Source organism: Solea senegalensis, linkage group LG11, assembly GCF_019176455.1.
Source record: "Solea senegalensis isolate Sse05_10M linkage group LG11, IFAPA_SoseM_1, whole genome shotgun sequence".
NCBI classification, from domain to species: domain Eukaryota; kingdom Metazoa; phylum Chordata; class Actinopteri; order Pleuronectiformes; family Soleidae; genus Solea; species Solea senegalensis.
The window spans coordinates 14,579,130-14,693,557 of NC_058031.1; the positions used below are offsets into that span (position 1 = coordinate 14,579,130).

Consider the following 114,428-nt stretch of genomic DNA (forward strand, 5'->3'; position numbering starts at 1 on the left):
AGCAAGTTTGGTTCAGATTGGAATAGCATTCGCAAAGTGGTAGCAGTTTGTTTTTTGTCGCAAATATCTGACTTTGCAGTGTTGTCATTGCAACACTGTTGAACAATTTGTTATCATATTAGGCACGCATCATCTACCATGTGTTTTGAATGTTTTCCCAAATTTTGAGTTTGATACAAGGAAATTTGTTAAAGTTATAAGGGAAATTGTGAACTTGTACTTTCTGTTACCACCAGGTGGCGCTGTTTCCAAAATTTACAGTTTTTGCTTAGGCATCTTTAGCAAAAGCCCATCATCTATCATCACAAGTTTGGTTAAGATCTGACCTTCAATCGCAAAGTTATAAGAGTTTGTTGTGTGTTGCGAAATACCAGACTTCATAGCGTTTGCCACCACCAGGAGGCGATGTTTTCAAAATTTACAGTTTTTGCATAGACATCTTTAGCAAGGGCCCATCATCGATTGTCACTTGTTTGGTTAATATCTGACCTTCCATGGCAAAGTTATGAGAGATTGTTGTGTGTTGCGAGGAATCGTGATTTTCGCCAACTTTGCCGCCCTTCTTCTTGTTCGCCGTGATACTTGATGAAAAGATTTTGATACCTTTGGATCCTCAACTTGTTCACAGTGACCTCAGCAAGTTTGAAGGTGATCCCATGAAAGCTCTATGACAAGTGCGTTCACATACCATTGGTGTGAAATGGCCAAAATCTGCAAAAAATGTACTTTCAATCCAAGATGGCGGCTTTCCTGTTCGTTTTAGAGCTTCGGCTACGCTGACTTTTTTGACCGTCTGGACCTAAGGAACGCGTGAGTACCAAGTTCCGTGCATGTACATTCAACGTGCTCCTCAGGAGGACAAGTTTTACGGGTTGTAAGAGTTTCACCTTTTGTTGTGAAAAATATGAATGAACACCAACTTTGGCGCCCCCTATCTCGTACACCGAGCGATATTTTAAAAAGCTTTCAGGAACTTATGCTCGGCAACTTGTTCACAGTGACCTCACCAACTTTCAAGGTGATCGCATAAAAATTCTAGGATTAGTTCATTCAAATATCAGGTGTCATAGTGTCTGCTGTCACCAGGGGGCACTGTTTTTGAAAGTGAATATTTTCATATAGGCGTCTTCAGGGCCAGATTATCATCAATCAGAGCAAGTTTGGTTCAGATCGGACTCGGATTCGTAAAGTTGTAGCAGTTTGTTTTTTGTCACAAATATCTGACTTTTCAGTGTTGCTGTGGCAACAGCGTTGAACGATTTGTTATCATATAAAGCTAGCATCATCGACCATGTGTTTTGAATGTTTTCCCAATTTTTGAGTTTGATACGATTAACTCTGTAAAAGTTATTACCGAAATGTTTATTTTTTGGATTTTCTGTTACCACAAGGAGGCACTGTGCTCAAAATTTACGTTTTTTTCACAGACTTCTTCTGCAATGGTCCATCATCAACCCTAGATAATTTGGTTGGGATGTGACCTTCTATCGCAAAGTTATAAGAGTTTTGTTGCCTGTGGCGAAACATTAAAATTTTCACCAACTTTGCCGGCCCCTTACTCTTACGCCATAATACCTATTGAAAAGATTTTGATACCTTTGGATCCTCAACTTGTCCAAAGTGACCTCACCAAGTTTGAAGGTGATCCCATGAAAGTTCTAGGACAAATCTGTTCAAATATCATTGGTGCGAAATGGCTAAAATCAGCAAAGCATTTACTTTCAATCCAAGATGGCGGCTTTCCTGTTCGTTTTAGAGCATAGGCTACGCTGACTTTTTTGACCGGCCCGACCTAAGGAACACGTGTACCAAGTTTTGTGCATGTACATTAAACGTGCTCCTCAGGACCACAATTTTTAGGGGGTGGAGCAGTTTTTTGGCCCGTCCACTTTCACCAGGGGGCGCTGATTTTGACATGAAATATTTTCACATAGGTTTGTTCAGGGCCAGACTATCAACAATCCTAGCAAGTTTGGTTCAGATTGGACCAGGATTGGCAAAGTTGTAACAGTTTTTTTTTTTTAGTATTTTCTACCACCACCAGGAGGCGCTGTTTTCAAAATGTATTGTTTTCGGCAATATAGTGGCCTTCAGCAACTACCCATTATCAAACATAGGAAGTTTGGTTGGGATTGGATCTTCCATCGCAAAGTTATAAGAGTTTCGCTTTTTGTTGTGAAAAATAGGAATTTACACCCACTTTGGCGCCCCCTATCTCGTACACCATGAGACATTTTAAAAAACTTTTGATAACTTAAGTTCCTCAACTGGTTCACAGTGACCTGACCGAGTTTAAAGGTGATCGCACAAGAACTCTCGGATTTATTCATTCAAATACCAGAGGTCATATTGTCTCCGTCACCAGGGGGTGCTGTTTTTGAAAGTGAATATTATCATATAGACGTCTTCAGGGCCGGACTATCATCAATCCTAGCAAGTTTGGTTCAGATTGGACTAGGATTCGCGAAGTTGTAGCAGTTTGTTTTTTTGTCGCAAAAATCCGACTTTGCATCATTACCATGGCAACATCATGTAACTCTACGCCATCATATTGAGCACGCATAGTCTACCTTGTGTTTAGGGTGATTTTTACCAATTTTGAGTTTGATACGATAATCTCTGTAAAAGTTATTCCCGAAATTGTAAAAGTAACTTTTTTTTTTAGATTTTCTGCCACCACCAGGAGGCGATGTTTACAAACTTGACAGTTTTTGCATAGCCATCTTCAGCAAGGGCCCATCATCGATCACCACAAGTTTGGTTACGATCGGACCTTCCATCACAAAGTTATAAGAGTTTCGTTGCGTGTAGCGAGAAATTACAAATTTTCGCCAACTTTGCCGGCCCTTTTCTCGTACACCATGCGACATTTCAACTAACCATAAGCATCGTTAGATCCCCAACTTGTCCACAGTGACCTCACCAAGTTTGAACAGGATCCCATGTAAGCTCTAGGACAAGTTCGTTCACATACCATTGCTGCAAAATGGCCAAAATAGGCCAAAAATGGCTGTTCAACCCAAGATGGCGGCCTTCCTGTAGGACTTACAGCGGCGCTAGCACGGACTTTTTGGACCGTCCTGACATGCTTAACACGTGTACCAATTTTCGTGCATGTACGTGAAACACGAGAAAAATCGGCCTGATGAAAGCTGTTTTTCATTTTCGTAAGCCCCGCCCACTTTCAATTTTGAACGCAGTGTCCCCGAACTACTATCAGACGTAAATTTACACCAGGTTTGATGCCCTCGCAAAAATTGGTGAGTTTTCGTGTATGGGAAAGGCCTCAAAAAGGCGATTCATTTAGAGGAATAATAATAACTAGTACCGCAAGCGGTAATCAACGGGTTCGAGCTTGACGGCTCGCGGGTCTCCCTGCGCCCACCTCGCCGTGCGAGTCGTCTAGCTCATCTTCCGTTCATTCACCGCTTGCGGCAGTAGTAATTTTCAGCTTAGACTATTTTCAGCGTCCATGTGCTAAGTTAGATGGCACTTCCTGTTTAAAATGGCCGACTTCCTGTTTGGTGAAAGGTGTGTCCGTAAACGTGTTCAGGGACGTTCCTTTGACTCACATATCAAGTTTTGTGAAGATTGGAAAATGTTAGACTTGACTTCCTGTTTCGGGAGTTCTACTTCCTGTAGGGAGGTTATCCTTTACAGCACATATGTCAGAATCAAGGCCCGTGAATGAGTTATGTCTGCCCGCGGGATGATTTTGAATTACTATTAAAACCGGCTTGCACTATTATGTGCCCTCAGCACCATAATACTACAAATCCCAAGATGCACTGCGAGTGCGATCCCGTGTCATCATTCATGAACAGCATCACAGTCACAGTGGAGGACTAAACATTGCTGTCATTTTTCATCTCCCTCTCCCCCAAATAGACAAATAGAAAAGTAGACGGTGAAAACAGGGTTTTCAAGACAGGTGGGAGGCAGAATAATGTTCACCGAAGTAAAAGGAAAGCCTGTGTGTCTTGTGTGTGGAGACAGTGTGTCGTTATGAAAGAATATAACTTAAGAAGGCACTATGAAACTTGCAACTGTTTTGCACTTTTCAAGTTTGCATTAACTTCTAATTTTATTATAAAAGACAAACATTGGTGAGGATCAGAGCAGCACACTGATTTGTTTTGTAACATGCTGTTTCATTTTTGCATTTATCTTGCCATTGAGCTTTGAAGGAAAATAACATTTTGCTGTTTACCTGTTAAAAAGAAGAAGGAAAAATGTTTTCAATTTGTTACTGAAAGAGCCTTAAGAAAATATTGCAACTGATTTTATTTATATTTTGCTTAATTTAATTTAATTTAATTTAATTTAATTTAAATTAATTTAATGATTGAGAGCAATATAGGCTTTTGTATTGGTATTGGTTCAATATGTGCAGTAATTGCAAGTTTTAATAAATATTTAACCCTCCACCTGTACCATTTTTTTATTTTGGCCCCCCGTGTATTTGACTTTGGCATTACTGCTTTACAGACATGTTCCGGACGGGTCTGAGGTCTCATGTATCAAGTTTCAAGTGGATACAACAATCCCAATTAGAGCAGCATGAGAAACTGTAAATGTTAGATTTGATAGATTTGTAGGCAAATGCCTCCATCATGTGGCGAACAATGGTTACTGCATGAACAAAACACTCAGTTGAGGGAATCCTTTGCATTTTTGCCAGGCAAAACCGTTGAACGATTTGTTATCATATTCAGCAAGCATCATCTACCATGTGTTTTACATGTTTTCATTCATTTGGAGTATGATACAATGACATTTGTTAAAGTTATAAGGGAAATTGTGAAATTGTATTTTCTGTTACCACCAGAAGGCGCTGTTTTCAAAATGTACAGTTTTTGCATAAGCATCTTCAGCAATATCCCATCATCGATCGTCACGAGTTTGGTTAAGATCTGACCTTCCATCGCAAAGTTATAAGAGTTTGTTGTTGTAGCGAAATACCAGACGTCATATTGTCTGCCGTCAACAGGGGGCGATGTTTTCAAAATGTACAGTTTTTGCATAGACATCTTTAGCAAGGGCCCATCATCGATTGTCACTTGTTTAGTTAATATCTGACCTTCCATGGCAAAGTTATAAGAGATTGTTTTGTGTTACGAGGAATCGTGATTTTCGCCAACTTTGCCGCCCTTCTTCTTGTTAGCCGTGATACTTAATGAAAAGATTTTGATACCTTTGGATCCTCAACTTGTCCACAGTGACCTCACAAAGTTTGAAGGTGATCCCATTAAAGCTCTTTGACAAGTGCGTTCACATACCATTGGTGCGAAATGGCCAAAATCTGCTAAAAATGTACTTTCAATCCAAGATGGCGGCTTTCCTGTTCGTTTCAGAGCTTAGGCTGCTTTGAATTTTTTGACCGTCCCGACCTAAGGAACGCGTGAGTACCAAGTTTAGTGCATGTACATTAAACGTGCTCCTCAGGAGGACAAGTTTTACGGGTTGTAAGAGTTTTGCCTTTTGTTGTGAGAAATATGAATGAACGCCAACTTTGGCGCCCCCTATCTCGAAAACCATGGGACATTTTGAAAAACTTTTAATAACTTTAGATCCTCAACTTGTCCACAGTGACCTCACAAAGTTTAAAGGTGATCGCACAAAAGCTCTATGACAAGTTAGTTCACATACCATTGGTGCGAAATGGCCAAAATCTCCCAAAAATTTACTTTCAATCCAAGATGGCGGCTTTCCTGTTCGCTTTAGAGCTTCGGCTACGCTGACTTTTTTGACCGTCTGGACCTAAGGAACGCGTGAGTACCAAGTTTCATGCATGTACATTCAACGTGATCCTCAGGAGGACAAGTTTTACGGGTTGTAAGAGTTTTGCCTTTTGTTGTGAGAAATATGAATGAACGCCAACTTTGGCGCCCCCTATCTCGAAAACCATGCGACATTTTGAAAAACTTTTAATAACTTTAGATCCTCAACTTGTCCACAGTGACCTCACAAAGTTTAAAGGTGATCGCACAAAAGCTGTAGGACTAGTTCATTCAAATACCAGGCGTCATAGTGTCTGCTGTCACCAGGGGGCGCTGTTTTTGAAAGTGAATATTTTCATATAGGCGTCTTCAGGTCTGGACTATCATCAATCCAAGCAAGTTTGGTTCAGATCGGACTCGGATTCGTAAAGTTGTAGCAGTTTGTTTTTTGTCACAAATATCTGACTTTGCAGTGTTGCTGTGGCAACACCGTTGAACGATTTGTTATCATATTAAGCACGCATCATCGAACATGTGTTTTAAATGTTTTCCCAATTTTTGAGTTTGATACGATTAACTCTGTAAAAGTTATAACCGAAATTGTTTTTTTTTGTATATTTTGTTACCACAAGGAGGCACTGTGCTCAAAATTTACGTTTTTTTCACAGACTTCTTCAGCAATGGTCCATCATCAACCCTAGGTAATTTGGTTGGGATGTGACCTTCTATCGCAAAGTTATAAGAGTTTTGTTGCCTGTGGCGAAACATTAAAATTTTCACCAACTTTGCCGGCCCCTTACTCTTACGCCATAATACCTATTGAAAAGATTTTGATACCTTTGGATCCTCAACTTGTCCAAAGTGACCTCACCAAGTTTGAAGGTGATCCCATGAAAGTTCTAGGACAAATCTGTTCAAATATCATTGGTGCAAAATGGCCAAAATCAGCAAAGCATTTACTTTCAATCCAAGATGGCGGCTTTCCTGTTCGTTTTAGAGCATAGGCTACGCTGACTTTTTTGACCGGCGTGACCTAAGGAACGCGTGTACCAAGTTTTGTGCATGTACATTAAACGTGCTCCTCAGGACCACAGGTTTTAGGGGGTGGAGCAGTTTTTTGGCCCGTCCACTTTCACCAGGGGGCGCTGATTTTGACTTGAAATATTTTCACATAGGTTTGTTCAGGGCCAGACTATCAACAATCCTAGCAAGTTTGGTTCAGATTGGACCAGGATTGGCAAAGTTGTAACAGTTTTTTTTTTGTAGTATTTTCTACCACCACCAGGAGGCGCTGTTTTCAAAATGTATTGTTTTCGGCAATATAGTCGCCTTCAGCAACTACCCATTATCAATCATAGGAAGTTTGGTTGGGATTGGATCTTCCATCGCAAAGTTATAAGAGTTTTGCTTTTTGTTGTGAAAAATAGGAATTTACACCCACTTTGGCGCCCCCTATCTCGTACACCATGAGACATTTTAAAAAACTTTTGATAACTTAAGCTCCTCAACTGGTTCACAGTGACCTCACCGAGTTTAAAGGTGATCGCACAAGAACTCTAGGATTAATTCCTTCAAATACCAGAGGTCATATTGTCTCCGTCACCAGGGGGTGCTGTTTTTGAAAGTGAATATTTTCATATAGACGTCTTCAGGGCTGGACTATCATCAATCCTAGCAAGTTTGGTTCAGATTGGACTAGGATTCGCAAAGTTGTAGCAGTTTGTTTTTTTGTCGCAAAAATCCGACTTTGCATCATTACCATGGCAGCATCATGTAACTCTACGCCATCATATTGAGCATGCATCATCTACCTTGTGTTTTGGGTGATTTTTACCAATTTTGAGTTTGATACGATAATCTCTGTAAAAGTTATTCCCGAAATTGTAAAAGTAACTTTTTTTTTTAATTTTCTGCCACCACCAGGAGGCGATGTTTACAAACTTGACAGTTTTTGCATAGGCCTCTTCAGCAAGGGCCCATCATCAATCGCCACAAGTTTGTTAAGATCGGACCTTCTATCGCAAAGTTATAAGAGTTTTGTTGCGTGTGGCGAAAATCTTAAATTTTCACCAACTTTGACGCCCCCTTTCTCGTACGCCATGATACTTATTAAAAAGTTTTCAGGAACTTTAGATCCTCAACTTGTCCACAGTGACCTCACCAAGTTTGAACGTGATTCCATGTAAGCTCTGGGACAAGTTCGTTCAAATACCGATGGTGCGAAATGGCCAAAATCGCCTCTGTTTTGGCGTGCAATCCAAGATGGCGTCCTTCCTGTAGGATTCACAGGGAAGTTGTCATCGACTTTTTTGACCGTCCCCACCTCATGAACATGTGTGCCAAGTTTCGTTCATGTACGTTAAACCAGAGAGCAGATGACCTAATAGAAGTTTTTTGCGTCAGTTTTTAGCCCCGCCCTCTTCCATTTTTTGACGCACATTCCTTGAAACATTGATATACGTAATTTTACACCAGGTCTGATGGGGTTGCAAAATTTGGTGAGTTTTGGGGCATGGGAAAGGCCTCAAAAACGCGATTCATTTGGAGGAATAATAATAAGAATAATCTTAGCGATTATAATAGGGTTCTTGCGCAACCAAGTTGCTCGAACCCTAACAAGCGGTAATCAACGGGTTCGAGCTTGACGGCTCGCGGGTCTCCCTGCGCCCACCTCGCCGTGCGAGACGTCTAGCTCATCTTCCGTTCATTCACCGCTTGCGGCAGTAGTAATTTTCAGCTTAGACTATTTTCAGCGTCCATGTGCTAAGTTAGATGGCACTTCCTGTTTAAAATGGCCGACTTCCTGTTTGGTGAAAGGTGTGTCCGTAAACGTGTTCAGGGACGTTCCTCACATATCAAGTTTTGTGAAGATTGGAAAATGTTAGACTTGACTTCCTGTTTCGGGAGTTCTACTTCCTGTAGGGAGGTTATCCTTTACAGCACATATGTCAGAATCAAGGCCCGTGAATGAGTTATGTCTGGCCCACGGGATGATTTTTAATTACTATTAAAACCGGCTTGCACTATTATGTGCCCTCAGCACCATAATACTACACATCCCAAGATGCACTGTGAGTGCGATCCCGTGTCATCCTTCATGAACAGCATCACAGTCACAGTGGAAAACTAAACATTGCTGTCATTTTTCATCTCCCTCTCCCCAAATAGACAAATAGAAAAGTAGACGGTGAAAACAGGGTTTTCAAGACAGGTGGGAGGCAGAATAATGTTCACCGAAGTAAAAGGAAAGCCTGTGTGTCTTGTGTGTGGAGACAGTGTGTCGTTATGAAAGAATATAACTTAAGAAGGCACTATGAAACATGCAACTGTTTTGCACTTTTCAAGTTTGCACTAACTTCTAATTTTATTATAAAAGACAGACATTGGTGAGGATCAGAGCAGCTCACTGATTTGTTTTGTAACATGCTGTTTCATTTTTGCATTTATCTTGCCATTGAGCTTTGAAGGAAAATAACATTTTGCTGTTTACCTGTTAAAAAGAAGACGGAAAAACGTTTTCAATTTGTTACTGAAAGAGCCTTGAGAAAATATTGCAACTGATTTTATTTATATTTTGCTTAATTTAATTTAATTTAATTTAATTTAATTTAATTTAATTTAATTTAATTTAATGATTGAGTGCAATATAGGCTGTGGTATTGGTATTGGTTCAATATGTGCAGTAATTGCAAGTTTTAATAAATATTTAATCCTCCACCTGTACCATTTTTTTATTTTGGCCCCCCGTGTATTTGACTTTGGCATTACTGCTTTACAGACATGTTCCGGACGGGTCTGAGGTCTCACGTATGAAGTTTCAAGTGGATACAACAATCCCAATTAGAGCAGCATGAGAAACTGTAAATGTTAGATTTGATAGATTTGTAGGCAAATGCCTCCATCATGTGGCGAACAATGGTTACTGCATGAACAAACCACTCAGTTGAGGGAATCCTTTGCATTTTTGCCAGGCAACACCATTTAACGATTTGTTATCATATTCAGCAAGCATCATCTACCATGTGTTTTACATGTTTTCATTCATTTTGAGTATGATACAATGAAATTTGTTAAAGTTATAAGGGAAATTGTGAAATTGTATTTTCTGTTACCACCAGAAGGCGCTGTTTTCAAAATGTACAGTTTTTGCATAAGCATCTTCAGCAAGATCCCATCATCGATCGTCACAAGTTTGGTTAAGATCTGACCTTCCATCGCAAAGTTATAAGAGTTTGTTGTTGTAGCGAAATACCAGACGTCATATTGTCTGCCGTCAACAGGGGGCACTGTTTTTGAAAGTGAATATTTTCATATAGGCATCTTCAGGAATTAAATATCATCAATCCTAGCAAGTTTGATTCAGATTGGAATAGTATTCGCAAAGTGGTAGCTGTTTGTTTTTTGTCGCAAATATCTGACTTTGCAGTTTTGTCATGGCAACACTGTTGAACAATTTGTTATCATATTAGGCACGCATCATCTACCATGTGTTTTGAATGTTTTCCCAAATTTTGAGTTTGATACAAGGAAATTTGTTAAAGTTATAAGGGAAATTGTGAACTTGTACTTTCTGTTACCACCAGGTGGCGCTGTTTCCAAAATTTACAGTTTTTGCATAGGCATCTTCAGCAAAAGCCCATCATTGATCATCACAAGTTTGGTTAAGATCTGACCTTCAATCGCAAAGTTATAAGAGTTTGTTGTGTGTTGCGAAATACCAGACTTCCTAGTGTTTGCCACCACCAGGAGGCGATGTTTTCAAAATTTACAGTTTTTGCATAGACATCTTTAGCAAGGGCCCATCATCGATTGTCACTTGTTTGGTTAATATCTGACCTTCCATGGCAAAGTTATAAGAGATTGTTGTGTGTTGCGAGGAATCGTGATTTTCGCCAACTTTCCTGACCTTCTTCTTGTTCGCCGTGATACTTAATGAAAAGATTTTGATACCTTTGGATCCTCAACTTGTTCACAGTGACCTCACAAAGTTTCAAGGTGATCCCATGAAAGCTCTATGACAAGTGCGTTCACATACCATTGGTGCGAAATGGCCAAAATCTGCAAAAATGTACTTTCAATCCAAGATGGCGGCTTTCCCGTTCGTTTTAGAGCATAGGCTGCTTTGAATTTTTTGACCGTCCTGACCTAAGGAACGCGTGAGTACCAAGTTTAGTGCATGTACATTAAACGTGCTCCTCAGGAGGACAAGTTTTACGGGTTGTAAGAGTTTCGCCTTTTGTTGTGAAAAATATGAATGAACGCCAACTTTGGCGCCCCCTATCTCAAAAACCATGTGACATTTTAAAAAACTTTTAATAACTTTAGATCCTCAACTTATTCACAGTGACCTCACCAAGATTGAAGGTGATCCCTTTAAAGCTCTATGACAAGTGCGTTCACATACCATTGGTGCGAAATGGCCAAAATCTGCAAAAAATGTACTTTCAATCCAAAATGGCGGCTTTCCTGTTCGTTTTAGAGGTTCGGCTACGCTGACTTTTTTGACCGTCTGGACCTAACGAACGCGTGAGTACCAAGTTTCGTGCATGTACATTCAACGTGCTCCTCAGGAGGACAAGTTTTACGGGTTGTAAGAGTTTTGCCTTTTGTTGTGAAAAATATGAATGAACACCAACTTTGGCGCCCCCTATCTCGTACACCGAGCGACATTTTAAAAAGCTTTCAGTAACTTATGCTCGGCAACTTGTTCACAGTGACCTCACTAATTTTCAAGGTGATCGCTCAAAAACTCTAGGACAAGTTCATTCAAATATCAGGTGTCATAGTGGCTGCTGTCACAAGGGGGCGCTGTTTTTGTAAGTGAATATTTTCATATAGGTGTCTTCGGGGCAGGACTATCATCAATCCTAGCAAGTTTGGTTCAGATTAGACTCAGTTTAGCAAAGTTGTAGCAGTTTGTTTTTTTGTCACAAATATCTGACTTTGCAGTGTTGCTATGGCAACACCGTTGAACCATTTGTTATCATAATAAGCACGCATCATCTTTCATGTGTTTTAAATGTTGTCATAAATTTTGAGTTTGATACGATTAAATATGTAAAAGTTATTACAGAAATTGTGTATTTGTTGTATTTTCTGTTACCACAAGGAGGCGCTGTGCTAAAAATGTACAGTTTTTCCACAGACTTCTTCAGCAATGGTCCATCATCAACCCTAGGTAATTTGGTTGGGAAGTGACCTTCTATCGCAAAGTTATAAGAGTTTTGTTGCCTGTGGCGAAAAATAAAAATTTTCACCAACTTTGCCGGCCCCTTTCTCGTACACCATGATACTTATTAAAAAGTTTTTAGCAACTTTAGATCCTCAACTTGTCCAAAGTGACCTCACCAAGTTTGAACGTGATCCCATGTAAGCTCTAGGACAAGTTCGTTCAAATACCGATGGTGCGATATGGCCAAAATCGGCAAAAAATGAATTTTCAATCCAAGATGGCGGCTTTCCTGTTCGTTTTAGAGCATAGGCTACGCTGACTTTTTTGACCGTCCCGACCTAAGGAACGCGTGTACCAAGTTTCGTGCATGTACATTAAACGTGCTCCTCAGGCCCACAAGTTTTAGGGGGTGGAGCAGTTATTTGCCCCGCCCACTTTCATTTTTTAACGCACATTCCCCGAAACAGTAATAAACGTAAATTTACACCAGGTCTGATGCGCTTGCAAAAATTGGTGAGTTTTGGGGCATGTTCAGGTTCTCTAAAACGCGATTTACTTTGGTGAAGAGGAAGAAGAAGAAGAAGAAGAAGAAGAATCTTTACAGTTTCAATAGGGTTCTTGCAACCAAGTTGCTCGAACCCTAATAAGAATAATCTTAGCGATTATAATAGGGTTCTTGCGCAACCAAGTTGCTCGAACCCTAATAACTCTTACGATTACAATAGGGTTCTTGCAACCAAGTTGCTCGAACCCTAACTAGTACCGCAAGCGGTAATCAACGGGTTCGAGCTTGACGGCTCGCGGGTCTCCCTGCGCCCACCTCGCCGTGCGAGACGTCTAGCTCATCTTCCGTTCATTCACCGCTTGCGGCAGTAGTAATTTTCAGCTTAGACTATTTTCAGCGTCCATGTGCTAAGTTAGATGGCACTTCCTGTTTAAAATGGCCGACTTCCTGTTTGGTGAAAGGTGTGTCCGTAAACGTGTTCAGGGACGTTCCTTTGACTCACATATCAAGTGTTGTGAAGATTGGAAAATGTTAGACTTGACTTCCTGTTTCGGGAGTTCTACTTCCTGTAGGGAGGTTATCCTTTACAGCACATATGTCAGAATCAAGGCCCGTGAATGAGTTATGTCTGGCTAGCGGGATGATTTTTAATTACTATTAAAACCGGCTTGCACTATTATGTGCCCTCAGCACCATAATACTACAAATCCCAAGATGCACTGCGAGTGCGATCCCGTGTCATCATTCATGAACAGCATCACAGTCACAGTGGAGGACTAAACATTGCTGTCATTTTTCATCTCCCTCTCCCCCAAATAGACAAATAGAAAAGTAGACGGTGAAAACAGGTTTTTCAAGACAGGTGGGAGGCAGAATAATGTTCACCGAAGTAAAAGGAAAGCCTGTGTGTCTTGTGTGTGGAGACAGTGTGTCGTTATGAAAGAATATAACTTAAGAAGGCACTATGAAACATGCAACTGTTTTGCACTTTTCAAGTTTGCACTAACTTCTAATTTTATTATAAAAGACAGACATTGGTGAGGATCAGAGCAGCACACTGATTTGTTTTGTAACATGCTGTTTCATTTTTGCATTTATCTTGCCATTGAGCTTTGAAGGAAAATAACATTTTGCTGTTTACCTGTTAAAAAGAAGAAGAAGGAAAAACGTTTTCAATTTGTTACTGAAAGAGCCTTGAGAAAATATTGCAACTGATTTAATTTAATTTAATTTAATTTAATTTAATTTAATTTAATTTAATTTAATTTTATTTTATTTTATTTTATTTTATTTAATTTAATGATTGAGTGCAATATAGGCTGTGGTATTGGTATTGGTATTGGTTCAATATGTGCAGTAATTGCAAGTTTTAATAAATATTTAACCATCCACCTGTACCATTTTTTTTATTTTGGCCCCCGTGTATTTGACTTTGGCATTACTGCTTTACAGACATGTTCCGGACGGGTCTGAGGTCTCACGTATGAAGTTTCAAGTGGATACAACAATCCCAATTAGAGCAGCATGAGAAACTGTAAATGTTAGATTTGATAGATTTGTAGGCAAATGCCTCCATCATGTGGCGAACAATGGTTACTGCATGAACAACCCACTCAGTTGAGGGAATCCTTTGCATTTTTGCCAGGCAACACCATTTAACGATTTGTTATCATATTCAGCAAGCATCATCTACCATGTGTTTTACATGTTTTCATTCATTTTGAGTATGATACAATGAAATTTGTTAAAGTTTTAAGGGAAATTGTGAAATTGTATTTTCTGTTACCACCAGAAGGCGCTGTTTTCAAAATGTACAGTTTTTGCATGAGCATCTTCAGCAATATCCCATCATCGATCGTCACGAGTTTGGTTTAGATCTGACCTTCCATCGCAAAGTTATAAGAGTTTGTTGTTGTAGCGAAATACCAGACGTCATATTGTCTGCCGTCAACAGTGGGCACTGTTTTTGAAAGTGAATATTTTCATACAGGCATCTTCAGGGATTGACTATCATCAATCCTAGCAAGTTTGGTTCGGATTGGAATAGCATTCGCAAAGTGGTAGCAGTTTGTTTTTTGTCGCAAATATCTGACTTTGCAGGGTTGTCATTGCAACACTGTTGAACAATTTGTTATCATATTAGGCACGCATCATCTACCATGTGTTTTGAATGTTTTCCCAAATTTTGAGTTTGATACAAGGAAATTTGTTAAAGTTATAAAGGAAATTGTGAACTTGTACTTTCTGTTACCACCAGGTGGCGCTGTTTCCAAAATTTACAGTTTTTGCTTAGGCATCTTTAGCAAAAGCCCATCATCTTTCATCACAAGTTTGGTTAAGATCTGACCTTCAATCGCAAAGTTATAAGAGTTTGTTGTGTGTTGCGAAATACCAGACTTCCTAGTGTTTGCCACCACCAGGAGGCGATTTTTTCAAAATTTACAGTTTTTGCATAGACATCTTTAGCAAGGGCCCATCATCGATTGTCACTTGTTTGGTTAATATCTGACCTTCCATGGCAAAGTTATGAGAGATTGTTGTGTGTTGCGAGGAATCGTGATTTTTGCCAACTTTGCCGCCCTTCTTCTTGTTCGCCGTGATACTTAATGAAAAGATTTTGATACCTTTGGATACTCAACTTGTCCACAGTGACCTCACAAAGTTTCAAGGTGATCCCATGAAAGCTCTATGACAAGTGCGGTCACATACCATTGGTGCGAAATGGCCAAAATCTGCAATACATTTACTTTCAATCCAAGATGGCAACTTTCCCGTTCGTTTTAGAGCATAGGCTGCTTTGAATTTTTTGACCGTCCTGACCTAAGGAACGCGTGAGTACCAAGTTTAGTGCATGTACATTAAACGTGCTCCTCAGGAGGACAAGTTTTACGGGTTGTAAGAGTTTCGCCTTTTGTTGTGAAAAATATGAATGAACGCCAACTTTGGCGCCCCCTATCTCAAAACCATGTGACATTTTAAAAAACTTTTAATAACTTTAGATCCTCAACTTATTCACAGTGACCTCACCCAGTTTGAAGGTGATCCCTTTAAAGCTCTATGACAAGTGCGTTCACATACCATTTGTGCGAAATGGCCAAAATCTGCAAAAAATGTACTTTCAATCCAAAATGGCGGCTTTCCTGTTCGTTTTAGAGGTTCGGCTACGCTGACTTTTTTGACCGTCTGGACCTAACGAACGCGTGAGTACCAAGTTTCGTGCATGTACATTCAACGTGCTCCTCAGGAGGACAAGTTTTCCGGGTTGTAAGAGTTTTGCCTTTTGTTGTGAAAAATATGAATGAACACCAACTTTGGCGCCCCCTATCTCGTACACCGAGCGACATTTTAAAAAGCTTTCAGTAACTTATGCTCTGCAACTTGTTCACAGTGACCTCACCAATTTTCAAGGTGATCGCACAAAAACTCTAGGACAAGTTCATTCAAATATCAGGTGTCATAGTGTCTGCTGTCACAAGGGGGCGCTGGTTTTGAAAGTGAATATTTTCATATAGGTGTCTTCAGGGCCGGACTATCATCAATCCTAGCAAGTTTGGTTCAGATTGGACTCAGATTCGCAAAGTTGTAGCAGTTTGTTTTTTTGTCACAAATATCTGACTTTGCAGTGTTGCTATGGCAACCCCGTTGAACCATTTGTTATCATAATAAGCACGCATCATCTTTCATGTGTTTTAAATGTTGTCACAAATTTTGAGTTTGATACGATTAACTATGTAAAAGTTATTAGACGACATACTAAACTAAGACTTTCTTGTCAAATTTTGGACGACATACTAATCTATGACTTTTTTGTCTCATTTTGGAATACATACTTAACTATGACTTTTTTGTCACATTTTGGATGACATACTAAACTATGACTTTTTTTTGACTGATTTTGGACGACATACTATACTATGACTTTTTTGACTGGTTTTGGACAACATACTATGACTTTTTCTTTTTTTTTTGACTGATTTTTGACGACATACTATACTATGAGGGGCCACACGGTGGTGTAGTGGTTAGCACTCTCGCCTTGCAGCGAGAAGACCCGGGTTCGAGCCCCGGTTGGAACAAGGGCCTTTCTGCATGGAGTTTGCATGTTCTCCCCGTGTGTGCGTGGGTTCTCTCCGGGTACTCCGGCTTCCTTTCACAGTCCAAAAACATGCAATATGGGGATTAGGTAAATTGGACACTCTAAATTGACCATAGGAGTGAGTGTGAGTGTGAGAGTGAATGGTTGTTTGTCTCTAGTTGTGTGTGGCGTATGACTTTTTTGACTGATTTTGGACAACATACTATACTATGACATTTTTGAATGATTTTGGACGACATACTGAATTATGACTTTTTTGACTGATTTTGGACGACATACTATACTATGACTTTTTTGGCACATTTTAGAAGACATACTATACTATGACTTTTTTGACTCATTTTGGACAACATACTATACTATGACTTTTTTGACTCATTTTGGACAACATACTATACTATGATTTTTTTGACTCATTTTGAACGACATACTAAACTATGATGTTTTTTCTGATCTTGAGAAAAAGGTGTTTGCTTGAAAAAATAGAAAAGAATGTTTACATAATAAAATATGTACATTTGAGGCCTAACAAAATAGTGTGATAGAAAAAAATATACTGAAAGACTGTATGCTCTCACAGTCAGCCACACCATTAGGCTGCAGCACCTGTTCTCAAACTAGAAATGAGTACACAGCTCACAAATACGGCCAATTTAAATGAAACAATAGAAATAACATGTTTCCTCCTCCTCAGAGCATGAAGGCCAGCGGTCCCTCCTCCAGTCGGATAGTTGACCCAGCCAGCTTGCCGGTCCCTGCCCAGACGGGCATGAGCCGCAGGGGGAAGAGCCGCACTCCCAGCGTCCCCGAGATGAGCCGGGAGTCCGGGCTTGAGCTGCTGAGGGAGAGGCCGGAGGAAGCACTGTCCCCAAGCCGACCTCAGGTCCTGGAGACGCCGGAGTCTCTGAGCGATTCTCTGTACGACAGTCTGTCATCCTGCGGCAGCCAAGGATGATCCTCAGACAGAACTGGGGAGACAGTTACTCATCTACAGATATAAATCCACAGATATAAAAAAAAACAAAAAAAAAACACACCCAGTGCCACTCTGACCACACATCTCCTGGCCACGGGCTGTTCTGTGATGCTGCTGAACCCGCTGCCACCTTTTGAGGAAAAGAAACTGTGTCCTGTTGATGTCCGCACAGAATAATCTGGTTATGTATCATCAGCTGCTTCTGCTGCAACTGGAAAGATGAATGGATAGACTTCTCCTCAGGATTTCAAATAAAACATGAAGCCAAAAGTCACCCAAATGACGTACGTTGTTCACTTTTTTCACAATCAGACTCGTCTGTGGAGCCTTCTCTTTAATTCATGTGTACAGGACAGCAAGACGCATGGCCACGCTAACGATTAGCACAAACCCTTGAAACTCTGGTAGTTGTTTGGCAACTTGTCTTTTTGTGTTTTTTTTGTGTGTTTCTCATCATCGGCAAACACGTCTTTGTTGTACATCCAGGAAGCAGTGAAGCGCTAACCACTTTGAAAACTGAAGTACTGTAACTGTATCAATGCGTCAATCTTTCTGTTTCTCAACATCATTTCATCACATAATGTGTTGGAAAAACAACAAAAAAAACATGGGAGCTCTGAAAAAAAAAAAAAAGAATGTCCATGTCTGTGACTCTTAATTGCTCAACTCATGCATCACAACTTTAAATGTATAAACGACTTTATTGATCATGTTGATATTGGTTTTTTTTCTTCGACCGAGGACGGTTGTCAGAATGTGTTTGTTTGAAATCATACTACATTTAAAGGTAATATATACCAGCAATAACAGCATAGAAAAGAGAAATGGCTACACTATTCGATGAATATGTATTTCTATTATTTATTTATTTTAAATGTGCATCATTTTGCGGTCATTGTTTCTTTTCTTTAATTCTTTTTTGTTATCTCTGTGAAAATTGCAGTCTCCTCGCTTAGTAGATTATGTTCATATCTTGTATTTCTACATCTCCGTTGCTGTTTGTTAGCCCTAGCCAATAGAGGTCCTATGTACCTACTGCCGTTTTTCAACTTTCTAATTAAAATGTTTTGATTTAGTTGGGTCTTTTTTTTTAATCAATATTATTATCGTTTATCTCTCTTTTTATTATGTATTTGGGACAGTGGAAGTATTCATAAACAGCTGTGGAAAGCACATGTATGTACTCCAGTGCTGTTCTGCAGTATTTCTACTTTTACATTTGAACACAGTAGTTATTAAACATACTTAGATATTACATACACATCTACTGTATTTAATACGGCTGTATGTATAAAACGTATTGCATTTTAACTGGCACCAACATTTACTTGAGGAACACCCTAATGCATTTAGAGCTGCAACTAACGATTACTTTCATAATCGATTCATCTGTCCATTATTTTTTCACAATTAATCGAGTAACCGCTTGGTGATCGGTGTTTGTCAAACCTGGAAATTATGTTTTCAAATATCTTGTTTTGTCCACAAAGCAAAATGATGCACTTTTAGTGATTTCTTCATTATGTGGAGCAAAGAAATGAAGAATATATTCATGTTTAAGAAGCTGAAACAATCAGAAATCTTGTTTTAACGATGAAAAAAGCTTCAAACCAATTCAGCGATTATCAGAATAGTTGACGTTTAATTCAGCGTTTCAGCTCTAAATGTGTTGTATCAATGTATGATAGTTTGTGTTAGAATACCTGGAGTATTAATAACGACATATTAATCGATTATGAAAATAATGGTTTGTTGCGGCTCTAGTGAGGTGTTAACATTTCTACTTTAGTAAAAAAAAAAACATTCACCAACACTGTCCAGGGAGCAGGAATTATGCAAGGAAACATTCAAACGTTCAACACATTTATTTGAGCAAATGTATCAAAGTATTAGTTTCAATTTTACATCAATAAAATAAATTCTTCACAGTATACATGTCCAACAAAAATGCATCAATGCCAAATTGCAAGGTTTACCAAACCAATTTTTGAAACCACAGATATTTGGAGAGATTTGTAGGGGAGTGGTATGAATAACATGTCTGTCTTTGCTTCAATTAGAAAACACAGTGACAGACGGAACTAACATTTCTCTTTGCGACTTGTCGTGGCTGTGAGTCTGTCTGAACGAGTCACCGTGCGCCATGAGTGTGACAGGCCATCACGGTTTGCATCAACATTACCAGGCTTCATTATTTTCACTCACTAAACTAAATTTGTGAAAGGAAATCAACAACTTAATCGGGATATTTCTGAACACAGTACTGCCGTCAGAATCATGGGACACTACATCTTGTGACACTCCACTAAAGAACGATTCGGAGGGAAAATGTTAATATGTGAATCAACAAAAACAATTACATAAACTCAACCTTATCAACAATCACTTTTCAGAAGCTCACAACCCACTAAAAAGGAGCCTACTGTGTAATTAAATTATGGCACTAAATAACAATAATATAAAAGTCTTCTAAGTGCTGCTCAGCATCTAAGCCTTCATAGAGCAACGCTTCCCTCTAGAGGCCAAGCTGGATCACTGCAGCTTTAGTGTATTAGTCATTCACAGCCAAGATGGGACAAGGATTAGTGTACCACAAAACTTACATTCAAACCTTGTTGTAAGTTTCAAAAAAATAAATGAAAAGAAATTTCAATAGTATAAGACTGTATAGGAGTTAATTAAAAAATGAAGACAGAAAGTGAAAAGCACCAAGTGCATCGCAATTTGTGTCTGTTCTCAAAGATGTTTTTTTTTTTTAGATTCCAGCTTCTCAACTGCAGATTACTTCTTCTCCTTCTTCTTGTCCTGGAAAAGAAAAGAAATGGTGAGAAATAAAACATGACATCTCAACACAGCATTTAAGACATGCTCCTCTGATGCTATGAAGCCCTGCAGACACAGTGTGTGCTGATAGTTTTGAGATTTCCACCTGATCTTTTCATACAATAAATAAATAAATAAATAAAAACATCGCAAAAATTACCAGTATTAGTGTCAATCTTTTAGATTGAATAGAAGATTAATAGAAAACAAATCAACTAAAGTCAGTGAACAAACAGCCCGTCATTGATGCAACTATTTGAGAAAGAGCTACTTTTCGCTACCTTTATTAAAATAAACCACATTAAATGTCACACGCAAAACAACATATTTTACGTATATGTACGATCATCACCTGAATATTAACTAGTCACTGCACAAAACAGTGATACATTAGTAGAAAACAAACAAATGTTTCTGAAAAGACGTGTCTAATGACAATGATTTGCCTTTTATACTGCGGTGGCGTCTTAAAAGTCGGGAATCTCAAACCTCGGCATAGGTATCTGCATGACCTAATTCCATGAGAATAAAATTATGTTTTGTATGCTGGTGAAAGAGCTATAATTACATTATTCATTAGAAAAGTGAAGAGCGGAAAGAAAATACATTCAAAGATACGTTTTTGTTAAATCTAGTGAAAATACTCCATAAACCTCCTTTTTAAATATAGGTCAAATACTGTTTATTTTTTCAAGCCTTAATAATTTAATATTAATAATTGAACATCTCTGTACAGCACAGTTTTTAGTCGATCATGCTTAAACAGCTTTATCACACTGGCCTCCTTGTTGGGAACTATTTTAAACAGTGGATTAATACACACTAGTATTTAGGGCAGTAGGAGAATTTTATGTGCGATTGACTCAAATTAAACTGCAGAGCCAGTTTTCATTTGAGATGATGGAACATGTCATGCAGTGAAACAATAATCTGGAGGAATTTTTGGATTGACACATAAAAGTCAACATTAAGATCTTTGCTTTATAAATACCTTATCATTCAAGGCAAGGATGACCATCAGTTTTCTGAAGATGGTGATGAAGTCAAGGAACAGATCCACACAGTGCCTTCAAAATAAAACATATGAAGATGGTTTTAGTATCAATGTTTCCCCAATCATTATTTATAAAAGAAAGGGCTACAAACTGTTCACCTTCATGATTTAATGGCTGAAATTGTGCAAAAGTGCAACTTATTTGAATCAGACGTCAAGTTCATAAGACATAATTCTCCTCACCAGACATAGTCCTTGTCACCGTTCTCTGCTTTCTCGATGATGAGTTGAGTGTCAAACAGGACAAAGCCGCACATGATGAGCAGCCCCAGGTACATGTGCGCCTGTCGGGAAACCAGAAGCATAAATTAATTCCACCTCACAATATGTGACACACAGCCAATCACAGAATCTTACAGAGAGAGAATATTAAAAAATACCTTAAAGAGCATCATAGAGCCAAAGAACATGTTCATCACAGACATCAGGAGCAGGAGGGAAAGGCCGGACATCAGAGTGCCTGAGAGAAAAAAGAGGACTGTTTATTACAGTTTAAGGAATAAAGGTTTTCTGCTACGTAAAATAACATTCCTCTAAAGGGGAAAATCGGGTGTAATAAACAGAACCTTTACCTCCAAGGAACAGGTAGCTCCTGCGTTTGGCATAGAGGGCGCTGAGAGTGAAACAAATGAAAATCACAGAAGTTCCCATGAAGGCCGTCAGAATGATGCTGAGGAGAAAACAAACAAAGGTTCTCAATTTTATGCATGTAAATCTACACCACAGAGGCTACATTCATTACACAGGCGTTTCCTCAACTGTTTATACTGCAACACAATTCACCATTTGGCAAATTGTGGCAAGTAGAAATGTGTGTATACAATGTTTCTGACAGTTTTACTGCTATTTCTGTTGCACCTTGTACCAGCCATTTCCAACTATATGTTTTATAAATTAATCACAGCTTTATTATGGATGTGTAAAAAACATAAAAAACCCCCATACATTTATAACACATTTCAAGCAAAAGGCTGAAAAAACTGCAAAATCTCCCAAAGGTACGTTTATAGGAGAAGTGCCTAAAACAAACCCTCTTTAAGAGTTTCAGCATTCTCCTGTGAGCAAATAACAGGAAACAGTTGGTCCACAGTCTATTTAAAGCATGTTTAAAGGTTCTTTGTTTCAGTCCTTATTACTAAGCAGCTGTTAGTTGCTTATGTAACTTTCCACATACCTCGGATTGACAGCAATGACAAAGTCCAGTGTGGGGCCAAGGCCGACACCTGGACACAGGAGGAGGACAAAACACAGTGTCACACTTACACAGTGACAGCCCTGGTCACATGCAAAGTTGCAACTTTACTCGAAACATCCAGTAAACGAAAGCTGCAGCTACTGATAATTATCATTATGAATTCATCTGACATTCATGTTATTGATTAAGTATATAAGATAACTTTGGAGATTCAATCCAATTTAATTCCCAGAATTAAAATAACATCTTGAGATGTTTTGTTTTGTTCCACCTACAATCCAAGACCAACTACAGCTACCGTGGCATTTATTTTCTTCAATATATGATCAGAAACATCTGAAACAAAACTTGTTTTGAGTGATTACGTGAGCAATTGTTCCAAATCAACCATTGGTTTACCTGTGAGGAAGGCAAACCCGGCAAGGATAGCCAGTCTCTTCTTCTCCGTCTCAGGGTTGTGTGGCGTCATGGCCAACCAGAACATCATCCCCAGACAGCCGAGCATGGACAGCATGCCGCCCTGAAAAGAGAGGAAACAAGGTTAAACGAAATAAGGACAGCAATTCTGTGACACATTTTTATTTATTTAGCATCAGGATTGCATTTAAATGATAGAATAAGATGTTCAGGACAAATGAGGTTGTGTCTTAGACCTGCCTTTCAGCCTGTGATGCTTGAAATATCTTGATAAGCAGATGTTTTGGCAGTGGTGCAGCAAAGGACAAATTACACCAATTATTATGTTGATTTTTCTCATTTCCTTTGCGACCATGAGGGCTGGGTTTGTGATGGTCATCTACTGATCTGAGTCCCTTCCCACCTTTAGCCACAGGAACTTTCACAAGGACCTCTGGACTTTACCAGGGACAGGGTGCATTCCGACCACAGAGACTAAATAAAGTTCTGGGTAATTGGTGCCCCCAAAAAGGGTTTCGTACTTGTTGGGACCTCGCCTCTTAATAGCAGCACGAACGGAATGTCTTTCTTTTTTATTGTTGTTTTTCCTGTTAATCAACTCTACTGTGACAGCCTGTTTCACTTGTCCCAACATAGTTTATCCTTTATAACATCTCTTGCATTAAGCAAGTTTTTTTATTTAACATCCACACATTGACTCAACTCAAATCAACATAAACTCTGTGTTTATCACTTTCTCTGTGCACATAAATGCAACATTTCAGCAGACGGACACACCTAGCCTTGCTTTGTGTCTGATGCAAATGAGTGTGTACTCCGAGAGCGTGTGTTTACAGAACAATCACCCTAACAGCCATAGAATAAATTAATTGTTAGGAATGAGTATTTATCATTTCCAAATATTGTTTTCCTGTTGTTTTTAGATATCATTTTATTTTTTGGTCGCTATCTTCTGATATGAAGGCCATACATTACTAGACATCTGGAACTCTCTCCCTTGCTTAACGTTGCTAAGCAGACACTACAGAAACATTGTTGTACTGGTGCTTGGTGGACCGTAAACAGGTTGTTGTAGCCATGGGTTGTTTTCATGTCCTTACTCTAATTTGCATGTTTTTCATCACAGCAACATAAGCAAACAATGGTCTTCAGGAACCTCTGAAAGTCCCTGGTACTTTGGATGGAAATATGCCTTTTTTTCAACAAATGTAGACTTTACTTGAATAAAGCAGGAATTCAAAATAAAAGTTCGGTGTTTATAATTGTACCACTGTGTGTGAAATTGTGACATTTAAATTCAATTGTTGTCAAAGGGTTAAGTATTCTAAAAAGTACAATTTGCACAAATGTAATGAATCACTTTGAGTAGGTACACTGATGAATCTTGTTACCATTACCTGAAAAAGGCGTGTGACAACATGGACATAGGATCCAGCTGCAGCTACAAACATACATACTGCCAAGCTGGAGTATACATTCTTCAGGTGCACCTGAGTGGAGTGAGATCTGCAGACAAGGATTATACGGAAAAAAAAAGGTGATGCAGAGCCAGTTCTGTAAATGCCCGACTTACATCACAGAGCACAGTGTTCTGCATGCTTACGTACATTTGGGAGAACTTCAAGAGAGCATCAAGATTGATGTTGCGGTCAAACACGTTCATGATGGCACCAGGAAATCAGATCTGTGGATTAATGACAGCACCTGGTTGAGTAATAGGACTATGCAGTAATTCTGAACCATATCCATGTTGATGACATCACACACAAAGATCAAAGGGCATCAAAGAACAAAACTTTGAAGCCCCATCATACCTGCCGGAACTTACTGAAAAAAGTCTAATTATCTCTTTAAATTAATGCTCATTTGAGATGTTAATATAGTGGCATAATTACACTTATATAGAACTGCAATATGGGAACCTACTTACAGGTTTCATGAACAAACAACACATTTGTTCAATTTGGAACAACGGTCAATTTAACCGTCTGAATTAAATTAATCTATAATTAAAATTGTTGACCTGCACCAAGTATTGTTCTTTTTACTGAACTACATTTACCTGCAACGATAACACAAAGTAAATTACAATTTACACATCAATCAGTTTTGTTTTTTAAATATGATACACTGCAATACATTTGATTATTCATCTGTTTTATCAATGTGATCCAATAATCATTACACAGACTAGGGCCATGCTATGTAATAGACACTTCTTATTCATGTTATTGCTACTGTGTTGCCTATGTGCCTTTAGTAAACACCAAATTAATTTCCTCTTCATATTTTGTCACTGGTACAAATGTATTCCACATACCAAGTCAAACAGTGATGTAGTGTAAACAATGTAGAGCTGAAAAGGGGGAAGTTCTAAGGTGGAAATTATTATTTTGTCTTAAAAGGTAAGAGACTAAGTAAATAGCTTAAATAGCAAAAAACACAACATTTTAAGGTAACTGTAGCAACTGATGTACATTATTGAATAGCATCAAATGGTAAATCTTCATTTTGGAAAGAGGGCACACTAAAAAAGTAAGGGTGCAGCGCCGCTGTTACACTTTTTTAAAAAATGTTGGGAATGCCCCTGAACTGATCTCTACAGAGTTAGATAAGGCCATGAATAAGAAGATTTGCTCAACAGATTATCACTTACATACAAGTGGTGACAGCATCAACTACTACACAATCGTGCATGGATTCTTCCCGGTAGCCCAGGGGGCTCCGGTCTCCGGTAGCCCAGACTTTCAAATGTATTTGCAATTATAGTTAACACATTTTTGTTTCTATGTATGTGCTTTATCGAAAATAATATTTTGGATTTGAGCAATCTCACTAGAGGACTTGGCATCACTAAATCACACTTAAATGAGGAGCCCTCTTATCACAAACCAAAATGAATCCGTTTAAATGATTTCAATGTTAAATTGAAGAAATCAGAAAACATTCACATTTAAGACGCTGAAACCGATTAATCGATAATCAAAATAGTTGACGATTAATTTGGTAATGAGTAAATATTTCAAAACGATTAGTTTCCAACTGTCAGTTATTATAAGGTAACTATTAACCAGGACAGACTGGAGTTTGGACCAGTTTTTCTGAATCTAGAGATCGTGACATAAGCCGTATGAAGGATATTCAATGATAGTATGTGCTTATTCTCATTTGACTGACCTTTACCGTCATATTTTTACTGTAACCTAAGACACTTTCTGCCATTAGGTTTAAAATACAAAAGGGTGGGCATAGCTACGTTTCTGAGCACATTAGCGAAACATTAGCTAGGTTAAACAACAGGTGTTACGTATCAGTCGCTGAAAGCAACAACTAGTGTACAATTGCGTTTGTCAAGTAAACACGTTAGATATTGACGTTACAATCGTCACCAGCTAGTACATAATAAATAACATGCTTGGAGTAAAATGACAGGCCAGTTGAGACACAGCCAAACATCAGAGTATCATATTAGCTGCTCGCCTAGCATTGGCTAGCTTACGTCTACTTCGTCTGAAAATACAATTCGACGCGTCGCTCATTCTTCGGCAGATAACCTTTTCACCGTCACTGTCACACGTCGACACCCGACACACGGATATAATATTATGTCTCACCTTTCCTCTGCTCCGAAGTTTTTGAATCCCTGACTTAGAATGTTTTATAAATAAAGCGGTACGTGTCCGTCAGCACACACACACAGGCCGTCTGATGTCACCGTGGAAACGCCCAGAAAATGACGAGACTGACGTAACTTTTAACGCATTTATGGTTTTTTAAAATCGATTTTGATGTGGTGTGAGAAGTAAATTACTTTTGTGGCGTTTTAACACTTCAAGCCATATTTTAATATTAATATTAATTAATATTAATTTAATATATGTCAGTAATTTAGAAATAGAGATTAAAAACGTGTAACAGAAAGGCTATGAAAAGTATGTTCTCCATATTTATATTATATAATACAATATTAAGTTATACTTTTGGTGTTGTCTGTCCTAATATTGTTGCTTGATTTTCTCTTTTATACAAAATGTGTTATTGAATTGAATTAATTTATTGGCACTTTTTCTAATCAATATTTTTTTTATCTTTTCAGTGTAACTGTGGCGTTGTTTGGAGAAACAAACTGTATTTCTTTTTTCACAATTTGCGGGAAACCTAATTTATATATAAATTAGATTTAAAACTCACCTCACTCCCTTAAACGATGGGAAATCACTTCCGCGTCGTCAGAGAATATATATAATTCCGATCAATCGAAAATGTGACGATTCCTTTTTTTTAATGCACTTAATAAACGTGCTATTGAAGAGGTACTGATGAATGTTTATGAGGAAGGCACTTCCTGGTGTCACTGAATAATGTCGCCGGTACACCTAAAATGGCCGACTTAAATTTAGCTGTACAGCCATGACGTGTTCCAGTAAAAAGCTGTTGCTTTCTTTGTCGTTTTTGTTTCACTTTTGCTTCTATCATATCTTTAACCGCGGTGTGTTCAGAATGAAACCAAAATAAATGCAGTTGTCTCTTCAAATTACATTATGTTTATTACTTGAAATTTACAACAATTCAGAGGCAAATATTACTCCTTGTACTCTACTTGCTTCTGTCATGTGTCATGCCCACAGCAAAAACAGCCATTTTAAGTCATTTCAGAGTTAGTCATTTAGGTTTTCATCAGCAAAAGTAAGAACATACTTGATGCTGTTTTTTTTATTAATGTATCTTCAGAAATGTCTTGTGGACATTAATTTTGCTCTCAAACTTGACACAGGACTTTCCCAAGTGAAGTGTTTTTCAAAAATAGTATTATTTCCTTTATTATCTTTTTTTCCACTACTGGCAAACATTTTAGAGTAAATGAGATTTTAAAAAGTAAAATGTATTATTCTTACTTGAGTAAAAATGGTGATTCCACAATGCAAAAACACCCAGTCACAAGTAAAAGTCTAGTATTGACAACACATGTTAGTTTAGTACAAAACTATCCAAAATAATTAGTTTCAAAAGTGAAAGTAATCCTGATGTGGAATTCCTAATCTATTGGAAATGCCCTGCAGTAGTTAGTGCAATCATAGACTCACTTTTAAATGAAATAATATGTATTATTTTGGATGAAAGGGAGAGTATGTTTCAGACGGTAGAACAATCACACAAAAACTAAAATTGAAATAAGCACCCTGGTTTTAAGAGCTTTGGTCAAATCACATTGAGAAATTTTAGTTTTTCCATTTATTCTGATACACAAAGACAAATTGTGACTTTTGCAACAAATACTTTTGGTCATCACAATATTTTCATCGTCATTTTTACTTGGTAAGAACATGCAGGCAATAATTGCATCAGGCATTTTACGTCATAGAAAAAAAAACATTACCCAGAAAACGCAACCCCACAAAATATCCATTGTAATAAATTTTCAAATGCATGATCTTGCATGATTGGATATAGCATTTATAGCTTTATTATTTAACTCTTAAGTATTTCTTGAAATACCCATGAACTTTGACAGCAAAATGTTTATTTAGGCACAGACAAAACAGTCAAATGCAAGGCCCGCCTCAAAGTAGGCATATGGATGACAATGCAAAATGTTAAGCATTAAAAAGTACTGAACAATACAGATTCTTTTGGCCAATAAATATAGAAAAAAACACTCATACATGTTAAAAAAATCAAATTTGATATTTTCAAGTGTTGTACTGCAAGTACCACAGCCACATGGCTTTACACCTGCTCTTGACAGTGTTTTCTCACGCTCAGCATGACACATCAGAGTGTGTAGGCCTACAAATCTCTGTTCAGGCAGAACACGATTCTGTGTCCGAATTTCAAAGGCACAGTTTTTACTTTCAGCACTGTCAATATAAAACAAGTGCATGTTGTCTGTCATATAGTAACAACACAAAAACATGTGACAAATGGACTGTAATTAAACATTGGCTAAAACGGTGGCATCTATGGTCATCCTAATCGCCAACATATTCCAGTGTGTCTGCTCCAAACTGATCCATCAAGACAAAATTTCACTCTGTTAACTTATAAACAATAAGTACATGCCAGTCTGACCACTAGTGATGTTTTTTGTAGATATTATGTTTGCAGTACAAATTAGTAAAACACATTTTTTTTGCTTCTCATTTACAGGTAAATAAGACTACAGCTATGTTTACATCTGCTGAATGCAATTACTGACTGGCTGATAAAGAGGTACTGTCTGTTGTTACAGAATTTGGTTGCATAGAAGAACCTTATTTACCATTTATTTAAAAATAGATTTCCTTATAAACAACCTATAAAAAGAAATCAATAAATGTAGAAAATCTGGCAAAAATCTTAAAAAAGAGCTGATGTTATTTTGTTGTTCCTTAAAGGCACAATAATAAAAACCACAATGTCCAAAAGTCAAGTCAAGCGCAGGCTTCTGCTTTGGCAAAAGAACCACTTTGATATTCATACTAACTGGAGCAATAGTGATTGTGGATTGTGAACTGCTTTGGTTGTTGTTTCCTGCTCTTTGTCATCACTCTAATAGTGGTTGTCAATATTGTCAGCACATGTTCAGAGGAAAAGCCTCAGATTGTGATCTATAATCTTGTTTGAGCCAAAGACATTGTGTTTTCCAAACTTGGAATTTCCTTAACCTCGTGCTTTAAACACATTGCAAGCATTAGTGTTGTGCAGAGGTAAAGAGAATAACAACTGGATAGCATCTATTCTCAAAAACCAAAAAAAAACCAAAAAAAAAACAATTCTGTTGTGGTTGCAGTTCGATCTAGAGCTCTAACAGGAACTTAGCAGGCCCCTTGAGAGCTTAATGTCCACGAAGATGGTCCAGCTGAGTGTAAACGTTCTCAGCTTGACTAAGTTCTTCAAACACAGGCAGAAGGTTGAGCAGCTCAGCATCTTCCACATCATCAAACCACGACACCACAGGAACCTGAAGAAAATAATATATACTGGAAAATGTGAAGGAAACCAAACAGCTGAATGTTTTAAATCAGAATGTGATATGACTGGTGAATAAATTTCAATGAAGCCCCTGCCTCTTTTAAGGGTTTTATCTAGATTTTTTTAATGCAGAATGCCCAGAGTGAAATTTGCTGTTTTCTTCATCATATTGGCCCTTTTCCTTGCAGACATATTTTAGCTGTACAATACTGTACTGAATATATTTGGGTTTTTACACAAGACATTTGATCACTTTGGGCTATAGGAAATGACTGTGGGCATGTTTCACTGCTTTAACAGATGAGGAAAAACAGGAATACTAATCAGTAATAAAAATAACTTTTGAAAAATATATTCAGTTTCCCAAACAATCTAAATATTTCTGACACTAGAAAATGTAATCTCTGCAACAATATCTGCTTATTTTATCAATTTACAGACTTGTTTTTATTGTCCCCTCTACTTTTTTGAACAAACTGAAATGTTCTCTATAAACTTGTGTTACTTGAAACTTGAAATATTACATTGTTTGAATGACGAGCATCAATATTGTTGGTATATACTGCACATCCACAAAATAATACTGAGAAGATCAAAACTCACAGCATTGTTAGGGTGGAAGATGTAGGAGGCAGGAGAGTTATCCAGGATGAGGGTTTTGTGTAGATCTCTACCCAAGCGGCTTAGGTCTTTGACATAGCAGCCCTGGTGGAATACACAAGATTCCCGGAATAACCGAGTCCGGAAAACGCCAAACTGATCCAGTAGGTCCGTCACTGGGTCTGCATACTGGTGGAGATCAGGGAAGATGTATACAGGGAAAAGCAGGGCGGTGTAAGGTTGAGGCTAAATAGGACTTCCTACTGACAGTGAATATTTACTCTCAAATTACATAGCTACGAAGCAGAGCACGCATCCAGTATCTGCTCATTTGGAACAGGTTGCACCAGCTCTTCATAAATCCAGTCTCTCTATGTAATAAAAACAATCAAGAATAACCTTCCCAATGAGTTCAGACAAAAATCCAGAAATTATTGTTAGGCTAAGGTCTAGTTCAATGTGGTCGAGTGAAACATAAGAATGGAATAGGTTGAATTTAAATAGAAAATATGGTGTAAACATTTAATAAATAGATGTATAACGAGTAAAAATAAGTATCAACTGATGATTTACTACTTCTAAAAGTCACTCTGGAATCAGAAGCTGTTACATACTGACACAAATTTTGATTTTAGATTTTTTTTCAAGTAGTTGCAGGAGAAATTAAGTAATTTCCTTTCCAGTTGCACTGTCTCCAGTGCTAGGTCACAAATTAGCTTTACTCTAAAAGGACATATGATCATAAGTTTTTTTCGTTTGGTTTCTGTTTTACAAAACAAACTAATGATTACATTTACATAAAAAAACTAGCTTGTGGTGCAACCCATTTTTATTTGATTAAGTACGATTCTTCACTCAAATCATGGAAAGAGGTGGTGCAACCAAGCACTGAAGCCTACTATTGTTTTAATTAAACATGAGCAGGGTAAGGCAACTAACCAAAATCATGTTCAGCAGTTTCTCTACCAATAAAAGGAGAACTAACAGGCAGGAGAAGCAGAACAACATGTGATTGATCAGAGATTTCATAAAAGAGCATACAAAAGACTTGTTGTGAAAGAAATCTCTTTCAGTATTTGATGTACCTTAGCGAGACTGGCAGTAAACAGCACACATTCAAACAACTCTCCCATTCTCTGCAAGAATTCATCCACATATGGCCTCTTCAGTACATACACCTGTAAAAGAAACAATAAACCATCAACTCATAGGACTATTTAACTGATATATTTTATTTCTTCACATTTAAAGTCATCATTTCCGTCCGTTAGGTGCTAATGGCCAGTTCCTGAAACAAGTAATCAAGAATAGGCCGTGTCAGTGTTAACCAGCCTATCCTGGATTACTTGAACCAGGCAGAGGCCCACACAGGATTCCTCAGCAGCACATGGGGTCCCAGGAATCACATTTCTGAGTTAATTACATTTCCACATGTTCAAAAGTGTGAGGCCCTACACCAAAGTTGAACAAACTGTCCAGTACACGGTGCTGGTTACGTGTAACTTTTCTCCAATATATATTTCCACAGAGACCGTTATATAAAAGGTTTTAATTATTAATCACATTTTAAATGAACTGGGGCTCAAATGACCGTTTTCTTGCTGATGCATCCACTTATACTTGTCCTTCCTTTTTCCAACATCTGGCCAGTAGAGGGCTCCATGAACCCAGCACTGAAAGCCTGGCTGATCAGTTACAACAAGACCCATCCCTTTTCAGCTCAGCAACCACTGCAAACACATCAACATACATACACAAACACCCCCAAACAAACACACTCACACACAGTATTTTACCTGGTGTGTGGTCCCCTCTATCTCCACAGGCACGATGAAGTCGGCATTATTAATAGGCTAGTGGGAGAAAACAGAGGAGATGGTTGGTATGCTCATTCACATGAGCCACACTGTGCACATTCACATGGCATTACATAACAAGTTATCAATGCCGATGTAAATCAAAGTGCACAACAGCAGAGTATAATTCACTAGATGTTACAACACACAAGTGTGAAGAGAAACTAGGCGGACGCACAGCTGCTACATTCTGTCATTGTGTACTGTATATTTTAGCTCAACAAACAAACCAATGGACATTTCACGAATAATTACTGTTTTTTTAAGAACAAGAGTCTATTATTTTATTTTCATTTATTTAACCAGGAAGTCCTTTGAGAGTTAAATCTATTTTACAGGGCGTTTTACTGGCCAAAATGGCTCCCCATTAAGTTTCACATTAATGACAAAATTTACATTGGTTTTCTACACATTACATATATACATAGGTATAATGTGTAAATAATGAGAAGTGGGGTACCTTGAATGAGCTGTGCACCAGTGTCTCATCCAGGTCTATGACCACGCAAATCTTCCCTTGGTCCTGGGTCTTCACTTCAGGCAGCAGGCTGGGTTCAAACTGCTTAAAAGAATTCACAGATTTTTTTTTATTTTTATTAACACTAATACCATTCTTGTCTTGTCTTGTCTTGTCTGGGGTATATATAAAGCTAAAGAGCATGTTTGGTTCTAAAACATTCAAGTGATTCACAGAAAAAAAATCAAAACTCAGCCATTAGGGAAATTAGATAAGACTCAGTTTCATAAATGGATGCATGTGATGATGGCGCAGTAGACTTAATTATTTACTGCAAAAGCTTTTTACATTTTATATCTTCAGGATCAGGATATTCATGTTGTTGATTATACTTTGTAGGGGCATCTTGTTAGATTTTAAAGGTGTTCATCTGCAGGGAAAATAAACTATCATGACCTAATCTAATTTCCAGATATCCAGTTTTACACTAATTTCGTTTCTGTCTATTTACAAGCACAGTGAAACTAAAATTAATTATTAAGATATTACATAACACAAGCTGTTTATCCATTAAGCCACAACAACTTAGGATGAGAAAATGGTATCCATGAATAACACCTGCCCTATTTCACTTCCTAAAAAATAACCCTAATGCAACATAAGACCAATGTTTAATTTGGTTTCATTTCAGTGCCTACCAGACAATAACCAGGCCCCATAGGCGCTGCTTCCTGTTTGCTCCTGAGGCTGGAGGTTACGCCACAATTTGAACAAACATTGCTTCTCATTAAAAGGCCCCTTACATGATAGTAAAGCCGTAATCAGGCTGACAACATTCACCAGCATTGTAAGCAGTGTGCAGTTGGTGCTCAGGGCTTTATTTTTTATTCCGTACCTCAGCAATTACAAGGCACATTATTCACATTGTTCTCGCCACCTGCCTAAAGGACTGCGAGGCACTTTGTCATTCTTATATTCCTTAAAGGATCAAGTACGATCATCAAAGTAATTTCATATCCGCAGACAGTTGGCGGTTAACTTTTCAAGATGTTCGGACCAGGTGCAGTGGTGGGTTTAGTGCTCAGCTATAAAAAAAAAACAATGAAGTTTCAAGACAATAATAAGGACATTTTTACAACAGCATATTAAGTATATTTCTACAAGCAGATAAACTATTGAAATGCCTCCCCTTTTATGGCACACAGTGTGTGTGTGTGTGTGTGTGTGTGGGTGCGACAAGGAAGTAAAATCTTAAATAAACAGAAATAAAGACAGGACTACAAATTGTTTTCAATGTTGAGAAAAATATTGCTGGAATAAGAACAGTGTTACCTTGACAACCATTCCATTTTCCTGTGAATCCAGCAAGGCCTGCTGGGAGGGTGGTGGTAGTGGTGTTGGTGGTTTGGGGCCATCCTGAGCCTTTAAGCAACAGAAGAGTGCTTTGAAGATGTTACAACTCCGTGGCTGTTTTAGGGCAGACTGGTTCACCTGGCCTGTTCAATACAGAGAAAGAGAGACTTTCAAGACATAGCACGGCAAAACTACATCTTGCCAACAAAGAGATGATCACTGTGGCCTTGGATTACATGCCACAACTGCTTATTTTCTGCCTCTCACAAAACAAATCTTGATACAAACAAAAGAGAAATTAAAAGAAACGTCACAAACACTACTCAATAAGGTTTATGTGGCTTGAAATGTATAGAATAAACCTGCTCACTCCTAAAGGCACCCTCCATCTGTTTATACAAATGGCATAGCCCGCACATGAAATCTGTTTTTAATGCGCCTGCCTCTGCTGCTGGAAATGGCTGGTACATGTTATATAATCACAGAGGGCGGGAAAACCCACACTTTTCAGCAGTACCCTCAACAGAAAACACAGACAGAAAACATTCCAACCATTTTAAACTCCAAGACCTTCCAGAGCTGCCTGGAGCTACAGCCAGTCAGTGAGCTGGACAAGCAGTCACACCTCAGTGCTCTGTGCACATCTTTGATCCGTCACTGTAACCGTGGCTGTCCGAGCAGACTTGACAAGACTCAGTGAAAGAAAAGGGTGGGGGAAACATTCTTACAAGTCCCTTCTAAGGTTCTTTTCAAGTGAGGACTTGCTTGAAGTTATACCAATAGATTCAGTGTCATCATAGTTCATAAACACACACTGAATAGACAAACTGTTGATAAACTCAGCAGCCAGAAGTGTGTACCACCCAGCTGCTTCCTTCTATGAGTTACCCTTTTTCTTAGTGTCCACCCTGCTAACCCTCAATGCTCTAAAGACAGAATGCAGACACACCAACGACCATGTTACAAAACTACACGTTCAAGAGACAAAGGACACTAGGGCTCGATTAGGTCATCCTACTTTTGTTATTCTGTAGATGTCCTTCGTTAGTTCAACAACACATCTCTCATATTGTTTTGATTTAACACAATCCAGATGTATGTAGCCAGTTGATGTGAATTGTACATTGCCAGTCAGCGCAATTCAGCCTATTGATTTCCCACAGGAGGGCAGTACTAGTCATGGATGACATAACACATGCATTTAATCTCCTCTACGTGTGATAGAAAAAAACAACCCAAAACAGATAATCCTGTAGATACTTATGTGATGAATCAAGGGTCATTTAAATGTACTCATTTCAACAAAACATGCAGGGATGAAAAAAATGGTACTATTATTTTTCATAACCAAAACAATAAATGGGGCGAAACACACCATAATCATGCAATATGCACAATATTACCAAGCGAATGGTGAGCCAGAATCAATGAGCAGAGCCTCATTCAAGCGCAAGGAAAAGCGTGCAAACAACGGAATCTTTGAAGGCGCTACAATGGGCGTGTGCAGAGGGGTGTGTTTGTGCATTCCGCTGTCAATACCGCGGCACCTGGTATTTCTATGCAGCGCTGCTGTTAATTAATCCACAGCCTTTGTAGACCCTCTCTGCAGCCATCATCGTAGAACACACACACTGTGATTTAACGGGCTGTTTGCTGCTGCACTGAAAAAAAACAAACGTTTAAGTGCAGCAGCAGTTTTCTCCCGATGCGCACTGAACATGGACAACAAAACACCACGGTGTAGTTTACACATGCACAGCAACAGCTTGGCTTTATGACTGTGCTGTAGATAGAACGATCCCTGCACTGACACACGAGGAGGTCCTCATGCTCTACCTGGTAGTAGTAGCATTATGGGACGTGCCAAACAAGCTGGAACCTGAGAAGCATAAATGCGCGGCAGCTGGGTTTGGATCGACCAGACCAGCAGCAACAACAACAGCACCGACAAAACCTCGGTGATAATCACAACAACACACGAACAGAAGCCACACAAATTCCATCAATAACAACAGAGAATGCAGAATAAAAACAATGTGGTCAACAATAGCTGGAAGCCGTGGATGGAAAACCCAGTGCGTAATGGATACCGTGAACTTGATCTTACATCCAATACAACATGAATCACTTGGCTGTGATAAAGTACAGTGTGAGGTGCACAATAAAACTGTTTCTGGCACAAACATGTTATTCATGATAATCGATTTAAGAGCTAGAATGATCTGCAGGTGATCACTGAAGAAAAACAACAAATTAGGGCTCAGGTAAAGAACCACAGAAGCACATTTTTTATTTTTCAAACGCATCTCTTTGTGTTTTATAGACGTTAAGCGTGAATATAATATCAGGAGTTAAATGTAAAAAATGTGTTTTTTTTTTAAATGGTAATGCGCCTGTGAGCGCGCTCCACCACCATCCGCAGAGCGTAACTGTCAAATGGGCGCACTACACAACAGGCTTCCTCCCCCTTCACTATCCTGAAAACAAACAGGCCTGATATTGAATCAGTCGCATGTTAAATGATGTTTTAACAGAAAACACACACGTACAAACACAGGCCGAACTCACCTGCTTTCGGTGACACTTGAACGTCTTCTTTCTGCACTTGGGTGATAACAGAACTTTCCATCTGACAATCACGGAGCCCTCAAAATCCTCAAATCCTGTCCCCGAGCACGGATGGGCATCCCTCATTGGGTTTTATTTATAAGTCGATTTTATCGAGGTTCACTTGTAGCCCGCCTCACTTACGGTCCTTGGTGAGAGAGTGTGGGATTCGTCTTGTTCCCCCGCCGCTTCTCCTTCTCTCGGAGGTCCGCCGCTGCCTGGGGAGGGAGGAGGAGGGAAAGGCACTTGGAAATGTGTTTTAAGGAGGCTATTTGAGGCTGTGTCCGCTCCGTCGTCTCGGGTTTATCGCTACTATTACTGGAAATATCGCCGAGCTGCCCCCTCTCCCGTCGCAGCGAACTCCTCACTTTTGCACTAACAACATGGAGAATCCAGGCGAGAGGAGGAAAACAACCGAGGAAATGGGGCAAGTGAGGCCGGTTTCAAGCCCCCCCTTACTACAGATAAACAACACCGCCCGAAAGACGCCAAATAGCGACGGAAAACGCCGAGATTCGGCGACACGCGTGGTCTTTGGTGCGGGAAAACCGATCCCAGCGCGTAGTTCGATGTAAAATACCAGTTTTGTTGTTATCCGGGGTTTTGTTTTTCTACGGTAGGGACTCCGCGGGCGCCTTGAAACGGTCTCCGTTTCGTGATTGGACGGCCGGGAGGGGATGTGGGCGTGGTCGAGGCATTCCTCCCCGTCCCGCACGCTCCGCAGCGAACACATTCCAACGCTGCTCCCGCAAATGAGATCACACTGTTTGTAATAACAAATAAATAAACTAATAAATACAGAACAGAGTGAATTAACACACGTTAAAGCTAAACTAGCCCATACATAACGACAGACTGTGTATTTCCCGTTGAAACACTGTTACGGGCTATTATAAATATTACATTCACTATTGTCTATTATTTCCTAAATTGAATAATAGTATGGTACAGTATGTATATCTATATAATTGTGTAACAGTGTATATAATACACACACTACATAAAATAAATATATAAAGACTGTTGAGTCTAAGTGTGTTGGTTTTTTAAACTCTTAAGCTACAGATGACTGAAACATTGTGTTTAATTATTTTCTACCCTGGAGTCCCTTACTTTTAGACTGCTTAGAAATGTTCCCTTAAGATTGAATGGACAGTCATTATTGTGTATTTTCAGTAGATTTTGTCTTTGATTAGCATTGTTTTATGATAGTTATAAAGTATGTGTTTATCTGTCTGCATGGGGGGACTTAAGATCCAATATTCTTTGTTGTCATATACTTGATAACAATGCAACATCATTACCAGTAATGACATCCATTTAAGTGTAAAAAAGGTAACAGTAAAAAAAAAAAAAACAGTACATGTCTAAGCAGTTCTACAGTCTTTTAGTGAGAAGATGTAACTCCAAGCAGGGCTGCGTGTTCCTCAGGAGTGTTAAATATCTGGAGGTAACAGAGGGCAGAGTGAAACCACTGACCCAGGCTCCTTTCGTTTTCCCTCTCATTTCACTTCCCTCCAGTGACACAGTAATGAAATAAAACGGTAACTTTGTTTTGCCTGAAAATGCTGGGGGACTGTGTTGCAGGAACTGTCACGTATACATGTACAGCAACAATGCACACAGGTTCTAATGCAATGTTACTTTACCATGATGCTCCTGGTCCTGAGAATTGCATGACAGTTGTATCATGAAACACATGGCACAGTTTGGACTTCAAACCTTTATTGTTTGGGTCCAAATCCAGTAAATAAGTAGAAAAAAGTGTGAAAAGTCTGAATTACAGGCAGATCCTGTTATTTAAAAATAACCCAGTGTTAAGTAAGTTTGTGAGCAGCAACACATTTTGAGGATCCGCAGTACCTCTTTATGCTCTGGATGTTAAAAAACCTCTAAGTAAATGAGTCACACTGATGTATTTGCTTCAGTGCACATGGACAACTTAAGTTTTATTATGTCCCAGCAGCTATTCGCTGCATTTTGAAACACATGAAACACACACAGACACATATCATACAAATGACGTATAGGTGGAGAACAACAAGCACAGCTTACATTCGTCCATACTATTTAACAGAAGTAAACAATATATAAAAAAAATAAAATGTGTTAATAAAAGAATAGCTCACTTGAGCTTGTTGGTGTACCAATTCCAAACACATGTGGGCCCATTACACCACAAGCCTAAGCCAGTGCCCACAGTGGCCACAGTGCAAGGCATAAACAAGAATGGCCCCGCTGTTTGCATTCCTGGTGTTGGACATTTAAAGGCAGCACTGACAGATCTATATAAAAATATATACAAAATAACGGGCGGCGCAGCTGGAGAATGTCATGTGGCTTTAACGTTGATGGCACTGCTTACTAAATCAATTTGAAATCCATTATGTTTGCCTGATCTCTGGTGCATCTCTGCTCCTTCTCTTAGAATGTGCATTCCTTCAGAGAAGACACACAGACGCATAGAAAGAGTGAAGGGGTCAAATGGTGCTAAGGAAGGCCCGAGCTGAGCGTTTCAGAGTTGTACCTTTGGAAAAACTGCCCAAAAACATGTGACTGACTTCAAACAGCAGATTCTACTCAAAAGCAACACCCGTCGTTCCTGTTAACAGAACTACTACATAAGCATGTAAAAAGAAAGCAACACGAGGTGAAAGGATGAATAAATCATGCATACCGCACTTCAAACCTGAGATCTGAACTTCATCATGGTTCGCTCCCAGAGAGGGAAAGGAAAAGGCATGAAAACAGATATGTATCATTTTAAAATAATGCTGACAAACAGCACGAGTAATACTTTGTTCCGCTTTATTGTGTTTATACGGCAGATTTGTTTGTTTACAACACAATAATACATTTAATGATTATTGTAATTGCATCTTATTAAATCACCCTGCTCTGGTGTGCCACAGGAACAAAACAGCACAGTGGTTCAAAGACATCCTTTTGCAAAAAAAATACATCACTTATGACCTACTCTCTTAATCTGTCACATATAAATCACCACTTAAGTGTAATTCTATCAATATTTCAGAAAACTAATTGCACTGGATTGGTTTAAAAATCAACAAAAAAATTGTAGGATTTGTTATTGTTATATTGCACAATAAAAATCAGTGGTGTTGACAGTAATTGCAAAAAAAGCGATGAAAAAATAAAAATCACATACATCTCACACACAAACCATCCATCAAATGTTGTGGTTCTAGTTCTACATTTCACACCTGGGAATCCACAGCTTCTACTTACTGCCATATGGATGCACTCTGCCATGCATTAGCTACATCCAATCCTGCAGATGACAAACTAGCTGTTAAAATGTGCTTGCAGCATCTGAGGCTCATGTAGGGCTGGGACTGAAGGGGCTACAATCATGTGATTTGCTGGAAGAGCCCCCCCCCTTCCTTCCCTCACACACACACACATATATACACACACTCCCCCCCTCCTCCTCTCCTGTGCAGGCCTGCCCCTGAGTGGCCTCTGCTAGGCTATGTTTCCAGGAAAGGGGCCTACTGGACAGGCTGTGAGGCCTAGGCAGGGAGACATTGGCTCATTGAGAAAAACAAAAACAGAGAGGGGGTGGGAAGACTCTCCCCTCTTACATAACTCTGCCTCCATAACAGGGAGAGTGAAGAGAGAGAGAGAAAAAAAAAAGTTCCCCGCCACAATGCAAAGAAAAACCTGTCCATCCGCCTTTCCTCGCAGAGGCTGAACTACTTCAGGACTGGAATTCAAGCAGCACTGAAAGCAGCAGTGCTTGCCTGCAGTTGCACAATAGTAGCAGCTCCTCAGACATACCACGGCCACAGGCATGTCAAACACCAGCCACATCTCACTGTGCACTTGGAACATTACAGCTGGGGGGGGTGGACGAGCACTGCAACTACGTCCGTTATGTCGGTTTAATGTAACAGTGTTGTTTCTGTGCAAGTGTAAAAAAACACATGAAACATGATGTAACACACCATGGCACTAAATGTGTTGTGTTGTACAGCACTGCTGGTGTGACATTTCCAAGAGGTGAGGAATTTTCTCCTGCAGCCTGCACTGCCTCCCCGTGGCCAAAAGAGAAACTCCACATACAGAGAGGGGAGCTGCAAGTATTTAAAAAACTCATGAAAATGATTCAAGCTTATAGATATAAATGAAAGACACTGCCTTGAGTGTTTAATGTCAGGAAACATTGTCGACTTTAACATAATTTGAACAGACTGTGCGCAATGAAGACTGTTCAGTTATTTGTGCAGTATCCGTAAACACCTCATTGACACAAGTGGTGGCGTTCACAACAGTTGGGAGGGACCAATCAAGGGGTAATTTTAACATACAAAATATATTTTAACATACAAAATATAGCAATTCTAATAGATGTACAGACAAGGTTTTAACATCAGTGTATACGTCACAAATAACGTGTAACTGCTATACACAACTATACATGAAATGAGAAAAAAATGAGACACTTTAGGTCATAGTCAATGTTCAGTTCATGTGGTGACAGAGTTTCCAATAGTGAATCCAAACATGTTCTCTCCTTGAAAGTAAAAACCTCTAAATAAATGTCCTAAATGTCCTTTTTTTACTTGTTTGCCCAACATATGACTTACCACAAGGGCAAGTCATGTAGGACAGATGTAGTTAAGACGTGAAATAACTCCCTTTTTAAGAATTAATTTGCCTGTGTGAGGATGTTTGAAGCAGTCGCAACAATATGTAAAATTAAGTATATTGGCTACAACAACCACAGGAAGAGAGGGGAGGAACCTTTGAAAACCATTAGGAGTTGTTCATTGAATACATCCTTAAGTTGAGCATCAGATTGGAGTGTATGCCAGTGATTTGCCATTATTATTATTATTTTATCTGTTGTGCAACGTTTAAGTATGACATTGTGGCTTTATATTTTTTAGAAGATCAAACCTTGTAAACAAGTGATGCATTTAAGCTCATAATCCATTGTAAATTACATACTCAGGCCATGAATTCAGATATGTGGAAAAAATGCATGTTCTGTATGTGTGGTCAGAATAGATGTCTCTTCAAATAAACCCATATAAGGTAACAAAATGAGTGTGAAAATAAACTGTACATAGATTTTTGGATATAAAAGATACTCTCAAACATCCAGTAGGTGTGCTTTAAGGTCAGTTCAACTAACTCTAGTTCTTTGAAGGACATACGGATTTGTCCAGGAAGTATTCCAGGACCTCAATACCTCCCTCATGTGGTATAGATGTGTACATATATCTTCATCTTTTTGAGAGAGGACTGATCGACCCTATTATATTAATTACGTGTCCTTTGTGAAAGAAGGAAGGTTTTTAGCTAATGGTCTAATGTGGTGATCCACAAATGTAGATACATGTATATTAGACGTGAAAGAACCAGTGCTGACAACGATAGGTCGACCTGGGGATGTTGTAGATTTTTATGTTGTTTTTTTCCGGGTATTTATGAAATGTAGGAAAATTGGATTTTCAATTTTTACAAAGTTAAACTCTTTGAACTGTCAAATTACTCTTGACTGATCGATCCCAAAAGACGCACATGGGTCGAGCGACTTACATCATAAACGACAGCCAGTGTCATAATGTTTCTGATGTTGAAGACGGCCTGAAGGCCAAAATGTCATCACTTTCAGGCAGTGGCTCCCAAACTGTGGAACACACTGCCTCTGGTTCTTATGTTGCTTATATGGTGTGGATTCATTTAAAAAGTAGCTAAACACTCTTTTATTCAAGTAAGCTTTTAGTTAAACAAGGGTGTTTATGGCTTTGAATCTGCATTTTTATGTCTCTTTTAATATTTATTGTATTTATTGTAAAGCACTTTGTGTTTATATCTGTGAAATGTGTGCTATATATATACATATACATATATATATACATATACATATATATATATATATATGTATATATATATATATATAAAAATGTGTGTGCTATATATATATAAATGTGCTATATACATAAACCGTACTTAATTTAAAAAAAAAAAAAAAACTTTATAAACATGAGTGTGTGGGACATCCTGCAACTCTGCTTTGTATGCGTTTGTTGTTTTCTACTTCTCATCTCATCTGATCTGCACAACCACCGACAGCAGTTTGATGGAAGACACAGTCTGTGACGACAGCAGTGTCGTGACAAATTGAAAAGATGATCTTATGCAGCAGGACAATGATTTTCAGAGAAATAAGGGCTGATCTGCCTGGACCCACATGAAGAGGCAGAGGACACCGATACAAACTATATCCACAGAATAACTGTGGCATATTGTTGTTACTGTAGTCGATTTTAATTTAATTTACGATTTTCTTCATTTACAGTTAGTTTTTTGTATGAAAGTAACTCTGAAAGTATTGATGGATTTTTTTAAAAACAGGGCCTGAAACCTTTGCACTTCACAAGTATATTTCACATTCATATAAAATAAAAAATGTCATTTGAGAGTTATAAAAAGGTCCTGTTTACATAAATCAGCACATCACTACACAGGTCACTCACAGCTGCACCTTTGTAATAAATGTCCATGTGAACGCATGTCATTCAGGAGTCAAACTCTGGCTGCTGCTCGATCAGAATAGTCGTGTCGTTCCCTCTCCTTGTGCTTGGATCGAGACAGGAAACGCCCAGAGCAATCAGGCACAACCATACCTGTCACACACACACACACACACAAATTAAATACTTAAACATGCCATGTCAGTCAATTTGTTTTGTACAGCCCACATTTACTAATCACAATTTGCCAAAATTGTTTCATGGATATTTTTCGTTGATGTCAACTCAACTATTCAACTACTTACTTCAATATTCGTTTGGATGAATTGTCTGTCACTTAATACAAATTATTTAATTCAGTTACACTGAGAGAAACACATTTGAATTAATATGATTTAGACAGGCAAAATAAACCTGACCTTTAGTTCAGTACAAGTCAGGGGTCTGCAATCTCTAACTTTTGACCCGGCTCCACCCAAATATAATTAACCTGGAGCCAAAAAACCTATTTGACCAATAAAATGAAGATGACATCTTGTATAAAGTTTTATACATACATATAAGAACTAAAGTTTGTTGTGTTTGAGAAATTTAAGAACTATGAAAAGGAAATTTGTTGACATCTCATAGCTGTTGTGGAAAATGGTTCAAATAAAATTGTGACCCACTTTGAAAGCAATAAAACTAGTACTAGTAGTAACTAGCCAGTACATTCTTCATGTTCACATGACTTCATTTAAGTGTTGGGAATGGCTTTTCATAATTTTAAACAGAGGTCTGTTGAGTTTAGGCAGGTTTTTAATGTCGCACGAAAATATTAAAGCACTTTTATTTATCACCTTGATCTCTAAATAAGAGGTTTCCATTTTGAAAGACAAACATTTAAATACAATATGTTCTTTTCTTTTGAAGCTACAGGGAGCCAATGCAGAGGGACGGAAGAGCCACATGGGGGCCTAGAGCCGCAGGTTGCAGACACCTGGTATAGGTGATATTAGTCAATTTTAGTGTTATTAAAGTTTTATCCCATTTTGGCGTTTCTATTTTGTGTGAGTGTTTCATTGGAATTGCAACCAAGTTTCCCATCAGGGACAATAAATGAACTGAAATTCAATTGTGATCTATTTGTGGGCAGCCTAATTCAAAACCTAGCGGGTGGATGTTGATTCAATTTTCAACGGATGTAGATTATAACCCAGTGGTGGAATTATTAAGTTTTTGGTGGTTTGATTCATTTAAGTGTATAGACACTGTAGGAACGTGAATGGCCTTGGCAGAGGTTTGCACTTTCAGTGCTTTCTCCAGTTAGTTGCTTCCCCCATTCATTGTTAATGACTAATAAAAGTTGTCCGCTGGCGATGGCTTGTGTTTTATCAGCCTAGAAATATTTTAAGAGCTGATTAAATCTATGGAACTAGCAATGTAGCAACAACAAAAGCCTGAATGGGTTGGCCCTTAACTGTGAGAGATCATCCCGAAGTCAGTTTAAAAGTCAAAATATGACTCACAAAACAAAGCTAACTGACTGACTCTAAGATGAAGTTGCTTGAGGTTGTGGTTCAACAAGTTTCAGATTCACAGTGGAGCCACGTTTCACCAGAGCAAATTATGTGCTGCTGCTACTACTTCATCTAATGTTACCTACCAAATATCCCACGAATGTCAGGTATGCTAGGGAGAGAAACGTTGCCAGGACATAGAGCCACGCGCTGTTGAGAGCGGTCACATAGACCACAACAAAGTACATGTTGATGGCACAAACGACCAAAATGACCAGTCCCCCCCCGACCTTAACCACCCTGCAGAGACAAAATGGAGAAAAATATGAGAGAAAACGAAAAAAATGAGAATGAATGAGAAAGAAATAATATACTTACAGTCCATTGGCAAAGCCTTTCATGAGAGAAGGTAAACTGGTGAAAGTGAGGATGGGAATGAGGGCAAATGGCAGCTGTGAGATAGAGAAATAAGAAGAAATAATAGAGCTTATATAACAATGTAATGGCACTAATTAAGTACATCTTAATAAGTACTGTTCTTGAAATTTAGATTTATAAACAGTGGGTTGTAGTGTAGTAAGTGAGGTAAGTAAGTTGTTGTTAATTATAAAACTGAAAACATACGGTCATCAACGAAAAAACATACCTCTGAAATAATAATGGCTTGAAAATGCACAGATAAAAGGTGATGTTCAAAAAGCATAAGAGAGCAGAGGGTGAAGAGTTGTTGATGAACGTTTGAATGAAGCCGCCAGTGAACCCGACCCTCTCCTCCCGCCTCACCTGCATGCTCTGCAGCACGTTGAGGAAGTCGTTCATGCCCGTGAGACGATGCACGTCCTGGAAAATGGCCACCAGCAGAGTCGGGGTGATGGCGAGGGAGCGTGTCAACAGCACCCGAGCGAAACGTGACCAGCGCAGGTTCAAAAAACCCTGAGGGTCAGAAAGTCACATCAGTCTGTGACATTTACAAGAAAAGTGCACTTGTTCATGACTGTTTCGGCAAAGCAAATTTTCAACAGACGGGTGTTTTTGTGCTCAGCTAATTCCTCCCTCCTCCACTGACCTCCATGACAAACTGACCAGAGTACGTTCCAGTCATGGTGGAGCTCTGACCAGCTGCGAGAATCCCCACAGCCCAGATGTAGAGCGCTGCCGGGCCAAAGAAACATCCGAGCACCACTCCCTGCCACAGACACCGAAATGAGGACGGTCGATAAAATCAACTTTGGAAATCAGAAAACGTGGTGCTTACGATAAAAACAAGAACTTATACTTCCGTATTTTGAGATTCAATTATAGTTTTCTCAGACTTGTTGCAAATGAACAATGTGATGTTGTTGTATAGTTACATAACAATATGTTGTATAGTTATATAACAATAACATTTTGAACACGCTTTTGAAAGATTTCTTAAAATATTGGTGGTGTAATAAATGTGTTGAGCACTATATTTATTCTGTATATGATCAAGTCTACGGATCATGATCACAACAGGCATTACTACTCAACTATATCATCATGATCATTTTCTGTCGAAGTGGTTTTGCAGATTAAAAATCTTAATCTACTACCTTCAAATATGTGCTGCTGTAATTCTTTTAATACATGATATTTGATGTTGTGATGTTGTCTCTTCTTTTGACCTCATGTCAGAGCCATGTCTCCATCCAGGATAATTGCATCAATCAATCTTGATTTACATACCACTTTTTATACGTATGAAATGCAGCATAAATCGCTTTACATATAAACACCAGAGGTAGAGCTGTAGATAGAGACATGTATGTCACAGAAATACAAATACATAAATAAATAAAACAAAACATCAGTAGGAAATAATAAGCAGGCAATAAATAGGGCGATCTTAATCAGATAAAATAAAAATAAATCAATCAATAGACGAAATACACAGTTAGTGCATATGTGTTTTTAGGTATAGTAAATGTGTGTTAGGTGTTTGTTAAACAGCAGCTGAAAACTGTTGCCTCAAGTGCTTTATCACACGTATGATAAATATACAAATCAGTCATTTGTTCCACACTGACTCTACACTGCACAATGTTTGTATATTCACAGTTAATTAGTCACAGCAGATTACTGTCAGTATCTTTACAGTAAATGACTGTGTCTTTTAGACGTTTACATTACTGTATAGTAAGTAAGCAAGAAATACAATAAATGTACAAATAAAATCTACTAAAACTAAATTAGAGGGAAATAAAATGTATATATTATTTAAAAGGATGTAATAAATAGGGTGATCTAAAAATCTGATTAATTAAACAAAAATAAACTTGGGAAATAGATTAGATTTATTCCTTTATAATTTGATGTGAACTACTTTGCCTCTTAATAACTGGAGTGATATACAGTATATATCCTATTCATATTAAAAATATAATAGTGACAGCTTTAAACTCACCCCTTTGTAAATGTCCACCTCCAGTGTTTGATTGTTCAGAGGGAACAGATGTGAGTGAGGACTTCCTGACTGATTACAGACGTTATACTGGAATCAGAAAAACACACAAATACATCGACATATTTAAGAAATTCCAAAACACAGCTTGACATTTCACTCATGTTGATCTTGCGAGAGCCACGGCAGAAATACTCACCACCTCTATGTTTGTGCGCTGGTAGAAAGCCTCTGCGAAAACGGCCACCACAAAGACGTTAATGAGGAAAGAGACAAAGAGCGCGACGGTCGATTCAATGAAGAAATACTTGTTGGCCTCTCTGACTTCCTTCTCGTCCGAGCGATTCACTTCTCGAGACTGAAAGCATTTGGAAATTTTAGGTACATGTTAAACTATGGTCAACATTTACAACGACAACACATTTCCATTTCAATCTCGTCACATGTTTGAAAAGGACTTTAGATTTCCATTACCGTCCTGGATTAAACTGCTGTCCTTCATCCTTATATTTATTGAAAATGTGTTTGTATGGTAACAGTTCATGCACCTTGACCAGAGCAGAATGGAGGTAGATGTTGTGAGGCATGATGACGGCTCCCACGATGCCGACGGCCTGAGCCAGCTGAACAGGCCCGCAGCCCTGGCAGTACGGCACAAACATCCCTGTCAGCAGCTGCGCTTGGTCTGGACTCACTGTCACATACTGAGGGAGAGGAGGAGGAGGAGGAGGAGGAACACGGTTACTACATGATCGGCTTAAAGAACTTCTGCATGTTTATTCTGCTCTTTATTTATTTAAAGGGTACAATGCACTTTAACATAGTTCCAAGACAGAGCAGGATGCTGATATGCTGCGCAAAGTGTTTATAGTAATTGCTACTTTACAACTCAAGGCCCTAGTTGTACAGTAACATTGCAATTACATGACAATGAAACAAAAGGAAATAGATCACAGCAGACATGTCCCAAAGCACATACACATACAACAATTATAGTGCTTAACACATTTATTTGACATAAAAACGAGAAAATATAAATATTTAAACATAACTTTTAATAGTATTTAATATTATAGAAATGTTATTTTTATTTATTTGGTAAATAACAAACTGAATTCACCTGATAATATTTGATAACACTAAAACTAACTTTTCTGTTCAGGAATGCAAGTAAATAACTATAATTAGACATTTTATTGTAAAACAGTAAATCAAAAAATTCATGGTTACCAACAATAATTGAATTTTTTCATTAAAAATATAATTTCCATTTAAGAACCTCTACATACTGGTGTATTAAACATGACAGAAACATACAAAAATGATTTTGATAATTACCACTGCTGTGAATTTAGGGTAGTTTTGGCTTTTCATGGCACTATATAGCAGATACATTTAGCTAAAAATGAGTACAGTATGATTTTGAACCAAATGTCTAAAACAGCTTTTGCATAAATGATCTAGTTAAGACATACACAATCCACACTGTGGCAGCCATTTTGACAGGTCACAGGAGGAAAACCACAAATGGAAATATATGCAAAAAATAATGATGGCTGAGTTCCATTTAGCTTCCCCAGTGTCGGGGTGCACGATGGCTCACTGTCACACTGACCCGACTCAAAATGGCTGCTGTGCAAAGAAATCGCTGTGATTTAAAGCTTTAAAGGAGCGAACCAGAGCCTCTAAGTTTTAACCTATATCAGAAACAATATCTTTTATTATGATGTGATAATAAAATGTTATGAATCCACCGTGGCATCATCTAAAGTGAACCATATGATGACAAATTATTGGCTAAGAGATCATGTTTCTTATCCTGTTAGAATACCCATGCATTTTCTGCGCCATGCGTGTCATTTCTGTTTTCTTATTGACATCATTTATGAGGTCATTCACTATTTGAACTTTGCATGATGTCACATGCAACATGTTTATGATGCTGACACCAATCCCAGGAGATATAGGGCGAAAGGCAGGGTACACCCAGAGACAAACAACCATTCACTCTCACACTCACACCCAGGGTCATTTTAGAGTGTCCAATTTACCTAATCCCCCAATCTGGGTTTTTTTGGACTGTGGGACGAAACCGGAGAACCGGGAGAAAACCCACACACACGGGGGAGAAACTCCATGCAGAAAAGCCTCCAACATTTTATAATCTAGTTATACACGCTCAAGACAAATTCCCAGCACATTTGGTACAAACATACAAGACAAATACAATATCTGAACCATCAAATAAAACGCAGAACAATGACAGTTCATGGATTTGGAGAAATATGAGGACAGATACCTAATGCTCTTTCAGTTTTTCTACATGACACGCGGTGGATCGTCATACATGCAAATTCAGTACGTTGAATATTTATACCTCATATCCAAATGTGATGGCCATGACAGTGATCAACACACCAAAAAAGGCTTCCAGTTTCCGCAGACCTGCAGAGAAAGAACATTTAGTTTTAGTTTCATTCATTGATATCAAGGACTGTGAAAACCCCCCCAAAAAAACACATTATTCTCAGAAAGAGAAAAGATGCCTTCAACAAACGGACATAAGAATATACAGAGACCACACATACGCACACACACACACACAAGAGCACCTACAATTAAAAATATAGATATGTGTATGAAATGTCGATCTTTTTTTTACTTATGAAAATCTGTGTAGGTTTTCAGATCAACAGGAAACTCATTCCATTATTTAATGAGCTTAAAAGAGAAGTAGAAGAGTGGAGCTGCTGAACAAAGCTTCACATTCGATCAAACAACTTCTTAAAAATGGAAACTTAATGCCAAAGCCCCCCATCAAATGAAGGTATGTAAAATGTAAAATGAAATGTCCTAATCATAACCAATAAATAGATGAGATGAAAAGAACTGATGGAATGGCCTTAAAAATAAGAACTATAAAATCATTTCCAGGAGGTTGTTTATTAAGAAATATGATTGAGACATTAAATGATGTTTAACCTAACATTTTATTTTTGAATTCTTGTCCAGGATTTTCAGGACTTAAAATAAGAGAGGCTCAAAGCACTTAAAAATGTCACAGAGGCTTCAACTGATCCATGTAAAACCTGGGCAATATGAGGACACAATATGAAGCGTCTGCAACGTACCGTACTTGTCGAGGAAGAGGAAGACAAAGGTGTCGATGATGGTGATGAGGACTCCACCCCACAAGGGGATCCTACAAGTCAAAAATCACACAAAGACGCAGACAGCATTAACATCCATGTGCTGACCAAGCGGGTTCATAGCCACGGGTCTGTCCACACAACCTGCCGCTGGAGAGAAGGTTGAACGCAATGGCACAGCCGATGACCTCCTGCATGTCTGAGCCAATAATCGCAAGCTCCACCATCAACCACAGGATGATACGAGGCACCTGGACAGAAGACGCGAGTGAGTGTCACTCAGCTGTAATTTAACATTACACATGACAATCGATTTACTTCTCCTGCGCTTTGTGGCTCTGAATCTTAATGTAGCTCCTAAACTGAAAAAGTAGAATTTGTGTAAGCTGACTCTCCAGTGCAGAACCTCTATTTATTAAGTGTAAGAGTTCTTATAATGAATCCCTCTATTTTGACCAATTAGAAACTTGGCCCATAGGTTTAGAATGAAGCAATTTATTGGCATATAGACATAAGACAGTGTATGTACTGTGAAATGAGCTGTTTTTAAAAAAGGTAAAACACGAAGCTAAACCAATTGTACAACCCATATCTGTGTTGCTGCGCATCTTATTTATTTGGGATAATAATAAGGACGTTAAACAAGTTGAAAAATGTGCATTTGTCTCTACTTTTTTGAAAATTGTCCAGCAGAGGTGCAAGAATTTTGTTTCAGAGACCAAAAAGGAGATCACATGATCATTTATATCATGTTTAGGGAAGCAGATATTTTTTCACAAATGCTGGATAGACACTTAAACATTATATACATGTATAATGTTTATGTAATGTTTATATTATGTTTATATATATATATATATATGTATTTACAAACCCTTAGTGCTCACAGTACACCCATGGTAAATAGCTATGGGAATAATACACAACTCCTTATATGGACATCCTGGGGGTGTGTGTTTATAGGTCACATATTCAGGGTTTACAAAATGTGTTTTTTTTTCGTGTTCTTATGTGTTGTTGAGTCAAATAATAATTAATTTTATATCAAATTTTTAGTAGTGATATAAAGTAAAAACGAGCCAAGTGAACTAGTGACATATTTCCAAATTTCACAAATTCAATTACATTACATTACATTACATGTCATTTAGCAGACGCTTTTATCCAAAGCGACTTACAATGCAATTACTAGTACAATTACTAGTACTTTTTGTACGAGTACTTTTTGCTCAGGTGAGTTTATATGGTTGGTCAAAATAATAAAATGTAAAATAAAAAATAATTTTTTATCAGATTGTCTAGCTTGCGCTGGAAAAAAAGGATATAAGACACTCTACATTGCACATTCTCATACCCTCCGTACATACTGTATGTTTAAACATAGTAATGCTAAGGGTTAAAAACAACTTCATAGATTTTAACCGGTTGATCTAAGGGGCAGGTTTGGGGAAGTGGGGAACAAGGACATCCGTGACATAATTTTGTCAGCTCTTAAAGTTAAAAGCAAGCAATTTTAAAATCGGGAGTACGGAGGATAAAAATCTGCATGATGTGGGATCTTCCTCATTATTGGTTTAACCCTTCCGTTACCATCCATGTGTTCTTCTCATTACCATAACTCCTAGACTCTTTGTGATATCGAGAAAATTCAGATAAAAACTAGAAAAACTATGGACTGGCGATCTGTCCAGGGTGTGACCCCGCCTTTCGCGCCTATTTCAGCTGAGACTGGCACAGCAGCCCTCCTGCAACCATCATGTGGAAGATAAAGCGGTAGAAGATGGATGGATGGATACCAGAAAGCAGAGAAATAGAGCGTTGCGCCCATATTCTTGTCATTGCGGTAGTCCTCGGGACTTAGACTTTGTGACGTCAGCTTGTCAGTACTGTAATTCCTACACAGTTGAATAACTGCCGGATATCGAAATGGAACGTTATCTTGGGGAAAAAGGGGCAGAAGCACTCACTCATTGAACATTTTCTGAAAAATCAAAATAAATCCAGGCGGCCTGAATATCACGATGCTCATAAGAGAGTTAAAAGCCTGCTGCATTTAGAGCGTGTAAACACTGAAAGGGAAGTCATTAACTGCATAGATTAGATTCATAACAGACTCACAGTGTGGTACTGGCGGTTGCAGACTTCGGCCAGGTGCATTCCCGTCACCACACCCAGTCGAGCCGCCAGCCTCTGCAGCAGCAGGCCGATGATGGTGGCGCCCAGCAGCACCCAGAGCAGCTGAGAGGATGAGAACACAGGAGACGTGGGTTCATCTTATCAGCCACTTCAAATGAGACTTTTTTTAATCTTGTACAGTGATGTTCATATATAACCGAGAGCCGGGGTCAGACACTGGCTGACCATGAATGTCTGTTAAAAAATATCATCTCCAACTGTCTGAGTAGAGAAGAAAGAGGAAAACTGAACAATCTTTTTTTTCTGCACTCAGACACTCTCTAAAGCACCACAGGGTTACACAAGTTCAAACATTTGTGAGCAATTTCAAAGAACTATAAAGTGTTCTGGGCTGTCAAACCATCTGCATTCACTTCACCTTCATCTGAAGATGATAGAGGAAGTTCTATTAAACTCTTATTCTTCCACAAGGGATGTTATACATCTCTCCATCTATTGAGATGAAGGATACATCACTGTATTGTATGTATACATATATATATATATATATATATATATATATATATATATATATATATATATATATATATACGTATATGTATGTTCTTACAGAATGTAGTAGCCCTTTTTAATTCATAGCTTCTTTTGAATTCTGTCTATATAACATCACCAATGATTTTTCAAAACTAACTCACATTTGATTATACAACATTCTTTTCAAAAAAAAATTCTTTTGTCAACATTCTGCAGACTCACAGGATGTAAAGCTCACAAACTCACCTTGCGCTCTGACCCCTGTGACCTCTGTCCACCCCACCTCACATTAGTTTCAACTAAACTTCATCTGACTGACATTTTTTAAACTCTAAATTTCCAGATTTCTTTAAGACAGAGTCCCACTTTGTTGAATTCTGACCTGTGATGTACTGAGATTCTTTAAAGTCCAGCTAAATGTCCTTCAGGATTGTTCTTAACAGCCAAGGACAGGCCTTTAGGCTTTGTATACAGTCATTTCTTTATTTCTTTGTGTTGTCTTTTTGACCACAATAAGAAATATTTAAAATCAATTTGAACGGAGGCTCAGTCCAGTGACACACCCATGATTTAGAACAAGAAGTAGCAGAGTTAAGAAGGAAGTTGCATGTCTGACTGACACAGTGGGTGCGAGGACAAAGATGTCAAAGAACTGTTCAAGGATTTTCTTCAGTAAAAATGCCAATAACAGGATGTAACTTGATTGTTAGTGAAAACAGTTGTTTCTTGAAGCTCTACCTTGAATCCAGCTTTAGCTCCAGACTGCAGGTCAGACTCAATGTTACCTGGGTCCAGGTAGGCGATGCTCATCAGAAACCCCGGCCCAGTGAAGGCCCACAGCTTACGGAGACTAAAGCACTTCTACGACGAAAGAGAAACTTTAAATGTACCACACAATCCACTTTGACTTAAACAAGAAAATAACTGTTATTTTCTTATTGCCCACCCTTACTCTCATACTATAGATTATAGATTACCTCATTCCCCTCCTCGGGAACATGGACCCCCTGGTCAAAGTAAGTACTAGAAATCGGGTCATTGTCCTGTTTTTGGAAGAAGACGGAGGGAGCTGAGCCTCTGTGTGTGTATGTGGTCTGGATCACTGCTTCCTCTGACACCACGTCATGAGCTGAAATTTAAATACAAACATAGTAAAACTTTATTACAGTAACAATATGGTAATAAGGTAATGGTTTTGTAATAGGTGACATTTAGTTAGTAATGTAAAAGGTAGGGCAATATATCTTAAAGCCAAAATGTGTTTTCAAATTACCATTTTAAAATAAATATCGTCCTTTGCTTCTCACTTATCTGTGCACACATCACACAGTATTTGCTTTAAATATGTAATAAAAATGAAAACGAGAATAACTGTGCATTATCGCTATCACAATGCCAGTCAAAATAAGCGCAATAAGATATTTATATGAAATAGTTCAGCCTTAAGTGAAGGTATCACACTGATGGTAGCCTCCAGTATTATACAAGACTTAAGAAATTACATGGTATTACCAAGCTGTAAAAGATGGTATTACCATAATATTATTTACATTATTAGCATGATGTTACTGCAGTGGAATGTAAAGTGTTACCTTTATTTAAGTCTTCATTTAATTCATTTAAAAGCAATGACAAAACACAATTTTACCATTTGATAAACTGTATCTGCAGTCCAACACACTACATAGTAAATAACATTTAGACACAGAACATGTACTATACACAAAAACAACACAACATGGATATAGTCTTTATGTTCTGATCTTATGATCAATATACTACTGCCGGTGCAGTCTGTAAGATGATGCTGAAGGAACTCAAACTGCAAAACAAACCTACCTACAGGTAAAAAGGACTTGACTTCACATGCAATGATTCCTGCACAGTTACAGTGTGTGTACTTTTAAAGGTGGTGGTGCATGGGTAGATAGATGAGAATTTACTGTACAGTAAAAACAGAATTGAACCTTTATTTAAAACAAACGTTCTCACCTTGTTCGGTTGTCTGCTCCGGCTGCTCGTACGCTGGAATACTGGGAGGCAGAGAAGAGATGTGGATGTTCTCAGGTGTGGGTTCTCTGGCTGCAAGCAAACAGGGCATTACTCTGGGATTGCAGTCATTTACATGATCACGGGACAAAATCCCTGTCATCCGGCGAGGTGCACAGGTCACCACCAAGATAGAAGTAGGCTCAGGATAAGGTGAGGTTAAGGGCAAGGCATAAAACCTGGTCCCAATGAGGCAAAACCTAATTTGTAAGGTACGATAAGATTTTAAGTGGTTAGGTTAAGATTAAGGTTAGGGTTAGATATTAACTGGTTATGGTTGGGGTTAGGGATAACACTTTGTTTATGCTGTCCATGAAAGTCAGTGCAGTGTACTAATAAGAATCACTGCACAAACCTCTCTCTGTCGCTCTCTGTCTATCAGACGGTTTTTAGGATGGGTGAACAGGATGGGTGAACACCAAGTGCACCAAGAACACCAAGAGTATTTTCTGAGAATTACGATTTGAAAATGTTTACATATGACATGCTAGAACATGTGAATGAAGTATTATGTCATTATAATTATCATGGATTTTTATTTAGTGAACCTCAGTAAAGTGGTGATTTTCTGACTTTTTCTGCCGTTGAACGTCCACTTAATAAAATAACCTTTGCTTCCACAGTTAAACTAAGAGTCCTAATGACAATCTTATGGATACATAACTTCTAACCTCTTCTTTACATCATCCCTTTAAACTTAATTATTTACCAAGTTTTGTTTAACATATTATATATGTTAAACAAATCAGTGAGCGAATACAAAAAAAAAAACGATTCAGAAGGAGACATCCTGCAAATCCTGTTCCATGTGGTTTCTGAACATTCGTTCAAACTTATTTGAATAGTATGTGACTTATTTGACTGTAACACTGTGATGGCACAAAATAACAGTCACTTTGGCAGTTTTCAAATTAGCGACACAGTGTTTTTAGTACAATGATGAGTTGGGTTGTTGTTTCTTTATGACTGGTTTAGTGTATGATACTGAACTATTAAAAGTCTGGAACAGCATTATGTTGTTTTTGCAGATACACTTTAGTAGAAGCAGCTAAAATTAGCAGTTGCCAATTAACCTCAGAAAGTATTGGATGTTCTATATATCTGTGTTTTCTGCAATCCAAGGCTTTGAAAAGACATTGTCATTTGATGGCTCACATTTTTTGCTGTGTCCTTTTTTGTATTATCATGATAATTGTTGTTATTATTATTGATAATACTACTACTAATACTAACAATAATAATAATGATGATAATAATAGTAGTAGAAGTAGAATTTTGGCCCAGTATTTTATTTTACTAACCACTAATAAATGTAGTGGTTAACTAATAAAAACATTCTGTTGTACATGTTGTACACCACTGTTCCTGTCAGACTGATGGACTGACATGTCATGTGATGTGCACTGATTTACAAGAATATGACTCATGGATTATTGTCATAAGAAATGAATCATTCAACTTTGGTTTAAGGAGGAATAAAAGAAAATCCCACTTATCAATACGATTGAATCAAAATACGTGTAGAACTGCAATAATAGAGTATAGTACACAAAATATCATGATATTATCAAACGGTAACAACAGCATATTTTGCCTTAGTTCATCATACATTTAAATCAGTGTCTGTTTGTCGTGAAACACATTTTGTAGTAAGTAAACATAAAATATGATACACATAACAGAGAGATGTTAAATGAATCATAAAATGCACAGGGAAAAATGATGACTCCACCAAAAAGCAATCATTTGTGGAAGGATTAAATTATTGTGTATTTTGTTTACTAAAAATCTCTGTTTGGTTGTCAGAACACGTAATATTTCGATACATCATGTGATGTCAATTATGTGAGGCTTCCAGCTCACTTTGCTTTTATTTGTTTTACATCATGAAACACGTGAAACCCAAGTTTGTCACGTAATAAATCTGTGAAACAATCTGTAACGTTTGACGACAAAAATAAGTCCACGTTTCCAACTCACCTGACCGCAGAAAGGAGAACATCTTCTTCGTAAGTCCTCAAACTCGTTTCAAAATGTCCTCATTGTAATAAAACACAATTTCTGAGCGACATTCCAGTATATCCATTCAACTTTTCTTTCCTCGCTGACTCCACGTTTCCTTATTTGTTCTTCCTCTTCTTCCCTGAGTTTTATGGAGAGCGGGTTGGACATCGTCCTCCTTCGGACTGCAGGTGTTGATTTACCGGGCAGGTAAGTTAGGAGGAGGACAAAAGATAAAGTCATTCACAGTTGCACGCTGTCGTTCCTCCGGTTTCTACCACGTGACCCAGTTCCTACAACGAAACTGGTTTGAGCTGATTCTGCACCTGAAAACCGGAAGACCTGCAGATTTTCAAAAGAAAACCGGTGGAAATGGTTATTTTTAGATGAATTGTTTTAAAACAATCACACACACACAAAACAATAATGTTGAATCACTCCCTAAATACTATTTTTAAACGTAAATCTTGATAGAAATAAAAATATATATAAAAAAGGGTGGATTATAAAAAGAAAATCTAAATAAATTAATAATAATAATAATAATAATAAAAATAATAATAAAAAAACTTACATCGATGCAGCTTGAAAAGTGCAACTTTTTTCCTGCTGCAGATCTGTCAAGATAAAGGGGGCTGGTAACCAAAACAAATAGCCACAAGGGGGCGACAAATGCCGATTAATTTATGTGTGTGTGTGTCCCAGACTGCTCACTGCTCTTCCTGCTCATTCCCACCGGGTGGCGCTACAGATCCCTGTCCATCAGCACCATGCTTGACATGTTTCTGTGTATAGTGGTCAACACTGTCTCTGTGGTAATAAGTCGCCATCTTATGTAGATTATTTGCCTGTTCACTTAATGTTAGCACTGCAGAGTATACTGGGATCAATCCCACCAGTCTAGGCCATTCGGGTAATAACCAACCAACTGATCAATCAATCAAACCAACAATTAATCAATGAATAAATTAATTAATCAATCAGCCACTGAAAAAAACCCAGAAAATCCTGAAAATCCTGAAATCGAAATGGAATTGAGCCATCTTTAATGTTATTTTTTACGCCCATGCTTCTCCTCCTATAACCTGTCAACCTGTAGGATGGAGTTTGTTACTGTGACTTACTGTATGAAGAAAGTGCTGTTGAGGCTTTTGCTCCTTTTCAGTGATGCCGTGACTTTCCATCCAACGCCATTTGCAAGTCAAAGTCCTCACACATGCAGTGACAAAGTGAACCGACATAAACCTTGTTGCAGAAAAACCTCCATTGATTCTCTGGCTTTTCCTCTACTCTCTCAGACTGTTCAATTGATTTCAGTTATATTTATGTTGTTGAGTCTATAATATATATATATATATATATGTATATATATATATATATATATATATATATATATATATATATATATATATATATATATGATAACTGTGCCAGAGAAGCATCTGTTAACTTTACTTCAGATCAGTAGTTCAAATTCAGTGATTAATCAGCAGCTCATTGCTGATTAAAGCTAATGAAATAGCATCTGCCCTTTGTGGTAGTTTGAATCAGTTTGAACATATTAAATTAATATATTTTCTTGCAGATTTTGGGATTACGCAAATTTGACACTCTAAACTGACCATAGGTGTAAGTGTGAGAGTGGCTGGTTGTTTGTCTCTGTGTGTCCTTGTGATGGACTGACGACAGCTGGATTGGCACCAGCGACCCCAGTGACCCTCATGTGGAGGATAAAGCAGTAGAAGATGGATAGATTCATTTCATTACCCCAGCAGAGCAGAACACATTCAAACGTTGCATGCTTACAGGTGGAGGTAAAGAAGAGACCAAGTGACAGTAATTAGTTAGAGATCATCCGATCCCCAGTTTTAATCCAATAGTTTACTTATTATCAAATCTGAATCAGCACACGGCAGCAACAATCTGTATTTTAGCTGAAATACCTGCAACACACTGCCGTTTGTCATGTCGACAAAAAGTTGGTGCAGTGAAATCAGATGTTTTTAAAGTGTTTATTTTGGCAAGCACCATTCGAAATAGAGCAAATTTGTCATGTGCTTATGGTATGTGATGAAGAATAAAATTATATACCCATGCAAAAGTCCCTGTGAAATGTACATATGCATCTTTATTGCAGAAAGTTTACGTGTCACTGAAATCTCACTGATTTCCTTTTTTTGTTTTTTGTTTATCTTATTGTTCCTGTTGTCGCCTTTGCATTGCCCTCATGTTTTTGTTTCAGTTTTCGGTCTTTTTTTTTTTACCAGCATTGATTCGCTTGTAGAAATGTTAGGATTATTACACATCATTGTTTTGGAAATGCTTGGCATGTATGAAGTTACATGGTTACTTCTAAAATCATACATCTGAACAAAATCAAAGTGAGTAAAAAACAGAGTAAATCCAAACCAAACTAAGAGGATTCAAAAACAGAACAAAAAAATGTCTCTGTGCATCCTGATATTGAACTGGAAAAATCATCTCATCGTCTTGGATTAGGTTATAAAAACCTGTTGTCCTCATCCTCAGAATTCATGTTTGGTGTCTTTTAATGCTTTTTTTTTGTCCATTTTTTCATCAGTTCTTCAATTATTGAAAAGGAGCATCCGGCTTCCTTTTGTTGTACGAAACAAGAGGAGAAATCCTCAAGAGTGTGTTGTCTGTTGATGCTCCGGGCATCGCTCAGCTCCTCAAAGGAAGCCTGTCACCTTCACGAGTCTGTATTATTAATATTAGGTCCATAAGTCCCTTCCATTCATTTACATCTGAACCCAACGAAGAGTTCTATGTTCGGTCACACTCATACAGTGGTGACCCTCATCACCACCTCTCTATTGGCAGCAGCACTGATCCTCGGGTCGTTGGGCCTCAGTTGGCTCAGGATGTGTAAGATGGTGTAGCCACAGTGGTGGTTCAGAATAGTTCTTAGCCTCCTGCTCTGCCGCCCACCGCTGCTGCTGGCCAGACCGTGAGGGTTACTGCGAGAGCCACGCGCCCCTGTCTTACTCGAACTCAGTGGGTCGCCCAAGTCCTTCGATTTCTCATAGTTCAGTACTTTCCACTGCTGATTAACAGCCTGCCATCGTTTGAAGATTCGATACACTGATGAGCCTTCATGGATGATGAGGCCTGGGCAGGGAAAAAAGAGAGGAAACGGGGTGAAGAACCGTTGTATTCCCACTCCTTTACATCACAAAATTATGCTAAAAGGCCCCTGAGTTCCAAGCAGCATCATAGGTAGGAACATTTCATCTCTCCCATGGAGGAGAATAGACAGTTGCCAATAATCACAGTGCTCGTATCTGATGCCATCTGTTCCCCCTGTGTTGTCTTACACAGCCGACTCTCACAATTACTCACTAACAGTCAACCAGGTTACTCCTAGAAAACAAAATGTGCTCGGTCTACCTCTGCACCATCTGCTAATTATGTTCTTTTTTGTCTGACCTCAACCAGCAGAATGTGAACTGAATACATGTTTCTGTCGCCATGTCAGTTTGTCCTTGCATAATGCAACTAATGTTTATTAAAGTAGTTGTTGTTCCTGCGCAACCTCTCATTGCATAATGCATTTCTCCATGCACTGTCATCTGAACACTCCACCATGTGCATTTTTATATGCATCTATCTATCTATCTATCTATCTATCTATACACTTATGCAATAAGATTATATACCCAGAGAAGCTGATAATGCAAAAAAATGTTCTTTCCTTCACAGTTCGTGGTTGGGTGAAGCCCTTTATCATCAAACAATTGCGTTTGTTCTTTTTAAATCATAATGACAACAGAAACTACCCAAATGACCCTGATGTATCGGGTAACATTTCAATGACCTGTGTTCAGCCATCATCTTCCAAAACTTCTTCTTCTTCTGCTATTGTTGTTGTATTTGAATTGTTATGTAATTGTATGTTTTATATATATGTTATTTTTGTGCATATTGTCATTTACCTATGCAGACGATGTCCATGAAACCGTACATGCCGTAGCAGATTTGGAAGAGCAGGTCCTGGCGCTGCCACTTGGCTGAAGGGCTGAGTGAGGACCAGATGAGCCAGGAGATGCTGGCAATGAGGAACAGGGAGCCCAGAATAATGGCCGCTATCTGCACCTTCTCGATCACCGTCAGAGAAATGGCCTGCCACTGCAACACACAGAGAGAGAAAGAAGTGTCTAAATCAGTGCTGGAAGAAGTGCGCAGAACCTTTAAGGAAAAAGTACCAGTGCAACAATATAAACACACTAAAAAAATGTCACAATACCTCTAAGGTGGTTACCCTTTTCGAAGAATCCAAAGGGTTTATTAATAGTCTAACTGCAATGTTTCCACATCTCTCCAATTTGTTTCTCTTGTGTGTGTTGAACTGAAGAGGACAGGTCTGAGTCTACAACTCTTGGTGTTATTTTACTGTTGTACTATCGAGAGTATCCTGGTGTGTAAGGTGTCACAGTCTGGTACGCTGGCTGCTCTTTAAAAGATTGGAAGGCTCTGCAGAGAGTCACTGGAGGAGATAGCGAGACCCCGGTACCTCAGCAGAGCATCCGCCAAAGACACCAGAGACAATACTCACGCCGGGCACCATCTCTGTCACCTGCTCTCCTCAGGAAAGCAATACCAGTCTCTCAAATGTAAGACTACAAGACTCACCCACAGTTTTTTATCTGAATGGACCGAAACAACACAAAAACTCAATAAAATGTCCCTTACATCACACAATGTGTGTGCAATAGTGCATATGTGCATCCATCTATACCACAGTCATCTTGTCCTCCCGAGTTCCTTTAAATATTCAATTGTGTTTATTTTTATACCCTATCAGAGTAATCTTGTTGCATTGTGTGCACTTTGACGTTGACCATTTATTCAAATTAAAATGTCTAAAAGTGTCAGTGGAGAATACAAACACCTCCCAAGATGTCTTTCACTTGCAAGTGTAACCAGCAAACTACAATAAATCTGTCTATCCACTTCCAATCTATATTATATCATACAAATAAGAACATGTAAACACACACGTTATTACACACATGGCACCTTATCAATAGGTTTCAGGGCGGTTGGCTGCCTATGAAAAGGAGGGCAGAAGGACAGTGACGCAGAGGGAAAATGTGTCAGCACAATATGGCAAACAGTCCTCACAACACAGCAACGGCCTCAGATTTGTTCTGGTGATGGGTGTTGAGTCTGATCGAGCAGCATTTGGACATTGTGTATGTTTTGATGAAAAGTTCTGTCGGCAGCAGCAGCAACTTCATCCTGTCATCAGTCACTGTGCTCTCCCCCCCGATTCACTCATTAAAAAAGGAAGGTTTACACACATTCTCTCATGATCAGCCTCCTGTTTAGGTGTTTAAACAGCATTTATCCAGGACATCAATGTGCAGTCAAAAAGCGGGGTTGGATGCTCAACATAGCAGAGCTGCTCTGGCCTGTTTGTACGAGCGTGTGCAGTGTGAGTCAGATTTATCTCGACAAGCTCAGAATCAAAGCAGTTCTTTTTTCTTTTTTTGTGCTCAGTGGCAACAGTATAAGTGGGAGCTTTGTTGCTCAGCAGTCGTCCTTTTTGTGTATGCAAGTGTTCCCGTTACCTGCAGAGGGTTCTTGGTGCTGATGGCCAGGACCTGGTACTTGAAGTAGCAGAGCTCACAGCTCCAGGAGCCTCTCTCACTGATCCAGCGGATGAGGCAGGGCTGGTGGGTGCAGCGCACGGAGCCATCGCAGCGGCAGGGGCTCAACAGCTCGCCCTGTGAGACAAGTGATGGGAAAGAAAACAAACATATTCAGATCACAGTGAGTGACACTTTGCAACTGCACACCACACTGCTAGTTTGGATAACAAATGAAAACTGAAAGACTGTGTCAGAGTCGGAGCATAGATGTTCATCAAAGGTTAAACACTATTACTGAAACTACTGTTTGTGCCAGTGGAGATGGTGATGTGTACGACCACTGAACACATTGAGAAACGTGACCTTCCATCCATCCATTTTCTACCACTTTATCCTCCACATGAGGGTCACGGGAGGCGGGGTATTCCAGTCCATCACAGGGCCATACAACCATCCACTCTCATCTACGGCCAATTTAGAGTGTCCAATTTACCTAATCCCCATATTGCATGTTTTTGGGCACAGGGGGAGAGCATACAAACTCCATGCAGTATGGGCCTTGTTCCGACGGGGGTCGTGAACCCAGGGTCTTCTTGCTGCAAAGGCAAGAGTGCTAACCACTACACCAACCTTGGTTGTTTTCTATAATACTGTAAGACCTTGCCATGGAAAGTGTCTTCATTTAACTGGAAAAATAAAGGACTTACGTATTACAGAGGAAGTGTTATACTATAAAAATACGTTATAAGTAATAAGTTTTAATGGCTTGGTGTAAAAAGAGTTTTTCTCCTGGTTCTCCGGTTTCCTCCCACAGTCCAAAAACATGCAATATGGGGATTAAGTGAATGGTTATTTGTCTCTATATGTGATGGACTGGCGAACTGTCCACGGTGAACCCCACCTTTCGCCCTATGTCAGCTGAGATTGGCGGCCTCCTCATGTGGAGGATGAAGCAGGAGAAGATGAGTGAGTGAGTAAAAAGAGACAATGTTTGTGTGTAGAATTTGTACATTTTGATCATTTTTGAACAACCACAGTCAACATGAATTTGTAGGTTGATTGTATGTGACACTGCTTTAATACAGAATAAAGGAGCAAAATCCTGCTTTCCCCCAAAAGGTCAACTATCATAAATATATAATATGCTCCCCATTTCCTTGACCACACCTCCCCCCTCTGATAATGTTCCTTCTGTCCCCCTATAGAGACAGGGGAATGCCACGTTTGTACCAAATCCATTGTCTCTTCAGCTCTGCAAAAGCAGCTGAATCCTGCTGGCACATTAAGAAAAGACCACATTTAGACTGTCACCGCCATTCACAGTCAAATATCCATTAGTCACACAGTAAAAAGTCTGATAACAAGCTGTGCATCAAAATCCTTGATTCATTTACCGGAAAGCACAAAGAAAAACACTTGGTGATTTAAATTTTAACTACAACTACTACGTTGGGGAGAAATATGGGAGCAAATCATTTGTAAATCAGTGAATGAGCACAGTTTGATGTGAGGCCCAGTTGGCGAGGCGGCACGTTAACCATCTGCACGACAACAGGGAGCAGTGAGGCTTCAAGGGCAGGCAGGTGAGAGTGAGAGAGGGAGAGAGAGAGAGAGAGGGAGAGGGAGAGAGAGAGAGAGAGAGAGAGAGAGAGAGAGAGAGAGAGAGAGAGAGAGAGAGAGAGAGAGAGAGAGAGAGAGAGAGAGAGAGAGAGAGAGGGGAGAGCCGCTGAAGCCTGACGACATTTTCACACACACTGTATTAAACTCCAACAACCTCATAACAAACTGACACACCTCAGCGAAAATATCACTTATATCAACTTTAGCAAAAACATTTGAAGTAACTGTAATTTTGGGACATGCACTGATAGCATTCTCATGCCTGTGTGCCCGAGCAACAGCTAGGTTAGCACCAGTCTCTTCATCTCAAACGTTCTTTCTCATTTTGTCTGACAAAAATCCATAAAGTCACTGAATGACTTAGAATTTGTCATTTCATATCCAAGGACAAATGTAGACTAGTAGAGCCAGGAATTGAACCCACAACCTTCCAGTTGAAAGACTACCATTGCCCGATCCTAACTTCTCACTTTTTTTTAATACTTTTACTTTGAATTAATATCATAAAAGGTGACTTTAACTTCTGCCAAAGTCATTTTCTGGTAAGATACAAGATAGTAGGAGGCAGCACTTGTCTGAGCCTGGGGAGCAATAGGAGTTTGCTCAGATAAGTGCTGGGAATCAAATCCCTGGCAATTGAACCAGCAACCCTCCAGTTACGAGCCTGACTTCTTTCCTCTTGGTCATGGGCTGCCCAATAATAATTTTTATAATGGTCAGACTAAGGGCCAGGTCATCCACATCATGTTGCTCCACACCAAAAATATAAATCTACGGACTGCAGACATAAGAGAGGGGGCGGGACTACAAGTGGGTGGAACTATAAACAGGGGACGGAACTTCAAGTTGTCCAAATCACACAGAACCACATGAGAATGCAGCAAAATAAAAGAGTAAAAACAGATCAATATCCCTTGACAGGTCACAATTAGACAAACTTCCAAGTTGTCACTTGTGGATGTGCCCACTTAAAGTTACGCCCCTGTCTCTGCAGACAAACCCCTCTTATTCACGTGGACGAAATCTGTGCACATTTTGATTTCACGTGGACCACGACTGCACATGGTCTGTGGAACAACACTTTACATTCCAGCAGCTGGCATGATCTTGTTTTGGTCAAAAGACACAACAAAGATGATGGTAACCATGGAAACGTGCTTGAGGTTATATGAAAAAGTCATCTGGTGCACGCATATGTGCAACTCAGTGCTCAAAGAATACAAGTAAACACAAATGAGGGTGAGTTCCTGGTGAGTAATTGCTGCTTCTGGAATGGAGTGTGAGCTGGAGGACGTGAATATGAAACACTAGACTGACGCGGATCCTTGTTAGAGTATGAATGGGAGCTGTGTGCATGTGCAAACATGTGGAAATGCAAAGTGGCTCTCCACAGATGCAGAACATGGTGAGTATGACCAAGCCCCTCATTGTTTACTCTGGTCTCTGATCCCTGCTAAACCAGGCCAAGGTCACTATTTCCTGGCTATAAATTTCATATTTAACCAACAACAAATATTTCACCGTGCAAGAAAGCAAATGTCGACCATAAATGTCCAAACAATTCCTGCATTAGCCTGAATTTCAACGGCTTAATTAGAAATAATCAGACGTCACACTGTTCACACTGATTATCACCGTGGTCAGAATAACTTTGGTGGAACATTTTGTTTTTGCGCCTAATACTGACCATCACTACACAATACATAGTACATGAAAACATGAAAACATCAACTCTAGAGCCAGTGTTTGCTTTGTCCTTTCTGGGCTACTGTAGAAACATGCCAGCGCAACATGGCGGACTATTTGGAAGAGGACCTGCTCCTAGTGTAGATATAAAGCTCCCAATTCAAACAAAAACACAATGATTCTTAGTTCTGTGTGATTATGCGCTAATGAGAGCATGACTATTAAAGATTGTATTCAGCTATTGCTGATTGATCATCAGAATATTCTACACACTGGACAATGGCATCAATTTTCCACAGAAAAATAATCACTCGTTGAAACAGTTATACAATGTTCAGTTGGAGGCTTTAAGGTTTCTCAAATGATGGAATCATATCTTGTCAGAGGTTTCCTGTGTGCTAATGACTTGAAACTTGACGCCACCACAAGATGGCGGACACTTACTACCGGGGCATGAAATTAAGACCTGACCACACAGCAAATGTGGGTACATTTTACGATTGGTGTCAATCAAGCCAGTGAGAACAGAACGACTGTTGTGCTGTTGACATATCCGCGATGTGTGTGGTTTTAACTACTGAGGGCAACTTAACAAGCATGTCCGACATTTTTTAAGCCCAAAATGTGGCAGCATATTGCTGGGGTGAAGAGGCCGGTTGTGACAACAGAACAACAAAAGGATGACAAGGATGATTCAAAGTAAAGTAAAACAAAGTGGTCAGTGGATGTCAAGGTTCCTGCTTGTTTATGACAATAGCACAGAATAAATGTAGTCAAAATCCACTTGTAATCGGGACGAAAAACATAAAGTTAGAGGCAATTCTGGACCTCGAGTCCTCAACAAAGCACTTACACACACATTGCTAATGCATTTTCTGTGTCGTTCACCTTTATTTAAGGCACAAAAAAAGGCCGCAATTCAAAATCTACCTGCCACAGTGGCCAGAAAAGTTCACCTCAGCACCCTGCTTACTACACACCTGGTGTTTTTGGTTCCTACCTGCCTGTGTTGCCAGGTGGGAGAGATTTACCTGTAACCCGCGTATCACCCATAGCCCCGAGAATGCTACCGATCAAGATTCAAGGTTACAATAGTATAATTAGAGAAATTACTAAAACAAACTTGAGGAAATCATGTTCAATTAAAACCCAAAATGTCTGTACGCTGCTTGTCCTTGTGTGCTCATTTCTAAGTAACACCAGTGTTCTGCTTTATAAACGGTGACTCATACAGTAAACGTGAATTGCAATACGTTTACAGTAGCTGTAGGGAATCACCAACAGGCTGCGCCGTCTTATGTGCCAGAGAACTGCGTTGATGCAAATAATGCTTGGTATTGTTGTTTTATTTTTCTATCCATCTGCACTGTGTTGTTCTCCCATCTGGCTCATTTGACCTTCCCACTTATAATAAAAGACTTCAAGTGTCCCAGCGCATAAAAGTTTGTGTTTGGCTGATGAGCCACATGCCACTCATAAACTTTAAAATAACTTGCCTGCTGACATTATAAAGACAACAAAGAGAAGGTCAGAGGGATATGAGGAGCTAAATAAAAATAATATAGAAGCAAACATTTTTAAAATGTCAAGCAGTCAATGAGGAGGGTTTGTGTGTGTGTGTGTGTGTGTGTGTGTGTGTGTGTGTGTGTGTGTGTGTGTGTGTATATATACTGTATATATCTTTGCAAGGACCAAAAACCCAGGTTCACTAAGAGGCAGATTGCGGTCCATATTTGGACCCAGGTGCTATCCTAGTGTGACCCAGATTACTGTTATCGTAAATCACTAAAAACTTCTGTATTTTAACGGAGCATTTTCATTTTAACTGATGCAGCTTTTTTTAACTTTTATGGCACTAGGGGTACAGGAAATGTACCTCACATTACATGTCCTGTAAATTACCACCTGACACACAGAGCATCTGCTTCACTGACTGATTGAGTGAGTGAGTGAGCTGCACATTTCACAGCAAAAATAGAGCAAACAAAATGACCTTTCTCCTCAATTTCAACGCCAATATGTGCTGCTAATGTGACACTGTTTACTCGTTTCAAAGTAAAAGCATTTCAGCATCTCAGTTCCCCCGAATCCATTCATTTTCACAACACAGGGCTTTTAGTGTAAAATATTTGCAGGTGTGACGGATGTGCAGCTTCTTGCTGAAGAGTATTGACATTCAGTTGAGCCGAGGCAAAAACATCACAGACTCAAACTCACTGTGTCACTGACAGTCAAGGGAGAGACGAGGAGGGAGGGAAAATAAACTGAATATCAGAGAAGTGACTTCCCCTGTGAGCTGAGAAGACAAATAAGGAGTAAATAGTTTTTTGTAAACAAATAATCGTATTTAATTAATTTATGTCATTATCTACCGCTTTATCCTCCACCAGAGGGTCACGGGGGGTGCTGTGCCAATCTCAGCTACATCGGGCGATAGGCGGGGTACACCCTGGACAGTTCGCCAGTCCATCGCAGGGCCACACACACACAGATAGAGACAAACAGTCATTCCGGAGAGAACCCACGCACACACAGGGAGAACATGCAAGTCCCTTGCAGGCCCTTGTTCCAACCGGGGCTCGAACCCGGGTCTTCTCGCTGCAAGGCGAGAGTGCTAACCACTACACCACCGTGTGGTCCTAAAATGAACATAAGTCATATATTTAATGATACTTGATATCTGAAAGTCAGTCATTGATACAGACTTTGGACATTTTGGCTGGTCCTCACAAATGTAAAGTTGTTTTTTTAAAGGGTTAAAGGGTCTTGGTTTTAGGTATATAATTATTTATATGTTAAGGGTTATAGTTAGGCTTTTAGCTGTGATGATTTAGGTTAAGGTAAGGGGTTAGGGAATGCATTATGTTTCACTAAGGCTGCCGTACAGGAATTTATGAATGTGTATGTGTGTGGCTCAGGTATTACTAATGTTGACGGGACATAAATGTGTTTACACATTCACCTTATGGGGAATTGTCTACCTTATAGGGACAAAAAGCAAGTCCCCATAATGCAAATTCCCACATTTTAATGTGAAGACATGTTTTCAGGTTAGGATGAGGTTAGGATTAGGTCGGTGTGTGTATGTGTGTGTGTGTGTTATGAGAGAAATTACAAAGTTAATGTCATTATAAGCTAGACAAATATAAAAACAAAGACCTTTAAAAGCTGTGATTATAATGCTGAACCGTTAGCAGATTACATTTTGAGTAGAAACTGTGATTCGTGTGACGAGACCAATAATTTTGTCTAAATCAGTGTCTCATCTACGGCCAGAATCCAGATGAGCATTTCTCTGGAGTGCCTCAATTTATGATGATGGATATCAACAAGATATTTCAGACTCACGTGGCACCAAAGGAAAATGTTCTCTTCATATGCGTCCAATTATACCTTAAATAATTACATGCAAGGGCTCATGTTATTTGCATCCACATTTCTAAACCGTGTCTCCTGGGGTCATTACAAAGTAATGTTAAAGATTCACGCTCTTGTCGTTTGATGTTCAAAACTACTGATCATCCAAGACGCACATGAGCGGAATTAGCTTTGGGAAACCCAATGTGAACGTTGGTCCTGATTTGTCGCGATGAATCATAATGACTGGAAATTAAATTGTTTTTACGAGCTTCACAAGCTTCATGCAATATAAACAGACAAAGCCTCATAAGAGTTTTATCTGCAGTAACATATAATACCAATAATAGGTTGTTTAGAGTGTGTTAATAAGCTTTTTTTCACACCAGTAGTTTAAGACGGAAGCAAATAAACATCTATTTTTCTGTTGAGTGTTTTTTTCCCATTTGAAATGTCTCCTTTTTTAGAGTCATTGTATTTAAACATTAAATAATTGGTTGTATCAAGTCATAAATGGTTGTATATGACCATATACAGCAAGGGTCTCCAACTTTTTTACAAACAAAAATGAAAATGGCCTAGAACTACCCGTTTTTTTGTGTGTTTGTTTTAAACATTATTCTCATAGCCTATTTTAACACAAATAAACTGAATGAGCTCGCTTTGAATGAACATTTACAAAAATGTTGGCGCCTCCACAACTCACATTTTGCAATAAACATAACAAAAATAGTCTTTAATTCAACTCCATGTGCATTTTTGTATTTCTGTATGCATTTCCTTCTATATCGCACACATATATGACTCACTTTTCATATTGTTATTATCTGCCCCCATGTCACTGTATCCACTTAGCTTAGGTAATCTGGTTTGTTGTTCGATTATTGAAACCTTTGGTGTGCTACTTGGAAAAGGACTGGGAGCTCTGGGAGCTTGTGAGCCACACGTTGGAGACCTCAGACATACAGGGTATCTGTAATTTAGAGAATTTGAGTGGCTCAGACAAAGAAAAAGTCAGGCTTTAGATTTACACAATCTTCAGTCTTTTGTATTTGTTGTTGAGTCAAATATAAATATTTTATTTATCTTATTTATCTCTGCTGTACAGCACTTTGTTTCAGCTGTTGCTGTTTTTTAAAGTGCTTTATAAATAAAGTTGGATTGGATTGGAAATATAGAATGTTCAAGAGGGCGCTGTTTATTTCACAACAAACCTCCTCGACACAAACACACTTCCTGCTCAGCTGATCTGGCCTGGCTTAGTCCCTCAATGCCACTTCACACAGCACGAAGGTGTTAATTTGGTGTGTCACTTCTATGACTACGAACATGGCCGTTCTCCTTGACTGTAACCTTTACAGATCTGGGTTTTTTTTGTAGCATGTGTGACCCTGGGGGTGAAACCGCTGTCGGCCACAAACAGAAAAGGGCAGTTAGGGGTGATCAACACCACCATGACCACTCTCCTTATCTTCCAACATGCCAGCATTTCCATGCAAACCAGGCGATGTTTGTGGAAGTAGTGGCCCAGCCACTGTACCATGGCACATTCTGACACATTTGACAGACACTTAATAAGGACACACACTCTATGCAGCGTGCAGGGGTAAGGCGATTATGTCTGTAGGTAATTGGCCCACTGACAGCGACATGATCCCGGCCCCTGTTGTGACCTGCTTGAATAATGAAATAACAATAAAATGGCAAACATGTTCCCTCCACTCTGCACCCAAGGCGGTGTACGGCACCTTTCCGTTTGCACAGAGAACAAGTAATAATATGGCAGTGAGGAGCCGATGTGGAGGTGTCGTCTCAGGGTTTTCCCCTCAGTGCTTTGTTTGCTTGCTCTTTTTCTGGAGCTGAAAGAGGCGACTCAGAGCCACGTTGCTCGATGAGTCACCTTGCTGAAGAGCCCAAAGCCCAGAACATCAACATTTTATTAAAGGAATGCACTTGAGTGTGCAAGGCAGGAAGTTGATCCCTATCATATGACCCCCCCCACGTCCAAAAGAGACCTGAAGTGATTTATATGCCGTCCTGTAGCTCTCCACAAATTACTATGTGTTACAATGGACACTCCAAGGCAAATGTCATAAATTAACACATGGGCTGTAAAAAACACTTTACGCCTATCTTAGGGAAGTGACTGAATGGTAATATCCATCTGTGCTCCTACAGGATCTACAGTGTTTCTAATTATCTGAGGCTTCAGGACGACCTGCTGAGCCAGAACGGCACAGTTTTCTGCACATCTGGTCATACTGACCACAGACAAGAGGGATGATCTACAAATATGAACCACAGAGAGAGAAAGAAACAATAGAAATAGAAAAAATTCTCATGACCATTGTCAGGCTGGGAATGGTGATTGTCAAAAGATCGCCCTGTTCTGTGATACATGCAGATGGGAAAACAGTTGATTTGCATTCACAAAAAAAACACGATTGTGACTCAAGCATATACACTGCCTCTCACTTTATTTGTCATCGCACAGACCTGACTGGCTAACTTTTCTTTGTTGCTATGCTGGCCGGATTTCAGATGTGTGGGAACTGCTGCCTCTCCTCCACCACCACTGATGAGCTTAGTTATGAGAACAATGTTATTTGGACGAGCAGATCACTGAGCGGTCGTCTCCATGTGTGATGGAGAGGACAATGTTTGGCTCTGAAACCAACAGTGTGAAGATGGGGGGTAGCATGCAGTGCAGGTTGTAAAATCACTGAGACACATGTGTTATATTGGGGGATATATCCCCAAAATAACAACATATGTACATATATATAGATATATATGTGGCTTATTTTTGCATATGTGTCAAAATGATGGCAATAGTAGCTCCTCTGAATCAGAGAGCCTTTGTGATTTGCTGTGTAACAAAAAGAAAAAAAAAATCAAAATGGCAGATTGGAGTAAAGAACAAAGTGTGGTTGTGGAAATCATTAAAAAAAAACTTCCTACAACCCTGCTCATGTGTAAAATCCCATGCATGGTGATAGAAAATGGTTCCCCACAGCAGCACAAAGGCTCAGCACATTTACACCACACAAATGTGAAACAAAAACATGCTCTCTGACTGTCTGTCTGCACGTCTGCCTGTCTCTCTGTCTGCCTGCCTGTACACACGAGGAACCAGTTATCTGCTGCATGTCTTACCTGCTCTGGGCCTTGGAAACAGATCCGGCACTGGGGGGTCCGCAGGCTGCTGGCGGTGCTGGCCAGAGACACGGCGTCCAGGCCCACTTGCAGCTTGGGCTCCTTGTCCTCAAACGCCAGGCTCCGGGGCCGCGGTTCGCTGCCGTAGTATTCCTCCTCATCATCCCGGGAATGGCAGTCGACGAACGGCGGCCAGCCGCAGCCGCCCATCCCCAGACCTCGCATTGTGGTGGCGGCGGCGGTGGTGGTGTTGGTGGTGGTGGACCGTCTATCTGTGTCTGAACCGGACTGCCTCGAATCGGATCGCATAAACACCAGGACTTTCAGTTCATTAAAAAACATGCGGATCCGATACTTGAACATGTTTGGCTACATAAAGTCTCAGCCAGACTGAAGGAAAAATAAATGAAGTGTTTTTGTCTCTTCTATTGTTATTATTATTGTTATTATTGTTCATACACTGACTGTGTATATTCTCATTGTAGTAATTCCACTACTGGTTTATTAATCATAATTACTGTTGTTATTATTATTATTATTGTTATTAAAAATAATTGTGAAAGGCTCTCGCCTCACTGATGGCATGTGTGTCTAAGCCAATGCGGATAAAAGATTTTCCTGACACACTCTTTCAATATTCATTACTCAAACTCCTCTGTCTAAACACACTCTCTTCTTCAGATTAACGTTACAACTCGTCCTGTTTTGATTTCCCACCGTCCATTTTCCATTCAAAGAGACTCCCACTCCCCCCTGTTTTTGTCTTTCTTTTTGAAAGATGCACTGGGCTTGCAGCAAATGAAAAAAGAATTGCCTCGGCTACATGTTTTGCTACCCGAAGCAGAAGACTGCGAGAGAGTGGACGAGTGGAAGAGAGAGCAGCGCGCAGCCAGGAAACAGAGGATGGGATGTAAAAGACAACGACATGCCATCCACACAGTCACATCTGACACTCTTGTCAAGAATCATAATCCAAACAAAGGTGCAGAAGATGAAATGATAGTTATTATTTGCAATGTTGTTAGAATAGGCTGCTGTGTCTGTTACTGTATCATCCCAGGCGTCAGATCATGGTCCAGTTTTTCCCCTCTCTCTCTCTCTCTCTCTCTCTCTCTATTTCATCTCCTTTCTCTAAAAAACCTCTGGTTCGTCCAAAAAAGAATCCGTGGATCCATTCACGCGCACTTCCTATAAATCGTCGAGATCATAGAAAAAAAAAGACCCACAACAATCCCTTTATCATTTTGCATTTTCAGGAGCCTGGCTGGAAACATGGCAACACAAAAACACCCGAAAGCCCCATGTTTCCTGTCGTCGCTCGACGTCCGCCAGCATTCTCGATGCGAGCTGAAATGTCAACGCGGGACAGAAAATACCGAAGGCGGTCTACGGTCTTTTCTTGTGAGAGACAAAGACGAGGACGACACATGAAGACGTCTCCGCATCCGAGGGCAATTACACAGCAGTAATGGCATTGATTATAGGATCAGATAGATGGTGGTGGTGGTGATACGGCTGCCGCTGATTTTCCTCCTCGAAATGGTCGGCTTGGAGATTGAACCAGTACAGCAGCTACTTCCGGAATAGAGAGAGAGGAGGAAGAAGAAGAAGAAGAAGAAGATATGAAAAAAAAAATCCTGACTGTCATCCAGTAAACAAGCTGCTGTTTGTGGTCCAGTCATCCATGGGTCGTCGGTGGATGATGATGTTGTGCGTGAGCCTCTCCCTGTGCTCAGCAGCAGCAGCGGCAGCAACAACAGCAGCAGCAGCAGCAACAGAAGCTCTGCTGCTTTATTATTGACCAGGCGATGCTGCTGTCCAAGGTGCTGATCTCCCTCTGTGACGTGAGGGCTGCGGCCACATGCACGAGGAACCCGCCAACTATGAACGGGACCTGGACCTGGATGTAGACCTTTGTGTGTGTGTGTGTGTGTAAGGATATTTTAGCATCTCCTCACAACTTTGAGGAGCTTTTGAGGGAGTTAAGACATTAAGGGTTAGGTTAAGGGTTCAGGTGAGGCATTAAAAAAAACACAATTTGTCAAAACTTTAGGGCATATTCTATCCAACTGTATTCAAAACGCAATAAAAACTTGAATGTGTGATTTGTTGACTCACTTGGAAGCTTTATTGAACTGATATATGTAAAAGATTGTGGTTGTTTGGTCCTCAAAAGGTTGACTATGTGTTTGCCAATTCTTGAATGTCTTGTTTTGTCAACAAACCAACATGACTCAGTTTTAATGATTTCTTTGTTACATGGAGCAAAGAAAGCAGAAAATATTCACGTTTAAGAAGCTGGAAAATCTGAAAACTCAACTCAAACTGATTTATCAAGATACCAAAACAGTTGACAATTAATTTAGTGGATTAATCTACATACAATCTATATTTATGAAGCTGGACAATCAGAAAGCTTGTTTTAATTATTTAAAACTGATTTATCAGTTATCAAAATAGATGACTATTCATATAGTAATCGATTCATAATCGTTGCAGCCATCGCCAATGTTTTTGTTCTTGTATCATCCAACGATCATATATATCATATATCATAAGTGATTTCTTTTGTCACAATAACATCTTTTACTTTTGACTCTTTAAGCAAATGCAACTAAATAAGGCATTTTACCTTTGATAGAGCAATTTTTAACTGTATTATTACTACTCAAACGAAAGACATGAATAGCATCAATGCTGGTGTTGGATCAGTTATCACCAGAGTTGAGTTATTCAGAAGTAAAAATTCTGTTTATCTTCTAGTCATGACTCATGTGACTATATGCTGATGCTCCTGTAACACACGCACACACACATGTCTGAAACATCAACACAACAGCCCTCACTTGAAGCTTCTTCATGCACCACACAAATGTTAACACGTTCACGTCACAGCTGAGGACGCCGCTGCAAACAGCAGAGGAGGAAAGTGTGTCCGAGTCGTTTGTCAGGACGGCGAGACAAGATAATTAGGGAGACATCACAGGCAGAGGTGCAGAGGTCACTTTAATCTGCAGTTTATAGAGATGAAGCTGCCTTGTTGCCTCTCTGTTTCACACTCTCGCTTTCTCACACTCACTATTCTCCTCCACAGCAACGCTTCCCACAAAATCCCCCGTCACACTGATCCTGATTGATTTCTCACACTCTGTTACAGATATGAATTTATTTTAGGCACAACAGTTGATTTGTGATGCAATGCCATGCCTCGGCTCTCATGCGATTGTTTCTTTATACACACACTGCACTGTATGCATGGATGCTGCCAGACTGATGGGTCATGAGAGTCGTCTTATTGTTTATTTATAGACGTTTTACAATTGAAACAGCAGGGCAGTAAATTGAGTGTGGTCATTTTGTTCTTCTACAATGCACAAAGTTAAAAAAGAAAGAAAGAAAACACACTAACACAGACATTTTTTCTCCACAACGTGGGAATAATCTGCTCGTGTGTGTAATGTATGATCACATGCAGGTGGCACACCGTGTGGGAGGGTTATTTTATGATGATGCCGTGTGTGGGGGGAGGTTTATGATAAATGCTAATGAGGTGATCATTTTAAAATTGTCTGCGTGTAATATCGCTGGTATCCATAGGACAAAACCTCATGTTTTTTTTCTTACATTTATAAGATGGAGATTTCACGCCTGCCCAACAGGGAGTCACATTTATGTTTGAATGTAGAATAAACCTGGGATTAGGTAAATTAGACACTCTGGATTGGCACAGTGACCCCCTGTGTCCCTCATGTGGAGGATAAAACGGTAGAAGATGGATGGATTTTCTGATCCTTTTTTTCTGCCTCCAGTGTCCACACCAACTTTTTTTAACTGCTGTTAATTTTTTTATGTTACTCCACAGCCTTTCCCAATGAATGTCTTTATTTGCACTAGTTGACATGTTATAGATAATTTTTACTGCATTTCACACCACATTTAAACACATTTACTTACTTATTGCTCAAACCCATTCGTTCAGCATTTTGTAGGATATGACTAAAACATCGTTCTTTCACCTCCGGAACAATGCACGCCTCCGCCCCACCCTTTCCTCATCTGATCCAAGCCTTCATAACCTCCAGAGTCGATTACTGCAGCAGCATCCTTTATGGCCTTCCCTCCACTGACACTCAGCAGCGAGGCTGTTCACTCACTCCTGCTCCAGAGACCACATCACACCTATCCTACAGAAACTACACTGGCTTACAACATTGTTCCAGATCAAATTCAAGGTTCTTGTCACCTACATACATCACCGACCTCCTCCAACGTCACTCCCCAACTCGCCACCTTCATTGCTGCCCCAGCCCTCTGGAACTCTCCTCCAAACATCCGCAGTACAGATTCACTTAACTCATTCAAAAGCCACTTTTACAAGATTGTTTTTAACACCTTGGTTGTAAAGTGGCTATGAATACTCTTGTCCTAACCCACCTCGGTACTGACAGTGTAGCGCTCCCAAACACTCCCTCTGTCAGGTCTGATAGTATTACTTGACAGATCCCATTTTCAGATAATGTTGCATAAAAATAATCTGGTCACAAAAACCCGAGGCAGAAACAAAAATCACCAAAGGTTTTTACACTGCAGCTTTGATATTGTTTCCACATTTCTTTCTTTCAATTTAAGGGAGTATATTCCCTCAGTCACACAAAACAGATCCATCTTCAATGTTATCAATAATTGCGTGCTGTGAAAAAGGAGTGACTGAAAGTTGACTTTACTTAAAGATCCTACCGTATGTGGAAGACTTACTGATATATAATGGTGAGACAGCAGAATGAAGCAAATGGCAGAGTCCTCCGTCCGCCCACGCCTCCCTTTCCAAAGTGCATCGGGGGGAACTATGGTGGCCTTTGCACACCAGAAAGGATGTCACTGCCCTCCGCTTGAGTAGTAAGCTTCTGCTTCAAAAACACAAAAAATAACAATCTCAGGCTGCAGCACAAATACGATGGCTCAAGATGGCAAGGCTCGTACCTAAAGTACATACGGAAAGCTTATTTTAAGGCTATAAACCCCCAGCAGTACAGTGTGTAAAATTTAGAAACAATTATTTGTGATGTAGCATGTCGCACCTGACGATCCCTCACCTCACCCTTCACTTACAAGTGCACTGAACAAAACAAAGAAGATATTTAGTTTGTCCTTTGTGGGCTACTGTTAAAACTTAAGATATAAACCTAAGATATAATATAAAAGGCTCGTTCTGGGGCAATGAAGAACAACAACTCACACTGTCAGAATGACTGTGTATTCATGAAAACATCTTCCTGTGTCTTCCCACTGCAAAGGCAAGAGTAACCACTACACCAACCGTGTGGTACCATGTTCAATTTCTGCCATAGGAAAATAATTTCACTTAAATTTTACACACTGGACTATTAAATACAAACACAATCATGCTTAGTGAGGGTAATGTATTCAGTTTCTGCCAATAAACAATCCTTAGACTTATCATAGACCTACATTGATATTTTTTAATGCTTTCACCTTCAGTCATGAGATTTAAACCTGACTCCCGAAAGTAGAAAATCAGGTGATGCCAAATCACATGGAGGCAGAAGTATTAAAATTTACACAATTTAACTAAATTATTAACGTGAGCCACTTTACGAGCTGAATCCTCTGAACAACCCTCTGCACCACCTGGGCTGCCCTTCCATCTGAGGGCAAACAACATGCATCTATCTTCTCTGCTTCATTATTGATAGGCCTTATTGACCTGTTTGTCTTCCCTCACCGATGAGAATGATTTGCCTTCCTGTTTGTCCTCAAAGAGCTGTGAGAAGAATCCAGAGCCAGATACAAACCCATTAAAACCAAATGGGTTGATCCTCAGTGATCCTGTTCAGAGGAAACTCCCACTATTGATGGAGGATGCAGCTGAACGTGTGAAAAGAAAGACACATTTTCTTTTTCTACCTGGGAATTGATGTTTCAGCACAAACCAAAGCAGTCAATGTGGAAACTGACGAAGCTTTACCGTTAATGGAGGGGTGTCCTTCGATCTGTAAACTTACTGACAACATTTATTTGTCGGACATAGATCAAGATTTTATTAATTAAATAAGATAATTCATATTTTTCTATCCCTTGAAGTGAGAATAATCCATCAGAAAAATCCCATTTTTGTTTTTTTTTCTTTTCTTCATTATATATTTCACATTCTTTTAAATTTGGCTTCCCAACACTTCAGTCAAAATGATTGAAATGATGAGATAGTGACCGATTTCAGCTTTTGTTACATAGATTTTGGGCCTTATTCTTTTGACTCTGAGAAGCACAATCAAAATGTAAATCTTGACTGAGACACACAATACTAAATATCACTACATTAATAACTGTCACTCTTGGGGTGAATATGACCTTATTCAAGCTTTACTTTATTTTACTACATTTAACGACTGAAATGAACGGCTTGAGGTTTAAATTGCTGACCTTAAGGATTAAAGGTGTTCGTAAATTAGAGGATAACAGGAGGGTTAACAGTTTTGGAAATGAATGTTGACAAGTTTTACGTCACGTAATGAGAATTGGAATAAAGTTGACTAAAAAGTTGAAACACAGGAGTTGGCTGATCATTTATACTTTATGCTCTATAAACCCCAGACAACATGTGTAATTATGTGCTTAGTTATTTGGTTCATTTTTTAGACAGAAGGAAGTTTTCTTTACCTTGTTAACCAGTTTCAGCGTATGTCTTCTGCCTCAGAACTGTCACCTGATGTCAGGTGACGACGTGCCTTATCAGCTGCAGAGGCGTGATCTTCCTGTCAACTAAGTTCAGTCAGTAGACTTTCACACAACATACGTGATTATGTGCTGCCATTAAAAACATACAGCATCCTCGCTAAACTTTGACAAAAACCACTCTGTGATAAGTGAAATAGTCAAAATAAATAATTTTACTATAACTCAAAAAACAGGGTATACTTTTATGTAAACAATATCTGTTGGCCCTAAATTCCAAAATGTAGGGAAATATTTGTGGTAACGTGTTAGACTGAAGTAAGACTAAAGGTGTAACACAAAATTAATTGACAATTTATACTACATGCTTTAAATAACAGTCAAATCAGACAAAAGGTGTATGGCAATTGGGAGGGCATTAGAAGGGTTAAACAAAAGATGTTTTCTTTGAAAGAAAATTAGCAATTTGTTTATTTTATTGACCTTTCAGTTGGTCAGTTAACAAATAAAGAAAATAATTTCTCTAACCTAAGTTACAATTGCAGTATCCAGCGGGTTATATGATTCATATTTTTACTTAATAATTCTGTAATGGATAGAAATTGTATTAACATTGTTATATATTTGTACTAAGCGGATGCTGAAAAGCCATACATCATTAGCCCTTCCTATAGTAAAACCCATTCATGACAGAAGAGTGATATAATGGACCAAATGTTTTTAGATCCTGCCTTCATGCATTTGCCGAGCTCATGCTATATCTGTAGTAGGACAGATGGCTTTCCCTGTTGGTGCAATTCCTCAAAGCTTCTGTGAGCTAATACACTCGGCATATGGACATGCATCTCAGGGTGGGGACTGGCATTGGGCCCTCAGGAGAACACGCTGACAGGACAGAGGATACGTGTGGTGCATTTTCACCAAAAATGTGTTGGTCCACAGCCTCCGGATACACACAAGACCCTAAAAACCCTGAGCAGGCACATTTGACTTCCATAAATGTTCCTACACGTCAGGAAAATGAACCTCCAGGTGGTCCCTGACGACACCCGAGATTTGGTCATACCTTTTGTGAAGGGTGGGGCGGTTGGGTGTGGGACACCAGTGAAAGCGACGGTTTGCCACAGGCCAGTAGGATGAGGGCAGATGAGTGGTTAATCCTCATTTAAGACAACCTTAGTTGAAAGGGATGAGGATAATTTCCCTGTGAGTTCACTATTCCCCTATGAGAGTGTCCTTCTGCTCCCCATTCACCACCCCCACATTACTGGATCCATCCCAGCTGAAGGGATTAATGGCCTTCTGAAGGAATATCACAGAAAATCAAAACCTCCTGCTTGAGTAGATAAATTTCACGGCAGCCACGTCGATGTTATCCACCTTCAGGTTGGATGCAATCGATCTGTACGACAGTGGTCACAGGAAAAACCGCTAATCTGTAAATAAATTCCCCGATAGTTCTGAGGTGTTTACTCATGTCAGAGCAGGAACAACAGGGTAAGTGCAGCCACAGACACTGCAGTGCCATCATGTGGTGGAAAATGTACAGGCTTCTGGCAGGGTTCATTCATCAGGTTAAATCACTCATTTCTAATAACCTGGATACAATTTTCATACCTGTATTGTACTTAAAGTAGGAGAGGCTTAATAGAGTCCAATGTGGAATAAATATAGAGTATGTTTCTAATAATATAATTGTTAAATTGCTGAAAATGCTTGGTAAGAAGGCACAATAGAAAGAGGTTTTAATGAATTTGGTTTGGTCACAATTGATCTATACTATATAGACAATGACTCAAATAAATGTTTCCAATTTGGGTTTTTTTATTTGGAAAATTAAGTCTCAAAAATTCAAGATACATTTGAATAACAAGTGCACACAAATTCAAAGTAATGTGTAATCTATGGCATAATGCTTAATATGTTTAAGATCTGCAGTACTGCCTCTTTACACCAGCAATAATTCCAAACCAGCAGCAGGAAATCCATATCAGCAAAGTTGACAGGTTCAAGTAAGACATGTTATTTGAGTTGGCGTTAGTCCTTTAAGTTAAAACCATTTCAAAAGAGAGAAAAACATTAATTAGCAGGAAAAAGTCAAACATCAAGCTATGCATTAAAAAGGATATAGTCAAAACGAGAACATGACTTTTATCTAATGTGCGGCATCAGACTTAATTTAAATAGATCCTGAAAATATTTAACAAGTTTTTACAAAGCATTTAACACTGATGAACGAAAACAGCTGATGGCAACAGAGAACACAATTTTGCACACAAAGAAACCATCAAAATAAGAGCAAAAAAAAATAAAAAATTGCAACGAGGAGATTATTTTCACATTCAACATACAAACAAACCTGGGTTTGCAATTATCAGTTTTGACCACATCCCCCAAATTATCTAAAAATCAAACAGCACATATTCTCCTTTCTTTCTTCTTTTTTTTGTTTTCATTTTTGTGTTTTCTTCCAGTTACACAAGGGAAATGGGGCGTACCTGAATCCACAACTAGCAGAATCTATTCTAAGCAATATCACTGTGCAACACAGAGGAGCATTATCAAACACAGGAAGGGTGAATTATTGTGGCCCTTTAAGACCTTAACTAAGCAGGCAAACCTCAAAACTTGACAGGTGTAGGATACATGGAAAACCCACCAAGGATGAACTCTGTGAACTACATTATTTTTAATAGTATGTACAACACCAAGGCTGCAGTCCATTGGCAGCCTAAAATCTGACTGTTAAAAGTTAGTTGGCTCAGTTACAGTTCATAAATACAAGAACCAGAATGACTAGCAACTACATCACCTAAAATCTACTCTTATACACCTTAAACTTGTTAAAATCCGGCATTTGTGGCATCTGAAAACAAACACACACATTTAACAAAACTACTTCACACCACATGTCCAGTAGGTGCTTTCTCTCTCCCCCCCATTCAGCTGATTTTCTCATCAAACTGAAAATGTTTGGGTTTACTGTTTAACACGTCACTGACAGCACTGACCAGAGGAACATACATGTCATTACATGGCGGCACTATATTAGCGACAAGAGGGAAACTTCAAGGTGCATACAGGTTTTATCTGTTGGACAACACTCAGTCACTTGGTTTGTGTGTAGAACTTAATCATGAGAGGCTTTTTGACTGTGCGGGTGTACGGGTGACACATGCAGAGCTGTCTCATTGTTTGTTACATATTTGGAACATAGCAGGCTGCAAAACAGGAAATCTGGAACTCAAATCAAGGCTGGGTCGTGATACCAACCTTGGTATTACAAGTCATCCTTTCATACAAGAGTATCCGGGTCTCCCAGCTTCAGCACTGGCAAAAAATAAAAAATCTGGACAGGTGAGAAATCAGGTGAAGGTGTTTCTGTGGTGAATTCTCAGTGTTTGTCAGACGCTGTGTGCACTTCTGTTCATTCTGTGTTGTTTCAGTAGGTGTGGCTCTGTATCATATGCCTCTGCCTCTAAATGTGCAACTACTCTGTGTGTGTGTGCCAGTGTGTCTGAAAATACATCTGTGGCACGACAACTGCATATATGGAGCAGACTATAGGAAAGCACTTGGATTTGCTCTTGGGTCCTTCTGGTTTCTGTAGCGCACAGCGAGCCACACTCCGAGGATCTGTGAGTGTGAAAGAGTGCACAGGTTAGACCAGGGTCAGGCAGTACGTTTATATGCATATTTTTATTGAGCTAAGGCCATAGTCCAACAGGCTATCGGACAACTTGCCTAGTCTGAGTATATATGTGGAGGGGAAAAAAAGATTTATTGACCGTGTGCGTCTGACTCCGCCTCCGTAGGTGGCGTTGTATCTCTCTGTAAGCTAGAGTGTATTTTATTCCTGTTGACCTTAACGTCACAGAAAAACAGACACCAAACGGCGACATGGACGTTGAGATGAATCGTGATGTGGTTCTGTATGTTTCGTACCTGCTGTACATTAGTCCAAATGTGGGTCTTCTCTGTAGCTTTCGCTCTTGCCGACGCCGTCGTCTCATTTGTTCCGTCAAAAGTACAGCAGTTCATATGTTATCTCGATCTTCTTCCGTGTAAAAGACCAGGGAGGAAATTTTGGTGCATGCAGCGAAGGCCAAGTCCGACTAAGCGTATACATGCAGGTGTAATCGGACTATGAATCGCATTATCCAGGAATATTAGTCTGACTAAGACTAGCTCGATTTTAGTCGCATTGTGCAAGTGGTCAAGTGCGAGAGAGGTAACGGCGCATCAGAGTATGAGTGTGTGGGCTCGAGCAACACAGATGAGTGAGTGTGTGTGTGTGTGTGTGTCTGCACTGGACACTCACCTCTGTGAAGCTGAAGAATAGGCCTACACCCCCAAGGATCTTCAGAGCCTCTGATGCATGATTCAACATTCTATCCCCACAGGAGTTACAGACAGTTGTCTTTTTGCATGACTGGGGTGACAGACCAGGAAAAAGGAGGGGGCCTTTAGTCTTGAGCAGCATAAGTCAAGTGTTCATGAGCCACAACAGTATTAGCAACCAAATCTATTCGGAGAGCCAAGTGACCTCCTTTGAACAGATTCATACCACTAACACAGTGCAAAGCTGCAACATTTATCAATGACGCAGGTTGAAAAATAAATTTAAAGTGTGTTAAATAAATAAATTAACTGCCGAGAGATGCTGAGAAATAATTATGCTACTTTTCTGTGTCAAAGAATCACACTGCCTGTATCATTGAAGAGTATTTGCATATGCTAATGATGCAGCCTGGTTTATTCATCTGCCCAACACCAATGGGGCTTTTCCACTACAGTTCCAGCACGACTTGGTTCGTAACAGCTCGACTGTACTCGGTTTGGTATTATTTTCCATTAAAATTGTACCTATTTTTTATAGCACGGCTCCATGAAACTACTGTGACGTTGTTTTATACGCGACACACACAAACTAGTGACTAGTAAAGCAGCTCTTTTCGGTGTACTGAATCATTAGAATCAGTTATGAAAGGAACAGCATAGTGTTAAATCATGCAGCAGTTTAAGCAGAACAGCAGTTTTCCTTTCCTACAGGGTTGTTGATAGGTAAGCATCTTGTCCCCCTGAGGCATTTAAATCTAAAAGGACATATCAAACTCAGTGTCCATGTTCCATAACAACTGCTGACAATATGCACACTTTTTCTTCTTTCAGTAACCATATTCATTCTTAATTTTTAATTTCTGGTTTATTTAATAAAAAACCAACAACACTATAAACTAACGGAAATGTCTGAGATGAGCATAAACGATGGATTAAAATATACCTATTAATTATAACCATAACATATGCACATCAAACAGGATTAACACTTCAGTTCCTCCAAAAATAATAATTTTCACCACCTGTGGGTCATCACTGATTCAATGAAACAAAATGTGACATTCAATACTTACAGCAGGGCAGTTATGCACATCCAGCTCAAACTGTGGCCGGCTGTCGGTCACATTGAGCAGTCCGCAACAGTTCAGCTGGCTCTCTAGGTCTGTCTTGGTCTTATTCTCCAACATTCCCCAAGTAGAGTTCAGAAGAGCCTCCTAAAAACAAACACACCAGATGATGATAAATAACCACGAATTTAAATCACAATTATCTACGAAGACACATTTTGATTGATGTTTATGAACATAGTCGCAGTTTATAGGAGAGTCTGCTCACCTGCTGCCCACGGTTCATCGCCAAGCAAGAACAGGAAACTCCGAATTGGAAGAGGAAGACGATGAAAAGAATCACCATGTACTGGGAGCAAGAAGTCAAAGACAATACTATGACAGTACTTTAACACATTCCCAAACATTATCAAATCCCCCCTGTTGTTTCAAACTTCACCATAAAAGGATACAAAGAAAAGCATCACTTGGTGGTGGTGTATCGCTCCGATGAGGCCTACAATGGCAATGAGCAACAGGAAGAAGCCCACTGCAATGACTCCTCCAATAATGTGGATGCTCGACACCAAGCCAAATCCTTTCCCCCATGCTGCTACTCCAATTAGCAGCAGCCCAACCAGCTGTAGAGAACAGAAGGAAACAAGTTACCTAGTGTCATATGATGGCGTGATTCCATCATGGTACAGTTCGGTTTGTTACGGTTTGGAATGATAAAGCCCTCGGTCAGGCTTGCATTCCGACTGAGAACAGTACCTTTAAAACAACACACAGGAGGACCTCCAGCAGCTTGTTTTGTTGTTTTTTTTTCTGTTTGTGGCTGTTTGTCTCAACAAGATGTCAAGCTTTGTATGAGAATAGTATGAGAATAAATTGGAGTAACACTTTTTTCTGTCACTCCATCAGCTGACTGTTGTGGGTCTAGCTCTACCTGTACTATACGTACCATTCCTCCCAAGGGAACGGGTACTGAAAAATGGAATGGTTGAGGCCGGTAACTTTGGTACTGTTCTTAATGGAAATGCAAAAAGATACTTGCCGTACCGTAACCCTAACTTGAACCGTTAACATTTGTTGGAAACATTTGAAGGAAAGCAGGCAAAGGAGATTATCTCATGGATAACACCATCGTCAATTACAGTTCTGTGCAAAAGCTTCAGGGCACAACCAGTTTGTTATTTTTATGTCTGTCAGATTCTATAATGATGTGATTGAAGGTTGGTCTTGTACATTAGCAAGATGTCAATGATGTGTATGTAATGCTAAGGCATGTCTTGAATAAATCTGGGCCAAAAGGACCCTTTTCACAGCACATATTTAAAGACAAGAATAAGTAGGACAAACACAAGTTTTACCATAAACATTAATAATATTTCCACTTCAGGTTTATTTTTAAAATGCATGTGTTTCCGTATTTTCTGAATGTGTTCCAGTAAATGTGACTGAGAAATAATTCTACAGTTTGGTCATTATCACATTGCTAAATGGTGGCCTGAGCCTTTTGCAGGAAACTGTATCTCAACACTTTTTCAGGTCTTTGGGAGCTCAAATGAAAAATACATATATATTGTATATAAAGACAGCTGAAGCAAAGTAGTTGAGCTGACGTTTTTACTGTTTAAACAGTAAAGCGATCCTGTTCTTTGGTCCATAATATGCAAGTTGTTGTATGTTGATGTGTATTTCCCAAATCTCAAACAATCATGTTTTCAAAAGTATTTAATTTTAATTTTTTATTTGTTATGTAGAGCAAAGACACCAGAAAATATTCACAATTAAGAAGGTGGAAAAACAGAGAGCTGGTTTCAACTAAAAAAACAGCCATAATGTGAAATAAAATTCAAAACACTTGAATGTTGCTGTAGTCGTCTATTAACAGTCGGTGGTTCTACGTTAAATTGATTATTTTGTCCAAACGCTGTCTAAAAGCCAAATATATGTAGTGTACAATTAATAAGCCACTAGAACTATAAAAGAAAAAAATAAATGGATCCACCATTTTAGCAGAAGGAGGAATTGCTCATTCTTGTGTCATCTTTCTCTGCTGATTATCCCACTTTTTCACAGTGACTCAATTATAGTGACTCAGCTGTCAGCAGCATGATCGGTGACATAAGCACCGATAAGACATAAGGGGGTGGAGTGGCTCAGTGGTTAAGACTGGTACCCTGTGTGCGAAAGACATCGTGGTCGCAAGTTCGATTCCACCCCTGGCTGATAGTACTCGATTCCATTGTAAGTCGCTTTGGATAAAAGCGTCTGCTAAATGACATGTAATGTAATGTAATAAGCACATGTTCCAGTTCTTGCTCTGAGTGGATGTCATGTGTTTCTTTCAGCATAACGTTGACTGAAACAGCAAGTTCTCCAGCACAGCATGTGACGTCAGCTAAACTATGTGCACACTGCACACATGGTTAACTTGCAATATACGTTGCATTGATGTTGGACGTTGCTACTTGATGTGGCACTGCTCAAATTAATGAGGGAAACTTGGGTGGAGGACACCTGGCAGAAGAAGAGGGCGTTTACAGCGGCGTAAGAAAGCTATGCCAAGAAATACCCAATCCATGTTCAATACATAGACTTGTTGTTGTTCTCTATGTTGTGAATAAATAAAGACATTTAATTCAAACACTAAAACTGAGTCTTAACCCTCAATGAGCTTTGTGAAGTTATGAGGACTTGCTAAAATGTTAACATGTCCTCACAACAAGATAATAAAATGTGCACACTCAGGAGTGCACAGCTATCCTTGTTGAGACAATGACTGACTTCTATTTAGTTTTTCTATGGACAGAATACCAAAACCTGTTCCCTGCCCTTAAGCATAACCAGTCAATATCTTATCATAGCATAACCACAACTCATATCTTATTAAGTAACTTTAACTAGAAGCTCATACATGACGGTATGCATCGTTAGAACTGGGTTGGGTCCCTATCAGGACTCCTTATCCCGAGAAAGTCAGTGGAGGTCTCGAAGATGTAACATATACCTAGAAAATACAGAACTTTTGTCGTGATAGACCCGGTTCACTGGTAAGAGACGGCAGGGTTGAGATAAACCGTTCAGACGCGAGCCGGCCTCCCGGCTAACGGGAACATATCACAATGGCGATAGTTAACAGGCTAATGGGCTAAAGGTACTACTTCTCTACATTACAGTCTACTCAGCTCTACTAATGGTAGTAAACGTCAACTCCTTTACTGATAGTAATCATCAGAGCAGAGTACATACCAACGGTCACCAGCGGAGAGAACATAGAGGCTTGTGAAGCAAAGGTGAGATCATCAGTCATATTCTTGCTAGCACTGCGCTTGTTAGCCTGGGCTAAAGAGGCTAAAGCTCAAACATGGGCATCATGGCCCGTTTTGTTCACTCACCATGTAAACCACATTCAGGGAACAGAGAGCATTTTTGGAACAGGTGAAACCGCCACAGACCATATTCGACAACTCCTCTGTCGTTCGCTTCAGGCTAGTGATGAAGAGTTTACTCTGGTTTAAAAATAAAACGCAAAAGATGAGAGCTGTCCGCTTCTCGGCAGCGACTACGGTGTTGTTGCACAGCCAAGAGGGCGTATCAGATGACGTCAGGACGTCAACAACGTCACCGTGCTAGAATGATTTGGACCAATCGCATAGCAGGACCACTGTGGTGGTGAGGCGTTTTAACGTTTAATCGCCAAATTTGACGCTCTGTTTGACTCTCTGGCACCATTACGTATATCTGTGTCTTCATTTTGACTAGTCGTATTTTCATTGTGACTAGTACAAATCGTAGGTGTAGATATCTGTAAACTCATTCTTACTAGTCTAAACTACAGTTACAGACATCTGCAATCCAGCGTTTACGAGTTAGAATGACGTCACTTATGCCATTCATGTGTATGGGGTTTATCATAACAACTATCTCCAGTTTCAGATATCTATATTGTCATGACGAGTCACAATTCAGGTTTGAGATATCTACAACGTAATTCAGATTATCTGAAACTTTGAAAATTAAAGATATCTAAAAAGTACAATGTATATATCTTCAATTAAGGATCATTAAAGAAATATTCAACTTGAATTATGACTAATATCCTGTCTGCAAGCTAATGCCTTGGTTCTCAAACTGTGTGATACACGAGCTTCCTCTGGAAAATCAGAAATACTGTTCTACTGTATAGGGTATATGATCGGAGTGGAACTGAGGAATCTTTTATCTTTTTTAGTGTGTAGAAAATGAAAAGAAAATATTATTATTATCATTATTATAATTATTATTATTATTAATAATAATAATAATAATAATAATAATAATAATAATAACAACAATACATTAAATAATAATAGAGTCACCTTATCTCTCACTCACTCTTGATCTAATTTCACTATACCAGTGTCTGAAGTATATGTGAGGAAGAGGAGGATGCAAATTATCTTATTGGGAATAAATCTGCCTCCTGCGAAAAAGGTCGTAGCTGACTTTGCTCGGCCTCTTTATACCACTGTATTTTAATGTCGCTGATAATGGTGTTACTTCAAGAGCTCAATATTTTCTCAGGTGGTACTTGGTATAAAATGTTTGAGAACCACTGAGTTAATGCATACAAGCATTGCTTTTTAATAAAAGTGTCACATATAGTCAGGTTAAATTTAAAATGATGGATTAAGATTATGATTTTATCATATCACACTTCTTATGTTCAACTAAATATAATGGGCAAATATTAACAACAATCTTTAAAAAGGTAGTTTGTTAATATCAGGAAACTTTCAACTAATTTTGGTCATCATTCCACTTAGGTGTTAGTTAGCCCTCACACACAATTATATTATTTGTGCAGAAAGTTTGTTTACTTTCTTCATTGTCTGATTCAAAGCCATGAATACTGAAAATGGTAGAACTTAATATCATTTAACATAGATACAGGGCTTCCACAGGAATTTGGTGCATTTTAATTCAGTAAATATGAGGTGACTGATCAGGGGACAGTGCACCTTTGAGTGCAGTTGTGACACACGTAACTCTGTCTGTGTGGCTCATATCGGTGAACATGTCAGCAAGAACACGACTTGTGTCAGTGCAAAGGTCAGACTGTGTCAGACAACATGACACTAAAACATGTCAGCTTGCCACAATAGTTTCATGCAGTGTGTGATTGTGAATATGAACAGTGTGAGGAGCCTCAGACGTCTTTTCAGTGCTGTGTTCACCTCGGCCCGTCAGAGCTGCCGTATAGTGAAGCATATGGTTTGAAATAAGGAAGTGAATTTGGTTGTGTTCAAACCTGCAGAGGAAACTGAGAAATACATCATTGTGAGCTGACGTTTGTGGTTGAGAGAGAGAGCGAGAGCGAGAGCGAGACGGAGAGAGACATTTGTTTGCTTCTGTGTCTTCAGTCAAGTTTGTGTTCATCCTGTGGAACAAGTAGCCAGAGGTTCAAATGGGCTGAAGCAGGTACTTTGCTTCAGTTTAAAACAGAGCCACGTGCCAGGATGAACAGCAACAGTAAATCGGTGAACTCCACTGCAATAAAAGCGGAGATCAAAAGGTATGAATCTCTGCACAGTGCCATCAACAGACTGTCCAAGCAGTTTGAAAGGATCACTGATCAGCAGCTGCGCTCAGGCCTTAAAGTTTACCTCCACAGTATTCAAGGTAAGCTTGTCTTGAGATCAACTTTAGTTTGGTTTGTTTGTTTTGTTAAGAGGAAAAAGCAGCATGTTAGACAGAAGTGATTGCATGCTCTGACTGTAACATGCTACTTGATAAGAAACGTTCACAGGTGAATTTAGTCACTGTTTTTCATCAGTATTGGAAGTGTTCTGTGAAAGGATGATGACAGTGTAGACGATCGGTATCTTCCTCTGTGCTTCCTGTGTCAGTTGATGTGCCTTTTCACCGAAGAGTCTCTCAGTCAGTGTTCATTTTCTTTCTCATTACTCTCTGAGAGGGGAAAACACTGACCTCCTGGTGTTTGCAATGTAGTGTAGTGACTGTAATTATTAGTCAGCTGTAGGACATGGGCAACCAGTGACAACATCCATGCCATGCGCCATCGTCATGGCAGCAGGATGGAACCTGCTGGGTGGCCTACTTCCTGTCTACCAATCTGCAACTGCCCTCAAAGCCACTTCCTTTCAGACAAACAGGGTGTCTCTTGATCAGTTTTACATCATTTCCTCACATCACTACTTCCCACCGTTTGCTTGTAAATGTGACACAATGTGTGACAGTTGAACCTTTTTTGTTAGCAGATGTGCTGATTATAGTAGGTGAGTGGAAGTACTCTGATCTTTACTGAAGCAAAAAGTCCCAGTACCACAGCAAGTCAATACTAAGATTATCAGAAGTAAACATAATCTTTGTGCAAAATGGTTAAATTAAGGCTCTTGAAAAAAGAGAAGCTAAATAAACAAATATATAAAGTAACAGTATACAGTGCAAACTCAAATATACCTATTTATGAAACAACTAAAATGCACAGCACAAAAATACATCAGCATAAAAGTGCATATGTGAAAATAGGGATAGTGTGGATGGTCTCTAATTTACTTAAAAAAAAGAGAAATTTACGGCAGTGGCAAAGAAGAAGTTGAATATTATTTTGAGGTGATATGTTTGGAATTTGTTATTTTGTCCTTTAGTAACATTTTAAAATGTTTAAGACCACACCATATAACACAGCTTGTCTAGGTCTAATAAGACACTCTTTTAAAATGGAAACGTGAAAATATTCACTATTTGGATGTCTTGGGATGTGTTGTTCCTAAAGTTCAAACTCAATTAGGAAAGAAACTGTTTATGTTTTTGGCACCTGATACTTTGTATACTATACTGTCTGATCTTGAACTTCAAAACCTCATAACCCTGAACGAGTTTAAACCTCTGGTAGAGACTTAGAAGTCCAGGTTGTCACTGTGCAAGTGTTTTATATGAGAAAGTTGTTTATCTGTTTTATTGTGACATTTACTGTAATTGTACTGCTGCTGTCTTGGCCAGGTCTCCCTTGTAAAAGAGCTTATTGACTAAACCTTGTCAAAATTACGGATAAATGAATAAAGGTGAGGTAAGAGCATAAAGGAAGTGGATATAATGCAGTTCATAGTGTGTGTGTGGGGCTGCAACTAACGATTATTTTCACAGACGTTTAATCTGCCGATTATTTCCTCAGTTAATGGAGTACTTGTTTGGTCCATAACATATTGATCAGTGTTTCTCAAACCTGGATATGATGATGATCTCAAACGTCGTGTCGGTGGAGCAAAAGAAAACAAATACAATATTCACATTTAAGAAGCTGAAAAATCAAATAAACTTGTTCCTCATTCTCAAACCGATTAATGTAGTAATTGTTTCAGCCCTAATTGTGTGTGCCTCAAAATTATACATACGTAAGCTGAAGTGCAGACGAGGAACCTGACAAAATCAATTCATTGATTTTTCCAACACTTTATTTATGAGACACTCATTCCACTGGTAGTGAATTGATGGTCAACTCGTTAATGTGAGCTTTGAGGTGTTTTTAGGATCTGCCAGATCTTAACATGCACTGAGAGGCACTTCCCCCAATGTGGCAAAATATTCAAATGATGTGTTTTTTAACAGTAATTAGGCTGCTTGCATGTCCACGCTGTAATGAGGATCAAAGGGACTGCGTCCCTCGTGAGGCCTAGATCTGTGAGTGTAGAGGGTCACTGGTGCTAAAAAGCAAGCCAGCTCTCTTGTATGTGTTCGAGTGACTGTGTGTCATGGAAAGAGCAGAAAAAGAAACAAAAAAAAGCTGGCAATGAAGAGAAGGGTGAGGTGCAACACGAGGATGATTTAAATGTGTCTGGTGTGGAGGTGCAGCTGCAGCACGGCAGGCAGAGTGACAGATTGAGAGGGGAAAATATGGAGAGGACAGCTCCAAGTGAAGGAGAAATGAAAAATCACACAGCATGACCACTGCCCTTGGCTACTGCTCATCTGACAGCACCTGCCCATGAGTGTCACTGTGTGTGTGTGTGTGTGTGTTGGGGGCAGCTTTGCACATATGCATGCATGTGAGTGTGTGTCTGAAACAGTGTCTGCCTGAAGACAACCTGATTTTCTGCATTATATACAGTCAGCGGGTGTCTATTTCACGGTAATTGGATTCCCCCTGCTGCACAGAGAGCTGCAGCAACCTTACATGCACTTCACCTCACACAGACATGTCATGTCCTCTCTGCACTTGTTAAAATGGATTTTACACATAGCATCACCTCCCTAAAAGTGTGTTTGGATGTCTTCTTCATGTCAGAGGATGCATTCATGACTCCTCCTCTGTGGCTGCAGTCACTGTCCCTCTCAGGTCGTATCCCCCCTTTCAGCCAAAGGTGGTTGTCTGAGGTCTTTTGTATTCAGCATGAGTAGTTATTGCCCTCTCACTGCCTGTGGTAGGGAGGGGGAGGCAGGCTGAGCAGGTGGACAGTCAGATCGTATATTATGGGATGATGGTGGGAGGCTGCGGCACTGTGGAGCAAACACATCCTCTGATTTTACATCAAGCAATTTTTTTTTTTATTTAGACAGCAAGTAACATGACACTGCACTCGGTAATAATTCAAGTGGAAAATTTGTAATCGTGTTGCAGGTTTACTGCAGTGTTCCTGCTGTTGCATATGACACAAATGCAGCAGTTCCTTGTGGTAGATCTAAATCGATAGATAATGTACTAAAAATAATCAATTCATTTTGTCAAATGTAAAAATGTGCATAGTAAACTGAATATATTTGTGGCCTAAATGTGAGCTCTTATAAGAATTTGTTTCACAATGAGGAGGTCATTTGATTTGATGATTTTCTTTTATGGCAAAGAAAACAATTATTGTACTGGGTGTCTTGTATTCATACAAAAAAAAGCAGAACATGTGTTGAATCCAGTTTTTTCTTCTGCGGTCCTTCTATTGATATCCAATATGCTCTCATCCTCTCACACTATTGTTTGGTTCATGCTGAGAGTCCAGTGCTTACCCCACTTCTGCTAATGAACACATGCCATAGTGGGCAATAGACTACAGATCAATACGCTCACAGGAAGCTTCTCCTGCTCACATGTACAACACAGACACATTCCCACACACAAACACCATTTTGATACAGAGATCCTGGGAGCGATTACAATACAGAATGGGAGGAGGAGGAGGAGGAGGAGGAGGAGGAGGAGATGTGCTACTTCAGAGCCAGGAAGATTGTAACACCTTAGCAACAAACAAGCCAACCCTCCTGCTGAGGAGGAGCCACACACACACACACACACAGAGCTGAAGACAGGTAGGGGACAATACAGCAGCTGTAAAAAATGAGACAGGCAACTGTTGGAAATCACACCCTGCCAGAATGTCCATCTTCCTTCACAAACATAAATCCATCACGCATACTTCTTTTTTTTCCAACATGACTGATTGACATGACTGCCTGTGCCTGCTTCTCCTCTCCTCATTTCCTCTCCCTGTCATTGATCTCTTCTCTGGTCTCTTATCATTAAATCAGTGTGTGTGTGTGTGTGTGTGTGTGCTCCTCTCTATAAAGATGGCAGGAGAGGATGGGGAGGGATGAGCAATAAAAAGCAGAGCAGGGACTCTGAACAGTCTGAGAGGAGCAGAAGGAGAAACAGAGAAAATAAAAAAGGAGGGAAACATGAGAAGAAAGGTCCCTCTGCAATCTATGAATTGCACAGTGGAACAAGGAGGGGCGAGTGGAGGGAGGGACACTGGAGTTTCCCATTAGTGTGTCACTGAAAGCAGTGTGTGAGAGCTGCACATGTATGAAGGAGTATGTGTGTGTGCATGTGTGTGCGTAATGGGCTCTGGACTCGTTGAACCTGTGCGACAGTGTCTCTACCGGGAAGCTTCAGAGCTGTTTGAGCAGTGACTCGTCTCAGCGCCACCTCCTCCTCCTCCTCCTCTTCATCCTCCTCATCCTCCTGTGCTGTGATGCCCAGCGCCTGATGCGCTCAGAGGACACAGGCGAGAGGGGCGTGATGGCCGGACGCGCCCTGTCTCGGTCAGACATCTCCACTTATCCGCCCGGGCTTCCGTTGGCTTCTTCTCCTGATCCCCTTCAACCCTCATCAATGTCCTTCCTGTGCGTCTCCGTGGTGAAGCTGCCCGCCCTCCTGCCGCCGCGCGCTCTGAATGGATGCTCCTGTCATCACGCATATCAGGCTCGCAGTGAGAGCCCATGATCTGGACCGGGACTACATACAGCTTTAGGTGCACTGTGACTCTACTGATCTTTTTTTAAGGCTTCACCTTTTCACTTTACAGCTGCTGTTCATCACATCTCTGGTGACGTATGATGCGGGACAGTTGTTATTCTGACTGGAATCAAGATTTTTCTTTTTCCTCATGAGTGAAGAGGCTGGACTGAGCATCAAATAAGATGCGGGTGCTGCACACGAAAATAAGGTCAAGTAAATAATTACCATCAGACGCCATAATGAAGATGAATTTGTCTGAGTAGCAGCACATAAATCCAGTGTGCGGATTTTAATTGGGTGTTTTCTAGGAACAAAAGAGCCCTTGGACTGTACTGACAGTGTGCTGAAGGCTGTTGGCAAGACTGGATTTCTATTGTGCCACGAAATATTTCAGCGAACAAAGAAATCTGAGACTGACAGTACAATTCGAAACACAGAAGTTGGGGTTTAGGGAATGGATGAAACCAACAGACTTTCTGTGATTGTATCTCCCGAGGAGGAACTTCATCTTCCCTCATGTAAGTTTCCTACCTCTGCTGTGCCGTCAGATCCTTTCATATCCCCATACGCTGGTGAACTGTCAGTTGTTTATGTCACTCTGTCTGGTTTCATTCATTAACTGCGACTCCACTGAAGCCTGACCACATGAGTGGAGGCGGCGCCCTGCAGCAACGCACCACCTACCTCATCTCCCTCACCCTGGTCAAGGTAGAGGCTGTGGAGGAGAATGGAGAGAAGGCCAGGAAAAGCACTCAGGGGAAAGAGGTGGAGGCCGAGTCAGGAGGACTGGCAAGGGAGGAGGACGGGGTCAGAGTGGAGGCTGAAGGTGGAGCCCCTGCACAGGCTGAGAATGGGGCTGGAGTGATTTCAGGGCAGCCAAAAAGTGCTGAGGATGCTGCTGTTGAGAAGTTAAATGTTGAACCTGAGGCTGGAGAGAGAGGAGCCCTCAGCCCTTTGAAGGATAAGCCACCATCCACCGTTGATGTCCTGAGTAAAGGAGGTGAAAAGCCACCGCCCAACCTCTCGATCCCCTTACCTGCTGAAAGAGCAACACTTCAGAAGACAAAGTCTGCAGAGACAGAAGTAACAAGAGTTGAGAGTCTTTTCACACCTGAGGCAAAGCAATGCAGGTCTCCATCTCTCATCACAACACCACCAACGGAGGTGTGCGTCGAGCCCAGTCGCACCCCAACCAGGACCAGCCTCCCTCTCCGTCCTGCAGGACAGCGGCCTGTGAGTCTGCTGAAGTCTCACAGCAGTGTGGCCACCCGCGGTCGTGACTCCAGGGACGGTAGAGAGCGTAGTCCCACCTCGGCCCAGAGCCTCGACCGAAAGGACTGCCGGATGGTAACACGCTCTCCAGGGCCCTGCAGAGCTTCCTGGGCTGAGGCGAGCAGACCTGAAGGCTGGAGGGATGAAGTGCACGCAGGAATACCGTTAGAGACTGGAGCTGGAATGGCTGCAGTGATGAGAGACCTCCCCAGGAAGGAAAGACTAAAGGCAAGTTCGAGCTCCCTACCTGCACCTACCCAGGCCTCCAAGCCGGGACGCAAAGGTAAAAGCCGCACACTGGACAACAGTGATCTAAACAGTCTCTCTGAAGACCTGGGGCTGGTCAGGGAGGCCCAGCAGGCACAGGGCCAACGGGGCTCCACTAAAGACAGGAAGATGCTTAAGTTTATCAGTGGCATTTTCACGAAGAGCAGCTCTGGGGCAGCGGGGTCATCCTCCACAGCACCTCCTGTCTATATACAGAGAGACTCCAGTGAGGAAGAAGGTAAGAAGTCACACACTCACATGCATCCTAACTCTTTCATCCCAGAGCTAACCTAAACCCAATGTGCACTCTCTTCTACAGTTTCTTGAGGACACAACATAAACCTAAACCCCTAAAACCCTAAAACCATGTTTTGACCCTCAAAAAAGCCCTTTAAAGTTGTGAAGACCTGCTAAAATGTCCTCATTCCCCCAAATTGTCCTCATAAATATATACATACGTACACACAGTCACACACTGTCACTTTCTCGACCCTAAATTCAGCCTTCATGTTGACAACATCCATGACAGCAGCCCATTATCAGAGTCACGCCTGTCCTCTGCTCCTGCCAAAATAATTATCTCCAAGTAGCCACCTTGTCTGTGCATCTGTGCATAGGCATCCATTTAAAACGAGTGGGGTGGGGTTGATCTTTTTTCTCCACACAGAATATATTTACAGGTTTTATTATTGTCTCGCACTGAGGAAACATTTTCCCGAAGCTATGTGCAACTGCAAATTGATGACAGATGAAGTTCTTTGATGTGCGGACTGACAATAGAATCATCATGGACAGACTTAATCTAATTCCCCTTCAGACTCAGAGGGCTTGGCTGATTTCACATTGCTTGAGGGGTAATCTCTAGACTCACACTCACACCGCAACACATACACACTTAAGCGGCATTCCCAGCATGGTTTTAAATCTCATAATGAAGCCAAGGGGGAGAGGAGCTGGTGGCATGATCACGGATGGATTGCGCCGCTCTGGTTGATTTCTTTCGCCCCTGCTTCATCTCAATAAAGCTGGAGAGTGGGGGGGACATTTGTTCACCCCTTTAAAAGAAAGACGTGTGGATAAAGAACATTTCTAATCCACATCTGTGATATTCCACCCACTGCATGTTCTGCCACTTCAGTTGTGTGCCCCTCCTCACACAACTGTCTTTGTCACTGCAAAAGCATTTCATTTAAATTCACATCAAAAATTATTCACATTGCTGCAGCGAGCAACAGTGCATCTCCCTCACAGACATGTTTCCCCAAAGACAGGGCGAGTGTTTCAGCCTGTGGGAGTGGGCGAGCGCGTTTTATCTATTCATTCACTCATTGTGTATTCACACTGTTACACATGCACACTGTGGATTCACTCAAGTAGTGAGACTGTGGCCTCACCGACTGCACACACACACACACACACAGGGCAGGAGGAAGTGTTGCCATGGCAACCGGCAGGACTGCTGCTTCTGAGGCAGAGCCTGATGAAACAGAGGGGCGGAGGAGTCGTGGTGTGCATGTGTCGTGTGTGCGTTGGCACATGTGTGTCTGTGTGAATCTGTGCATACAGTTTATGTGCTTGAGTTGACACCACTTCACCTCATCTCCAAAACATGTTCAGTCAGAAAACCGTGCAGGTTTCAGTGAGCTTGTGGCCACATTGGGTATTGTAGTGGATCACACATGATTATTTTGGAGCGGGGATTGTAGATAATTGGCTTTTTGTAGAAATCCGTGTGACCAAGCAGCAGAAGTCACTGTGTGTGACCATAAAGAGAGCTTTGACTCAGAAAGGCAGATGGATCACGTCCATGTGTGTGGATGTGTCTGTGTGGCAGGAGGAAGCTCTTTCTTTCTCTCAGGGAGCATGCCTGCAGCAGCAGCTCGTGTGTAAGCCTCTTTTTTTCCTTTTTCTTTTTCTTTTGTCAAGCACGTTGTGCATCTGTGCAGTTTTGGCCCGCTGACGCTTCATAGATTCAGACCCAGCAGCGAGTTAAATCATCATCTGTCTTTGAAGGACACATTACGCATTCACACTGAGGATGTTATCAGGCACTACATCAGTCAGAGTAGTGGACCAGAACCTCCTGGTCTCCACGGTTTCTCCTCGCTCTGTTTTACAGGCAAGGGCCTTACTGCATGGAGGTTAGCATGTTCTCCCCGTGTGTGCGTGGGTTTTCTCCACATTCTACCATTTCCTCCTACAGTCCAAAAACATGCAATACGGGGATTAGGTAAATTGGATATGTAAAATGACTGTTTTTATATGTGGTGATGATGGCAGTGTTGGTTTCCTCTGCTCTGAAATATCTCACCAGCTATCCCTAACATTTCTCTTGTCTTTATTGAGTTCATTTTCATAGCTTTAGTGAAATCTACAGGATAGAATGTGGAGAGAATTGGCTTCGGTGATCAGTGTTGCTTTTATTTATGACCAAACACCTGCACAATGTTTCTATCTATCCACCATCAGTGAAGGTAGACGAGATGACAGCATCACAAGCTGTATCCTCCAAAATGATTAGTGTCTTCAACACTTCTGTGAAATCATTTACTCTCACTCCCTCATCTTCTGCCGCTTTATCCTCCACATGAGGGTCGCAGGGGTTCGCTGGTGCCAATCCCAGCTGACATTGTGTTCCTGGTGTACCTAATAAACTGGCCACTGAGTGCAGGATTTGCCTCTGATCTCTTTCCCTCTGTTCTCATCCCTCTGAAGCTGCAGCTGGGTGTGAGCGTCACACACTGGGGGCACTGACGAGGCCACAGCTGTGTGTGACCCAACCCATCCTCTGTGTGTGTGTGTGTGTGTGTGTCAACATTCACAGTTGTGCAACCTGCACATTAACAAATGTATCTCAGTTCACTGTTGAGCTATAACAACTATGGGCATATTCCAAAGTGAGAATGGGTTTATTGGTTACATCTAACTGTAAAGTGAACATCATTGTTTACTTGCAGTCTTGTTCACCACACTTAATGAATTTAATTAAATAATTGACATAAAACGAAACTCCACACACCAAAAGGAAGAAAAAAACGGCGTAGTGTGTGTACTGCAGAGATATTTTGTACGAGGCATTGCATGCAGCCTTCTTCAGTTCAGAGGGGAGTTGTTATTCAAACCCACAGACATCTTTACGTGGCAGAACTGAATCAGGAGGTGGGAGGTGGGTCTCCCCAGGGAGGCTCCAAACCAAGTCAGAGGAGGTGCAGAGAAAGGAAGTGAATCACTATCACATTAGATATCACATTAGATATCAAAGTCCTAAATGTGTGTGAGTGAGAAACTAATAAAGGCCCCAGGACAGATCTTTTTTTCTGTATTTGATGGAGTCTGATGTTAAGTCAACCAACTCTGGGGCTTTCTGTGCTGAATTATTGAGTGTCTGTCGTATCATATAACACAATCTTAATGATATAAGGGTCCAAAATTTTAGACAAACTCGGTGAGTAAACTAAGGTTGGGCTTTTACCAGGCTCTGTGTGAGAGGAGGCCCCCCAATCTCATACACTGAAACTCCCAGAGCCCCTGCACACAGCTGCTCATCAGTGGGGAGCAAAGTGGATAATGAGTGGTGTGGCTGCACCTTGTTGCGTTGCCCCATTGTGACTGAAAGGTTATGTTCATTAAGACGACCACCGAGACCACACGTGTGCTACGTCGCTCTCCTGCAGAGGCCATAATGAAGGGGCTATTTTTACTGAACATGTGCAAAATGATGAATCTCTGTTTGTACCTCTGCCTCCCTGACTGTTCGTCTCTGCCTGTGTCTTTCCAGTAAATATTGCCAACAGTCAGGAGTGGACGCTGAGCAGATCCATCCCTGAGCTGAGACTGGTGAGGCTAAATCAGTTCACTGCAGTTCACACCTGAGGCAGAACAGAAGAAATGTCCACAATGTATTCCACGTTTTCACATGTTGTAGCATTTCATCAGAGAGGCTGTTTCAAGACTGATAAATGAATCCTCTGATCAGTTCTCCAATTTGACATTTTACCAAAAAAAAAATTTGTGTTTGCAAAAAATACAAATTATTACAGTTATGGAAAGTAGGATGAATTGGTGACTGAAGTCTACAAACTCTTTCCTTTCCTTAGTGGCCTTCACATACCATAGAGGATGCTGTTCATGCAGGTCATCGTTATCCAAAACACATTGATTGTCCAGTTGCGCAAATGAAAACAAATTTCATTTTAATTTAATTAAAAGCTGTAATACACTTATACATACATTCTTATGGGTATCATATTAAACTTCTGCCAATAAACCTTCCTAAATGTTACACCTGGACCTTCAAACACACACAAGTGACTAGCATTTTACTTGAGTGTTCATGTTATATTTTATATTATTCTACACTCCTTTTAAAAAGCTAGTGAACATTTACTCACTGTGATAGTTTGAACCAGCCAGCTGTCTCGTCTTATCAAGTTGGCTACATGTCTACTAAACACAACACACAAGCTTGTACAGTGAAATAAAATGTAAACATAAGTACTGTACTTTCTGTTCCTCTTACAGATGTCCACAAATAGCCTTTTCAGATCAACATTAATGACAAATGCATGCATATATTTAACTTTCTAACATTTGAAACATAGACACTCTTCTGTTGTGGAGCTTCTCCTTTGTGTAACCGGATCTGAATTATCTGAATATAATTTGACTTATAGTGCTCAAACAGTCAGAAGAGACAAACTGAAACTATGAGCTACTAATTAATAACATGACATGATTACCTTGAATAAGAGGAATTTGTAGGATGTTATTTGTTACCTGAACACAAGTAAATATAAATATAATATATATGTTATATATATGTACATATATACATATATATGTATAATAATAGTTATTTAGTACTTGTATTCAGTCTGAGTGGAATATTTAATGGACTGTACTGTAAACATGCTGTGTGCTGACCCTGCATTTTCCTCCTGCCTCTCTTAGGGCATTTTGGGAAGTGTGAAAAGCGGGAAGTCAGCACTGGTCAACAAATACATTACAGGCAGTTATGTTGCACTGGAGAAGTCGGATGGTAAGAAAAAATCTAATCTATATTTAATCGATCTGTAGTGTGATATGGCTTCATTCTTCATCGGTCCCAGCTGCTGAATGACCGTTCTGTCATTGTTACTGTCCTTGTCAGGGGGCAGGTATAAAAAGGAAGTGCTGGTGGATGGACAGAGTCATCTGTTACTGATCAGGGAGGAAGCTGGACCACCTGACGCGCAGGTGCTTTGTTTGTATTAATATGTAAATGTGTGCAGCCATCACACGTGTACGCCTGGAGCTAACGTCTGCCTCTTCTCCACCTCACTCCTTCCTCTACAGTTCAGCAGCTGGGTTGATGCAGTGATTCTGGTCTTCAGTCTGGAGAACGAGGCCAGTTTCCAGGATCTGTACCAGCTCTACAGTCAGCTCGTTGCGTTCCGCACAGACATCCCAGTCATAGTGGTTGGCACCCAAGGTCAGAACATGACTCCCATATACAGTATTATAGAAAATATTTAGCCTGGAAGTTTAAGTGTAGTAATTCTGTTAGTGAGTGCAGAAATACTGCGTCACCACCTGGTTTATGGTGATGCAGTTTAAACTTGTATTTAGAAGAAAGAATTTGACTCCTAAGACACGTGTAGCTCATGATTTTCAAATAAAACTTTAGTGCATTTGCGATTCAGTGCAGTTTGTGAAGGACTTAATTTGATGAGCCGAGTAAAGCATTAGATGTATGTATTTAGTCACCTGAAATATAATATCTAGCCAACAGGATTAATCTGCCATAATTTAAAGTTTAATTCGGAGCTCTAATCACTGATCTATTTTTCTACAGATAAAATCAGTAGCACCAACCCTCGCGTGATTGAGGATCAGAGAGCCAGGCAGTTGTGCATCGATGTGCGCCACTCGCTGTTTTACGAGACCTGCGCCACCTATGGGTTCAACGTGGATCGAGTGTTTTCTGAAGGTGAGTTAAGGGGACAGTGGGCCTGATTTACAGTGCAGTGGTCGTTGCAGTCATAAAAGCTTGGTGACACTTGTGTGGATGAACGGCTGTGTGATTTTCAGCTGCCCAAAAGATTGTAACTCAGAGGAAGCAGGCGGCGCTGCAGGCCTGCAAGTCTCTTCCTAACTCTCCCAGTCACTCTGGAGGCTCCACACCTGGATCAGCATCGCTCCCGGGCCAGGTACCACACCCTAACCTTAACCTCACTAACACTTGTGCGTAGCTGAGTCGAAAAATACCTATGGGTCGTATTCAGGGGTTAACCAAAACGACCCATAGTTATGTTTCAGTTGGAGGAAAGTTTGCAAATCCAGTACTACTTTTCACAATAATTGATCATAAACATTTCATTGGATAGTCAGTAAAAACTGATGGTTGTAAAAGGTACAATTTATGGCAGTATCATGTCGTATCAGATTACACAGGTGTACCAGATAAAGAAGTATTGATTATATAAATATAACTATGTGCTTAATATTTGCCATGACAGAAAAAAACTACGGTTAGGGCTAGAAAAAGACAGGGCTAGACAGTAATTACAGATAATGAAATAAAAATAAAATAGCATGTAAAAAGTCTAACATGGGAGTTGAACACCCAAGTACAATACTTTAACTACTAAGTGAACTGCTGGTTGAAACCTCATTGAAGCTACTTGATGACGACACACCCAGTATACTAGATTGCTGTTATTTATACTACCACTAGGAACGCCTGTTTTAAAAACCTACCTATGGGTTCTATTTCCTGCGTACGACCCATAGTTTACATTTACAGGGTCTCTGGATTATGATTGAATTGAATTAACACCTCAGTGTTAAGTCAACTGAGACTGAACATGTAGAGCGTGTACCTTTGCAAACAAAATCCAAAGACTGTATTTACAACTTCAAAGACAGCTGTATAGAGTCACTTAATAATCCCTTTTAAACGTTAATAGAGTGGATTAAGAAATAATGCATTCTCATGAATCTAGATGAGTATAAAATAGCATGCAACTAAAAGAAGCACAAGTGTTGATAAATTATGAATAAGTTCACTACTTGAATAGCTTGTCTGGCTCAACACTGAAGCACCGCGTTAAACTGTAAGAACTCACGGTTGGAAACACTGAGAAAAGCCTTGAACCACATCTGTATATGACAAGTGTTTGGTCCTTATGTTAAGACTGAAAATGTTTACCATAGCTTTTATATTCTTACTCATTAAGGGCCAGCAGTTTAAGAAATGCATGGAAATCATGGCACTTTACTACAGTCAGGTGTTCAGTAGTTGTTGTTGTGTTTGAGTAAACACAGCCTTTTTTTTCCAGTCCAGACAGATACTGTATTACATAAGACCTGGTAAAAATAGGACTCGGATGAAAGCGTTTCACTGTTGCTATGCAGGTGTTTTCATCAAAATTAACTTCTTCTGACCTCCACAGGCGTCAGTAGCACTATTTATAGTCTGTCACCAAAATAAAATCTGAAAATGTACTCCAAGGAAAATCACGCCAAGACTTTATGCAAACAGAAGACTGAGTTATCTCAGTAAAGCATTTTGTCCAGAGTTACATTAAGTTCATTTTAAATATCACCTCCAAGACTCTTCATCATCCATCTCAGCTCCACATTTATCACATTCGCCCCTCACCCACTTTCTCTTAATGTAGTTCCACTGTGTGATCAGGGCTGGGTATGGAACTTCAACACTTTAGTGGTGTCGGGTATCAAACTTCCTCTGTATCACCTAATATTGAATATGTGTTGTTATTTGATATTGAAGGTTGATACCTAAAGAGTTAATCTCATCAGTGTCAGCGAGCCAACAAGCATGCAGCATGCTGTTAAAGTATTGTTCTGGAATCAGTATTCAGGTCCTAAAAGATGTTTTCAATACTCAGCCGTACGTTTGACCCATTTCATCTCGCAAACCCATTCTCACTCTGGCCATCTCCTCCCTCATGTCTCCATTCCCATCTCCCCCTGCTGCATCCATGACCTCTTGACCTCTTGCCCGGCTGCCATCCACCCCCTCTCAGGCCAGTAATGGCCTCAGTTGTGGCTACGCCTACTCCCTCCCCTCCACCCCTGTGGTCGGTCACAGAGAGCTGCGGGTTGCACAGGGAGAGGGGGGAGGCAGCATTAACTCACGTGCGCTGAAGAACATCCCCAGACGACCCTCGCTCTTCAAGGTCAGTTGGTGGCGACCGTCGATGGTGTCGCCCACCTTTTGGTTCATCCTGTCGTCTCTCACATCATCTCACGTCATTCTCAGCTCCCTCGCTGACTGTCGTTGTTGAAATCTTCTGCTCCTGTAAACACACGTGTTGTATTTGTTTCAGAACCGGGACACGGATAAGAAAGCTGGTGATGGTAAAGGAGACCTGAGCAGTGTGCGGGGCGTTCCCATCAAACAGGTCTGGTTCATGTTATGTAACACATGTGGGGTTTAGGGCTACTAAACCTGTGTGTCATTTGGATATGTAGTTGCTTTCCAACAGTTCAAAAAAGGAAACTGAACACTCACTGAAGTGTGTATTTACAAGCTTGCAGCAGAGTAGAACAGGCTGATTCCCTCTTCAGCAGGAAGGTGGGAACTAAAATGCACTTGTCTATTTATTTGATCTTATATAAGCGGTATAAATAAAATCCCTTATTTCATCCTTTTCAGCAATTCTCTTGAGGGTTATATTAATATTGTGCAAGTGCTTTCAGTTATTTCTCTCCATGTTGTGCTACTGCACTTTGAAGACATCGCCTCTCTTTGTGTGATTCTAAATTTAGGCAGATTCAGCGAGTCATTTGTACACTGACCTTGGGCTTTTGTTTTGCAACAGGGTATCCTGTGGAAGAGAAGTGGTAGCTCTCTGAACAAGGAGTGGAAGAAGAAATATGTCACCCTTTCCAACAACGGCACACTGTCTTACCACTCCAGTTCCAATGTAAGAGAACACCGCATTACTAATCAATACAGCAGTAAACACAGTGAAGCATCAGCAACCGGACACAAGTTTTCACTGTGCAGCTTTTTAACTTTACACTCGGCATCAGTGCTTTCACAAACACACATTTGTCTTAAAACACCCTATGATTGCTTTTAAACCTTTGCTTAATATTGATTTACCCACAAAAAAAACATTCACTGATTTAACATTTTTACACTCATTAAGTTTCCTTACACTATTGATTAGAAACTGTGGTCATGATGGCTTCTTTTTAACCATCGGCAAAAGCAAAAGCAAAAGTTTAAAAAACAAATGTCATCATGTCTGGCCAAGTAGTTCAGTGGCTTCTTACAAAGAGTGCATCCCTGTGCAATATCAATAAAATGTAACATGATTTAAAATACTTTTGTAAACTAAGTAAACTATTATCTGTGACATTCTACAGTTAGAGAGTGCAGTATAAAGACAGATCCTGTAGCACAATCGACTAAACTGTGATTTTAATGCTAATGACATGAATCAGGTTATAAAATGACCTGTGAACGTTGTAGCTCCCTCAGGTTTTCCTGGGTTAGTTCTTGCACAGCATGGCTCCACATTGTGTGAAACCAGAATTTTTGGACCTGGGGTTTCCAAACTGCTGGCTGGGGACTGGTATTAGACCTCGGGTTAAAACCCAAACCAAAGTGATTTGTATTTTTTTTGCCCCTGAAAATGCAATGTGTTTATTATATATAACAAGGAAATGTTCATTTCAAATGACCAAACCCAAAAAAAGGCTCTGCAGCTCTCAACTCAATGTTGAAAAAAACGCTGCTCTTGTCACTCAGACATGCGTCACTCTTATCACATTGTCTCCAAAAAGCAAAGACACAGTGTTCACATTGATAGTGAGAATGGTGTGTTTTGAGCGTGCTTTTACTATGATTTTTATATGTATCATAACATGACAATAGAAGTAGTTTACTGTTAGCTCTGTAGCCCCCCCAACGGTTCATTAGAAATATGACAACTGCTGTGCAGTACCTTTAATCAAACCCCCGTTATTTTGAGGATGTTGGCCACACTGTGGAATAGTGGCTAAGACAGTTGCCTCACATTGAGGTAGGTCCAGGTTAATGACCCAGACTGAGTGTGTCAAGGTTACATGTTCTCCCCATACGTGTAGGTTTTGTACGGCACCGGTTTCCTCCCACAGGCCAAAAACATGCAGAGGTTAAGTCTAAACGCTCCCATAGGTGTGAGTGAGTGAATGTTAGTCTCTGTGTGTTGGCCCTGACGACCTGTCCTAGGTGTACCCTGCCTTTCACCTTATGTGAGCTGGGAATGCCCCCCCTCCCCCGGAAACCCTTATATAGAGGATGAAGCAGTAGACATTGAATGAAAATAGGTATGTTATGAATTCAGCTTTTAATTTGTAAGAGAATGCTTCATCATCACTGAAACTGTGTTAAAGCTTTCCTCCTCACAAAAGATCATTCATATCCCTGGTGAGCATTTCTAACACGATGTTTTGGGGGTTGTAGGACTACACACAGAATAGCCATGGAAAAGAAATTGACTTGCTTCGCGTGACGGTGAAAGTTCCTGGGAAACGTCCTCCGAGAGCTGTCGTTCCTGCTGTTCCCTCACCAGTTCCCCCGAGTTCTGTACCTGGAGTTAATGGCCTGAGTAAGGAGCTGCCAGCTGCTGATGGCATCAGTACAGGTAAGATAAACATAGCACGCAAGCATGATTAAGGCAATAAAAGTAGTAAAATAAGAAGCCAGGAAAGGACACCATACAAGCCATAAAAAATTAAAAGGATCTTGAATGGTTAAATTCAGACACTGATTATTGTAAAAGTGTGAAAAAGAAGATAATGAGCTCGTCAAACAGATTCCCTCGGATAAGTTATTCCACACCAACTGAGACATTGAAACCCTGGAATCCAAGCCACTTTTGAGGAATGACAAGTACAAACTTTGCATGTAATAAAGCAATGACTTTATTCCGAGGTAAAACTGGTGTTGTTGTAAGACTTTTTCTTACTGTCAAGTTACTGTCTGTGGAGTAAAGAGGCCAGACAGTGTAAGTGAATTTGACTCGCATTGAGCTACACTGTGAGCACGTCCTTGCTGTGGAAAAATGTGTCTCTGAGTGCATTGATGTGGCCTAATGATGTGTTTTTAACAGTTTTTGGGAAAATAGTGGCAAGGTAGACGAGGCTTTGGCCACACAGGCAATACTTCATTGTTGGTTTGGGCTTTTTTCATGGGATTTATTTATTCTGTATGAGTAATAAACAATATAAATAAACATTATTTCAAATTACATTTTTATTCATCGAGTAGCTCCATCCCATCTTCTATTAAAGAAGGATAATAATCGCATAGATGCATTAAAAAGGCAGAGGTAGTAGTGTGTCTTGACCAGACAAAATCTGCTTATTAAACACGTGAGACGTCGTAAACCCTGACAGCATCACCAAAAAAAAAAAGTTTCCTCATCGATCTTTTTCATTACTCTAAACTTCAAATTGTGATGTTCAGACCTGGTAATAACATCTGTCCTGAGTGATACGATCAGATTGCACTAAGCACAGTTCTGAATGCTACCAATCTGTCCTGAATCCTTCATCAGATGTGATCACAGAAACCACATTTGTATGTGTGGAATTGTTTGTTTTTGTCGCCGTTGTTTGTGTGACTGAATAAACTGCTACGACCAATCAATACCAGATTTGAACACACATATATATATATGAACAAGTAAAGCACATTTCTCCAGGTTATGCAAGTAAATTAACTGCAGTCATGTAAATATGAAATACTGTTAAAACTTCCCTCTCCCTCAGTTCCTCAGTTGTGTCCAGCCACACTGTCAGTGGTTGATGATCGCACTGGTGGTTTGTCCCCTCAAGGTGGAGAGAGAGGACTTCAGCGCTGCCCGTCCTCATTGTCCACCAAAGCACAAAGTGTTGGTATGTGTACCAAAAAAAAACTTTTCAATCATTGACACCAGTCAATGTCTGTGAACACTGCTGCCATGTATGATTAATTATTTCTGCACCAAATGTCAGATGCCCTTGAAGGGACAGCCAGTCCTTTTGCTGGAAAGGATCCCAGTCAGTCATCTCCCATGAGCGACAGGAAGAAGAATAGGAGGAAGAAGAGCATGAATCAGAAAGGGGATGCAGCCGTCGGACAGGCTGAAGGTAACATTATGCACAACATGTAATGCTTTTGTTTGGTTTTTACCAGAAACTGTTATCTCTTTCTGCTAGTGTTTGATAAAGGACACGTTTATCTTCTTCCTCTTTCTTCGTGTAAGAATGTGGTTTTAGCGAGAGATGTCTGTCTTCTCTAGATATTTCTTAACTTCCTAACATTTGCACTTGTCTTTCTCTGTTTGTGTTTTTCCTTCTCCCTCTCCTGTGCTTATCTCTTGCTCTGCAGCCAAACGTAAAATGTGGAAACTAAAGAGCTTTGGTAGCTTGAGAAACATTAATAAGACAGGTAACAAGTGAGAGCGACGGGGGCCAAATCTGCTTGTGCATATTTACCTACAATGTGTTTTTCCTCTTCACTGTGCCTGACAAGTTCATACCCTCATTCCATGCCTCAGTTGTCCATTTGAATTATTTTCATCATACCAACATTATTTTTGCTCTCACCTACCGTGAAACCACTGTTGTAGCACTGTGTAATGAGCGTTTATGTGTTTTTTTTGCACTTATCTCACTGACTTTACATCGATAATGGACATAATGCACCGTAAATAACTCACCCTTGTGTACAAATCTGAGTCGGTGTTTGTTCTTGTCCTTCCCTTGCAGAGGAGGAGAATTCAGACTTCATCGTGGTGTCGTTCACCGGGCAGAATTGGCACTTTGAGGCTCAGAGTCAGGAGGAGAGGGACTCATGGGTGTCGGCGATAGAGAGTCAAATCCTGGCAAGTCTTCAGTCCTGTGAGAGCGGCAGAAACAAGGTTTGTTTAGTCCACTGTAGTGTGATGGTTTCCAGGAGCAGATTAGGTTATTTCTGTTTTTCTGAGTTTGTTTTGGCTTGAAAGGCTGAGTTGTTTGGCTTATTTCTCTGTCAAAACATACACAGACTTAATAAACAGTGTGCTATTTCTATTGGCATGATTATTTAATTACATTTTTTAAAAAAAATCAATTTAGGTGACATTTGAAACTGTTTCTGTATCATGGGTTTCTGAAACACTTATTCTCTCACTTGTTTAAATCTTCTTCATGTCCTCGTAGCCATAAACAAAGAAACTCTAATAACAAAATACAGTATAATCTGTTGTTTGTAGCACTGTTGTAATAAACACAACCAATCATTCCCATTGGAAAGAAAGGGCTGAATTGCTGGCCTACCTACCATTCACTAATGTCCTCACCTCATACCCAAGTTTGGCACTGATCAACATTTTAAAAGTGAGATTTTTCTCAATGAAAGTTCTGTTTTCTAAGAAACAAGTGATGAAATGATGCTGTGCAGGAGGAGGACACCATGACTTCATTTTAATTAAAATATCATGTACACACATTTCAGGCATGTGTGGGGAAAAGCTGTAAAGCAAGAATGCTTTCACAAATATAAGTCTTATTTTTCAAGCAGAGTATGTTCTGTGTGTTTTGAGGGTGAAGTTTTGACGGGGGAGCAGATGTGAGGGCGATGTGAAATCCGTGACAATGTAGCCTGCAAGTCTTTCAGAGACAAATTACAAACTCAAGCAATAACCTTTTGAATCTGTGCCACTGAACAATAAAAAAAGACCTTAAATTATTACAAAACAACCTCTTGCTGTGATTCCACTCGCTTCATGACAAAGTTGACATCACGTCCTGTTGATGAATACCCTAATGGAAATGTTTACTGATATAATAAATTAAGTGTGAGGTAGGTTCATCTTTTCATAGTTCTTAATTCAAGTGGAGTCACTCCTGCTGACTAACTGCTACTCCCTGGGCTTCACAACATGTAGACTACTTCCATTTTTATACACCATTTATCATTGTAACTCTTATAACTTCTTTAATCTATTTTCTTCCAGAATAGATGTGGTTTAATGACACGTACAAGTTCACTGACGCCTGTCACGCAGTTAGCCATGTTATCACTATTCAATGGGGAAAGTGGGTGTATTTTTTCAGAGGTAAGATTGTGGCAGTAATAAATCATTCAAATGTGTTTATGTGTGTGTGTGTGTGTGTGTGTCTTTGTGTTTGGTCAGGCACGTCGGAGCAGTCACAGTGAGGCTATGGCGCTTCAGGCCATCCGTAACGCCAAAGGCAACAGTCTGTGTGTGGACTGTGAAGCACAGAGTGAGTTCTTAAACGTTGGCATCTTTCCCTCCTGCCGCTCATTTCCCCGAGAGGTTTATTCTGCTTTCATGAATCCTCCACAGCCTTTGGTGGCGTTCCACTTTACACGCAGTTCATATCAATTCAATAGTAAAGTTTTTTTGGACATACGGTGTCTCCTCTCTTGACTCTGCAGATCCCACCTGGGCCAGTCTCAATCTGGGTGCACTGATCTGCATCGAGTGCTCTGGGATCCATCGAAAACTGGGGACTCACTTGTCTCGTGTTCGCTCGCTGGACCTGGACGACTGGCCAGGAGAACTCACTCAAGTCCTGGCTGCCATTGGCAACCACATGGCCAACAGCATCTGGGAGAGTTGCACACAGGGCAGAACCAAACCCACGCCTCATGCAACACGGTGAGTTCCACCTAATCCACGATTTTGATTAATAAACTTCAAATTCCTACTTTGATGAATACATTTTTAAATAATCTCTGGTTTTCTAGAATGTGAATAGATAATTATATATATATATAAAAAAATGTCCTAAATTTGTCCTATTCTCTCTTAATTCTGAAAATAACCATAAAAATATAGTTACAGTGAATTTAGGGCTTTTTTTTGGTATTTGATACATACGCATGTGTATTTCCTTGCATGACCAGGTCTCCTCTGTGTATGTATCTGTTTAACAGTGAGGAAAGAGAGTCCTGGATTTGTGCAAAGTATGAGCAGCGGGCATTTGTAGCACCTCTTCAGCCGGCCTCTGGGACCCAGCAGCTCGAGGACAGTATGCCAGTGTGGCTGCTGTCTTCAGTGACTGAGCGGGATCTGCCCAGACTGCTGCATCTTCTCGCTCACAGCACCAAGGAACAGATCAATGCGCTTCTGGCTGGGTCGACGTCGCTGCCTCGCTCGGCCCTGCACGCTGCTTGTCAGCTGGGAGATGTAGTCATGACCCAGCTGCTTATTTGGGTGGGTTTTTCCTCTCTGATCAATACTGTCCTTAAAGTGAAGTTGAAAAAAGCTCAATCTGTTAGAAATGTGACAGTGAGGACGAAAATATTCAACACTACTAGTTAGCCAGTGTGTTCTGTTTTGTTTTTTATTTTATTGTGTGTATTTATCGCTAATATATCACGACTACTCATTGCCATGATGGCCCTGGTATACCCAACGTGCATCGTGCGCATAGCGCCTGGTGCATCATCAACGCGCAGGCGTCCTAGATTTTGGAACCCGCGTGCAAAGAGTTTTGGGTGCATGTAGACAGTGCATGTGCAAACTGAATGTCTGCCCCACCGACAGGTGGAGTATTAAGCCCTGCTCACCAAGCAGAAAAAACATTTCAACAACAGAAGAAGTATTTCCTGACCTGGTGACCCTCAAACCAGCTGTATACCAGGGTTCGCGATATGCGACGCTCAATGTGACCACGTGCACAGAAGTATACCAGGGCTTTTAACAGGCAACCAAATACGACAACAATGTCTATATCAATGTCTGATTGAGAGACCCCCACAGCAGACATTACATACTGTGCATTTAACCTCCAATGCTACTCAGTAGATCTTGTTTACATTTCACAGCACACACACTGCTGTGTGCCCAACAATCAATATTTAATCTATATATACATGCCAACACAGCAAATATTATGTTCTCCCCTCTATCTGTCTCTCTGCAGTATGGGATCGATGTAAAAGCAAAAGATAACCAAGGCCAGACCGCCATGATGATCGCCAGAAAAAATGGGAGCAAAGGCTGCGCTGATATTTTGCTGCAGCACGGCTGTTCAAACGAGGCGTCCCCCACCACTGCCACTCCCGTCCTCTCCCGCCGCTCCAGCACGACCAGCCTGGGCCGGACCAGCTCCAGGAAGCGAGTGTCGTAGCGGGGACTGAAGATGCTACCACAGAAAGGGCTGGCAGTGAAAATGTAATAACCTGTGGGATGCAGGCAGAGCTATGGACATGGATGTATTATAATAAAAATGACAGGACTATATCATAGTTTTAAGGATAAAAAAAAACAAAACGCTTCTGAAGAATGAACAACATATCAAACACCTTAAAAGCAATATTCATTCAATTTGTTGATGACAGATATATTGCTGAAATACTGTGTTGTTGTTGACCTCATTTCAAAATGACTCAAGTAGAACTTTGTAGCCATCCTCTGTAATTTTCGCGAGCAGACACTCGCTCTGCTTCGGTTTCACTTCCTCCAGAAGAAGTGCAATAATCCTGCTACTATGACGAAAAGAGCAACAAGTTTTAATCAGAGTGAACTGTGATGGATGACATGGTGGTCGCTACTGTGAGAGAAAGATTACACCAAAAAAGGTGGTGCTCTTATTCAAATTTGCTGTGACTGGACCAAAACAGCTTTTGTTTTCCTTTGGCTTTACAAATACAACATAAACATACAGTATGTCATGTTCTTAGTTATGTGTGCCTGTTGCAGCAGTAGAAACCTCAGTTTATATATAATAAACAAACCAGCTGAGATAATTCTGCTTAGTCTAGAAACATGAATGGTTTGGAATATGAAATGTGTCAGTGTTACTCTCACAGGTCAAAGATATGGTGTTTTATTAAACTGTAAATGTACCTATACTACAAACTCAATGTGAACTCTGTAACGACGACACAACTGAAGAATCAGACTCAGTTTTGTAAATGATTTCTTACAGGTAGTTTTGAAAATATGTCTGGTTTGGTTTTTTTTCATTGTCTTTTATAATTTCTTATTCTCCAACATGTCATAAAAGCATATACCAGTGAAAAATGATTTTCCTATGTAAACATGTGGCTATTTGTGCAAAGTGTAATTTGGGATAGCCATAAGGATACACAATTCATACTCATATTACTGTTGTGTCGGTCTATTCCATGAGTTTACAGTGAAGTATGAAGCGACTACGGGTGTCATTGTTACTTGTGACACTTAGTGGGTTGTGTGAATCCCTCATGAGCTAAAACAAATGGGTTACTGGAATAAAATAAAACTTTAAAAAAAGAAAAGAAATAGCGTTATCTGAAGAAATTGTTGTTTTATTTTGTCTCAGAACTTTGTCTAGAATACTACACTACTGACCATTGCACAACACTAATGGCACTTTTCCACTATTCGGTTTTAGCACGACTCGGCTCGGCTTGACTCTACTCAGTTTGGTATCAGGCACGTCATTTTCCATTACTTTAGTACCTCCTCAATGTGGGCGGGGGTTGTCATGGCACGGCTGAACAGAACTGCAATGATATTATTTTATACACAAACAGTGACTAGAAAAGCACTCGTTTTCAGTGTAACTGAAACTTCAGCTCACTTGGAACCTCACCAGAGCGGGTACTTAAAAAAGTACACTGGTACTATCGCTGGATAGTACCAGTGGCAAGGGAGCGGTGAGTGGAGGAGTCCCTCATTTGTTGCAATCTGCAGTCTCACCATTAGATGTCACTAATTCTCACCATCTTTTATGCACTGGAGCTTTACGATAATAAGTATATAAAATTAATATAACAATCAATCAATACATTGATAAGAACTGAAACCCAGAAAAAGCAGACTTGTAAAAAAACAACAACTTGTTTTTAAAATGTATAGAGGTTAGGAGGTTGCCAGGATAGGGGGCTTGGGTTATTAAGCCTTTGGATGAGGACCACAATTCATGACCAAGCTCATATGGTGAGATGATAATCAGAGTTGTACTTAGGGGCAAAACCAGAGAGTCCTTCAAAATGTTTCATTAAAATCTTACTGTCAATTCTATCATGTTTTAGCTGGAAAAGCACAGGTAACTATGTTCAGTTCATCTACCTCGAGA

General features: G+C 39.9%; 6 protein-coding genes and 1 long non-coding RNA gene across 13 annotated transcripts; 1 reads left to right on the forward strand and 6 right to left on the reverse strand.

Annotated features, from left to right (window-relative positions):
• Positions 1 to 19,319: 19,319 nt before the first annotated feature.
• Positions 19,320 to 27,289, reverse strand: tegt (testis enhanced gene transcript (BAX inhibitor 1)). 2 transcript variants are annotated; one of them, XM_044038593.1, is made up of 10 exons: positions 27,150 to 27,289; positions 24,566 to 24,642; positions 24,356 to 24,464; positions 22,941 to 23,061; positions 22,521 to 22,569; positions 21,919 to 22,016; positions 21,727 to 21,806; positions 21,530 to 21,630; positions 21,284 to 21,359; positions 19,320 to 20,274 (listed from the first exon to the last, which is right to left on the reverse strand). In XM_044038593.1, the coding sequence occupies exons 2-10, from the start codon at positions 24,619 to 24,621 to the stop codon at positions 20,251 to 20,253; spliced, it is 714 nt and encodes a 237-aa protein (XP_043894528.1). In that variant the 5' UTR covers positions 24,622 to 24,642; positions 27,150 to 27,289; the 3' UTR covers positions 19,320 to 20,250. The 2 variants fall into 2 exon arrangements, with proteins under 2 accessions (XP_043894528.1, XP_043894527.1); XM_044038592.1 differs by lacking the exon at positions 27,150 to 27,289 and adding an exon at positions 26,573 to 26,688.
• Positions 27,290 to 28,172: 883 nt separating this feature from the next.
• ctdsp2 (CTD (carboxy-terminal domain, RNA polymerase II, polypeptide A) small phosphatase 2) lies at positions 28,173 to 37,717 on the reverse strand. Of its 2 annotated transcripts, none has more exons than XM_044037732.1 (7): positions 36,744 to 37,717; positions 34,155 to 34,318; positions 32,826 to 32,927; positions 32,306 to 32,362; positions 31,595 to 31,687; positions 30,513 to 30,698; positions 28,173 to 29,898 (listed from the first exon to the last, which is right to left on the reverse strand). In XM_044037732.1, the coding sequence occupies exons 1-7, from the start codon at positions 36,802 to 36,804 to the stop codon at positions 29,773 to 29,775; spliced, it is 789 nt and encodes a 262-aa protein (XP_043893667.1). In that variant the 5' UTR covers positions 36,805 to 37,717; the 3' UTR covers positions 28,173 to 29,772. The 2 variants fall into 2 exon arrangements, with proteins under 2 accessions (XP_043893667.1, XP_043893668.1); XM_044037733.1 differs by having other exon boundaries at positions 32,826 to 32,924; positions 36,744 to 37,713.
• Positions 37,718 to 43,060: 5,343 nt separating this feature from the next.
• Positions 43,061 to 57,365, reverse strand: LOC122776709 (natural resistance-associated macrophage protein 2-like). The gene is made up of 16 exons (XM_044037373.1): positions 57,058 to 57,365; positions 55,021 to 55,110; positions 54,006 to 54,157; positions 53,767 to 53,889; positions 52,477 to 52,596; positions 50,503 to 50,609; positions 50,341 to 50,411; positions 49,587 to 49,654; positions 47,758 to 47,913; positions 47,409 to 47,567; positions 47,213 to 47,299; positions 45,854 to 45,973; positions 45,571 to 45,720; positions 45,166 to 45,239; positions 44,934 to 45,087; positions 43,061 to 43,441 (listed from the first exon to the last, which is right to left on the reverse strand). The coding sequence occupies exons 1-16, from the start codon at positions 57,077 to 57,079 to the stop codon at positions 43,334 to 43,336; spliced, it is 1,761 nt and encodes a 586-aa protein (XP_043893308.1). The 5' UTR covers positions 57,080 to 57,365; the 3' UTR covers positions 43,061 to 43,333.
• A 1,544-nt stretch (positions 57,366 to 58,909) lies between these two features.
• Positions 58,910 to 74,139, reverse strand: march9 (membrane-associated ring finger (C3HC4) 9). Its single transcript, XM_044039236.1, has 4 exons — positions 72,510 to 74,139; positions 62,670 to 62,825; positions 61,032 to 61,224; positions 58,910 to 60,207 (listed from the first exon to the last, which is right to left on the reverse strand). The coding sequence occupies exons 1-4, from the start codon at positions 72,870 to 72,872 to the stop codon at positions 59,879 to 59,881; spliced, it is 1,041 nt and encodes a 346-aa protein (XP_043895171.1). The 5' UTR covers positions 72,873 to 74,139; the 3' UTR covers positions 58,910 to 59,878.
• Positions 74,140 to 81,008: 6,869 nt separating this feature from the next.
• On the reverse strand, positions 81,009 to 88,184 carry tspan31 (tetraspanin 31). Its single transcript, XM_044039126.1, has 6 exons — positions 87,994 to 88,184; positions 85,063 to 85,230; positions 84,879 to 84,959; positions 84,617 to 84,757; positions 83,524 to 83,634; positions 81,009 to 82,838 (listed from the first exon to the last, which is right to left on the reverse strand). The coding sequence occupies exons 1-6, from the start codon at positions 88,054 to 88,056 to the stop codon at positions 82,764 to 82,766; spliced, it is 639 nt and encodes a 212-aa protein (XP_043895061.1). The 5' UTR covers positions 88,057 to 88,184; the 3' UTR covers positions 81,009 to 82,763.
• Positions 88,185 to 89,918: 1,734 nt separating this feature from the next.
• Positions 89,919 to 113,309, forward strand: agap2 (ArfGAP with GTPase domain, ankyrin repeat and PH domain 2). 5 transcript variants are annotated; one of them, XM_044037914.1, is made up of 20 exons: positions 94,353 to 95,344; positions 95,463 to 96,603; positions 100,144 to 100,202; positions 101,316 to 101,403; positions 101,515 to 101,600; positions 101,700 to 101,835; positions 102,199 to 102,333; positions 102,435 to 102,553; positions 104,396 to 104,548; positions 104,699 to 104,773; positions 105,194 to 105,298; positions 106,828 to 107,008; positions 108,138 to 108,263; positions 108,363 to 108,497; positions 108,739 to 108,798; positions 109,119 to 109,270; positions 110,528 to 110,618; positions 110,794 to 111,016; positions 111,295 to 111,574; positions 112,287 to 113,309. In XM_044037914.1, the coding sequence occupies exons 2-20, from the start codon at positions 95,472 to 95,474 to the stop codon at positions 112,491 to 112,493; spliced, it is 3,543 nt and encodes a 1,180-aa protein (XP_043893849.1). In that variant the 5' UTR covers positions 94,353 to 95,344; positions 95,463 to 95,471; the 3' UTR covers positions 112,494 to 113,309. The 5 variants fall into 5 exon arrangements, with proteins under 5 accessions (XP_043893852.1, XP_043893853.1, XP_043893851.1 ...); XM_044037917.1 differs by lacking the exons at positions 94,353 to 95,344; positions 95,463 to 96,603 and adding an exon at positions 89,919 to 90,259; XM_044037918.1 differs by lacking the exons at positions 94,353 to 95,344; positions 95,463 to 96,603; positions 108,739 to 108,798 and adding an exon at positions 89,919 to 90,259.
• LOC122777024 lies at positions 96,513 to 100,535 on the reverse strand. Its single transcript, XR_006361282.1, has 3 exons — positions 100,477 to 100,535; positions 100,102 to 100,234; positions 96,513 to 96,571 (listed from the first exon to the last, which is right to left on the reverse strand). It is a non-coding gene; the product is annotated as an uncharacterized LOC122777024 (long non-coding RNA).
• Positions 113,310 to 114,428: the final 1,119 nt, after the last annotated feature.

Coding starts and splice junctions, on each gene's coding strand:
- tegt (XM_044038593.1), bottom strand. CDS start 24,621: ATGAACGTGTTTGACCGCAACATCAATCTTGATGCTCTCTTGAAGTTC. Junction 22,570..22,940: donor CGGGTTTGCCTTCCTCACAG/GTAAACCAATGG, acceptor TCCTGTGTCCAG/GTGTCGGCCTTGGCCCCACA. Junction 21,631..21,726: donor GCTCTATGATGCTCTTTAAG/GTATTTTTTAAT, acceptor GTTTCCCGACAG/GCGCACATGTACCTGGGGCT.
- ctdsp2 (XM_044037732.1), bottom strand. CDS start 36,804: ATGGAAAGTTCTGTTATCACCCAAGTGCAGAAAGAAGACGTTCAAGTG. Junction 34,319..36,743: donor TCAAGTGTCACCGAAAGCAG/GTGAGTTCGGCC, acceptor TGTATTGAACAG/GCCAGGTGAACCAGTCTGCC. Junction 31,688..32,305: donor TAGAGGGGACCACACACCAG/GTAAAATACTGT, acceptor TTTCTTTTACAG/GTGTATGTACTGAAGAGGCC.
- LOC122776709 (XM_044037373.1), bottom strand. CDS start 57,079: ATGTTCTCCTTTCTGCGGTCAG. Junction 54,158..55,020: donor GGAGCAGACAACCGAACAAG/GTGAGAACGTTT, acceptor TTTAAATTTCAG/CTCATGACGTGGTGTCAGAG. Junction 45,088..45,165: donor AAAGGCTTTGCCAATGGACT/GTAAGTATATTA, acceptor TTGTCTCTGCAG/GGTGGTTAAGGTCGGGGGGG.
- march9 (XM_044039236.1), bottom strand. CDS start 72,872: ATGTTCAAGTATCGGATCCGCATGTTTTTTAATGAACTGAAAGTCCTG. Junction 62,826..72,509: donor GTTTCCAAGGCCCAGAGCAG/GTAAGACATGCA, acceptor CTTGTCTCACAG/GGCGAGCTGTTGAGCCCCTG. Junction 61,225..62,669: donor GCACCAAGAACCCTCTGCAG/GTAACGGGAACA, acceptor TGTGTGTTGCAG/TGGCAGGCCATTTCTCTGAC.
- tspan31 (XM_044039126.1), bottom strand. CDS start 88,056: ATGGTCTGTGGCGGTTTCACCTGTTCCAAAAATGCTCTCTGTTCCCTG. Junction 85,231..87,993: donor CCCTGAATGTGGTTTACATG/GTGAGTGAACAA, acceptor TGTTCTCTACAG/CTGGTTGGGCTGCTGCTAAT. Junction 82,839..83,523: donor TATTCTTCAGCTTCACAGAG/GTGAGTGTCCAG, acceptor TCACACTCACAG/ATCCTCGGAGTGTGGCTCGC.
- agap2 (XM_044037914.1), top strand. CDS start 95,472: ATGAGTGGAGGCGGCGCCCTGCAGCAACGCACCACCTACCTCATCTCC. Junction 96,604..100,143: donor AGACTCCAGTGAGGAAGAAG/GTAAGAAGTCAC, acceptor GTGTCTTTCCAG/TAAATATTGCCAACAGTCAG. Junction 102,554..104,395: donor CAGCATCGCTCCCGGGCCAG/GTACCACACCCT, acceptor ACCCCCTCTCAG/GCCAGTAATGGCCTCAGTTG.